Source organism: Gorilla gorilla, chromosome 1, assembly GCF_029281585.2.
Source record: "Gorilla gorilla gorilla isolate KB3781 chromosome 1, NHGRI_mGorGor1-v2.1_pri, whole genome shotgun sequence".
Lineage (NCBI taxonomy): Eukaryota > Metazoa > Chordata > Mammalia > Primates > Hominidae > Gorilla > Gorilla gorilla.
This window is the reverse complement of record NC_073224.2, coordinates 127,866,763-128,009,881: the sequence shown is the minus strand read 5'-3', so window position 1 is coordinate 128,009,881 and position 143,119 is coordinate 127,866,763. Positions and strand designations below refer to the sequence as shown.

Here is a 143,119-nt window from a genome sequence, read left to right as displayed (position 1 = left end):
TGGCCAGGCTGGTCTTGAACTCCTGACCTCTGGTGATCCAGAGGTCTGGGATTACAGGCCTGAGCCACGCCACAGTTTTTTTTTATAACCCCAGATGTGCCACCACATCAGTTCTGCCATACACTGTTTTAAAAAAGTGAGTTGAATTGTTCAGCTCACACTCAAAAAAAAAAAAAAAAAAAAAAAGGAGATTATAGACAAGGGTATAAATCTGTAGCACATAGAGATCACTGGAGGTCATCTAAGAGGTTGCCAACCCCACCATATTTGTTTGGTCAAAAAAAGAAGCTAAATTGAATTGTCTATAAGCTAAATTTAATTATCTACATATAACCACACTTTGTAAGGCAGAAAATAAGACCATATCTAATAGGGAGCCAAATATAGAGAAGTCAGAGAAAGGAATAGAGAAAAACTGGTTTCTGTTCCTGAAGTTTTATGTATCATCTCCCCTCTCCTTTTAAAAAAATTAGTATTTCAGTGGTAGTCTGTAGAAAAACCTACAACTTTTGCATTTTCCTGAGACAAAGAAGTAGCAGGGGAGACATTCTCTCTCTCTGTTTTTTTTTGTTTGTTTTTTGTTTTTGTTTGTTTGTTTGTTTTTTTCTGAGACAGAGCTTTTGCTCCTGTTGCCCAGGCTGGAGTACAGTGGTGCAATCTTGGCTCACTGCAACCTCCACCTCCTGGGTTCAAGTGATTCTCCTGACTCAGCCTCCTAAGTAGCTGAGATTACAAGCACATGCCACCACGCCTGGCTAATTTTTGTATTTTTAGTAGAGATGGGGTTTCAGCATTTTGGTCAGGCTGGTCCCGAACTCCTGACCTTGTGATCTGCCCACCTTGGCTTCCCAAAGTGCTGGGATTACAGGTGTGAGGCACCTCGCATCCGGCCTTTTTTTTTTTTTTAGATGGAGTCTCACTCTGTGGCCAGGCTGGAGTGCAGAGGCCTGATCTTGGCTCACTGTAACCTCTGCCTCCCTAGTTCAAGCAATTCTCCTGCCTCAGCCTTCTGAGTAGCTGGGATTACAGGTGCACACCACCACGCCTGGCTAATCTTTGTATTTTTACTAGAGACAGGGTTTCACTATGTTGGCCAGGATGGTCTCAAGCTCCTGACCTTAGATGATCCACCTGCCTTGGCCTCCCAAAGTGCTGGGATTATAGGCATGAGGCACTGTCCCCGGTGAGACATTCTCTTGAGTATCACAAGTTTCAAAAGTATCTCACATTAAACATGCACAAAATGAAACTTATCATTCTATCTTCCAACTCTGCTTCTCTTTGTTCCCCATATGAGTGAGTGATAACATCACTCACCTAGTTTTCCTAGCTAGAAGCCTAGGCTTTGTCTTTAACTCTAGCCTGTCCTTTACTCCCAAAAACAAGTCACAGTCAGTCATGAAGCTCTGAGGATTCACCCACCAAGTATCACCAAATTCATTAATTCTCCCTATTTCATTAACTTGCCTGTATTCCTTCAATAGTCTACTATCTGCTCTTCTAGTACTCACCATTGGCCCTTATCTACACCATTCTGCATATAGCAGCCAAAGTAATATTTCTAAAACATAAATGTAATAATGACACTTTTATGCTTGAAACTCTTCAATGACTCTGTTGTTCTTAGGATAAAGTCTAGATTTTTTATTTATTATAGCTGTCAAGCCCTACATGAGATGGCTCACTCTTAGCTCTCCAGCCTTCCTCTTGCCATTCTCATTTTGTTTTACTCACCAAAAGAATACAGCACATAGTGCATCTTAAAAGAAGCATGCTTAGATTTACCTTTTAAATGGGTATATGTAAACCTTTCATAATAAGGCTTTGTGGAACAAAGGCAAGAAACATCCCTTAATAGCATGCTAACACTTGCTTACAGTGATCAAATCAAACTAAATCAATCACTAAAAAAAAAAAAAAAGACAAAAAGAAATACAGACAGAAAGGAAGAAAGAAGAAAGAAAGAATTCTAAAGAATAAATTTCAGGCATTAAAAACAGTGATCTCAGAACGTCTGAAATACAAGAAGGATCAAAGAGAAGATGTAAATATGTGGAAAATATAAATGACCACTGATTTCATAAAAGTTATAACAATGTGTTCCTTGAATTATAAACAAAAGATAGAAGGTATAGCGAGATGGTGGAATAGAATACCAGTTTCCCCTCCCCACCCAAGGACACAAATTTAACAACTATCTAACACAAAAAAACACCTTCGTATGAACGAAAAATTAGGTGAGTCCTCATAGGACCTGCTGTTAAGTTTGTATCACTGAAAGTCACGCTGGAGAGGTGAGTAAAACAGTTTTGAATCTCTAATGCCACCCCTGGCAGCAGCAGCATGATGCGGAGAGTGTCTCTGGGTGCCGGGGGAGGGAGAACACAGCAATTGTGTGGCACTGAACTCAGTGACATCCCGTTAGAGCAGAAAGGAAACTGGACCAAACTCTGTTGGTGCCTGCCCATGGAGGGAGCATTTAAATCAGCCCTAACCAGAGGGAAATCGCCAATTCCAATTGTCAAAACTTGAATTCCTGCAAACCTCATCACCAACAGCTACAGTGCTATGTGTTTCTAAGTAGACTTGGAAGGCAGTCTAGGCCATAAGGATTGCAAATCTTAGGTAAGTCCTAGCATTGAACCAGGCCCAGAGACAGTGGACTGGGAGGGGCATGTGACCTACTAAGACACCAGCTGGGGTGGCTAAGAGAGTGCTGGCATCACCCTTCCCCTAACCCCAGGCTGCACAGCTCACAGCTTCGAAAGAGACACCTTCCTTCTGCTTAAGGAGAGGGGAGTGAAGAGAGAGGAGGACTTGTTTTGCATCTTGGATACCAGGTCAGCCACAGCAGACAGGACACCGGTCAGAGTTGTAAGGTCCCTGTTTCAGGCCCTAGCTCTTGGATAGCATTTCTAGACAACCTCTGGGCCAGAAGGGAATCCATTGCCTTGAAGGGAAGAACCCAGTCCTGGCAACATTCATCACCTGCTAAGTGAAAAGCCCCCAGGCTCTGAATAACCAGCAGTGAAACCAAGTTACTGTGTCCAGGGCTTTGGGTGACCCTCTGAGACTTGCTTGTTTCAGGTGAGATTTAGCACATTGCTAGCTGTGGTGGCTATTGGCTGAAACTCCTTCTACTTGAGAAAAGTGGAGGGAAAAGTAAAGGAGACTTTGTCTTGCACCTTAAGTACCAGCATGGGCACAGGGGAATAGAGCACCAAGTAGACTCCTGAGGTCCCTGATTCCAGGACTCAACTCTTGAACGGCATCTCTGGACCTGCCCTGGGCCAGAAGGGAGCCCACTGCCCTGAAGGGTGAGTCCCAAGACAGGCAGCATTCACCACAAGCTGACTTATGAGTACTTGGACCTTAAAGGAACATTAGCAGTAGTCTGGCAGTACTCCCTATGGCTTGTGGTGGTAGTGGCTACAGGGTGAGGCTCGTCTCCTTTGGAAAGGGGAGGGAAGAGTGGGGAAAACTGAGTCTTATGGTTTGAATGCCAGCTCAGCCACAGTACAATAGAATATCAGCTAGAGTTCTAAGGTTTTCCACTCTAGTCCCTGACTCCCAGACAGCACCTCTGGAACCACCCAGGGTCTAGAGGGACTTGGCACTCTGAAGAGAAGGACGCAGGCCTGGTTGGCTTTGCCATATGTGATTGTAGAGCCCCAGGGCATTAAGTGAACATAGGCAGTAGTCAGGGAGTGGTTACAGCAGGCCTTGGGCAAGACTCAGTGCTGTGCTGGCTTGAGGTATGACCCAGCACAGTCATAGTGGTGGTCATAGAGTGACACAGGTGTGCTTGTGTCACTCCATCCCCAGGTTTAGATGGCTCAGAACAGAAAGAGAGAGAGAATCCCTTAGTTTAGGAACAAGTGAGGGAAAAGAACAAGATTCTCTGCCTGGTAATCCAGGGAATTCTCCCCGATTTTATCCAAGACCATCAAAGTAGTACTTCTATGAGTCCATGAGAACCACAGTATTACTGAGCTTGAGGTGCCCCTAAAGCAGATACAGCTTAGATTACAACACTCAAGTCCTTTCGAATATCTGAAAAGCCTTCCCAAAAAGGACAAGTACAAACAAGCCCAGACAGTGAAGACAACAATAAATACCTAACTCTTCTATGCTCGGACACTAAAGGACATCTATTAGAATCAACACCATCCAGGAAAACATGACCACACCAAAAAAACTAAAGAAGGCACCAGGGGCCAATCCTGGGGAAACAGAGATATGCAAGCTTTCAGGCAGAATTCAAAATAGCCGTTTTCAGGAAACACAAATTCAGGGTAACACAGAGAAGGAATTAGGAATTCTATCAGATAAATTTAATGAAGAGATTAAAATAATTAGAATCAAATTCTGGAGCTGAAAAATGCAATTGGCATATTAAAGAATGCATCAGAATCTTTCAGTAGCAGAATTGATCAGGAAGAAGAAAGAATTAGTGAGCTTGAAGACAGGCTATTTGAAAATACAGTCAGAGGAGATTTAAAAAAAGAATAAAAAACAATGAAGCATGTCTGCAGGATCTAGAAAATAACCTCAGAAGGGCAAATTTAAGAGTTATTGGCCTTAAAGAGGAGGTAGAGAAAGAGATAGAAGTAGAAAGTTTGTTCAAGGAGATAATATCAGAGAATTCCCCAAACCTAGAGAAAGATATCAATATCCAAGTATAAGAAGGTTATAGAGCACCAAGCTGACTTAATCCAAAGAAGACTACCTCAAGGCATTTAATAATCAGACTCCCAAGGATCAAGGACAAAGAAAGGACTCCAAAAGCAGCAAGAGAAAAGAAACAAATAACATACAATGGAGCTCCAATACCTCTGGTAGCAGACTTTTCGGTGGAAACCTTACAGGCCAAGAGAGAGTGGCATGACATATTTAAAGTGCTGAAGGAGAAAAACCTACCCTAGAATAGTATAACCAGCAAAAATATCCTTCAAAAATGAACGCAAAATAAAGACTTTCCCAGACAAACAAAAGCTGAGGGATTTCATCAACACCAGATCTGTCCTACAAGAAATGCTAAAGGGAGTACTTCAAACAGAAAGAAAGGGATGTTAATGAGCAATAAGTAATCATATGAAGATACAAAGCTCACTGGTAATAGTAAGTACACAAAAAGACAGAGAATATTATAACACTGTAACTGTGGTGTATAAACTACTCTTATCCTAAGTAGGAAGACTAAATAATGAAACAAATCAAAAATAATAACTACAATAACTTTTAAGACATAGACAGTACAATAAGATATAAATAAAAACAACAAAAAGTTAAAGAGCAGAAGGATGAAGTTAAGACAGAGGTTTTATTAGTTTTCTTTTTGCTTTTTTTAAATGCAGAGAGTGTTAAGTTGTTATCAGGTTAAAATAATGGGATATAAGATAGTATTTGCAAGTCTCATGCAAAAACATATGATGGATACACAAGGAATAAAAAGCAAGAAACTAAATCATATCATCAGAGAAAAATCTTCTTCACTAAAGGAAGACAAGAAAGAAAGAAGGAAGAGAAGACCACAAAACAACTAGATAAAATGTAAACGTTTACAGATAAACTGTAAGAATTAATAAGAGATTTTGGCAATGTTATTGGGTATAAAATCAATATACTAAAGCCAACTGTATTTCTAACTTACCAGAAACATAAAATAAAAAAGAGACAACAGACATGGTGGCTCATGCCTATAATGCCAGCACTTTGAGAGGTTGAAGCAGAGGATTGCTTGAGGCCAGGCATTTGAAACCAGCCTAGTCAACATAGCGAGACCCCATATCTACCAAAGAAAAATTAAAAGCCAAATGTGGTGGCTCATGCCTGTAGTCCCAGCTCTTCAGGAAGGTGAGGCAGGAAGATCACTTGAGCCCAGAAGTTCAAGGCTGCAGTGAGCCATGATTATGCCACTGCACTCCAGCCTGGGTGACAGGGTGAGATCCTGTCTCAAAAGAGAGAGAGAGAACATTTATGATCGCATCAAAAAAATAAATAAATAAACCTGAAAAAGATGTACAAGACCTTTACACAGAAAATATTCTAATTTGATTGGAATTCTAAAGAAGAGAGCTATATCCTGAAGATGTATACCCACAGGAAACTATCATACTCACTAATAGGAAGACTCAATATTTTATATATGTCCATTCTTTCCAAATTGGGCTATAGATTCAATGCAGTCTCAAAAAAAAAATCCCAACAAACTTTTTTAATGGAACTTGAACAAGCTGATTCTAAAATTTACATGTAAATACAAAAGGTCAAAACAACTGGGATGCTCTTGAAGAAAAAACACCAAGTTGGAGAACTTACTTTAAAAATATTGATACATATTTTAAAGTTATTACAATAGTATGGAAATTATAATAGTTTATGTTGTTTCAGGGACAGGTTAAACAGACCAGTAGAATATATTAGAGTTCTTAAAGAGGCCTCATGCTGAGAAGTACAAAAGAACTCTCAGCATATAACAACTCAGTCCAAACCCCTGCACTAAGAGACCTGACCATACTCTAGCATGGCTTCTAGCAGCCTAAGGTCGTGTCTTGAAAAATAGCCAAATCCCCCTTTTGAGCTTAAGAAAGCTCAAAAATGATGGGATAATTTCCTGCTTGTTCCAGCCAAAACCTGGTGATAGGTAAGTAGATCCCTGAACCTCCTCTTAAAACATTGACTTTAGAAGGCTTGCAATTATATATTTTTTGCTACCCTTTGAGATGTAAATGTTCTACCAGAATTTTCTTCTCAGAGATTTTAGAAATGCAAACATTAAGGGAGATAACTTACTGTCAGTCTCCGTGGGAGGATAAGGACTTAATTTTGGTGGGCATCTTGCTCCAACTTCCACCATTGCCTCCTGTGATTAAGATTTGAGCCACGCGCGGTGGCTCACGCCTGTAATCCCAGCACTTTGGGAGGCCGAGGTCAGGAGTTCAAGACCAGCCTGGCCAAGATGGTGAAACCCCCTCTCCACTAAAAATACAAAAAAAATTAGCTGGGCTTGGTGGTACACACCTGTAATTCCAGCTACTCAGGAGCCTGAAGCAGAGAATTGCTTGAATCTGGGATGCAGAGGTTGCAGTGAGCCGAGATTGCACCACGGCACTCCAGCCTGGGTGACAGAGTGAAACTCCATCTCACACACACAAAAAAAGGTTTTGAGAAGTTTTTTTGTTTTCCAGTTAAGTGCCAATTAGTAAACCCAGATGGCCTACTCACACACACCAACCCACTTTAACATCCTTCAGCACCTTACCATTAGCATACTGTAGATGTTAAAAAATCTCTTGCCTTTTGTTTTGACAGAGTTGAACTCAGATGACATGTGGTTCTCTCCCCTATTGCGATAGTTATTACTGAATACAATTTGCCTTTACTGCTTTAACTAGTGCCCAACTTGTTCATATTTCAAAATGCTAATATGTTTGATTTATATCACGGTGACCTTTCAGAGAGATGATAAAAGAAGGGTCTTTTCAACAAATGTTCCTGGGAAAACAGAAATTCTATATAAAAAGAACAAGTTTTGATTCCTATCTCACATCACAGCAATTCATAAATCAATTTCAAGTGAATTAAATATTTAGATGTAAAAGACAAATACAGAAAGCTTTGGGGAGTCTGGGCATGATGGTGAAGAATATAAAAGCAAAAAGCCCCATTCAAAAGACAATAACTTTAAAGATTAAAGGAACATCAGCCTACACAGGTGAGAAAGTACGAGTGCAATAACTCCAGCAACTCTGAAAGCAAGAGTGTCTTCATACCTCCAAATGATCACACTAGCTCCCCAGCCATGGTTCTCAACCAGACTGAAATGACTGAAATAACATAGAATTCAGAATCTCAATGTCAAGGAAGCTCATTGAGATACAGAAGGTTGAAACTCAATCCATAGAAAACAGTAAAATGGTTCAAGAGTTGAGAGAGGACATATTCATTTTAAGAGAGAACCAAACTGAACTTCTGAAATGAAAAATTAGCACAGGAACTTCATAATGTAATTGGAAGCATTAATATCAGAATAGACCAAGCTAAGGAAAGAATCTCAGAACTCCTCAAAGACCATTCTTTTGAATCAATACAAGCAGATAAAAATAAAAAAAAAAATTTTAAGAAAATGAACAAAACCTCTAAGAAATATGGAATTATGTAAAAGAGACCAAACTCATTGGATTCTTGAAAGAGATTGAGAGAGAGCAAGTAACTTTGGAAACATATTTAAGGATATTGTCCATGAAAATTTTCCCAACATCTCTAGAGACGTCAACGCACAAGTTCAGGCAATTCAGAGAACCCTGTAAGATATTATGCAAGATGACCATCCCCAAGCCGCATTGTCATCAGATTCCCCAAAGTCAATGTGAAAGAAAAAATCTTAAAGGCAGCTAGAGAGAAGGGGCAGGTCATGTACAAGGGCTAGCAGTGGACCTCTTAGCAGAAACCTTACAGGCCAGAAAATGTTGGGGGCCTATATTCAGCATCATTAAAGAAAAAAAAAAATCCAACCAAGAACTTCGTATCTAGCCAAACTAAGCTTCATAAACAAATGAGAAATAAAATCCATTTCAGGCAAGCAAATGTTAAGAAAATTTGTTACCACCAGACCTGCCTTACAAGAGGTCCTTAAGGGAGGGCTAAATATGGAAATGAAAGCCTAATACCTGTCACCACAAAAACACACTTAAATACATAGAGCTTACTGCCATTATAAAGGAACTATACAATCAAGTCTACATAACAACCAGCCAACAACATAATGGCAGAATAAAATTCTCACATATTAATATTAACTTTGAATGTAAATGGGCTAAACACCCCACTTAAAAGACACAGAGTGGCAAGTTGAATAAAGAAGCAAGACCCAACTCTATACTGTCCTCAAGAGATTCATCTCACATGCAATGACACATATAGGCTCAAAGTAAAGGGATGGAGAAAGATCTATCAAGCAAACAGAAAACAAAAAAGGGCAGGGGTAGCTTTTTTTTTTTTTTTTTTTTTTTTTGAGACGGAGTTTCGCTCTTGTTGCCCAGGCTGGAGTGCAGTGGTGCAATCTCGGCTTACTGCAACCTCTGCCTCCCGAGTTCAAGCGATTCTTCTGCCTCAGTCTCCCGAGTAGCTGGGATTACAGGCATGCATCACCATGCCTGGCTAATTTTTGTACTTTTAATAGTGACGGGGTTTCTACATGTTGGTCAGGCTGGTCTCGAACTCCTGACCTCAGGTGATCCACCCACCTCTGCCTCCCAAAGTGCTGGGATTACAGGGGTGAGCCACTGCGCCCAGCTGGGGTAGCTATTCTTATATCAGACAAAACAGACTTTAAACCAACAACAATCAAAAAGGACATTATATAATGATAAAGGGTTCAATTCAACAAGAAGACTTAACTATCTTAAATATACATGCACCCAACGTTGGAGCATCTAGATCCATTAAGCACGTTCTTAGAGACCTACCAAGAGACTTAGATAACCACACAATATTAGTGGGAGACTTCAGCACTCCACTGACAGTTTCACAGATCATCAACGCAGAAAACTAAGAGAGATATCTAGAATCTAAACTTGACACTTGAAAAAAACAGACCTAACAGACATCGACAGAATGCTCCGCCTGAAAACAGAATATTCATTCTTCTCATCTACACATGGCACATATTCTGAGATCAACCACACATTTGGCCTTAAAGCAATTCTCAAAAAAAAAAAAAAAAAAAAATCCCTGGGGCAGACACAGTGGCTCACGCTTGTAATCCCAGCACTTTGGGAGGCTGAGGTGGGTGGATCACCTGAGGTCAGGAGTTCAAGACCAGGCTGGCCAACATGGTGAAACCCCGTCTTTACTAAAAATACAAAACAATTAGCTGGGCATGGCAGCACAGGCTTGTAATCCCAGCTACTTGGGAGGCTGAGGCAGGAGAATCGCTTGAACCCAGGAGGCAGAGGTTGGAGTGAGCTGAGATCGTGCCATTGCACTCCAGCCTGGGCAACAGAGTGAGACTCTGTCTCAAAAAAAGCAAAACAAAACAAAACAAACCTGAAAATCATACCAACCATGCTCTCTAAGACCACAGTGCAATAAAAATAGAAATAAATACCAAGACGATTTCTCAAAACCACATAATTACATGAAAATTAAACAACCTGCTCCTGATGACTTTTGGGGTAAAGAATCAAATTAAGGCAAAAATTGAAAAAGTTCTTTGAAATGAATGAAAACAAAAATACAACATACCAGAATCTCTGGGACACAGCTAAAGCAGTGTTAAGGAGAAATTTTATAGTGTTAAATATCTACATCAAGATGTTAGAAAAGTCTCAAATTAACAGCCTAAGATCACACCTAGAGAAACTGAAAAATAAGAACAAACCAACTCCAAAACTAGCAAAAGGAAAGCAATAACCAAAATCAGAGCTGAGGTAAATGAAATTGAGATGTGAAAATTCACACAAAATATCAATGAAGGCAAGAGTTGGTCCACCAAAAGAATAAACAGGAACAGTAGCTCACTATAGATTAATAAATGAGAATAAGAAGATACAAATAAACACAATAAGAAATGACAAAGTTTACGCTACCCTCAACCCCCCAGGGAAAAAAAACCCTGGAGACTATTATGAACAGTTCTTTGCACACAAACTGGAAAACCTAGAAGAAATGGATGAATTCTTAGAAGCATACAACCTCCCAAGACTGAAGTAGGAAGAAACTGAAATCCTGAACAGATCAATTAATGAGTTTCAAAATTTAATGAGTTATTTTTTTAAAATCCCTATCAACCAGAAAAAGCCCTGGACCAGAAAGATTCACAGCTGAATTCTTCCAGATATATAAAGAAGAGGTGGTACCAATTCTACTAAAATTACTCAAAAATATTGAGGAGGAGGGGCTTTTTCCTAACTCATTCTACAAGGCCAGCATCATTCTCATACTAAAACCTGGCAAAGATAAAAAGAAAAAAGAAAACTTAAGGCCAATATACCTGATGAACAGAAACACAAAATCCTCAGCAAAATACGAGCAAATTGTATCCAGCAGCAACTCAAAAACGTAATCTACCAAACAATCAAGTGGGCTTTATCCCTGGGATAAAAGGTTTGCTTCAACATATACGAATCAGTAAATGTGATTCGTCGCATAAACAGAGCTAAAAACAAAAACCACATGATCATCTCAAGAAATGCAGAAAAGGCTTTTGATAAAAATTAACACCCCTTCATATTAAAAGCCCTCAAAAAACTAGGCAATGAGGGAATGTACCTTAAAATATTAAGAGCTATCTATGACAAACCCACAGCCAATATCATACTAATGGGCAAAAACTGGAAGCATTCCCCTTGAGAACCAGCACAAGACAAGGATGCCCACTCTTACCACTCCTATTCAACATAGTACTGGAATTCCATCCAGAGCAATGAGGCAAGAGAAAGAAATAAAAGACGCCCAACTGGAAAAGAACAAGTCAAACTATCTCTCTTCATAGACAATATAATTCTATACCTAGAAAAATTCATAGTCTCTGCCCAAAGGCTCCTAGAATTGGTAAACAAGTAGTTTTAGGATACAAAACCAATTTAAAAAAATCAGTAGCATTTCTTTTTTTACTTTCTTTCCTTTACTTATTTATTTTTTTTTAGACCGAGTCTGGCTCTATCGCCCAGACTGGAGTGCAGTGGCATGATCTTGGCTCATTGCATCCTCCACCTACTGGGTTCAAGTGATTCTCATGCTTCAGCCTCCCAAGTAGTTGGGATTACAGGCATGCACCACCACATGTGGCTAATTTTTGTATTTTTAGTAGAGATGGGGTTTCACCATGTTGGCCAGGCTGGTCTAAAACTCCTGACCTCAGGTGATCCACTTGCCTCAGCCTCCCGAAGACCTGGGATTACAGGTGTGAGCCACTGCACCCGGCCAGTAGCATTTCAATACTCCAATGATGTCCAAGCTGAGAGCCAAATCAGGAATGTAATCCCATTCATGATAGCCACAAAAATAATAAAATATTTAGGAATTCAGCTAACCAGGGAGGTGAAAGATTTCTACAAAAAGAATTACAAAACACTACTGAAAGAAATCAGAGACCACACAAACAAATGCAAAAAACATTCCATGCTCATAGATAGGAACAATCAATATTATTAAAATGGCCATACTGCCCAAAGCAATTTGTAGATTAGTGCTATTTCTATCAAACTACCAATGTCATTTTTCACAGAATTAGAAAATACTATTCTAAAATTCACATGGATCTAGAAAAGAGCCCAAATAGTCAAAGCAATCATAAGCAAAAAGAACAAAGCTGGAGGCATCACACTATCTGACTTAAAACTATACTGCAACACTATAGTAACCAAAACAGTATGGTACTGGTACAAACACAGACACACAGACTAATGGAACAGAATAGAGAATCCAGAAATAAAGCAACACATCTACAACCATCTGATTTTTGACAATAACAAGCAATGGGGAAAGGACTCCCTATTAAACAAATGGTGCTGGAATAACTGGCTAGCCATATACACAAGACTGAAACTGGACCTCTTTCTTTCACCATATACAATAATCAAATCAAGATAAATTAAAGACTTAAATGTGAGACATAAAACTATAATTAAAACCCTAGAAGAAAATCTGGGACATACCATTCTGGACATAGGTCTTGGCAAAGATTTCATGATAAAGTCCCCAGAAGCAACTGAAACAAAACCAAAAATAGACAATTGGGACCTAATTAAACTAAAGTACCTGTGCACAGCAAGAGAAGCGATCAATCTACAGAATGAGAGAAAACATTTGCAAACTATACATCTGACAAAATTTATTATTCAGAATTTATAAGGAACTTAAATTAACAAGGAGAAAACAACCCCATTAAAAATGGACAAAGTATATGGTCAGACACTTCTCAAAAGAAGGCATACATGTGGCCAACAACCATATGAAAAATGCTCAACATCACTTATCATTAGAGAAATGCAAATCAAAAAAGATACCATCTCACACCAGTCAGAATGGCTATTATTAAAACGTCAAAAAACAACAGATGTTGGTGAAGTTGTAGAGAAAAGGGAACACTTAGATACTGCTGGTGAGAATGTACATTAGTTTAGCCACTGTGGAAAGCAGTTTACAGACTTCTCAAAATACTTAACACAGAAGTACCATTCGACCCAGCAATCCTATTACTGGGTATATACCCAAAATAATATAAATTGTTCTACCAAAAAGACACACACACTTGTATGTTCATTGCAGCGCTATTCACAATAGCAAAGACATGGAATCAACCTGGATGCCCATCAACAGTGGACTAGATAAAGAAAATGTGGTACATATACACTATGGAATACAACACAACCATAAAAAAGAACAAAATTATGTCCTTTTCAGCGACATGGATGCTTCTGGAGTCCATTATCCTAAGCAGACTTGCTTAGGATAATGCAGAAACAGAAAATAAAATATTGCATGTTCTCACTTCTTTTATGGGAGCTAATCATTAAGTACACATGGACACAGAGAGGAACAACAGACACCGTGGTTACTTGAGGGTGAAGGGTTACTTGAAGGAAGGTGAGGATCAAAAAAATGCCTAATGAGTACTATGCTCACTCCCTGGGTGACAAAATTGTTTGTACATCAAACCCCAGCAACACACAATTTACCCATGTAACAAACCTGCGCATGTATCCCCTGAACCTAAAATAAAAGTTGAAAAAGAAAAAAAGGGACAACTCCTACAAATAAATGAGAAAAAGACAGATAATCCAAAAGGAAAAGTGGCAAAAGGCATGAAGAATCGATTCAAAGAAGAGGAAATCTAAATAGCTAATAAATATGTAAAACTGATTAAACTCATCAGCCATTGGGATAATGCAAACAAAAACCACAATAAAATACTGATTAGATTGGGAGGCTGAGGTGGGTGGATCATCTGAGGTCAGGAGCTTGAGACCAGCCTGACCAACGTGGTGAAACCCCGTCTCTACAAAAATCGTAAAATTAGCTGGGTGTGGTGGCAGGCGCCTGTAATCCCAGTTACTCAGGAGGCTGAGGCAGGAGAACCACTTGAACCCAGGAGGCAGAGGTTGCAGTGAGTCGAGATCACACCATTGCACTCCAGCCTGGGTGACACAGCCAGAATCTTTCTCAAAAAAAATACTGATCAGATTAGAAAAATAATTAAAAGATCAGATATATAAATAATACAGATCTTACCAAGGATATGGAGCCTCAGGAAACCTGATTAACTGCTGGTGGAAATGTTTCATGGTACAACAATGTTTCACAACAGTATGTCATTACATAGTAGAATTGAAGATATGACCCAACAATTCCATTCCTAAGTATATACTCAACATAAATGCATGTTTATGTGCACCAAAAGAAAGTATAAGAATGTCAGTAGCAGCATTATTTTTAACTACCCGTGACTAGAAATCATCCACATTATCATAAAATTACAATGGGCAAATAAATTATGGTACAGCCACATAAGGAATTATAGTACAAAGTAAAAATAAGCTACAAATATTTCTAACCACATAGATGAATCCTACAAATAAAATATTAAACAATAAAAAAGCTGTAAAATAAATTTACGGCCGGGCGCGGTGGCTCAAGCCTGTAATCCCAGCACTTTGGGAGGCCGAGGCGGGCGGATCACGAGGTCAGGAGATCGAGACCATCCTGGCTAACACGGTGAAACCCCATCTCTACTAAAAATAGAAAAAAAAATTAGCCGGGCGCGGTGGCAGGTGCCTGTAGTCCCAGCTATTCGGGAGGCTGAGGCAGGAGAATGGGGTGAACCCGGGAGGCGGAGCTTGCAGTGAGCCGAGATCGCGCCACTGCACTCCAGCCTGGGCGACAGAGCGAGACTCCGTCTCAATAAATAAATAAATAAATAAATAAATAAATAAATAAATAAATAAATAAATTTACTTACTATGTTCAAAAATGTACAAAATCGTATTATTTAGGGATACCCTCACCAACAGCAAAAGCACAAAGTAAAGGAAGAAAGTCACTATCATAAAGTCAGAACAGTGACTATCCATGGAGGAGGAGAACAAGTGGTGATTGTGAAGGAATATGCAGGAAACTCTTGGGATGCCAGTAATGTTTCATTCTTGATCCGGGTGTTGTACACAAGGCCAGTGTTTCTTTTATCATTACTTGTTCAAATGCTATTTATGTCTTATTCATTTTTTAGATATTATGTCACACAAGGGTAAAAAATTTAAAAAATAATAAAAGCTGTGAAAATAAAAAGACAAATTAACTTTTAAAAAGCAACAGATTGTCAGCTGTCTTCTCAACAGCTAGTAGTAGATGCCTGATTGACAACAGCGCATCTTTGATGACTGTTGCCTATCTTTGATGTGGTAGGAGAAAATAAATGTCAATGTAACATTTTACACGTAGTGGAAAATATCTTTTAGCATGTACGTGAAATGTAGACCTTCAAAAAAACAAAAACTGAATGTGTTTATCAAGAGCAGGTAAAGGAATTTCCTTTACTCACTGAAAGAAATTCTAAAATATGTACTTTAGGCAGAAAGTGATCCCAGATGAAAAGTCTGAAACCAGAAAAAAATGAAGAGCCTGGTAAAATGATAAATATATAAATAATCTAAATATATTTTGACTTTATAAACAATGATGATAATATCTTGCAAAGTTAAGAGTATTGTAGACACAGGAAAGGTGGCAAATGAAGTTAAAGTGCTTAAATGTAATTTCATTGCTGGAAAGAAGACGAACATATTGATTAATTTTACACTTGTAGGGTCGAATAACACATTACATCAACTAACATTAAATATGCGTGGTTACATGAACTAATCAGTAAATGCAGAGAAACAACATATAAAACTCAAAAATAATAAAAAGTAAAACCTAATTCGGTCAAAATAATATAAAATGATACCAAAAAAGAAATATTGAAAAGATTGGAAAATAGAAAGCAATAAAAATAAGAAGAGTCAACACTAACATCTTAGTAAGTATAAGTAATGTAAATATTCTAAATGTACAAATAAAAAAGACAAAACTTGCCCCAAACTGTCTGTTTAAAAAATAAATTCCAATATATGCTGTTTATAAGAGATAGCTCTAAAACATAAAGATACTGAAATTGAAATTGAATAGTTGGAAAAATATGTCTTGCAGGCACTAACCAAATAAAAGCCAGTGAAGCTGTATTAGATAGACCTCAAGGCAAACAGCATTTATAGAAATAAAGAGGGTCACTTTATAATGAGAAAACTGTCAACTCATAAGGAAAAAAATAAAACTTCAAATTTGTAAACTCCTGCTGTGACTTTGTCCGACTTGTCTAAACTAAATTATGTTTCCTGCTTAGGGTGTGCCACAGGACATATTTTCACATGAGATTTGGAGGATGATAGTGAAACTGCAGTCATGTTTTTTTACACTAGCGAGTTCAGGGCAGAGTCACCATATTTGCTGACTCACCTTGTGGGTGTGGGCAGCAGCCAGTCTAGCAATTGTTTCCCCTTCTCCTGGATCCTCCTTCAGGTTCTCCTACTCCTGAGCCAGAGTTATGTTTAGCATCAGGACAAAGTTTCTCCTGCAGGACACCTACATTATCCATTATTGGAGCAGTGAGAACTGACAGGGGCTCGTGTGTCCTCATAGATTCCAACTTACATTAGTTGGTTCCTACTTGTTGCCACTCTCTCCCAATTTACATCCATCTTTCCTTCCCAATTGCTTACCCTGCAGACTTCCAGCTCTAACATCAGACAGGAAGACAATGTCTTTTCAGAGATTGTTTAACCAGCTCCCAAAATTGTGTAAGTAAAATTTATGTAACAAATTATGTGTGTATTTGTATATTCAAGTGCATGTGAAACATCTGCAGAAACTGACCACAATTAGGGGCATAGGGTAATTTGTACCACAATCTCTGTCTTCAACTGATTTATTTAAAATATTTACTCAAAGTTTATGATATGCCAGGAATTTGGGTGCTTGACATATATCAATGCACATAACAAAAATCCCCGCCCTTAAGGAGCTTATGTTTTTTTTTTGTTTTTGTTTTTGTTTTTTTTTTGGAGAGAGGTCAACATAAAAAAATAGCTGTAGTAAACAGTTAAACTCTATAGTATGTTATAAAGTTATATGTGCTATGGGAAAAAATTAGATCAGCTAAGGGGTAATATAGGTAAGGGACTGGAATTAGTTTGAGATCTATAACTTGCAAAGAACAATATGAGAGAGGAAAATTATAGCACCATCTTATTCATAACATACAAATCCTAAACAAAATCCTAACAGAATTTGTTCAGCAACATATAAATGGTGTTTTATGCTCAAATAATTTTGTCTCAGAAATTAAATACATTAGTTTTAAAAATCACTAAATGTGATTTAATTCATTGATAGATTAAATATGTAAGATTATCTTAATATATCAAAATGCACTGAATGAAATTTAAAATTAAAAACTTTTAACAAAATTACTTTAAAAATGGACTTTCTTAAATTTATAAAAGGTATCTAAAAACACCTACCTCCCCTCCACTACACAAACATAAATACACACACATACAAAACCAAAAGAAATCCTAAACTCTGCAACAAACACCTTGCTTAATGATGAGGTGCCGAACATTCCCTTTGAGACTGATGTCAAGATAAGATTGTGTGCTGTCACTAATACTCAGCACTGTCCTGAAGATCAGGACTGTGTAGTAAGACAGGAACAAAAAATAAGAATGGAAAGGGAGAAATAATATTGTTATTACTCATAGATGATAATGATTTTATTTTATAGTCAATCCATTATTACTAATAGACAAAACATTTAAAAATGTATCATAGTTGATAAAGATATATCAAATCCAAAGATTAATTAAACGTTATGTATAAATGACAAAGAATTATAAAATGAAAGAAAAAAACTCAGGAGATTTAGTTTTCTGATAATTGTGATGAGGTTATTTGGATATACTATCTCACTGAAAATAATAGAAATGAGGGATAAAATATTTGTAAAATCATCTTAGAAGAATGGACAACTTGAAGAGACAGTGAGAAAACTCCAAGGCCAATTTTATGAGAAAGACAGGCAAAACATCAGCACCCAAAAATGTATTGAGCATTTAGAGACCTCACACACTTGGGCTTTGGTTCAGAGTCTTCATGGCACAGAAGTCAGAGGAAGAACTTCCCCAGGCAAGGAGTCTTACAGGAGATCTTCTCCACACATTACACTGGACACTAAAGAACTACACACTCAGATTAAGAGCCAACCAGAAGAAAAACCACTCCCTCCACCCAGTTGGAAGGAGTTTCTCTGCCAGGAAAGAGAGCATAATATTTAGGGAATACAAAACTGGACATAAGAAGTGGGGGCCACGGCCTGGCCCTCCAGTTTACACCTGAGTTAGACATAGCTTAGGTCAGCCAAGAAATCGCTGGCTATACATTTACTTTGAGGTGGTTTCTTATGAGTGGTACCTACAAGTACCTGACAAAGTAAATGGCACAACATAGTGAAACTAGAAAACCAAAGTCAATGAGAAAAATCCTTAAAACATCTGTGATGGTTAATACTGAGTGTCAACTTGATTGGATTGAAGGATGCAAAGTATTGTTCCTGGGTGTGTCTGTGATGGTGTTGCCAAAGGAGATTAACACTTGAGTCACTGGGCTGGGGAAGGCAGACCCACCTTTAATCTGGTGGGCACAATCCAATCAGCTGCCAGCGAATATAAGGCCGGCAGAAAAACTCGAAAAGGTGTGACTGGCCTAGTCTTCCAGCCTGCATCTTTCTCCTGTGCTGGATGCTTCCTGCCCTCAAACATCGGACTCCTAGTTCTTCAGTTTTGAAGTTTGGACTAACTCTCTTGCTCCTCAAGCTTGCAGACAGCCTATTGTGGGACCTTGTGATCGTGTAAGTTAATACTTATTAAACTCCCCTTTATATCTATCTATCTATCCTATTAGTTCCGTCCCTCTAGGGAACCCTAACTAATACAACCTCCAGACAAAAAAAAAGATTATCTTCCAAAAAGTGATAAATTGGCTAAACTTTTCTGGAGGCTAAAATCAGTAGTATGATAACTTCAAAGCTAAAGAAAAATAACTGCCAAATTAGAATTCTATGCTCAATGAAAATGTCTTTCAAAATGAAAATAATAAAAAGAGAATTAGAAGGCAAGCCACAGACTAGGAGAAAATATTTGCAGGCACATCTGACAAAGGGTCGTTATCCAAAATAACCCAAGAACTCTTAAAACTGAACAATAAGAAAATGAGCCACCTAATTAAAACATAGGCAAAAGATCTGAACAGGCATCTCATCAAAGAAGATATACAGATGACAAATAAACATATAAAAAGATGTTCAACATCATATGTCATTAGGAAATTGCAAACTAAGACAATGAGATATAATACATATCTATTAGAATGGCCCAAATCCAAAATGCAGACACCATCAAATGCTTGGAGGATGTGAAACAACCAGAAGTCTCTCATTCACTAGTGGCTGGTGGTAATAAAAAAGTACACCCACTTTGGAATATCGTCTTGCAAAACTGAGCATGCTCTTACCACATGATCCAGCAATCATGCTCTGTTTGGTGTTTACCCAAAAGAATTGAAAACTTATGTTCATACAGAAACCTGCATGTAGATGTTTATAACAACTTTATTAATAATTGCCAAAACTTGAGAGCAACTAAGACATACTTCAGTAGATGAATGGACAAACTGTGGTACATCCAGACAATAGAATATTATTCAATGCTAAAAAAAATTACCAAGCTACAAAAAGACATGAAGGAACCCTAAATGCATATTACTAAGTGAAATAAGCCAATCTGAAGGCTACCTAATGTATGATTCCAGCTATAAGACCTTCTGGAAAAGGCAAAACAATGGTGACAATAAAAGGATCAGTAGTTACCAGGGGTTAGTGGGGAGGGAGAAATAAATAGGCAGAGCACAGAGGATTTTTTATGGCAGTGAAATTATTTCTTATAATACTACAATGGTAGATAAGTGTCATTATAACATTTGTCAAAACCCATAGAACGTACAACACCAAAAGTGAATATTAAACTCTGGACTTTGGGGTGATAACGATGTGTTAGTGCAAATTCATTGATTGTAACAAACACACCACTATGATGGGGGCTGTCGATAGTGGAAGAAGCTGTACATGCAGTGGGGAAAAGGCATATATAGAAAATTCGTACTTTCCACTCCATTTTGCTGTGAACCTAAAACTGCTCTAATAAATAAAGTGTATTAATTTAAAAGGTTGAAGTGAAATAAAAACAATTTGAGACAAGTGGGAGAATTTATGACCAGCAAAATCTAGTTAGAAGAAATTCTAAAAGATATACTTCAGGCAAATGGAAAGTGGTCCTAGGGAGAATGTCTAAGATATAAGAATAAATGAAGAGAGGGAAAAAAGTGGGCAAGTATAAATGAACATGACTTTCTAAAACCAGAATAATGTTTATGAAGTTTAAAATATACTTAAAAGTTCTACTCAAATTCCCAGACAATAACATTTGAATTGTGAGGTGTGTATATGAAGTTAAAGTGTTCTAAAAGCTTTGTATCATCTGGTAGGTGAGTAAAGGTTTTAATTAAGTTACGAATTTGGTAGTTAAGTGTTCATGTTTTCAATGCTTGGGTTACCAGTGAAAGTACAGAAATAGTATGAATAACTTCTAAACTAATAGAAAAAAATGAAATGATTAAAAAGGAAAACATATTCAGTCAAAAAATATCAAGAAAGGATTTTTCTGTTGGGACTAATAAACAATAAAAAATAAAATGGAAATGTGAATCCAAATATTTCAATGGAAACACCAAACGTAAAACAATTAAAGGTCCAACTTTTTAAAAAATCATAAAATTGAATAAAAACAAAATTTAACTAATACAACAAAAAAGCTTTATTAAAATCAGGCAAAATAATAGTTTAAGGAAAATAACATTATTATAAGTGAAGGACCACTTCAAGTCACCAAAATAATAGCAATTTAAAAAATTTTATATGTCAAATTACATAGTCTCAAAATTTATAAAGGCAATGACTGACAGAACCATAGAGAGAAATAGACAAGTAGATAATTATAGTGGGATATGTCTAGCAAACTTTTTTCAGTCATAGTGCTATGGTTTAGATGTGCCTCCTAAAGTTCATGTGTTAGAAACTTAAGACAACAGTGATGAGAGGTGGTACCTTTTTTAAAAAAAGCTTTTATTTTAGTTTCAGGGGTATACGTGAAGGTTTGGTATACAAACTTGTGTTATGAGGGTTTGTTGTACAGATTATGTCATCACCCAGGTGTTAAGCCCAGTACTCAATATTATCTTTTCTGCTCCTCTCCCTCCTCCCACCCTACAACCTTATGTAGACCTCAGTGTCTGTTGTTCCTTTCTTTATGTTTATGAGTTGTCATCATTTAGCTCCCACTTATAAGTGAGAACATGTGGTATTTGGTTTTGAGTTCCTATGTTAGTTTGCTAAGGAAAAGGATAAACCTCCTGCTCTATCCATGTCCTGGCAAAAAAAATATGATCTTGTTCTTTTTTATGGCTGCATAGTATTCTATGGTGTATATGTAGAGAGGTAGTACCTTTAAGAGATGATTAGGATTTGAGGGTTCTGCCCTCATGAATTGATTAATGCCATTATTGGGGAAGTGAAATCATTATTGTGGGAGTGGATTCCTTACAAAGGATGAGTTCAGCCTTCTTCCCTCTCTCATATCATGTGCCTTCCGCAATGTTATGATGCAGCAAGAAGGCCCTCACCACATGTTGGGGCTTTGATCATGGACTTCCCAGCCTCCAGAACTGTGGGGAAATAAATTTCTGTTTTTAGAAATTACCTAGTTTCAGATATTCTGTTATAGCAGCACAAAACAAAAACAGGTAAATAGAATAAGTAGATGTAAAAAAAAATCAGTAAAGATAGAGAAGATTTAGGAAACGTGATTAATAAAATTGTCCTAACAAACCCATATATAAAGTTATCCATCCAATATGAATAATACAAATTGTTTTCAAATAAACACACATTGTAGTTGTTTTCTATTGCTACTGTAACAAATTACCACAAACTTAATGGCTTAAAACAACACAGATTTGTTCTCTCATAGTTCTGGATATCAGATGCCTAGAATGAGTTTTAAAAGGTTAAAGTCAAAGTCTCAGCATTTCTGTTCATTCTGCATGCATTAAGGGAGAATCTATTCTTTGCCTCTTTCAGCTTCTAGAGGCTATGGCATTCCTTGGGTCTTGGCCACATCACTCCAGACTCTGCTTCCATCGTAACATTGCCTTATCTCCTCCATAGTCAAAGCTCTCCTTCTCTTCCTCTTGTGATTACATTGGACCCACCTGGATAATCCAGGGTAACTTCCACACCTCAAGAACTCTAACTTGGCCAGGTAGGGTGGCTCACACCTGTAATACCAGCACTTTGGGAGGCTGAGGCGTGCGGATTGTCTGAGGTCAGGAATTCCAGACCAGCTAACATGGTGAAACCCCATCTCTACTAAAAATATAAAAATTAGCCGGGTGTGGTGGTGCACACCTGTAGCCCCAGCTACTCTGGAGGCTGAGGCAGGAGAATCTCTTCAACCCGGGAGGCGGAGGTTGCAGTGAGCCGAGATCGTACCACTGCACTCCAGCTTGCGAGACAGAGCAAGATTCCATCTCAAAAACAACAACAACAAAACTCTAACTTACCATATCAACAAAGTTTCTTTTACCATGTAAGAAAAAATATTCATAGGTTCCAGGTATTTGGACATCAACATCTTTGGGGAAGGGGCATTATTAGTCTACCACATAAATGAACATTTACCAAATTTTATCATGTTCAAGGGTCATAAATCAAGTCTCAAAAAAATAAAAAGATAAAAATCACATGAAAATTTTTTATCATGATGCAATTTTGGTAGAAATCAATAACAAAAAGAATCAGAAAATCTTTATATATTTGAAAAATAAGAAATACACTCCTAAGTAGCCATGAAATAAAGAATGGCAATTAGAAAATGTTTAAACTAAAACTCAGAGAAAATACCATTGAGAGATAGTGGCCAAAAATTTTTCAGAACAGATAAAATGTAGGAGATGCAGTTAAACAAGTGCCAGAGTGACATTTGTTTTCTAAATTCACTTATTAGAAGAGAAAAAAGAGTGAATATTAAAGAGCTGAGCATTCACCTTAGGAAGTAAAAACAGAATGGCAAAAATAATCTGTAAGAAGTAGAACAAAATAAACATTAACATTCATACAGGAATTAAAGATATGTAATAACATGTAGAAGATAGGATCAATAAAACTGGAAACAGGTTCTTTCAAAAATTTAGCAAAAATGAAACCTTCTGGTAAGATTGTTGTAGATAAAAAGGAAAAGTCACATTACAAATACAAAGAATGAAAAGGAGATATCACTAGAGATTCTAGAGACATTAAACAGAAATAAAAGTATTGTGAATAACTTTATGACAATACATTAAAAGTTAGTTGAACTGGAAAAATTCCTAGGAATTTAATTTGCCAAAAATATTTCAAGCAGAAAACATGACTAGTCCAATAGCCATTTACAAAATTGGATCAATAATCAAAAATATTATCATAAAGAAAATCTAGTCCCAAATGGTTTCACTGGTGAAGTCTACAAAATATTAAAAAAGAAATTATTTTAATGTTTCTCAAAAAACTCCAGACTAAAAAAAGAGAATACTCCCCAGGCTTATGTATTAGTCCGTTTTCATACTGCTATAAAGGAAACAAGTTTAATTGACTCACAGTTCCACATGGTGGGAAGGCCTCAGGAAATTTACAATCATGGCAGAGGGCAAAGAGGAAGCAAGGTGCCTTCTTCACAAGGTGGCATGAAGAAGGGCCAAGTGAAGGGGATAGAGCCCCTTATAAAACCATCAGATCTCGTGAGAACTCACTGTCGTGAGAACTCACTATCATGAGAACAACATGGGGGAAACCGCCCCTATGATTCAATTACCTCCACCTTGTCTCTCCTTTGACATGTGACAATTATGGGGATTATGGGGATTGCAATTCAAAATGAGATTTGGGTGGGGACACAAAGCCTAACCGTATCAGCTTAATACCAAAACTTAAAAAGAACATTATGATAAAGAAAAATTATAGCCATTCTCACTCATGAACATAGATGCAAAAATTATAAACAAAATATTAGCAGCATTTATCCTAGAAAAATGGATAAAAGATTATGATGAAGTTAAGTTTATTTTAGGAATGCATTAGAAAACTAATGTAATTCATCATATTAATCAAATAAAAGAGAAGAACATATGATCATCTCAACAGATGTCCAGAAGGTATTTCACATAATTTTAACATTCACTAATTATTAAAACAAACACCTTTTAATGAACTAGTAGTATAAGGAAACTTTTAAAATCTACAATGATGATTAATTTTATGTATCAACTTGGCTAGGTCACAGTACACAGATATTTGGTAAAACATCATTCTTGATGTTTATGTGAAGGTTTTTATAAATGGGATTAACATTTAACTCAGTAGTTTCGGGTAAAGCAGATTTCCCTCTATAATGTGGGTGAGCTTCATCCAATCAGCTGAAGGCCTTAAGAAAAACAAACAAACAAACAAACTGACCTTCCTCAAAGAGGGAATTCTGCCATCAGACTGCCTTTGGACTCAAATTGCAACTCTTTCCTCAGGTCAGTCTCCAACCTGTCAGCCTACTCTGCAGATCTTGGGCACGCCAGCCTCCACAGTCACATAAACCAATTTCTTAAAATCTTTCTCTCTCTCTCTCTTCACACGTGCATACACATACACATACACACTCTATTGGTTCTGTTTTTCTGTAGAACCCGGACCAATACACAGTAAAAGAGAGTATTTACAAAAAAACATACAACAAACATCATTCTTCATGGGGAAATGTTGAAAAATTTCTCTCTGATATTGAGAAGGAAATAATAATTTAGTATCATACTAGAGATTCTACAGCAAGAGAATAAGACAAAAAAAAGAGATAAGATAAAAGGATGAGAAAGGGATAAACAAAACCATCATTCGTTACATATAATATGTAATTGTATATGTAGAAAATCCAAAACATCTGCAGGTAAACCAATCTGTTAGAATTGGTTTATCCAATTTAATCTAATGAGATGAATTATCTAGAATGAGAGAGTTTAGCAAGGTTATTGGGTACATAGTCAATATACAAATGTAAATTATATTTTGATATGCTAACAATAATCAGGTAGAAAATGAAATTGAAGCCAGATATTATAAAAATACTTCAATCAAGCAAATAAAAGAATAAATCTAATAACAAATGTGTAAGAATTCTATGGAGAAAACCACAAAATTTTACTGAGAGAAATTAAGATAGACCAAAATAAATAGATAAATATGATGGATGGAAAAGATTGGTAAAAATGTCATTTTCACCCAAAATTGATTTATAGTTTTAAATATCATCATAATCAAAAGCACAATATTGTGTATGTGTAAGACAACAATTCTAAAATTTATATGGAAATTCAAAGAACTGGAAATAGCCAATATATCCTTGGTGAAGTATAAGGTAAAAGACTCGATCTATCAAATATAAAGACACAATGAGGCTAGGGTAATCATGACATCACAATATTGGCACAAGGATAGTTAGGCTAAGGGAACAGAAGATAAAAAGCCCTAATGTCTATCAACAATAAAATGGAAATGGTGGTATATTCATACAATAATATATCACATGGCAACGGAAAGAAACTGATGGATGAATCTAGAATATTGAATGAAAAATTACACATTAATATATATATTATATTCATACTAGGCACTTTTAGAGTTATATATTGCACTTCACACTAAAAATATTTTAATTAGTTTTTAATATATCAAAAGATTAAGAAACTAAAAATAAATCTCCAAAAAGTTGTACAAGACCTTTTAAAGAAAATATTAGAGTTTGAAGCAAAACTTAGAAAGACATTACAAAAGACTTAAATAAATGAAGAAATGTGCCATGCTTAGAGATTGCATCTCTCAACATTGTATATGTATCAATTACCTCTGCATTAATCTATTGTTTCCATTCAACCCCAATACATAGCCAACAGATGGCATTATGGAATTTGACAAGATAATTCTAAAATTTGTATAAAAGTACAAAGGATCAAGAATGTCAAGATACTCCTGTGGAAAAAGAATAAATAGGGTATCTGCCAAGATTTATGTTAAAGCTATTGTAATTAAGACATAAGTGTGCACTGAGAAATAGATATACCAATGGAACCTAAGAGAAAGACTAGAAAATAAACCCAGACATATATGGACACTTGCCATATAATAAATTTGGTATTACAGATCAGTTGAGAAAAGGTAGACTTTTCAATTAAGAATGTTGGGACAATGGTTATCCATATGGAAAGAAATGAAACTGGACTCTTCATTCACACTATACACATAAAATCAGTATGAGGTGAATTAAAGACCAGTCTTTGTTTGAAAGGCGAAATTCTAAAAACTCTTAGAAGAAATTATGCGATAATTTCTTTGTAAATTCAGAATAGTGTATAGTTACATTTCAATCAGAGGAGCAGAATCACTAAAATGTGGAGTATGTGTGTGAGTCTGTATGTGTGTGTAAAGTAATTTGCTCCAGGGATCTGAACTTCTTGCCTCCTTGTGAGGAGCTATTGTCTTTCCTCCTGATCCTAGAACTTGGAGTCCATAATATAAGAAGTCAGGAATTAAAAAAAGATAAAGGTAGTGTGAGCGAGCAAGAACACGCTGGAACACAGAGGAATAACCTGAAGCTCATGAGGACCTATTGAAACCTATGTTGGTTCTTAGTGTCTCTGACATTAATGGTATGGGTGGCCTCCAGTAGCCAGAAGTCTTTGTTACAGAGCTAAACACAATTACCTGGCCAAAGAGTAAGAGAAGCTGAAGAAAGATCCAGGGGATGATGGAGTAGTTTCAGATGTGGCCACTGCTTCATGCCAATGACATGAGTCAGTAGATCAGAGACAATACGGGTCAGCTACAAAATGGCTGCTGCTTCACTTTTGCCTTCCAGGTTTTCCACAGTAATGTCTCTTGCAGTCCACCCTAACTAGAAATATACAAAAAAGTGAATTCTGGGAAATGTAGTTCACCCTAGCCAGGCTGACATATTACAAAACCATCAGAGGTAGAAATAGTTTTCTTAAAAAATACATAATAAGCAGCTGTTATAGTATATATTTTAAAATTTTTATTTAAAAAGAAAAGGTGAGTATCTTTTCTGAGTTCTTGAATACTTGAAAATATCTTTTCCTTCATCTTATACATCATTCAAGAAGTGGATGTGTAGAAAATCCTTGATCTACATTTTTTCCCTCTGAACTCTGTAAAAGTGCTGTTTTCCCTCAGTATTATTAAAACAAAAGTAAAAATTCCTGGCAGTTTTTGGCTATCTTTTAAGTAACACTAGTTTTGGCGGGGTAGGTCTGAATAGTTTTTGTATTCATTCTTTGTCTTTATAACCTAACCCTTTTGTTACAAGTGTCTAGATATACTGATATTATCAGTAGCTATCCAGTAATTTGCCCCCTTGCTTTCTTACCAACAAAAACTAAATTTTGTTTGTTGAATAGTAATGTTCCTAGCCTTCATTGCAATTAGAGGTGGCTATGTAACACAGTTTTGGCCAGTGATCCAATGACACATGAAAAGAGGTTTTGCTTTTCTAACATATTTCTTCCTTTATTACTTCCTTCTTCCTGCTCTTGAAACTACAATGAGACATTGGAGGTGAAGCAGCCTTCATGTGACTATTTATGCCTTCTGCATTTATGTTCAGTGGTAATTCATCAGTGAACAAAACAGTCAAATGTCTCTCCCTTTGTGTATCTTAAACTCTAGTGTGTATCAACAAACAATAATAGAATTAAATAAGTAAACTATTTAGAATGTGAACAATGATAAGCGCTGTAGGAAAAAATGTTAGAATACGAGATTCTAAGAAGCTAGTGAGTGTAATATTAAACAAAGTGGTGTAATATTAAACAAAGTGCAGGGAGCAGGCCATGCAGCTAGCTAGAAGAGGAACTTTCCAGAGAGTGAGGGGGAAAAAATCAATGCAAAGACTGGGAATATGCCTGCTATATTTAACAGCCAGCAAGCAGCTAGTTTACTGAAATTCAGTGGTGACAGAGGACTAGTAGATGAGGTTAGAGAGGACAGACAGATGGGGAAAATTAATATAGGGCTTTTAGGTCATTGTGTAGAATTTGCCATCTACTTTGAGTGAGATAAAACATCACTAGAGAGTTCTGAACAGGGGAGTGACTTGCTGTGATTTATATTTTTAAGACTTCGTTTTAAACCTTTTTATTTTCATCGAATTTTATACCTACATAAAAATTGCAAACGTAATACAGAGCTTCCTTATATCCCTCACTGTACTTTCCCTAATGTAAACACCCAACATCAAAACAGGAAATTGTTTATGGCTGCATAGTATTCCATGGTGTATACATACCACATTTGCTTTATCCAGTCTGTCATTGATGGGCATTTAGATTGCTTCCATGTCCTTGCTATTGTGAATAGTGCTACAATGAACATACATATGCATGTGTCTTTATGATAGAATGATTTCTATTCCTTTGGGTATATACCCAGTAATGGGATTGCTGGGTCAAATGGTAATTCGGTTTTGGCTCTTTGAGGAATCACCATACTGCTTTCCATAAGGATTGAACTACTTTACACTTTCCCCAACACTGTATAAGTATTGCCTTTTCTCCACAACCTCACCAGTATCTGTTATTTTTTGACTTTTGAATAATAGTCATTCTGACTGATGTAAGATGGTATCTCATTATGGTTTTGATTTGCATTTCTCTACTGCTCAGTGATATTGAGCTTTTTTTCATATGCTTGTGTCCCGCATGTATGTCTTCTTTTGAAAAGTGTCTGATCATGTACTTTGTCTACTTTTTAGTGGGGTTTTTTTCTTATAAATTTGTTTAAGTTCCTTATAGGTGCTGGATATTAGATCTTTGTCAGAAGCATAGTTTACAAAAAAGAATGAGATCATGTTTTTTGAGAAACATGGATGGAGCTAGAGGCCATTATCCTCAGCAAACTAACGCAGGAACAGAAAACCAAATACCACATGTTCTCACTTATAAGTGGGAGCTAAATGATGAGATCACATGGAAACAAAGAGGAAACAACAGATACTGGGGCCTACCAGGAGAGAAGGTAGGAGGAAAGAGAGGAACAGAAAAAAGAACTATTAGGTACTAGTCTCAGCACCTGGGTGACGAAATAATCTGTACATCAAACTCCCATGACACAAGTTTACCATATAATAAAGCTGTACATGTACCCCTGCACCTAAAATAAAAGTTTTTTGAAGAAAAGGAAATCAACATTTGATGCGATATTATTAACTAAACTACAGACCTTATTTGATTTTCACACATTTTTTTCCTATGTGTTCTTTTTCTGTCTGGCATCCTATCCAGAGTCATATATTGTTTTTGTTTTCCTTTCTTAGTCATTTCCAGTCGGCAACAGTTCTTCAATTTTTTCCTTATCTTTCATGACTTGACACTTGGAAGATTGTTAATCAGCCATTTTGTAGAATGTCCCTCAATTTGGGTTTATTTGTTAAAGCATTTTTCTCATGATTGGAAATTGTAATAGTCTGCTCAAGCTACCATAACAATGAAACACGGATTGGATGGTTTAAACAACAGAAATGTATTTCTCACGGTTCTGAAAGCTAGGATCAAGAGTTCAGCTGATCCGTTTGTGGTGAGGGCTCTTTTCCCCGCTTGCAGATGCCTACCTTCTCACTGTTTCCTTACATGGCCTTTCCTCTGTGTGCAGGCATGGAGCGGCGGGGAATTAGAAAATGAGCTGTCTGATGCCCTTTCTTATAAGGACTCTAATATTATACTATTGGATTAAGGTCCCACCTTTGTGATCTCAAGTAACTATAACCTTAATTACTTTCATAGAGGCATCATCTCCAACTACAGTTATACTGGGGGTTAATGCTTCAATATATGAATTTTACGGGGGACAAAAACATTCAGTCCATAACAGAAGGCTTTGTATTTTTGGCAAGACTACCACAATATGCACAAAAAGTCTTTCATTATGCGTCATATCAAGGTATTGATGATGTTGATATGTCTTTTTTTAAATAATAGCAATGTTTATTAGAATATCCTATTTAAAACCAGCAATCTGTGCAACATACTCAGCTTTTAGGAGACGGGCTGGCCCCAAGTTTCTTTCTGATGATGGACTTAGTGGGCTGGCATCTTGACCCTGTCATCCAGACTGTGGGTACCATCAAAAGGCAGCATGACCTTTTTTTTTTTTTTTTAATACTTTAAGTTCTAGGGTACATGTGCACAACATGCAGGTTTATTACATAGGTATACATGTGCCATGCTGGTTTGCTACATCCATCAACTCGTCATTTACATTAGGTATTTCTCCTAATGCTATCCCTACCCCAGCCCCCCAACCCCCGACAGGCCCTGCTGTGTGATGTTCCCCTCTGTGTGTCCATGTGTTCTCATTGTTCAATTCCCACCTATGAGTGAGAACATGCAGTGTTTGGTTTTCTCTCCTTGTGACAGTTTGCTTAGAATGATGGTTTCCAGCTTCATCCATGTCCCTGCAAAGGACATGAACTCATCCTTTTTCATGGCTGCATAGTATTCCATGGTGTATATGTGCCACATTTTCTTAATCCAGTCTATCATTGATGGACATTTGGGTTGGCTCCAAATCTTTGCTATTGTGAATAGTGGTGCAAGAAACATATGTGTGCATGTGTCTTTATAGTAGCATGATTTAAAATCCTTTGGGTATATACACAGTAATGGGATTGCTGGGTCAAATGGTATTTCTAGTTCTAGACCCTTGAGGAATCACCACACTGTCTTCCACAATGGTTGAACTAATTTACACTCCCACCAACAGTGTAAAAGTGTTCCTATTTCTCCACGTCCTCTCCAGTATCTGTTGTTTCATGACTTTTAAATGCTCGCCATTCTAACTGGCATGAGATGGTATCTCATTGTGGTTTTGATTTGCATTTCTCTGATGACCAATGATGATGAGCATTTTTTCATATGTTTGTTGGCTGCATAAATGTATTCTTTTGAGATGTGTCTGTTCATATCCTTTGCCCCCTTTTTGTTGGAGTTGTTTGTTTTTTTTCTTGGAAATTTGTTTAAGTTCTTTGTATATTCTGGATATTAGCCCTTTATCAGATGGGTAGATTGCAAAGATTTTCTCCCATTCTGTAGGTTGCCTGTTCACTCTGATGAGTTTCTTTTGCTGTGCAGAAGCTCTTTGGTTTAATTAGATCCCATTTGTCTATTTTGGCTTTTGTTGCCATTGCTTTTCGTGTTTTAGTCATGAAGTCTTTGCCCATGCCTATGTCCTGAATGGTATTGCCTGGACTTTCTTCTAGGGTTTTTATGGTGTTAGGTCTTACATTTAAGTCTTCAATCCATTTTGAGTGAATTTTTGAATACAGTGTAAGTAAGGGATCCAGTTTCAGCTTTCTACATATGGCTAGCCAGTTTTCCCAGCACCATTTATTAAATAGGAATCTTTCCCCATTTCTTGTTTTTGTCAGGTTTGTCAAAGATCAGATGGTTGTAGATGTGTGGTGTTATTTCTGATGCCTCTGTTCTGTTCCATTGGTCTATATATCTGTTTTGGTACCAGTACCATGCTGTTTTGGTTACTGTAACCTTGTAGTATAGTTTGAAGTCAGGTAGCATGATGCCTCCAGCTTTGTTCTTTTTGCTTAGGATTGTCTTGGCAATGTGGGCTCTTTTTTGGTTCCATGTGAACTTTAAAGTAGTTTTTTCCAATTCTGTGAAGAAAGTCAGTGGTAGCTTAATGGGGATAGCATTGAATCTATGAATTACCTTGGGCAATGTGGCCATTTTTACGATATTGATTCTTCCTATCCATGAGCATGTAATGTTTTATTATTGATGTTTATCTTGATCATTTTTGTTGGTATCTGCTAGGTTTCTCTGCTACAAAGTTGCTATCTTTCTGTTTAATAGTTAATAAGTATCTTCTTTGGAGGCTATGGAAATCCTATTTCTCCTCGAACTTTTGCCCACTCATTTTAGCATCCATTGGTGAATCTTGTCTGCAGCTACTATTACTAGGGCATTTGCAGTGATGAATCTCTATTTTCTCTTTCCATCGACAATTATTAATTGGAATTCAACTGTAATGAAGAACGCTTCCTCTCCCCTCATTTATTTATTTGATTTTTATATTGGTATAGATTAAAAAGTTTCCCTCTTGGGATAGTTGGCAGTGCTTCAGTCTCATATTGGTATAGATTAATAGGTATATTTTATTCTAGCGGTCAAATACTATTTATTTTATTGTTCAAATTATTCCAACTTTGGTCATTAGTAACTTCTTTAGGTTGACTCCTCTGTTTCTTTGATAAGCCCCCATTTATTACAAAATATTTTCTTACCTTCTGACATCACAAGATGTTCTAGGCTCATCTTATATTTTCCTTGCTCAGCTCCGAAATCAGCTTCTCCAAAAAGCATTGGTTTCTCATGTTGAGAATGTTGTTTAGAAGCCAAGATCTTGAGGCAGAGCAAGATGGCAGAATAGACGGCTCCACCAATGGTCCCTGCTGCCCCCACAAGGTCACTAATTTAGCAACTATCTACACAGAAAGAACACCTTCATAAGAACCAAAAATCAGGTGAGCACTCAGTACCTGGTTTTAACTGTGTACTGCTGAAAGAGGCCTTGAAGACATAGAAAAAAAAGCCTTGAATCACTGACACCACCCCTCCCCAAACCCCCCAACAGCAGCCAGGTGGTGTAGAGGCCAGGTTGTGTGGAGGGCATCTCTGGGTGCTGAGGAGGGAGAGCACAGCAATTGCGGGGCATTGAACTCAGTGCTGTCTTGTTGGAGAAAACCAAACTCACCTGATGCCCACCCATGGAGGGAGAACTTAAACCAGCCCTAGCCAGAGGTGAATCACCCATCCCAGAGGTCAAAATTGAGTTAATGCAAACCTTGCCATGGAGAGCTACAGTATTCTGAGTTGCTTAGTAAACTTGAAAGGCAGTCCAGGCTATAAGGACTACAACTCACAGGTGAGTCAATGTGCTGAACTGGGCCAAGAAACAGTGGACTTGGGGGACATGTGACCTATGGAGACACCAGCTGGGGTGGCTAAAGGAGTGCTGACATAACCTCTCCCCTAACCACAGGGTGCACAGATCACAGCTCCAAAAGAGACCCCTTCCTTCTGCCTGAGGAGAGGAAAGGGAATAGTAGGAGGGACTTTGTCTTGCATCTTGTATACCAGCTCAGCAACAGAAGGATGGGGCATGGGTCAGAGTTCAGAGACCCTTGTTCCAGACCCTAGCTCCTGGATGACATTTCTAAACACACCCTGAATGAGAAGGGAACCTGCTGCCTTGAAGGGAAGGACCCAGTCCTGGCAGCATTCATCACCTGCTAACTGAAAAGCCCTTCAGTCCTGAATTACTAGCAGTGATACCCAGGTACTATGTTGAGGGCTTTAGGTGAGCCACTGAGACTTGCTGGCTTCAGGTGAGACTCAGCACATTATCAGCTATGGTGGTTATTGGATGAAACTCCTCTGCTTGAGAAAAGCAGAAGGAAAAGTAAAGGAGACTTTGTCTTGCACCTTAGGTACCAGCATGGCAACAGGGGGATCAAGAACCAAGCATGCTCTTGGGTTCCCCGATTCCAGGGTTTGACTCTTAGATGGCATCCTTGGACCTGCCCTGTGTCGGAAGGGAGCCCCCTGCCATTAAGGGTGATTCTCAGGCTGGGCAAGATTCACCACAGCTAACTGACAAGCTCTTGGGCCTTAAGGGAACATTGGAGGTCCTCCAGCAGTACTCTCCATGGCTTGTGGTGGCAGTGGCTACAGCATGAGGCTCCTCCACCTTTGGAAAGGGGAAGGAAGAGTGGGAAACACTGTGTCTTGTAGTTTGAATGCTGGTTCAGTCACAGTATAATAGAACACCAGGTAGATGTCTAAGGTTTTTTACCCTAGTCCCTGACTTCCAGGTGGCACCTCTGGACCTACGCAGGGCCTGAGGGAACTTTCCAACCTAAAGGGAAGGAGGCGGGCCTGGCTGGCTTTGCCACCTGCTGATTGTAGAGTCCCAGGGCCTTAAGTGAACATAGACAATAGCCAGGGAGTAGTATCTTGAGTGAGATCCAGTGCTATGCTAGCTTCAGGTATGACACAGCATTGTCATAGTGGTGGTGGCCACAGAGGTGCTTGTGTCACTTCATCCCCAGCTTTAGGTGGGTCAGGACAGAGAGAAACACTCCACTTCTTTGGAAGAAAGTGAGGAAAGAGAACAGGAGCCTCTGCCTAGTAATCCAGAGAATTCTGGATCTTGTCCAAGACCATCAAGGCAGTACCTCTATGAGTCTGCAAGAACCACAGAATTACTGAGCTTGCAGTGCCCCATAAAACAGATACAACTTAGAGCACAACACTTAAGTCCTTTAGAATATCTGAAAAACTTTCCCAAAAAGGACAGGTACAAACAAGCCCAGAGAGTGAAGACTATAATAAATACCTAACTCTTCTATGCCCAGACACCAACGAATATCTACTAGCATCAACACCATGCAGGAAATCATGACCTCACCAAATGAACTAAATAAGGTACCAAGGACTAATCCTGAAGAAACGGAGATATATGACCGTTCAGACACAGAATTTAAAATAGCTGTGTTAAGGAAACTCACAGAAATTCAAGATAACACAGAGAAGGAATTTAGAATTTGGTCAGATATGTTTAACAAAGAGATTGAAATACTTTAAAAGAATTACAATTTTTTCAGCAGAAATTTTGGAGCTAAAAAATGCAGTTGGTATATTGAAGAATGCATCAGAGTATTTTAATAGCAGAACTGATCAGGCGGAAGAAAGAATTAGTGAGCTTAAAGACCTGTTATTTGAAAATACAGTCAGAGGAGATAAAAAAGAATAAAAAACAATAAAGCATACCTACAGGATCTAGAAAATAGCTTCAGAAGGGTAAATTTAAGAGTTATTGGCCTTAAAGAGGAGGTAGAGAGAGATAGAACTAGAAAGCCTATTCAAAGGGATAATAATAGAGAACTTCCCAAACCTAGAAAAATATATCAGTATCCATATACAAGAATGTTATAGAACAATGAGCAGATTTACTCCAAAGAAGACTACCTCAAGGCATTTAATAATCAAACTCCCAAAGATCAAGTATAAAGAAATATTTCTAAAAGCAGCAAGAGAAAAAAAATAACATACAATGGAGCTCCGATATATCTGGCAGCAGACTTTCCAGTGGAAAACTTATAGGCCAAGAGAGAGTGGCATGACATATTTAACATGATGAAGGAAAAAACTTTTTACCCTAGAATAGTATATTCAGCAAAAATATTCTTCACACTTGAAGGTGAAATAAAGACTTTCCCAGACAAACAAAAGCGGAGGGCTTTCATCAACACCAGGTCTATTCTACAACAATGCTAAAGGGAGTACCTCAGTCAGAAAGAAAAGGACATTAACAAGCGATAAGCAATCATCTAAGGGTACAAAACACACTGGTAATGGTACACAGAAAAAACACAGAATATTCTAACACTGTAACTGTGGTATGTAAACTACTCTTATCCTAAAAAGACTGACCAATGAACCAATCACAAATAACAATAACTTTTAATGACATAGTACAATAAGATATACATAGAAACAGGAAAAAGTTTAAAAGTTGAAGAATGAAGTTAAGGCATATACTTTTTATTAGCTTTGTTTTTGCTTCTTTGTTTGTTTATACACACAGTGTTAAGTAGTTATCGGATTGAAATAATGGTTTAAAAGACGGTATTTGCAAGCTTCATGGTGATCTCAAACAAAAAACATACAATGAATACACAAAAAATAAAAAGCAAGAAACTAAATCATATCACCAGAAAAAAATATCTTCACTAAAGGAAGACAGGAGGAAAGAAAGAAGGAGGAGAAGACCAGAAAACAAATAACAAAATGGCCAGAGTAAGCTCTTACTTATCAATAATAACATTGAATGTAAATGGACTAAACTCTCCAATTAAAAGAGAATGGCTGAGTGGATGAAAAAACAATATTAATTAATCTGTTGCCTACAAGAAACACAATTCAACTATAAAGACACATATAGACTACAAATAAAGGGATGGAAAAAGATATTCCATTCCAATGGAAACCCAAAAAGAGCATGAGTAGCTATACTTATACCATACAAAATATATTACAAGACAAAAACTATCAGAAGAGACAAGAAAGGTCATTCTATAATGATAAAGAGGTCAATTCAGCAAGAGGATATAACAATTTTAAATATGCATGCCTTGAGCACCCAGATATATAAACCAAATATTATTAGAGCTAAGGCGAGGGACAGACCCTAATACAATAATAGCTGGAGACTTGAACACCCAATATTCAGCATTGGACATATCTTTCAGACAGAAAATCAACAAAGAAACATCAGACCTAATCTGCACTATTGACCAAATGGACTTACAGATAATTATAGAACATTTCATCCCTCGGCTGCAGAATACACATGCTTCTCCTCAATACATGAATAACTCTCAAGGATATACCATATTTTAGGTAACAAAACGAGTCTTAAAACATTCAAAAAAACTGAAATAATATCAAGCATCTTCTCTGATCACAATGGAATAAAACTAGAAATTAATAACAAGAAGAACCTTGAAAACTATACAAATACATGGAAATTAAACAATATGCTCCAGAATGACCAGTGGGTTGATGAAGAAATTAAAAAGGAAATTGAAAAATTTCTTGAAACAAGTGATAATGGAAACACAACATACCAAAACTTATAGGATACAACAAAGGCAGTACTAAGAGTGAAGTTTATAGCTATAAGTGCCTACATCAAAAAGGGGAAAACTTCAGATAAACAATCTAACAATGCATCTGAAAGAACTAGAAAAGCAAGAGCAAACCTCACCCAAAATTAGTAGAAGAAAAGAAATAATAAAGAGCAGAAATAAATGAAATTGAAATAGAGAAAATAGAAAAGATCAATGAAACAAAATGGTTTTTTGAAAAGTTAAACAAAATTTACAAACCTTTAGCCAGACTAAGAAGAAAAAAGGAGACACAAATTAATAAAATCAGAAGTGAAAAAGGAGCATTACAACTGATACTGCAGAAATTCAAAGGATCATTAGAGGCTACTATGAGCAACTATATGCCAATAAATTAGAAAACCCGAGAACATGAACAAATTCCTAGACACATATAATGTTCCAAGATTGAACTATTAAGAAATCCAAAATCTGAAAAGACCAATAAAAATAGTAAGATCAAAGTCATAATAAAAAGTCTTCCAGTAAAGAAAAGCCCAAGACCCAATGGCTTCACTACTCAATTCTATCAAGCATTGAGAGAAGAACTAATACCAATCTCACTCAAACTATTCTGAAAAAATGAGGAGGAAGAAATACTTCCAAACTCATTCTATGAGGCCAGTATTTCCCTGATACCAAAACCAGACAAAGACACATGAAAAATGAAAACTACAGGCCAATATCTCTGATGAATATTGATGCAAAAATACTCAACAAAATACTAACAAGCCAAATCCAACAATATATTAGAAAGATAATTCATCATGACTAAGTGGGATTTATCCCTGGGATGCAAGGATGGTACAACATACACAAATCGATTAACATGACACATCATATCAACAGAATGAAAGATAAAAATGATATGATCATTTCAATTGATACTGAAAAAGTATTTGACAAAATTCAACATCTTTCATGACAAAAACCCTCAAAGAACTTGGGATAGAAGGAACACACTTCAACATTTTAAAAAGCCATATATGATGGTCCCATAGCTAGTATCATACTGAATGGGGAATAACTGAAAGCCTTTCCTCTAAGATCTGGAACACAATAAGGATGCCCACTTTCACCACTGTTATTCAGCATAGTACTGGAAGTTCTAGCTAGAGAAGTCAGCCAAGAGAAAGAAATAAAGGGCATCCAGATTGGACAGGAAGAGGTCAAATTATTTTTGTTTGCAGATGATATGATCTTATAGTCAAAAAGCTTAAAGACTCCACCAAAAAACTATTAGAACTAATTTAAAAAATCAGTAAAGTTCCAGGATACAAAAACATAAAAAATCAACATCAGTAGCATTTCTATATGCAAACAGTGAACAATCTGAAAAAGAAATGAAAAAAGTAATCCCATTTACGATAGCTACAAATAAAAATAAATATCTAGGAATTAATCAAAGAAGTGAAAGTCCTCTATAATAAAAACTATAAAACACTGATGAAAGAAATTGAAGAGAACACCAAAATAAAAATTCCACGTTCATGGAGCAAAAGAATCAATATTGTTAAAAATGTCCAAACTACCTAAAGCAATCTATAGATTCAATGCAATCCCTATCAAAGTACCAATGACATTCATCACAGAAATAGAAAAAAAAACTATCCAAAAACTTATATGGAACCACAAAAGACCAAGAAGAGCCAAAGCTATCTTAAGCAAAAAGAACAAAACTGGAGGGATCATATTACCTGACTTTAAATTATGCCACAGGACTATAATAACCAAAACAGCATGGCATTGGCATAAAACCAGACAGACCCATGGAACAGAACAGAGAACCTGGAAACGAATCCACACATTTACAGTGAACTCATTTTTGACAAAGATGCCAAGAAAATATACGGGGGAAAAGACAGTCTCTTCAGTAAATAGTTCTGGGAAACTGGATATCCACATGCAGAAGAATGAAACTAGACTCCTATTTCTCGCCATATACAAAAGTCATATACAAAGTAGACTAAAGGATTAAATCTAAGACCTCAAACTATGAAACTACTATAAGAAAACATTGATGAAAATCTCCAGGACATTTGTCTGAGCAAAAATTTCTTGAGTAGTACCCCCCAAACACAACCAAAGCAAAAACGGACAAATGGGATCACATCAAGTTAAGAAGCTTCTGCACAGCAAAGGAAACAATCAACATAGTGAAGAGACAACCTCCAGAATGGGACAAAATATTTGCAAACTACCCATCTGACAAGGGATTAAAAACCAGAATACGTAAGGAGCTCTAACAACTCAACAGGAAAAAAAATCTGATCAAAAAATGAGCAAAAGATTTGAATACACATTTCTCAAAAGAAGACATACAAATAGCAAGCAGGCATATGAAAATGTGTTCAACATCACTGATCATCAGAGAATGAAAGTCAAAACTACAATGAGATATCATTTCTCCCCAGTTAAAATGGTTTTTATCCAAAAGACAGGAAATAACAAATGCTGGCTAGGATGTGGAGAAAGGGAACTCTCCTACATTGTTGGTGGGAATGTACATTAGCACAACTACTATTGAGAACAGTTTGGAGGTTCCTGAAAAAAATAAAAATAGAGCTACCATATATCCAGAAATCCCACTGCTGGGTATGTACCCTCCAAAAAAAGAAATCAGTATATTGAAGAGATATCTGAACTTCCATGTTTGTTGCCACAATGTTCACAATAGGCAAGATTTGGAAGCAACCTAAGTGTCTATCAACAAATGAATGGATAAATAAAATGTAGTGCATTTACACAATGGAGTACTATTCAGTAATTAAAAGAATGACACCCTGTCATTTGCAACAACATGGATGGAACTGGAGGTTATTATGTTAAGTGAAATAAGCCAGACACAGAAAGACAAACATTGTATGTTCTCACTTATTTATGAGATCTAAAAATCAAAACAATTGAACTCATGGAGATAGTAGGATAGTTACCAGAGGCTGGGAAGGGTAGTTGGGCACTGGAGGGGGAGGTAGGGATTGTTAATGGATACATAAAAATAGAAAGAATGAATAAGACCTACTATTTGATAGCACAATAGCATGACTCTAGTTAACAATAACTTGATTGAACATTTTAAAATAACTAGAAGAGTGTAACTGGATTTCTTGTAACGCAAAGGATAAATGTTTGAAAAGGTGGGTACCCTATTCTTCATGATGTGATTATTTCTCATTACATGCCTATATTAAAATATCTCATGTATTCCATGAATATATACATCTACTATGTACTCACAAAAATTAAAAATAAAAAGTTTAAAGTAAAAAAAGAAGATAAAAAACAAGATCTGGTGTTAAATGTGCTCATTACTCTGAAGTTTCACTGCTTCTAGGTCCTTTAAGAGTTAGGAAATGTATAAATGTATATACTATGCCACAGATATAGTCACATGTATATTTCTTAATCTGTCTACATTTATATTAAGAACGATTAATTTATACCGACACCTCTTACTCCAATCCAACATTACAGGGTGTGTTTTGGCCTATCTCCTTTCTTTTAATAAGTCTTTCTCCAACAGTGAGAAACCTGGCTCTTATTATCTACAATATATGTACTTAGTTGTTCAATTCTAATGTACATGTAAAGGTAGCTTCAGTAGCACTAATTCATACCCCTGCAAGAAACCCTTTTACTAACTAGATTACAGCACTTTAGTACCATTCTTTTTGTCATTAGCCTTTTAGTGCCCAGAAAAGATACTTAGAGTTACCTAGTTATTTTCTTCCTCACTTGCTTAACCGTGGTTGTTATTCATTCTTAATACATTTACTTTCATTTGTTAGTATTTGTATTCCATTTAAGGTTTCTCACACTTCTTGGTTGGTTTTATCATTTATTTATTTGGGATTATGTGAAGGGTATGTGAGACATAATTATGATTCCAAGAGTCAGAGCTATACAGAAAGATATAATCAAAGAAATGTTACTGTACTTCATCCTTGCTAACCTCATTTCCTTCTTTATTCCTTTCCCTCTAGGTAATCAGCCTTACTAGTATTTTATCTTTCCTGTATTTCTTTTGAACAAATGAGCAGACAACTATTTACTTTCTATATCCTTTCTTTCCTACATGAAGGTAGCATGCTATGGATACTCTTTTGTGCTTTGCTTTTTTCATTTGACAGTCCATCTTGGAACTCACTCCATATTAGTTCATAGAGCTCTTCCTCATTCTTTTCTTATACCTATTTAATATTCCACTGCATGACATGCTATAGTTTATTAAATCACTCTCCTGTGGATGGGAATTTAGGTTGCTTCCAATACTTTGCAACTAAGAACAATATTGCAACTAATAAACTTTTGCATTCCCATCAGCAATGTATGAATGTACCTATTTTCCCACAGCCTTCCCAACAGAATGTATTGCCATATTTTTACATTTCATGGAGTCTGGAAAGTGATAAATGGTATCTGAGTGGTTTTAATTTGCATACGCCTAGTTTCAAGTGAATTTAAACATTTTCCCTATGTTTTAAGGTCATTTTTATTTTTTTAGGGTGAATTTTCTCTTCGTGTATGTTTCTCATTTCTCTATTGAGTTTTTGGTCCTTTCTCCTTCCTTAAATTTTAACAAAATCACTTGGCTATTGTGCTGAGGACAAGCTGTAGGACACTGGTAGAAGCAGAGAGACAGTTAGTTGATTATTCAATAATCTAGATGAGAGATATAATGCAAGCTAATCACAGTAGAGGTGGTGAGCAATGGTCAGATTCCAGGTATAATTTGAATGTAAACCAAGAGAATTTCCTAACAGACTGGTTGTAAGGCACGAGACAAAGGAAAAATTAAGGTGGACTCCAAAGGATTTCCACCTGATCAAGTGGAAGCCTGGATTTATCATTAACTAAGATACAGAAGATCTTGGTTGAGGCAAATTTTGTGTGGGTAATAACCAGAAGCTGATTTTGGCCTGTGTTGATTTTGAGATGCCCATTAGACTTCCAAGTAGAAATGTCAAGAAGGCAATTGGATATACAATTTTGGAGTCAAAAGAGGAGTTCCTGAATATAGACAGTATTTTGATCCTGAGAACTAGGTAAGATCATATAGATGTAAAATGAGAGACATAAAAAGATTGAGCTCTAAATAACTCCAACATTAAGAGATCATAGAGAAGGGGAGGAACTAGCCAAAGAGACTAAGAAGAAGCAGTCTACGAGGTATGAGGAAAACAAAAGATTATTATGTCCCTGAAGCAGAGTGAAGAACAAATTGCAGTGAAGACAAAATGATCAAAAGTGTCAAATGCTACTGACAGGTCAAGTAAGAGACTAAGAATTGACCATTAGATTTAGCAATATGATAGTTATTGGAGACCTTAACAACAGCAGCTTTAGAATGCTCTTGCAGAAAAGATAAAACTCTAATTTGACTGAATTTCAGAATAAAGTTAAGTAAGAGACCAGCAGCATTGGACAAATTATGAAGAATAATGTTGTGAAGTATTCAAGGCACATTTCAGTATCATGAAATACAACATCAGAAGAAATACAGGTGTTTGATGACTTTCATGAGCAGCAAAGCTTTAATAAGGAGCAGAAAAATAAAAAAGGAGGCTAAATTTAAGTCAAAAAAGGTAGATGCAATATATTTATTAGGATTTATTTAACCAAACATTGATAAGATGATTACTACGTGTCAGGTACTATTCCAAGTATTTATAAATATAACTAATTTAATCTCTTCTTCTTCCAGTCTTTAAAATCAACTAAAATCATTTTTTTTAAAAAAGAGGCCACAATTTTTTCTTTTCTGTTTATACTACTCCCTAAGTACTTAGCTAGACCTTCTAGATGTCTAGATATCTGGCCCCTCTTTTGGTTCTTCATATATGCCATGCTCTCTTGTGCCTTAGAACCTTTAAGTTTGCTGTTTCCCCTGCTGGGAAAGTTATTTTAATCTTTCCCTTTTCTTATTTAATTCCTGCTTTTTCTTCAGATCTCAGTTCAACCATCATTTTTGAGGCAAAAATGTCAACTTCTTTATCTAAAGACAAGTAGAGGGCTACAATAGCATATTACAGAAATTTTAAGAGCTGTGCTTAATCCACTTGCTCACCTTGAATCTCTAGTCCTCAGATAGTGGTTCTTATTTTCCATGAAATGAGGAAACATTGAAGGGTAATGGGGAATGGCTTAGGTTATGTTTTAAAAGGATCACTCTGACTGTTTTACTGAGATGAAAGTAGGGGCACAAAAGTGGAATAAGAAAGATAACTTATGAGGCTACCAATAATCCAATTCAGGGCTGATGATAGCACTGACGATAAAAAGTGGTCATATTTGGTGTATTTTGAAAGCAGAACCAACAACATTTGTATTGGGTGTGAGGTGTGAGAGCAAGGAGTAAAGCATGACTTCAAGATTTTGGCCTGAGCAACTGGTAGGATGCGGTTGTCATCAGCTGAAATGAGAAAACCTGTGGGTGAAGCTAGTTTGAGGGAAGAGCAAGATTTCTGTCTTGAACATAGGTTTGAGATGTCTATTTAGACATCCAATAGAGATATTAAATAGGCAGCTGGAATTCAAGAAAGCCTGGAAATAAAAGATAAAAACTGCAAGTTGGCAGTACATTGATAGTACTTAAAGCCATGAAACTGGATGAGATCACCAAGAGAGTGAGTATAAGCAAAGAGGCAAACCGTGGACTGAGTCCTCAGGTGTTTTAATGTAAAGAGATTAGGGAGAAGGAAGGGATCAGCAAGGAGACTGAGAATGACTAGCCAATGAGGCAGAAGTGTGGTCTTTCAGAAGTGAAATGAAAGTATATCAAGGAGAAAAGGAGTCAGGACAAATAGCTGGTCTCTAAATCAATGTCATTAAAAATTTTAAAAACAAAACCGCTCACTTAAAAGCTCTACAGGGTATAACAGCTAGATAAGACACATAGACCTAGACTTAATACTGCTTTAGAAAAAACAGTGGTAAAAGATGTTTTGAGGCCAAATTGGTAAATTTAGCTTTAGTATTAGAGATGAAAACACTGAAAGGGAAAGCTCATGGTTGCTGTTTTTTTTTTTTTTTTAAAGGTATGTTCTCACTCTGTCAACCAGACTGGAATGCAGCGGCATGTTCACAGTTCACTACGACCTTGACCCACTAGGCTCAAGTGATCTTTCCGCCTCAGCCTCCCAAGTAGCTGGGACTACAGGCACATGCCACCACACCTGGCCAAATTTTTGGCAGAGATGGGGTCTATTGCCATTGCCCAGCCTGGTGTTGAACTCCTGGCCTCAAGTGATCCTCCTGCCTCAGACTTCCAAAGTGTAAGGATTACAGGTATGAGTATGCCAGGCCAATTCTTGACTTTAAAAGCAGGATTCAGAATAGTGTAAATAAGGACCTCATTTTGATCAAAAATATATGTATATATGACGCACACAGAATGATCAGAAAGGATATATAAGGTATTAGTGGTAAACTTTGGATGGGAATATGAAGTTCTAATTTTTAATATTTTGCTTGCTATATTTTCAATTTTTAATATTTCACTTGCCCTTCCCTCCCCCCCTTCCTTCTTCCTTTCCTCTTTCCCCACCCTCCCTCCCTCTCTCCTTTCTTTCTTTGACACGGAGTCTCACTCTGTTGCCCAGGCTGAAGTGCAGTGGCACCATCTCCACTCACTGCAACCTCCACCTCCCAGGTTAAAGCAATTCTCCTGCCCCAGCCTTCCCAGTAGCCGAGATTATAGGCATGCACAACCATGCCCAGCTAATTTTTCTACTTTTAGTAGAGACGGGGTTTCACCAGTGTTGGTCAGACTGGTCTCAAACTCCTTACCTCAGGTGATCCGCCCACCTCGGCTTCCCAAAGTGCTGGGATTACAGGTGTGAGCCACTGCGCCTGGCCTATATTTTCTACAATACACTTGCACTGTTTCTATGACAGAATGTTTCAACATTTTTCAAAGGAAGTGATGATTCATGAAATTACATTCTGCTGATAAATCAACAAGACTGACAATTGACTACTGAATCTAGTAATATGGAAGTCACTGGTGACCTTGACAATATGTTTATGTGGTGTGGGGAGAGCAAAACCTGACTGAAATAGTTTGGCAGTTCCTCAAAACACAGTTAAACACAGTTATTGTATGACCCAGCAATTACAGTCCTAGGTATATACCCAAGAGAACTGAAAATATATACCCATTAAAAAACCTTGTACACAAATATACACAGCAACATTACTTGTAGCTGCCAAAAGTGGAAACAATCCAAATATTCATAATGAATGGATAAAATGTGGTATATCCATGATGGAATATTATTCAGCAATAAATAATGAAGTGCTGATAAATGCTACAACATGGATAAACCTTGAAAACATTAGACTAAGTAAAAAACACCAATCACAAAGAAAAACATATTGTATGATTCCATATATATGAAATGTTCACAACAGGCAATTCCATAAAGACAGAAAGCTTTTTAGTGCTTGCCTATGGCATAAGGAGAGGTGATGGGGAATGACTGCTAATGGGTATAAGGTTTGTTTGGGGGATGTTTTGAACATTTTGAAAATGTTCTAAAATTATAGTGTTGATGGTTGTACAACTCTGTAAACATAATAAAAACCAGAGAACTGTGTACTTTAAAAAGCTGGATTTTACAGTACATGAGTTATATTGCAAAACAGCTGTTAATAAAAAGCAGCAAAATCTAGCTGATCTGTGTATTTCACTTCTTTACAGTATTTTCTGATTTACTCTTTTGTTGCCATTGCACAGACTTTTTTTTTCTTTAACCTCTCTTACTTCCAGAGATTTGATCTTTTTTTTTTTTTTTTTTTTTGAGACGGAGTCTGGCTCTGTCACCCAGGCTGTAGTGCAGTAGTGGCACAATCTTGGCTCACTGCAACTTCTGCCTCCCAGGTTCAAGCGATTCTCCTGCCTCAGCCTCCTTAGTTAGGATTACAGGTGCCCGCCACTGTGCCGGACTAATTTTTGTATTTTTAGTAGAGATAGGGTTTCACTATGTTGGCCAGGCTTGTCTCAAACTCCTGACCTCAGGTGATCCACCCGCCTCGGCCTCCCAAAGTGCTGGGATTACAGATGTGAGCCACTGCACCCGGCCTGATCATTTTTTAATAACCTTGTTCTCCTCCTCCTCAAGAGACAGGGTCTCACTGTGCTGCCCAGGCTGGCCTCAAACTCCTGGGCTCAAGCAATCCTCCCCACTCAGACTCCTGAGTAGCTGGGACTACAAACACACCACCACGCTAGCTAACTCCCCATCTCTTAATCCCTATCCCTACACCATTCCCAAACTTTCCCAAATCAAAGATTAACCAGACAGAGGAAATACACTTTTACAGTTTAAGAAATATTAAATGTGATAACTGTTCAGGATCTACTTTTTACACAATCTCAGTAACATATGTACATAGTCCAAAAAAAAAAAAAAGCAGCATTTGCCTGGGAACACATCACTATAAGCAAACAAAACATCAAATGGCCTGAATTCTAAAATACACTTTGGATTATATAAAATTACATTGTAAAGTTACAAATGTTGTTCATTCTTGAGAAATGTTTGAATGTTTAAATAATGTTGCCATAATACATATTATTTCACGACATTAAAAATAACAATGGTGAATACAAGGTATCATCATTTTAAGGGTAAAGAGATAAAGCAAGTACATATACAAATCCACTGGAAAAGCTAAGTTTGGAGCTGATTTCCTCTCTTGGATTGTAAAATTTCAGTAATACACAGTCACTATCTACTGCTGGAATAATGCCTGAGCAATTTAGGTAAAGATACAAACAATAACAAAAACCCTGCCCAAATATTCAAACTTGGAGAATTCTAGTTAAAATAATAGAAAAATATAAAATTTATCCTTCCAAAAAAAGGTATCTAAGACAAAGGTATAGATACCCCATGTAAATTATTCACAAGTCATATGTGAATCAACCTTTTCTGTATTCCTTAAAGTTCTATAATCAACTGATGAAAAAACAAGTTTCATATTCAAAGACACTTTCAGAACACGTCTACAATTAACTTATTAATGCTGAAGTATATTTTAAAAAACAGCTATTTCACTGAAGTCTTTACAGGAGATTTTATTTTTGGTGCATCTTCTTACGCATTTCTTCAAGAGCTGCTTCTTTCTCTCTCAGCACCTGCTTAAGTCTTCTTATTTTTTCATCTCGAATGGTTTCTTCTAACTCCGGTGGTGTCACTGGGAAAATATCTTCGGTATAATTTTTATTGAAGAAATGACTTTGTTCATAAGCTGCATTTGAATTCAATGTGCCTTTCTCTTGCTTCTCATGGGTATAGTATTCCATCTCAGTTCTCTTTTCTTGTCTGGTTTTGCTGTGACTCGTGAGAATGTTATGTTGTGACACATCTGAAGTTGGTAAAATACTGCTTAGGGGTTGGGAACTGGTGACATTAGCTTCCCCATTTATGATTGTGTTATAAGCATTCTCTGTTTTTCTCTTCTTTATGTGATCCATCTTCTTATTAGTTTTTGCTTTTCTTTTCTTATCAAAATTCTGCTGCAATATTGAATAACATTCCAAAACAAAAACAAAATGTTACTGCTAAATGCACCGGGTACTATCAAATTTAACAACGTCTGCAGAAACAAATATTTAGCTATTACAATTAACAAAATTTATGGAAGACAACTACAGCAAGAAGGAAATATTTCCCACTGTATGGTACCAAAATGTCTTAATCATATTCAGTAAGAAGAAATTGCCTAATTCACATTTTCTTGCTCAAGTATTAGAAGCCATACTGACTCACCACAGAAATATAATAGCACTTGTAAAGTGCCTGAGATATAAAATTGATTGTTTTTTTCTTTTCCTTTGCACAGCAGGCACATATGGAGGATTTTCATTCGAAAAGGTTTACTAGTCTCTGATCTAAATTTCAGAATATTACATGATAATGACATACTCATAAGTCAAAGTATAAAAGTAGGCAAAGTTATAGACATTTGTTTTTATCATTATTAGCTATATAAGTTGCTTAAAAGGTTATTATTAAGAACATATGCATGCTTATATCTTCTACTACATTTGAATTATTTCCTTTAGATAGAGTCCTCAAAGTAGGATGACTAGTTAAAAAGCTATGGCCATTTTCTTGTAATATAATGGGAAAAAAATGTAGTAGGTGAATAAAAAAAATTAAAACACATCTTTAACTGGGATGCATTTTTACCTGTGCGTGTGTGTGTGTGGGGGGGCGGTGTTTATATATATATATATATATATATATATAAAATTTTTTTTTTTTGAGACAGTTTCGTTCTGTTGCCAGACTGGAGTGCAGTGGTGCGATCTCCGCTCACTGCAACCTCTGCCTTCCGGGTTCAAGCGATTCTCCTGCCCTCAGCTTCCCAAGTAGTTGGGACTACAGGTGCGCGCTACCTCACCCAGCTAATTTTTTGTATTTTTAGTAGAGACGGGGTTTCACCATGTTGGCCAAGATGGTCTCGATCTCTTGGCCTCGTGATCCGCCCGCCTCAGCCTCCCAAAGTGCTGGGATTACAGACGTGAGCCACTGCACCCGGCCTGGTTCTTTTTTTTTTTTATTTTTTGAGACGGAGTCCTGCCCTGTCGCCCGGGCTGGAGTGCAATGGTGCGATCTCGGTTCACTACAAACTCCGCCTCCCGGGTTCAAGTGATTCTCCTGCCTCAGCCTCCTGAGTAGCTGGGATTACAGGCACCCGCCACCAGGCCCAGCTAATTTTTGTATTTTTAGTAGAGACGAGGTTTCATCATGTTGGTCAGGCTGGTCTTGTATTCCTGACCTCAGGTGATCCACCCGCCTCAGCCTTCCAAAGTGCTGGGGCCTGGTTGTTTTAAATATCATTTTGGTATTATGTATTTGCAAAGCCAGTAACAACCATCATTTATACTAATGCACAAGGGTTAAAACCAAATCAAGAAAAGTAATATTCATGTATCATTTGTAGTACCTATGAAGAGCACATTAAAATGTATTACCTACCTGTTTTCTCTCTCCTTCCTTCACCATAAACTCTGTCTCTTTGTAAGTACCACTCTTTACCAAACTGCTAAAGGAATCGAAACCTTCTCCAGAGGTCAAATGGTCAGGAATTCGAGTAAGGCACACTCTCAAATCCTTAGTAAGGCCAAATATCTTTTTAAATTCAGCATCACTCTTCAGATATAATGCCTTATTACTTCTTCCTTGAGAATCTTTCTTGTCATTTCTTCCTTGGGCACCTTTATCTGATGTTGATGCCATCTCATTATGGATCTGGAATTAGGAAAAGAAAACACACAAACAATACTGCTAATTATTCAAGTTACTTTATTAAGCAACTAAGTGATTATTTCATCTTACATAAAAGAACATATCATGCTTTATGATTGGTTTGTATTATCCTTGCCTTACCACCCACACTCAAAAAACTGAATATAAGGAAGTACAAACTTAAAATATTCCCCCCTACAATTTCTCAATTAATTTGTTGCACTAGAAAGGTAGTAAGTAGTCAATTCTAAAACAACTAAAATGAGAATACAGACTAATGACAACATTAAAATAACATATATGACATTATTTAGAAATTGTAGTCTTCTGGAAAAGTCACACATGCCTTTAATCGATCTTGTATTTAACGATCAGAATTTACCTCCTTACATCTCTGGAGTTCAATGAATTCTGTACTGAAGGGGAGAAATGCTGACATTATTGAGTAGACCTCTAAGTAACCAAGGAAAAGATGGGTACAAATATCTAGTAAGCACACAGACAGACAAACCTTAAGTTGAACATAAAGGTAACTATGTGGGCATGTTGGGTAACTGGCTGAGGAGTCACAAAGAGCTAATAAAAAGGAAAATGAAATTTGTCTACCAAAAAAAAATCAACCCATCAAAGATGCTGATAAAATCTTATTTCCACAAATTACTGAAAGGTATTGATTAGCCCTGTCTCACCTTTTCCATGGTATACCACCACCACCACCACAAAAAAACCCCACAAAACCCCAAAACCAACTCTTTTACATGCATATTGATCTCCTCATATACTAAAAAGGCTATTATATATGAACATACATATATACATGTATGTATATACATATACTCACATATTTTTACTAAGCTTTGAATTCACATTATCCTTCCCCAACTCTTCTAAACCTTTTTTGCTCTGTGAATTTTTTGTTTTAAAGATTTGGCATGCCAAGTGATTCAAGAGAAAGATTGTACTCCTTTGTACAAGATTGTACCCAATTGTACTCTTCCTCAAATTTGCTCAGATGGAAGTTTTGACTTAAATACTCATATGTGTATAGTCTGTGTGTGATGGGGTTGGCAGTGGGGGAAAGAGGTATCAGAGATAACTTTGAGAATTAAGAAAACAAACTTTTCTATATAGATATATAAAAAGAGCACCCTGACATGGGAAAATTACCTTTGGTTCTTGGTCTCTGAAAACACACTGTTGTGAAGTAACAGTTGTTGCATCAACAGAGGAACTTATTTTCTCTATGCTCTGGAGGACACTTCCTTTTCTAGCATAAATGACGGCTGTTACTTTTCTGGGGGCATTGTGTCCTGTACTAAATCCAACTGGAAAGATTGGATTTGTGAATAAAGTCTTACTCTGTTTTAAGTAGTTACTGGATTGGTTCATATGTGGATTTGTGGTAGAAGGAGATGGTTTCTCCACTTTATTCTTCTCTGCCCTTAGATTGGCCATGGAAGCAAGCTGGGTATTGGAAAGTGATTTTGTCTCCATCTGGGAAGATTTACTTTTAGCCAAAACAATATTTACAACCTCTCTGGATATTTCTGTGACTGGACTTGAACTCACTGTCTGTAACGTGTCTTTTCTTACTGGAGTATCAGGAGAAACAGAATTCTGTTGGTCAATTTGTGATGGCAAAACATCTGTCCCCTTTTTAGCCAACAGATAGACTTTCCCATTAAACATAACCAAAGCATTATCTTTAATAGGCATATTTTTGGATCGCGTCCCACTAGGATCGATGGTACTCAATGGTGGCATATTTATAGTATTATCTCCCAAATTTTTCCTATCTACAAAAGTTTTTAAAATCTTTGAAGCCACATTATTTGAAGACTTAACAGGAACAAGAGATGGCGTAAAAGGCTGTAGATTATCTTGGAAAATCCATTTCACTGGAGCAGCTTGAGAATGCTGACCACCTTTCAATTGTGTCTCTGTAGCAACATTCTTTGGAATTTGTGTGGTATTTAGTATTACTGGCTTTGCTATTTCTGTAACAGGTTTTGGGTAAATGTTTTGAAAGTTCTTGGTAACTACATTTTTCACTGTATTTACAGGAGATACATAAATAACAGTTGGCATTTGGGAGGCCTCAACCATTCCTGAGGTACTGGTGGTGGCAGTTGCAAGTATCTTTTGCTGCACTGAAGGAGGCAATGATGACGCTGGTACAGATTTCACTTCAGCATGGGCTGGAATCTGTAAATGATGCCCAGAAGGCAAAACTGGAGACTTCACAGTCACTGGAAGACTCTGGGTATTAACTACAATAAAAGATGAGTCTTTTTGTGTTGAGGGAGGAACAGCAAATGTTTGCATGGTGAGTCCATCAATTTTCACACCATGACTCTGAACTTTAGAAACTGATGAAGAAAAATTTCCAGTTCCCACAGAAGTAACTCTACCTTTTTCTGATGTATCTACTGTTCTTGTAAGAAAATAGTTTGAAGAACTGGCTGGCTGAAAAATGGGCAATTGAACTGATGCACTTGTGGAAGAGCTGGAAATCTGAGTCTGAAAAGTAACTTGAACTGGTTTTCCTGTATTCCCTTTCAAAGCATCAGACATGACTGAAGATTGAACTAGTGGTATAAGATTTCCAGAAGACTTAGGAATTGGAAGTAATTGCAGAAGATTTTTTCCATCCGAGCCAATCGTCTGAACTACTTGGTACATGCAGCCTGAAACACTTAAAAGAACATTGAGTAAATAAATACAACATACTACATGGTATATACATTTTATTAAAAAATAAATATTTGTAAATATTTGTAAATATTAAAATATACAGTATATAATTTTCCATTTTGAGTTTTTAAAGTGAAAGACTGCAAAACAAATATTTTGAAGTAGAAGAGATAATGATATAGTCAACTCCTTATATGATTAGGCAATGGGTATGAGATAATAACATTTATTCCTAAGACTAAAAGTAGACATTTCTAAGGTTTTGCCCTATATAAAATTATACTACTAAAGTAAGCTCCTCTTAAAATATTAGCATCCTCTCTTCCCCCTTTCCCTGAATTCCTTCCTCTTGTCCTCCTCCTCTACTCTAACTGAAGATTCTCATTCCCTCTCCCCTTACTCTTATTCCATTTCTCTCTTTTTCCCCTCAATCTGTTCTGTCTTCTTCCTTCAATAACTCACAAGTTCTGCCAGCCATTCTTCTTTTGCCTAAGCTATCTCTCATGGTGTTACCTTAGTTTGCCACATTTTTGTGCTATAGATTTCACTGAACTGTTTACATAGGAATCATTTTCTTCTGATTACTGTTTCAGCACATTTGAGGTTTAGTGCTACATAGTCTCTGGTATAGCAATTATTTATATTAGTCAATTGTCAATCACCTATCAACCCATACATATAATACCACTGCAATTTCAGCTGAATGGTTTTCAATCAATGTGGAACAGACTGGAAATCAATTTTTTTTAACTGAATCAATTCTGACCCCCATGCCTTGAATTATTTCTTAGTATAGACTGTCTAATCTTAAGAAAAATCAATATATACTAATCTCTGTTTGCATAATTAGTTATTTGGAGATTACTTGAATGTAAATACCTTACCTTATTTATATCTAAAACATTTTTCAGCTCCTGGGAAATATTGAGCTTTCATGTCACACATACTATCACTCTACCTAGGTACGCCTCACCCAACTCAACTCTTCACATAGCTCAAGTCTTGGCATAAATGATATTTCTCAAGAGATACATTTTCTGACCACTTTACCCTTGTCTTTCCTTCATAATTAATCCATAACATTATGCTTGTTAGCTTCCTTCATGGTATATATCATAGATTGTCATCATATATTAATATGTTTGTCTATAGACTGTCTCTCATATTATATTCTAGCAATATGAGTGCAGCGTCCATATACCATAGACCTAGCATGGTCTTAGATAACTAAGATCAAATAAATACAAAAGTTCAAGGGCAAATAATAACGATAATAATTAGGATTCTCAAAAGCATAAAGGTATGTTTTTAAAACTCTCAGGTATTAATAAAAATCAATACCCAAAATTCTATGTATCCGTAGAAATTTGGTTTACCTTTCTGCAGCCCGAATAACATTATTATATCCTTACAAAAATTTAAAAGTCTTTTGGACACATGAGAGTGGGTCAAAATATTACATTGACCTTTTGTTATTGTTGCTGTTGAGACAGGGCCCGGCTCTGTCATCCAGACTGGAGTGTAGGTGTACAATCTTGGCTCACTGCAATCTCCACCTCCTGGGCTCAAGCTATCCTTCTACCTCAGCTTCTCAAGTAGCTGAGACCACAGATGCACGTCACCAAACCCGGCTAATTTTTGTATTTTTTATAGAGGCAAAGTTTTGCTATGTTGTCCAGGCTGGTCACACACTGACTTTTAATAAATTAAAAGTTAACTTCTAAAGAGAATAACCCCAAAGAAAAGGATGAATTCTTGCTTTCAGGGTTTTAAGAGGAAAAATCTACCTTTATTACCTCCCTGCACCACAAGAAAAGCACATTTGACCTGGATAAGAACATATTCAATATTAAGTCATTACACAAAAATTTACCAAGTGTCTGTTTTAAGTTAAGCACCAGGCTCATTAGGAAAAAAGGGTCAGTAAGCTGTAGCCTCTGGGCCTAATCTGGCCCACTCTGTTTTTGTGCATTCTTATATTTTAATTGATTTTTAAAAATCAAAAGAGTAACAGTAGCCTCTGTAGTGGCTCCTCAGTCTTCTTTGCCAACTCATACTTTTGAATCAACTTTCAAATGTTGGGAGTTTACCAAAGCTTAGAAAGAATCCTTCTCTTCCTATTCTGTCCTCTTTTGTTAGCTGCTTTCTTCTCAATGCATAACTTCAATTAAATTATCACTTACACATGAACAATTTCAATATTTTTATCTGTGGCTTCTTTGAAATTTAGGCTTATACATCCAAATTCCCTTTTAACATTTTCATTCAGAATCTCAAACGTTCCTAAAATTCAACATGGCCAGCAGATCTCTGCCCATCCTAATCCCCCAAATTCCATCTTCTGCAGGGTTTTCTTTGCTAAATAGCATCTCATCTACCCTAGGTGCCTTAAGTCAGAATAGATAAATCCTCCTTTCTTATTCCTTATATTCAGTGATCACAAAATCCTGTTGATATTGTCTCCTAAATTTCCTTTCATCTGTTCAATTCTCTCCAAATCAACTGTTACCACTCTACTCCAAGCAAACATCATCTCTGGCTTAGAATACTACAATAGCTTCATGACTGATTTTTTTCTCCAATCGTTATCTTCTACCTTTCAATTTACTCAGCATACTAAAACTGATCTTTCCCTGCTTAAAACATTGCAGTGGCCTTCCATTATTCTTAGAGTCGTAGGAAGAAAACCATTGCTTCTGATGCAATGTTAAGCCAAAGGAACAGAGGAGTTTAAGAAAATTGGGCAATTATACTAAAAGTTTCTGAGATGCCAAATAGGATGAGGATTAAAAATGTACACTGAAAATAGTGCTGTGAAGATCACTGATGGCTTTAATAAGAGCAGTGTGGTAGGGGAAAGAAGTTGCTAAGGAGTGGATATGAAGCAAGTAGACAACTCTTTTTAAACTTTGACTGTCAAGGGGAAGAGAAAGACTGGCAGGAAGCTACAGGAATAAATGGAATCAAAGAAGGGATCTTTCCTTTTTCTTTGTTTAAGGTTAGATTAACCAGAACATATGTAAATACTCAAGTGAGCCAGTTCAGGGAAGAAACTGGTAATAAAGGAACAAAAGGGATACACAATGAGAAGGAGGCAGGAAATGGAAACCAGAGAGACAGGTGGAGGGACTCAACCTTAAAGAGAGCTGGAGACCTATCTCCTTCCATTGCAACACTGGAGGAGAGATCAGGTGCATTTTCAGGTAAGCATACAACTTTGGGGTTAGAAGGCTGAGGTAATTCTCATTTAAAGGGTTTTATTTTCTTTATGAAAAATCACATGACATCATCTGCTAAAAGTAACAGCAAAAATATGGAAAGATTTGAGGAGAATCAAAGATTGGAACAGTCTTCGTGAAGGAGTAAACTGACCACAGAAGATATTAGAGTTGCCAGGATGTGTTGATGGCATGGGGAGACAGGTAGTGGTTATGAATTTATAGTGGTACTAATCTGTACTCGAGATTTTTCTTGTCACACCAAGCACAGATAAAGAGAAAGCATACTGAGTTCATCCAGGGTTGGGGTGGCATCAGGAAGGTGCAACAAAAAAATCAAAGAAGAGCAAAAGAATTTAAGGTATTGATAAGAGTTATTAAAATGAAACAGAGTCTAAACTGGATAGGAAGAAAATGAGAGAATAAAAGGCTAAAGTATAGGGATAAAATAAAGGGATTATTGGTCTGTAGGGCCAGATAAAGTTAACAGTTACAGTAGGAACAGTTAAACAAGTCAGCTAGAAATACAGGAATTGGCATTTAGAAAACAGGATGCGTGAAACAGTTTCGTAGATGCAGCAATTTCATCTAATAATAAGTACTACAAAAGTAGATAGGTGCAACAGAACAGAGTATAAGATCACTGGGGGAAAAGATCTCTGTAATAAAGACGAGGTGACAAAGAGATTATCCGTACGGATACTGAAATCACATGAGGGAAGATGGTGAGCTAGATGGTGAACTAAGCGCCAAGTTCAGTGACAGGAAGTTGGTAGATGGTGTTAACAAGCTGCAATTAAGTGATATGCCAGAAAGTTATCTTGAAGCCTACTTTCTTCTGCAGTCTATTTTCTTTCCTATTATTCTACTAAAACTTCATTCTCAAATATTACCAAATATGTTCTCACAGTTAAATTTGTCTTTATCTTCATTCCCTAGGTACCTCTCTGTTGCAACTAATTATCCCTCCATATTGATCCTCTTACCTATCATAGTTTCCACTGTGTACAACTTCTGTTTCTCTTGACTTTCCTAATGCTCCCTTACTTATTTTCTGCATTCTAAGCATTCTCCTTTAACTATCCCACATTTCTTGACCCTGTTTTTCTCCTTCAAGACATTCTTCCTTAAAGACTGCAACAATTCGCCGGGCGCGGTGGCTCACGCCTGTAATCCCAGCACTTTGGGAGGCCGAGGCGGGTGGATCACGAGGTCAGGAGATCGAGACCATCCTGGCTAACACAGTGAAACCCCATCTCTACTAAAAATACAAAAAAAAAAAAAAAAAATAGCCGGGCGTGGTAGCAAGCGCCTGTAGTCCCAGCTACTCAGGAGGCTGAGGTAGGACAATGGAGTGAGGAGGAGGCGGAGCGTGCAATGAGCTGAGATCGCGCCACTGCACTCCAGCCTGGGCGACAAAGCAAGACTCAGTCTCAAAAAAAAAAAAAAAAAAAAAAAAAAGACTGCAACAATTCTCACGGCTTCAACTATTTTCAACTATCTTTTTTGGAATAATGACTCCCATAGTTATATCCTTTTATTCCTGTCCCCTACTGGAATTGACATCAGTTCCATATTTGTGATGTCTTACCAAACATTTTAATCCCATCACTTTAAATCTATGAAGTTAAAATTACTCTCTATTGAAAAGCAGTAGTCTATCCTACCATTCAATCATATGGCAGCGCCAATATTTTCCACATCATATAGGTTTTAAATCACCTAGTCATTGCTGATTTGTCTTTATCATCATTCTTATTTACTTTAAATTCATCCACAGAACCTTGCATATGTCCTTACAAAAGGTAAACATTTAATAAATGCATACTGAATCATCAAGTCTATACGGTTTTCTTTTTAACCCATTTCATCCATCTTTTCTTTCTTCATCATTGTGACTTCCACCATCTACATGAGATCCTCATCAGATGTGTCTAGCACTCATCATTCTCATCCCTACAGTATTTTGCTGATGTTTAGTTTTTCTGATTGCAGCCACTATTGACTATTATGTATCTCTGGCAGACTAAAATTGTTTTCATCCTGTTATCTCTTGTTCAAAGTTTTAGTATTCATCATTGCCAATTCAGCTGGACGCGAAAATCATCTACAATCCAGCTCCAACCAATCTCTACAACAATACCACCCACAACTTCTCAATGTGAAATCTCTGCTCTTACCAGAGAGATCTCTTTGCTATTCTGGAATATGCCATGTATATTACATTATTTACTCAAAGTATTATTATTTTTCTTCTCCAACAATATAAAATTAGTTTCCAATTCTATCTTTTCCATAAAATATCTGCCAGTCACTCCAGCTTAATTTCTTCCAACTTGGAATCCCGAATGCACTCCCATTGGTGCTATTAATGTTGGAAATTATATAATGCTTTCTTTATTGACTTTAATCTATTAGCTAATTTTTTAAAATGAGTATTGTTTCATTCAATAAGATTGAAACTCCTTAAGGTGAGAGGCTTTATAATTTATTTTGCAAATATCCTTCCAATACCAAGCATAGTATTTTATATGACGTCTATATTTATGCTTTATAAAAAACTATACTGTGAGCTATTTTCCAATCTGATCACTAAATTTTTCCCTCTCTTTTCCTCTATTTCACCTCCAAAAAATAAAAAAAAGGAAGAAAAATTAAGCTTCTTCCATGTCAGTGTATCAGTGAGAGTCACATAATCTACCACAGACCATAAATTCCTGCAGGGTAGATTATCTTATTCATATCTATATACTACTCCGCATCTAATTCAGAAACTGGAAATTGCACACAATAATGTTAGCTGAATTGAATCCTACAAGCTATATTTTAAAAATCCATGATTTCTTGGCAACAAAATGTAATGAGTTCTAAAAATTAATCTGCAGAATGCTAAGAAGTAATAACTCAGGATGAAATTCGTACTCCTATCAATATACAGTTTTTCATATCTAGAAGGAGCCTTCCATTGAAGAGATTAAATAATTAAAGTCCTACAAAGATTCTGTTTTCTGAAAGATCATATTCTGCGGGCTAATGTCAGAACTAAAACTAGAACCAGATTCTGCATCCCATTTTCTAGTTTGGTCACCTAATTACTTTAAAGTAATTACTTTAAACCAGCTGGTGTTCAAACTGAGAAACTACATTTGAAAAATAATACAGTTTAACAGTTTAAAAGAGAAAAGAGGAACATATTAGAAAGATTACGGGCTACTAATTCTGGTTCTTATAATTACAAGTTGACTAGAAAATGTACTTATCCTCTTGGAATCTGTTTCTTCATTTGTTAAATAGGGGAAAATAAAGCTTACTAGGAGAAGTGAATGAAATAATTGCCTGGGAGCATAACAGTTATCATCTTCCATTAAAATATGCAATTGGTCTCTGAGAATAAGGTAAGATAAGGTCTTTTAAAAATGTAATGAGAAATGTGGCCGGGTGCAGTGGCTCATGCCTGTAATCCCAGCACCTTGGGAGGCTGAGGCGGGTGGATCATGAGGTCAAGAGATCGAGACCATCCTGGCCAACATGGTGAAACCCCGTCTCTACTAAAAATACAAAAATTAGCCGGGCGTGGTGGCACACGCCTGCAGTCCCAGCTACTTGGGAGGCTGAGGCAGGAGAATCACTTGAACCCAGCAGGTCGAGGTTGCAGCGAGCCACTGCACTCCACCTGGCGACAGAGCGAGACTCCATCTCAAAAAAAAAAAAAAAAAAAAAAAAAAGAATGAGAAATTTAATAAAAAGGCACATTAAACATATTGGTAATGTTATATAACTTCTGACATTTTTTACTATTCTAATATTGATATGAGGCATTCATATATTAGAAATAGACTAATAAAAATGTTGAAGGCTGATGAACATTTTATAAATATTTTTGCAAAATATATTTTTTTCAACTGCTAGGAAATCCTTTTCTTACTATCTATGACATAACATTATATACATATAGAACATAATATATCTAAGTACATAACATAGTTATCTATCCAATAATATGTACCATGTATTGCGTACATGATAGATATACCAGTTGTTACTAACTCTAATCCTAATAAACAGTCAAGAAAGTTATGAACTGCCATTCCCATTTTATACTTGAGAAAATGGAGATTTGGAAACATTTAATAACTTACTTAGAATTACACACTCCCCTTGAGAAAGCTTATCTACTTTCTGTATTTACTTTAGCATAACCCCATTATAACAGGGTCCAAAAAATTCAAATGTATAAACTAAGAGATTAATGACAGATTTCATTTAGACTGTATAGTATGTGTGTCTGTCTCTCCCTCACACACACATACACAGACACACTCATATCACAAAAGATAATAAAACACTGTACACAACAAAATGCATACTGAACTGACAATGAAGCATCATCATTCCAATCAAACCAAACCCCCTGCTGAGAACACTTAAGTTTAGCTCCCCATTTGAATACAAATGGTTATGGGAAGATAGCTGCCAATGGCCAATCACATGATGTCTTAATTCTTATTATTGTAGGATATATAATCACAGGCTTTCATTATAGTACCTCTAAGGTGATGCTTCCCAAATCTCTAGTCTCAGCTCTGACTCAGCCTGAGTTTCATATTCAAATATCTGACTGCTTTCTTGATGTGTTCCTCATCTCAGTTAATTTACCAATATCCATCCAGAAAACTGGCATCATAATTGATCCCCCTTTCTTCCTGCCAATTCATTAACGAAGTCGGTCTATTTTCCCTTCTATATTTCTTTGAATCCAACCCCTGCTGTACTGTACCAGCTAGTTCAGGCCCTCAGAATTTCTGAAAAGACAACTGAAATAGGATCCTTATATGTAGATCCCTCATCCTCAAATCCACACTGCCAACGTTATCTAAAATGTACACCTGTGTCAGTCTTTTTCTTAAAATACTCTGAACTATTTCTAATAGGTGAAGTCTAATCTCCTTAGCAGGGCAAACAGAACCCTTAAGAGCTATCTATCTATCCTATTTGTACAGAATCAAGCAACAAGTATCAATCATAAACCATATACGTCCTTTATTTACCAGTTCTCTGCATAAGCATATCCTGCTTTTATCTTTAACTGGATAGCTGATACTTATGTTTCCCAACTCAGCTGTTCTTGGAATCTTTCTTCCAACTCTCTTTCTCTACTCTCTTCCTTTACTACATCAACTCTACCTTCCTCCTCCTCCGCCATGACTGTAAGGTTTTCCCTGGCAACAGCCCATATCCTATTATTTAATCAGTCTTCCCATTTAGCACAGTCTATCACATAGATAGTAGGCACTAAATGAATGTTTTTTCAACAAATGTTTAAACTGTATTGATAATAAGTGGTAAGCTAGGATATGAACCCAAGTCTCTATGACTTAAAAGGTTCTTTCCACTACAGCGTTCTGACTCCTGCTTTATTCTTCGACAATAAAACCCAAATCAATATAAATTAAATGCATACTATCACAAATATCTTCCAGATTTTTCCTTTGTACTCTAAGATTAAATTTGGGTTTTACATGTGATGTTCTGATGAACTAGAGATACTTCAAACAATATACAACAATATACAATTCTGTATTATGCTACTGAAAAATTTTCAATAAGCAGTAACAGGAAAAATTAAAGCTACAAACAATAAGAAAATCATAGTCATTTAAGTTATAAAAATAAATGATTCAGTACCATCAAACATGTTACCAGAAAAATAAGAAAACTAAGTTTCCAATAAACTACAAGGGCTGTTAATATTATTTACAAAATTATATTTGCATGTTTTATTACTTACAAAACAGAATGGAATCAAATACGCAACCATTAACCAAAGTAAATGTCGAAGCTTCAGAAAGTCATCTGGTAAATGTCCCAAATATATGATGTAAAACCTCAATGATTTAAATAAATACATTCAAAAATAATAAAAACAATGCATAAATCAATGAGTTAATGAACTCAAAATGACTTATGAATGTAATTTGTAATTTAAAAATCTCCAAATCCCCAAAAGGATTAGAAACTGGATAACAGAGTTAAGGGTACACACACACACACACACACACACACACAAAGTAAAGTTGCTTATCTTACTTTTTATATTTAAAAATGCAATCCTAAAACAAATTTTCTATAAATTAAGCTAAGTCAGAAGTCAGTAAGTATTCAGGTACTAAAATAAGGCAGCAGAAATTAATCATTAAAAAGTAATTCTACTTTTTCATATGTACACAGGGCACTCTCTGCCCCTTCCCCCAAACTTCCACCACAAAATTAAAAAAAAGAAAAAAAACACACAAGTACACCAAAAAATGGCTCTTTTTATGATTTGAAATACAATGGTTCTATCTTGACAGTTCAACAGAATTTTGGCTCATTACTATTAGTGACCATTTCCTTTTATAATATTGCTTTCAAGGACTCACCATTACTTACGGTCTTTATTGCAATGAAGTTTTCTATCTACTTGTAATTAAAGAAAACTACCTGCTGGGCTAAAATCTGTACAGAATTAAAGTTGTATGCTTATAATAGTTAACATTTAAATTGTGCTTTACTATTTTCCTACACGACGTATTTTACATTATTTCATTCTCCTAATCTTTAAAATATTTCTAAGTGCTATTATTTACAGACTGGAAACAGGTACCTGGCCTCACAAATGCTAACTAGCAAAGTTGAGATTAACCCCAGGTAGCCTGATTTTCTTCAAACGAAAATCCTCTTACACGAGTTTTGCATCTTAGTTCTTCATTTTCTTATTAGAGTCTGCAGACCCTATTTTTTCCTCATCACTTAATCTACTAACCATGTGAGAGTACAAGTGAAAATATTCTGCTTTAGCTAACATTGTTTCCAATTCATTTCCTTGTAATACAATTTAAAAAAAAACCCAAAAACTAAGTTACTGATCATCTATTTTCTAACTTTACAAGAATATCTTCCTTAGAAATACTGGACTCTCCTCATGCCAAATATAAATAGCCAATGAAATCGCACTTCATTACACCCTACTTCAAAAACGCTGTTCAAAAGGACTGACTTTACACGAGGATTTCTCCAGTCTTACTTCTCTCTCTTCACATAAAGCTATTACTTGAAATTTTAAATATTCGATCTCCTTATTCTAAAGCCATTTTTCTTCAATCACACACCCTTTCTGTCTCACTATTAAAATCTAACTATTTTCACTGAAGGTCCAGCGCCACCAGGGCTGCACTTGCTAATCCGCGCTGACTGCTGCGTTTCTGCGTGTGCGTGAGAATCTTCCAGAAGGTTTGAGTCACATAAGAGCGTCGGCCATCTTGGTTTTCATCTCCCGTGGAGATCTACTCGGTCCGCCTATTAAACTTGAGACGCTGGGGTCCCGCGGAGCCGGGGAGCCGCTGTGTCAGGCTCTAAAGAGGTTTTACATTTCCCAGAGGAAAGCGCTCTATGGGCTTTAAGCGCCGCGGAGACAAGCGCTTCCCGCCTGGGTGGCGCACTCTGCGGGCTCCAACTCCTCTCAACTACACAGCGTCCGGAAACGACGGCCGACTCCACATCCCTAAGACGGACAGAGGGGCAGCCGTGGGGAGGATTCGAAACCGGTACTTACCAACGCGAGGCGTTGCCTGAATTTTCCTCTGCGGGTTTCAGGAAGACCCTCCGTAGGTTATTTGACATTTTAGTGGGGAGAAAGGGGACACCTCATCCAGGAAAGTGGGAAGCGTGGGGCCGAGTTTCTCAATGGGGCGAGAACCAGAGCGAGGGAATGTTGGGCTTGAGTTGCCCACAGCAACTGTGAGGGGTTCGACCTTAACGGAGGGCGACAGCGGGCTCTCGAGAGGGTGTATCCCCAGGCTTCGGGACGAGGTCGCGCACCGCCCAGAAACCGGAAGGCTCCTGGCGGTGGACTGCGCCCTCACAGCCCTACGCTGAGAGAGAATCGGCGTGCGTCTCCGCCCCTAGAGCCTACGACAACTCTCCAGACTCCGCCGGAGCATGCGCAGGGGGCGTGGCCTTGGTGGCACCGCCCCCAACAGAGCCTGGTCAGTGCTGAAGACTGCGTCAGTCTGGCTCTGCCGCCCCGCCCACTGAAGCCGATAGCTGGAGCAAAGCTCGGTCGGGCGTCTTCCGGGGTCGTCACGTCCGGTTGCCAAGGTGACTGGCTCGCTAAAGCCCAACCCTTATGATGCAATCCAATGGCAAGTGATATTTGCTATCTTTTCTTCCGGATCAAGGAACAAATCGCAAAAGAAAGCTCTCCCGACACCTACGCAAAATAAAATGTTTCCGGGGTCAATCATAAATTTTCTGCTTCTGTGCTCGCCGCTAGCGTACGTTTTTCTCTCCCGTCAGTGCATTAAAAGACATCGGCGCGCTTTTTTGGAGTCATGCACTTGTGGCCTGAGAAAACTTCAAACGCCTGCCTGTGGCCAGCGATTATTGTTGCTGCTTCTCTGAAGGTTTCCCATTTACTCCTCTTTCCTGAAGCTTTGCCTCTAGACTTGCTTAACTCTTTCCTCCAGCCTACGTTCATCGAAACTATCACTTATTGTCATATAGACCTTTATTTCTGAAGGGAGATCTGGGAGTTGCATCAGAACATCCATTGTATTCATTAAATCATTTATTCAGCTGTCCATTGCAGTTGATGCTCTTTTTTTTTTTTTTTTTTTTTTTGAGACGGAGTCTCGCTTTGTCACCCAGGCTGGAGCAGTTGATGCTCTTTATCTCACACTATTTCAGAATTTTTCCTCGCAGCACTATTAATTAGTCCCTCATCTTGACGCCATTGGCAATATACTTTCCTGGTTTTGCTCCTACCTTTTTGTCTACACCTTCTCAATCTCTTTTGAAGATATCTCCCTTTTCAAGGGAGTTCCTTACATCTTGATCACTGATTCTCTTATGTTTTCAAACTGTCTTGTCTCGATGAGTGGTTTTATTCATGCTCCTGGATTGAATTACCACCTCCTCCCATTATTTTACCACCAAACACATGTATGTCCTTGGCACTGATTTGTTTTACAAAATTAATTTACTCCTAACAGCTAATAAAATAATTATTATATGCAGATGAAGTAACTGATGCTCAGAGAGGGTGAACAACTTTTTAGAGGTCATAGAGCTTGTGAGTGATGGAGCCAGGCTCCAAATCCAGGTTGTCTGGCTGAACACACCATGTACTACTGCATTATGCTGCCGTGTGACTCATAAATTTATGTTCCCAGTTCTGATTTCTCTGAGATCTATACCTGGATGTTCAAGTGAATTGTTGAGATATCCTTTTTGCTATTTTAAAAGCCCCTTCAAATGAAACGTTCAAAACCACACTTATGACTTGCTTCTCTTCCCCCCATTACACATTTTCTTTTATCAGTGCTATCTCAGAAAGAAAGAAAGAAAGAAAGAACTTCCTTCTATTAAAGTTGCCTAAATCCCAGTGTCATCCTTAACACTTTCCTGTTTTTATTCCAAAATATACAATTCACCAACTTTTGCAGATTTTATCTTCTAAATATCTTACAAGTCTGCTTTATAGTTCTATTACTACTACTGTAGAGCAAGCTTACTTGGTCTAGTAAAGCTTTAACTGATACCCTCATATCCACTTCTTTTTTATTTTTTATTTATTTATTTTTTTAGAAGGAGTCTCACTCTATCGCCCAGGCTGGAGTGCAGTGGGCAATCTCAGCCCACTGCAAGCTCCGCCTCCTGGGTTCACGCCATTCTCCTGCCTCAGCCTCCTGAGTAGCTGGGACTACAGGCGCCCGCCACCACACCCAGCTAATTTTTTGTATTTTAATTAGAGATGGCGTTTCACTGTGTTAGCCAGGATGGACTTGATCTCCTGACCTCCTGATCTCCCCACCTCAGCCTCCCAAAGTGCTGGGATTACAGGCGTGAGCCTCATATCCAATCTTGTATTCCTCTAAATGCTGCAGCCAGAGATACCATATGGAAACACAAATCTGATGGTGTCATCTCACTGCGTTAAAAAAAAAAAATCAGTTTCCCCATTGCTCTTATGATAAGGATCAAAATCCTTGATTCTTTTCCTTTTTTTTCTTTTTCTTTTTTAGACAGGGTCTCACTCTGTCACCCCAGACTGGAGTACAGTGGCGTGATTTCAGCTCACTGCAATCTCCATCTCCTGGATTCAAGCGATTCTCGTGCCTCAGTCTCCCGAGTAGCTGGGATTACAGGTGCGCACTACCACGCCTGGCTCATTTTTTGTATTTTTAATAGAGACAGGGTTTCACCATGTTGGCTAGGCTGGTGTCTAACTCCTGACCTCAAATGATCTGTCTGCCTTGGCCTCCAAAAGTGCTGGGATTACAGGCATGAGCTACCGTGCCCAGCCAAAATCCTTGATTCTAATCAAGATGTTGAACTAGTACAGACTGCTGACACCTGGAGAAATTAAAAAAAAACAGAAAGGAAGTTTAGATTTTTAGGAATTAACAGCAACAACCACCACAAACACACACACACACACACAGAAAAAAAGCAGCTGTGAAAATTTCTATCTGTAGGACACTTTCAGAACTGGTATGTGAGTGTATAGAGTGTTACAGGCTAAAGCCAAGGGCCACCACGGGAAGCAGAGGGTGGAGGCAACTATTTGAATTTTTCTCTTGTAACAGGTATGATCATTAATTGTCCTTTGAAGATAAACCTGTAGCAATAGCCAAGCCCCTGGTATAGACAGGATAAAGTCAAGGCAGGAAAAACCCATGCTAAGGTAAGGCACTGATGAAAATAGATGCAGGATTACCTGCCAGTGTTGGGAAGTCACTACTCCATCCTTTCCGCAAAACCACCCTGGCTGGTATATTATAAATAGGTAACTTGACTTTTATCAGTGTGGTCTTGCACTACAATTTAAATATAACTCTTACCATGGAAATTGCCTTTTGGAGTGGAAGCTAATTGGTATGATCAGCAGTGCTTCTCTGAATTCTTTAGGACATACACCTTTCTTCTAAATTCATTGGGAAATGCAGACTGAGGCTTAAATATATTTTTGTTGTTGTTGTTGTTGAGACAGAGTCTCGCTCTGTTGCCCAGGCTGGAGTGCAGTGGCACGATCTTGGTTCACTGCAACCTCTGCCTTTCAGGTTCAAGCGATTCTCCTGCCTCAGCCTCCCGAGTAGCTGGGACTACAGGCGCGCATCACCTCGCAATTCAGTTAATAAAGACTAGTTTAAAGACATATTTAGAAATGAAATGACTGTTACTAAATTAGCATTACAAAAACAGATCAAAAATGTTAAATGTACAATCAAGTTACATGGAAAATTAAAGTGATAGAAAACTACAGTAGACCCTGCTTATCCAGTTTTACCTTCTGTACTTTCAGTTACCCATGGTCAACCATGGTTCAAAAATATTACATGGAAAATTCCGGAAATTACCAATTCACAAGTATTAAATTGTGTGCCATTCTGGGTAGCATGATGAAATCTTGAGCTGTCCTTTTTTGCCCCACCAGGGTGTGAATCATCCCTTTCTCTAGCATATCCCCACCTGTTAGTCACTTAGGCGCCATCTTGGTTTTCAGATCCACTGTCATGGTATCACAATGTTTATGTTCAAGTAACCCTTATTTACTTAAAAATGGCCCAAAGTACAGGAGTAGTGATGCTAGCATGTTGTTCTATTTTTATTATTAGTTGTGATTAATCTCTTACTATGCTTAACTTATAAATTAAACTTTATTATAGGTATGTATGTATAAGAAAAAAAAATGTAGCACATATCCAGTCTGGTACTATTCATGGTTTTAAGCATTCACTGGGAGTCTTGAAACATATCCCCCACAGATATACTACAGTATATCAGTGAAAATCAGAAAAAAATGAACATATTTGGGGGATGAGAGTGAAACCAAATATGAACTAAAATAAACACACTAGATGAGATAAATAGTTGAATGCATGCAGCTGAATAAAGAATTAGGAGACTGACAGAAGAGAGTAAAGAAAATGTTGGAGGGCAGTAGGAAAGGATAAAAAGAGAGCAAATATAAAAATAAAAGTTAAAATTTGTCTAATAGAAAAGTAGAAGTTTCAATATCTGGAAAATAGGATTGCAGAAGGACAGAAATTAAAACAAATATTTTTTAAATCTAAAAACTATTTTTCCAGAATTAAAGAAAATAGAAAGATGTCAGTTAAAGCATGTCCTAAGGTATCAAGTAAGAGAAATAAGAAAAAAATGCCTTAAGAAATTAAAACTAGAATATCAAAAAGAAAAAAAAAAGCCCTCGGGGAGGAAAAATTATTATTATTACTATTTTCTGCATACCAAATAACCGTATATTTCTGCATAACAAATAACCATAAATTTAGCAGCTAAAAATAACAAATGTCAGTTAGGAGTCTAGGCACAGCTTAGTCAGGTCCTCTGCTATAGAGTCATTTATAGGGCTGCAATCAAGGTGTTGGTCAGGGCTACTGTCTCATCTGAAGGCTCAACTAGAGAAAAAGCCAATTTCAAGCTCTTTTGTTGTTGGAGGGATTCAGTTCTTTGCAGCAGCTGGATTGAGGGCCTGTGTTTCTTGCTGGTTGTTGGCCAAAGGCTGCTGCCCTCAGTTCCTTGTCATGAGGGTTGCCAAAGATAAACCCAACTGGACATTAGTTAAAACATTGAAACAGATTTTATTCAGTAACTACTGATAGTAAGAGAAACAACTGAGTTCCACTTTTATTTGTGCAGAGGTGATTGGGTGTTTTAACAGGAAAATGAAGGACCCATGAGCAGAAGCTCAAGAAAAGTCAGAGAAGTAAAAAATTACAAAAGATTGATCTACATAAATGCATCTAGGCCAGCTGTGTCTGCTCTCTGGCAGTTATTGAAGTTAGGACTCTATTTGCTTAGAAACTGAGAGACAGGGGTCTTATCCTTCCTGATGATTACATTTCAAAGGAATGTCCTTCAGTTTCTTCAGAAGGACACTTCTGAGTTGTAGGAGATACATATACATTTCAAAGGGAAATGAAAAGGATACATAATTATAAGCCCTTTTTAGTAAATGTTCTAAGAAATAACTTATCATCAGGTGTTGGCTAGAGCAAACAGTAAATTCTTGTAGCAGCATTGAGCTTTGTCAGGCAGGCATTTTAATGGGAGGCTGAAGTCAACTTAAGGACATGGCCTTATCTCTTAAAAGCAATGCTAGAGTTTGGATGCCTTTTAGTGCAGAGGTTTGGACAGAGTTGTTCTGGCCAAGAGTGTTGTAGTACTCACATCCTCCCCAATTTGGCAGCTTTCTTTATCAAAGCTCACAAAGAAGAGAGTCTAGTAGTAAGATGAAGGTCATAATCTTAATGTAGCTTAAGTATGGAAGTGACATCCTATCACCTTTGATGTATTCTGTTGGTTACCAGAAAGTCACTAGGCCAGCCTACACTTAAAAGGTAATGATTACATAAGAGTGTGAATACCAGGAGGTGGGAATAATTGGGAGCCGTCTTAAACTTGACCTGTCACAAGGAGCAAGCATTTTAAAAAATCAAATTGGCATTAGATATCTTAATAGATAATAGAACATTTGATGCAAGAATACAATGAAACTTTAAGCTATTAAGGAACAATTGAAAAAAGATAAAATTACAAGTCATGCAAAAGTAAATGAACGTGTGTTTTTTCCAGCGTCTTTTTTGTTGTGGCAGAGACACAACAAAAAAGAAGACATTAGGCCAATATCCTTGATGAACATCAATGCAAAAATCCTCAAAAAAATACTGGCAAATCAAATCCAGCAGCATATCGAAAAGCCTATCCACCATGATCAAGTAGGCTTTATTCCTGGGATGCAAGGTTGGTTCAACATATGCAAATCAATAAATGTGATTCATCACATAAACACAACTAAAGACCAAAACATGATTATCTCAATAGATACAGAGAAGACTTTCAATAAAATTCAATACCCCTTTATATTAAAAACCCTCAACAAACAAGGTATTGAAGGAACATACCTCAAAATAATAAGAGCTACATATGACAAACCCAGAGTCAACATCATACTATTTGGGCAAAAACTGGAAGCATTCCCTATGAAAACCAGCACAAAACAAGGATACCTTCTCTCACCACTCCTGTTCAACATAGTATTGGAAATCCTGGCCAGAGCAATCATGCAAGAGAAAGAAAGGACATCCAAATAGGAAGAGAGGAAGTCAAACTATCCCTGTCAGCCAATGGCACAATGCTATATCTAGAAAACCCCATAGCCTCAGCCCAAAAGCTCCTTCAGCTGATAAACAACTTCAGCAAAGTCTTAGGATACAAAATTAATGTACAGAAATCATTAGCATTTCTATACACCAACAGCAGTGATGCAGAGAGCCAAATTAGGAATGCAATCCCATTCGCAATTGCCACAAAAAGAAAAAAGTATCTAGGAATACAGCTAACCAGAGAGGTGAAAGATCTCTACAAGAGGAACTGCAAAACACTGCTCAAAGAAATCAGAGCTGACAAAAACAAATGGAAAAGCATTCCATACTCATGGATAGGAAGAATCAATATAGTTAAAATGGCCATACTGCTCAAAGAAATTTATAGATTCAAGGATATTCCTATTAAACTACCAATGATGTTCTTCAAGGAACTAGAAAAAACTATTTAAAAATTCATATGACACCAAAAAAGAGCCTGAATAGCCAAGGCAAGCCTAAGCAAAAAGAACAAAGCTGGGGGTATCACACTAACAGACTTCAAACTATGGTAAAGGCTACAGTCACCAAAACAGCATGGTGTTGGTGTAAAAACAGACACATATATCAATGGGACAGAATAGAGAGCCCTGAAATAAGGCTGCACACTACAGTTATCTGATCTTCAACAAAGCTGACACAAACAAGCAATGGGGAAAAAACTCCCTTATTAATAAATGGTGCTGGGATAACTGGCTAGCCATATGCAGAAGATTGAAGTTAGGCGCCTTCCTTACACCATATACAGAAATCAATGCAAGATGGATTAAGGACTTAAATGTAAAACTCAAAACTATAAAAATCCTGGAAGACAACCTAGGCAATACCATCTGGGACATAGGAATGGGCAAAGACACAAAAAGCAATTGCAACAAAAGCAAACATTGACAAATGGGATATAACTAAACTTTCAAGCTTCTGCACAGCAAAAGAAATATCAGCAGAGTAACTAGACAATCTACAGAATAGGAGATAATATTTCCAAACTATGCAGCTGACAAAGGTCTAATATCCAGCATTATAGGGAACTTACACACATTTACAAGAGAAAAACAAGCCCATTGAAAAGTTGGCAGAGGACATGAACAGACACTCTTCAAAAGAAGACATACATGTGACAAGCATATGAAAAAAAGCTCAACATCACTAAGCAGTAGAGAAATGCAAATCAAAACCACTATGACATACCATTTTGCACCAGTAAGAATGGCTATAAAAAGTCAAAAAATAACAGATGCTGGTGAAGATGTGGAGAAGAAGAAACACTTACACACTGTGGTGGGAGTGTAAATTAAGTCAACCAGTGTGGAAAACAGTGTGGTGATTCCTCAAAGACCCAAAACCAGAGCTACCGTTTGACCCAGCAATCCCATTACTGGGTATGTACCCAGAGGAATATAAATCATTCCACCATAAAGACACATGCACACGGATATTCACTGCAACACTATGCACAATAGCAAAGACATGGAATCAACCTAAATGCCCATCAATGGTAGACTGGTTAAAGAAAATGTGGTACATATACACCATAGAATACTATGCAGCCATAAAAAAGAGTGAAATCGTGTCCTTTGCAGCAACATAGATGGGGCTGGAGGCCATTATCCTTAGCAATCTAACACAGGAACGGAAAACCAAATACCAAATATTCCCACTTTTAAGTGGGAGTTATGATGAGAACACATGGCCCCATAGAGAACAACAGACATGAGGCCTATTGTAGGGTTGTGGGGGAGTGAGGAGGGAGAGCATCAGGAAAACTAACTAATGGAGACTGGGATTACTACTTGGGCGATGAAATAATCTGTACAACAAATTCCTGTGACACAAATTTACCTATATAACAAACCTGCACATGTACCCTTTAACTTAAAACTTAAATTAAAAAAAAAAACTCCCACACATTTCAAAAGGACAATGAGCCACACCCATCCACATAAGGCGTTTCAACTTTTCACCTTAATTCAGTTAACCCCCCTCCTACTACTTAATAACTCACAAGCTGCAGCTCTTCAAATTGTCACCTTGGCTACTCAGTCCTCTGTGTCCTCTCCCTTTAATTTTCCCCTCTTTCCTCTTTGCTTATTTGTATTTGCCTCCATGTTCTTCCTTTTTATCTCTTATTTCTTTCACCTTTTCTATCTCTCTTTTGTTCTCTTCCTTACACAGGCTGGGTGGTAGGTGTGGGAGCTGGGTGCAGTGGCAAGAGTATAGGCATACACTTCCAAAAGCAAATTCAAGGTCTTTTGCAATGTAAAGTATCCTGTCCACATATTATTTATGTACTTACTAACCATTTAGCATGTTAAAAACTGTACTTCCATTTTTTTGGCAGTTGCTGTATTTTTGCTTAATGTATCAGTATTTTATATTGTTTCCCTAACTTCAGTTTCCCATGAACCCTGGGGTTTTTATTGTATGATTCTGCATAATGTGGTGATGTTAGGAATGTATATGTCATGTTATATCAGAACTACCTACAAAGATAATTTAAAAACCTTTGTAAAGCCACTTTGGGTGAGATGAGCAACAGGGGCTGGATTTACTCTCCTACTTGAAGCAACGTCTGTAGCAAAAACAACAGCAACAAAACAAAAATGTGTGAAACAGTACCTTTTAAGATACTGGAATCAGGCAATGAAAGACAGTGATTTTGAAATATGGGAAAAAATGAGGTAAGCGTTACCATTGCCTCAGCTTACCATCTTGAGAGATTTTCAGCCTGCAGCTGAAGGAAGAGGAACTGAGGCAGAGCCTGTCAGACTAGCTGTGTTGAGAAATGGAGCTGAGTCCTGGGAAACCAAGGCAAAGTTGATAGGACAGACTATCAAAGAGACTATCAAAGAGAGGCGATAACTGCGTGGAAGGAGATATATGTGTGTGTATGGTGGTGGTGAATTGGTGGTGTGAAGAGAGAGACAGAGGGAAGAAGAGATTTATTATGGAAATTGTTTCATGTGATTATAATGGTCAAGAAGTTCCACCATCTGCCATTTGGAAGTTGGATAACCAGGAAAGCCAGTGGTGTAGTTAAGTCTGGATCTAAGGATTGGAGAGCCGGAGGAGCCAATGGCATAACTCTCAGTTTGACTCCAAGGCCTAAGAACCCAGGAGTGGGAAGGAGAGTGCAGGTGTAAGTCTCAAAGTCATGGGGCTTGAAAACCAGGAGTGCTCATGTCTGATGGCAGAAGTGGAGGAACCTATCTCAAGAAAAGAGGGAATGCATCCTTCTTCCACATTTTTGTTCTATTCAGACCCTCAACTGATGGGATGGTGCCTGCCCACATTGGTGAGGGTTGATCTTTTTATTTAGACTACTGGTTCAAATGCTAATCTACTCCAGAGACACCCTTACAGGCACACACAGTAATAATGTGTTCCCAGCTATCTGAGCATCCCTTAGCCAAGAGAAATTGATACATAAATTAACCAGCACAGTTCATGTTGAATATTCAGTAGAGTACTGACAAGCATTTGTCTGTAATGAAACTCAACGCTGGGGAATGAACTATCAAAAAGGATAAGAAGGAATAGTACCTAACACACAGGGCTGGAAACAGTGCATCTTTCCACTACGGACTGGCAAAATTCATATTTCATGTGTGTGGAATAGAGTACTGCTACACTCCAGATGTACCTAACAAATCACAAAAACAAGACCTGAAAGTATCAAACTTCTTCCAGATAAAATAACTGTATCTCAAAACAAAACTCAAGAGAATGTATAGCAATACAAAAATAGCCAGCATCCAACAAGGTAATATTTACAATGTTAGAGCCTAATCAAAGATTACCAGGCATACAGAGGCAATACAATATCCACAATGAAAATAATCAAAACTGACCCATATATTGGAATTAGCAAATAGGGATATTAATACAAATATTACAACTGTATATGTTCAAAAAGTTAAGTAAACATATAGAAGATATTTTTAAAATTCAAATAAAATTTCCAAAGAGGAAAGCTATAGTGATAAAATAGGAAAATACACTTTACCTCATTTCTATGATGATTTTGATGTCATTTACTTTATTGAATTCAGCCAACTCCTATTTTATTTTACAGTTTTTTATTTGTTTGTTTTTGTTTTGTTTTTGAGACAGAGTTTCACTCTTGTTGCCCAGGCTGGAGTGCAATGGCACGATCTCTGCTCACTGCAACCTCCACCTCCTGGGTTCAAGGGATTCTCCTGCCTCACCCTTCCAAGTAGCTGTAATGACAGGCATGTGCCACCACACCCAACTAATTTTTTTTATTTTTAGTAGAGATGGGGTTTCACCATGTTGGCCAGGCTGGTCTTGAACTCCTGACCTCAGGTGATCCACCTGCCTCGGGCCTCCAAAGTGCTGGGATTACAGGTGTGAGCCACTGCACCCAGCCATATTTGTTTTTATGTCCACTTCTGCTATGAGCTTTGAATTTCTAAAGTATTTTTACTGTTTCATGAAGTCTCACATTTTTCTTTTGCCTCATGCTTGATTTGGGAAGAAGCTTTTATCACCAAAATGTTTTGATTCTAATTTTCTGATTGTGTTCACAGTACCTATATATGAATATTGACAGCCACTTTCAGTTCATTTTTATTTTATTTTATTTTTATTTTTATTTTTAATTTATTTTTATTTTTTATTGATCGTTCTTGGGTGTTTCTCACAGAGGGGGATTTGGCAGGGTCATAGGACAGTAGTGGAGGGAAGGTCAGCAGATAAACAAGTGAACAAAGTTCTCTGGTTTTCTTAGGCAGAGGACCCTGCGGCCTTCCTCAGCGTTTGTGTCCCTGGGTACTTGAGATTAGGGAGTGGTGATGACTCTTAAGGAGCATGCTGCCTTCAAGCATCTGTTTAACAAAGCACATCTTGCACCGCCCTTAATCCATTCAACCCTGAGTGGACACAGCACATGTTTCAGAGAGCACAGGGTTGGGGGTAAGGTCACAGATCAACAGGATCCCAAGGCAGAAGAATTTTTCTTAGTACAGAACAAAATGAAAAGTCTCCCATGTCTACCTCTTTCTACACAGACACGGCAACCATCCGATTTCTCAATCTTTTCCCCACCTTTCCCCCCTTTCTATTCCACAAAACCGCCATTGTCTTCATGGCCCGTTCTCAATGAGCTGTTGGGTACACCTCCCAGACGGGGTGGTGGCCGGGCAGAGGGGCTCCTCACTTCCCAGTAGGGGCGGCCGGGCAGAGGCGTCCCTCACCTCCCGGACGGGGCGGCTGGCCGGGCGGGGGGCTGACCCCCCCCACCTCCCTCCTGGACGGGGTGGCTGGCCGGGCAGAGGGGCTCCTCACTTCCCAGTAGCGGCGGCCGGGCAGAGGCGCCCCTCACCTCCCGGACGGAGCGGCTGGCCGGGCGGGGGGCTGACCCCACCACCTCCCTCCCAGACGGGGCGGCTGGCCGGGCGGGGGGCTGACCCCCCCACCTCCCTCCCGGATGGGGCGGCTGGCTGGGCGGGGGGCTGACCCCCCCACCTCCCTCCCGGACGGGGCGGCTGGCCGGGCGGGAGACTGACCCCCCCACCTCCCTCCCGGATGGGGCGGCTGGCCGGGTGGGGGGCTGACCCCCCCACCTCCCTCCCGGACGGGGCGGCTGGCCGGGCAGAGGGGCTCCTCACTTCCCAGTAGGGGTGGCCAGGCAGAGGCGCCCCTCACCTCCCGGACAGGGCGGCTGGCCGGGCGGGGGGCTGATCCCCCCACCTCCCTCCCAGATGGGGCGGCTGGCCGGGCAGGGGGCTGACCCCCCCACCTCCCTCCCGGATGGGGCGGCTGGCTGGGTGGGGGGCTGACCCCCCCACCTCCCTCCCGGACGAGGTGGCTGCCGGGCGGAGACGCTCCTCACTTCCCAGACGGGGTGGCTGCTGGGCAGAGGGGCTCCTCACTTCTCAGACGGGGTGGCTGCCGGGCGGAGGGGTTCCTCACTTCTCAGACGGGGCAGCCGGGCAGAGACGCTCCTCACATCCCGGACGGGGTGGCAGGGCAGAGGTGCTCCCCACATCTCAGGCGATGGGCGGCCAGGCAGAGACGCTCCTCACTTCCCAGATGTGATGGCGGCCGGGAAGAGGCGCTCCTCACTTCCTAGATGGGATGGCGGCGGGGCAGAGATGCTCCTCACTTTCCAGGCTGGGCAGCCAGGCAGAGGGGCTCCTCACATCCCAGACGATGGGCGGCCAGGCGGAGACGCTCCTCACTTCCCAGATGGGGTGGCGGCCGGGCAGAGGCTGCAATCTCGGCACTTTGGGAGGCCAAGGCAGGCAGCTGGGAGGTGGAGGTTGTAGCGAGCGGAGATCACGCCACTGCACTCCAGCCTGGGCGCCATTGAGCACTGAGTTAACGAGACTCCGTCTGCAATCCCGGCACCTCCGGAGGCCGAGGCTGGCAGATCACTCGCGGTTAGGAGCTGGAGACCAGCCCGGCCGACACAGCGAAACCCCGTCTCCACCAAAAAAATACGAAAACCAGTCAGGCGTGGCGGCACGCACCTGCAATCGCAGGCACTCGGCAGGCTGAGGCAGGAGAATCAGGCAGGGAAGTTGCAGTGAGCTGAGATGGCAGCAGTACCGTCCAGCTTCTGCTCGGCATCAGAGGGAGACCGTGGAAAGAGAGGGAGAGGGAGACCATGGGGAGAGGGAGAGGGAGAGGAAGAGGAATCAGGTTTTCAAAAGGCTTCAACAATCCGACTTGTTCCAGTTCATTTTTAAATAAAATACTTTCCTGCACAGCAGTTAAAAAAAGAAAAATACACTTTATTAAATTAATGGAAGATTACATCTTACAGAAGAAATAATAACTGAGCTTTAAGCTTAGTCCCTGATGTGGTTCTGTTTGTATTTATCTTGTTCGGTGTTTATAGGGAATTTTGAATCTGCATTTTGTAAACTTAAAAAAAACTGGCCAGGCGCGGTGGCTCATGCCTGTAATCCCAGCACTTTGGGAGGCTGAGGCAGGTGGATCACGAGGTCAGGAGATCGAGACCATCCTGGCTAACACGGTGAAACCCCATCTCTACTAAAAATACAAAAAATTAGCCGGGGGTGGTTGTGGGCGCCTGTAGTCCCAACTACTCGGGAGGCTGAGGCAGGAGAATGGCGTGAACCTGAGAGGCGGAGCTTGCAGTGAGCCGAGATCGCGCCACTGCACTCCAGCCTGGGCGACAGAGTGAGACTCTGTCTCAAAAAAAAAAAAAAAATTAATATGACAGTTCTATGATATAATTCCATAGTTTAGTTAAATACTTACTCTTCTTTGGTAAAAATGCCTCAAAGAGTTTTTACACTCATTTCTTAAGCAATTTCTTTTCAATTTTCAAAAATTATTCACGAGTATTTCTTCAAATACTGTATATTTGTCTTACTCTCTCACTTCTATCTTGACTCCAATTACCCATATGTTAGACCTTTTATCAATGTCCCATGTGTCTCTTATGTTTTATTCAATATTTTATATCTCCTTTTATGTTGATTCTTTTATATTTCCCAGTTCACTGATCATCTGAAAAATCATATCTAATGAACTATTTACTAATCTATTAAACTTCTTATTTTAATTATAGTCGTTTTTCATTTTAGGACTTTCATTTGGCTCTTTTTTTATATTTCATATCTCTGATCAAGTTTTCCATTTTAAATCTTTATTTGTGTCAATTAATCATAATTTAAAATATCTGTTAATGCCAAATCTTTTCTGAGTCTGTTTTTATTGTCTATTTTACTCTTTGTTTTTGTCTTTTTGCTTATGTTGTATAAGATGTCTCACAATTTGTATTGGGTGCTAAACATTGTCCATGAAAACTTTAAGGAATTAAGTCCTCTTCTAAGTACTAATGACCATATCAATCCTGCAGAGGGTTGATTTGAGACTTTGTTATGACTACTCCATTTCAATTTATTATTATTTATAGAGAGCGGTCCATATTTCTAGAGTGTGATCATTCCGGGATCTCAATTGAAAACCCAGTTTTTACCAAAACCCCTTTACCTTGGCAAATTTTGAACTCCAATCTCTGTCTCATCAGTACAACATAATTGCTGAAACTTCTGTACAGTTTGTTAGCCTCCTAGCTGCTGTTTTCTGCTGGATTTATTGGATTCCTGCCCCTTAATGTGAAGCTCAGAATTTGGCCAGTGATTTGATGTGAATTTGTAGCCAGCTTCTTCCTCTGTGATTTATTTCCCTTTGGGAATTTGCTTAAGTCCCAGCCACTTGGCATCTCTGAATTCTGATCTCTGCTTCCGCATTCCAATATGACTATGCTGTATACTTTGACTATAGTCCTCATGTTAAAAAAATTTTTCATAAAATAGGTTAGGATAAATATGAATCTTTTCTCTTATGCTTTCCTTTTCTCAAGGATCATGGTTCCTCAACTCCTGACATTATCGATTACTCCTCAATGCCTTAAACCATTGTATTATACAGACTGTTCACATGCACACACACACACACACACAGACACACACGTATATGTATATGTTTGTATGTGTATATGTAAAAGGGTTACTAAAATATAAGCTATTCCATCCTATTCAGAACTAAAAGTTTTCTCAAGAAAACATTGATTCTGTAATCTCAATATTTATAATTTTCCTTTCTAGGATATTTAGTTCCTTTTTGATTCTGTTAATTGTCTATAGTTTTTGGTACATGCTTGTTTTCCAACTTTAATTTTATTCAGTAAATATATTTTTTATAGTTTGATTCTGATTATTTCAGTATCTAATATCCTTAAGAAGCTTATTATGCATTATTTCTGATTATAATTTCTGAATGCAAGATCAGATTTTTTGGAAGTTTATGTTAATTTTCTAGTCTTTTTATAAGTTTTTCATTATAGATTTATAAAAATTAAAAGTCTAGCCTTTCATTCCTCCATAGATAATTTGCATTTTCTTTTAAAAATAAGATTTTAAAAATTAAAGTATTATTTACATACAATAAACTAGAGAAATCTTAGGTACACAGCTCAGCAAATTTTTCACTTATGAACACATCCATGTAGAATATTTTCTTTTCTTTCTTTCTTTTTTTTTTTTTTTTTTGAGATGAAGTTTCACTTTGTTGCCCAGGCTGGATTGCAGTCACATGATCTCGGCTCACTACAACCTCTGCCTCCTGGGTTCAAGTGGTTCTCCTGCTTCAGCCTCCTGAATAGCTGGGATTACAGGCATGCGCCACCACAGCTGGCTAATTTTTGTAGTTTTAGTAGAGATGGGGTTTCGCCATGTTGGTCAGGCTGGTCTTGAACTCCTGACCTCAAGAGATCTGCCCACCTCAGCCTCCCAAAGTGTTGGGATTACAGGTGTGAGCCACTGTGCCTGCCCGGCCCATGTAGAACATTTTTTGGAGCCTGCAAAAGGCTCCATGCTGTATGTTGCCACTCAGCACTCCACCAGTAAGGAAAAGCACTATTCACACCACTATTACATGAGTTAGCTTTGCCTTTTCTTATAAGGACACCAGTAAGATAAGATTAGGACCTATAAAAGTAGTTGGCTTTTATACAGAAAAAAATTTATAGCATATCATGGCTTCTTTTGCTCAACATTATGTCTGTGATATTTGTCTATGTTGTTACATGTAGCAGCAGTTTGTTTTTTCTTTGGTATGTAATATTCCATTATATAAGGCCATAAGTTATTTATTCTTCCTAATAATGATGGACATTTGTGTTCTTTCTAGCTTTTGGCTATTTGCATTTTCTTTTGCTAGTCTTTGGAGGAAGATGCCCATGTCAGAGTACTTTAAATGACACACTTGATTTTTTTAGAACCACATAGGTAACTTTAAGTTTCCCTTCACTAGTGACAAAGGTAAGACAAGCAATATCTCTTGCCAAACCCTTCACATAGATCCCTGAGTTATTTACACTTACACTGAGTATTTACCACTTTGAGATCCTAGCATTATATAGGGGAGGAGCCTCCTTTTGGATTGCTACCTTGGATAGGATCTAGATTTTATCTACTTTTCACTGTTCCCTGAATTACTTCTATAGGCTGAATTGTATTCTGCCAGAATTCATATGCTGAAGCCCTAACTGATCTTTGTGAAAGATCAGTTGGCTGTAAATATGTGGCATTATTTCTGAGTTCTCTATTCTGTTCTAATCTGACACATTGATCTAGGTGTCTATTTTTATACCAGTACCATGCCGTTTGGGTTATGATAGCCTTGGAATATAATTTGAAGTCAAGTAATGTGATACCTCCAGCTTTTTTCCTTTTTGGTTAGAATTAGTTTGGATAATCAGGCTGTTTTTTGGTTCCAAATGAGTTTTAAGATTGTTTTTTCAAATTCTTTGAAAAATGACAGTGATATTTTGATAGTGCATTGAATCTATAGATTGCTTTGGGCAGTATGGTCATTTTAATTATATTAATTCTTCTCATCCATGAGCATGTTTTTCTATGTATTTGTGTTATCAACAATTTATTTTGTTAGTGTTTTGTAGCTTTTCTTATGGCAATCTTTCACCTCCTTGGTTAAACTTATTCCTAGATATTTCATTTTATTTTTTGTAGCTATTGTAAATGGGATTGATTTCCTGATTTTATTCTCAGCTAGTTATTGGTGCATAGAAACACCACTGATTTTGTACACTGACTTTGTATCCTGCAACTTTACCCAATTCATTTATCAAATCTAACAGTTTTTTGGTGGAGCACATGTTTTTGGAAAAATCGCACTGATAGACTTGCTTGATGCAGTGTTGCCACAAACCTGCAATTTGTAAATAAAAATGCATGTATCTGCAAAATGCAATAAAATGAAGCACAATAAAATGAGGTATGCCTGTAAATGACTTTCTGGGAAAGGTAAAACCCTGGAGACAGTGTAAAGATCAGTGGTTGCTGGGGCTAGGGAGAGAGAGGGGAATTTCAGTACGGCACCAATTTCTAAGGCAGTGAAATAATTATTCTGTGATTCTATAATGCTGGATACATGTCGTCATACATTTGTCAAAATCTATAGAATGTACAACACCATGAGTGAATCCTAATGTAAACTATGGACTTTAGTTAATAATAATGTATTATTGGCTCATCAACTGTAACAAATATACCACAATAATGCAAGATGTTAATAGGGAGTTAAAAGTGAGTAATAAAGGGTATATGGGAACTCTGTACTTTTAGCTCAATTTTTTCCATTTATCTAATGCTGCTAAGAAATAAAGCCTATTGATTAAAAACATTATAGAATACCTCTCAAGCTGTATTTAAAGGAAAACTTATGACTGTAAATTTCTATATTAGAAAAAGGAAAAAAGTATCAAATCAATGACGTCAGTTTGCTTGTATTAATCAGGGTTCTCCAAAGAAATAGACCCAATAGGAGAATGAGACAAGGTCTCATTCTGTTGTCCAGGCTGGAGTACAGTGATATGATTATACCTCACTATAACCTTGTAACCTCCAACTTCTGGGCTCAAGCAATCCTCCTGCCTAAGCCTTATGAGTAGCTAGGACTAAAGATGTGTGTCACCATGCCTGAATAATTATTTTTATTTTTTATATAGATAGGTTTTCACTATGTTGCCCAGGCTAGTCTCAAACTCCTGGCCTTAAGTGATATTCCTTCCTTGGCCTTCCAAAGTGCTAGGATAACAGGAATGAGTCACCATACCATACTTGTATGTATGTATTTATTCACAATGTCATGCAAAACATTTTTTTTTTTTGAGATGGAGTCTTGCACTGTCACCGGGGCTGGAGTGCAATGGCATGATGTCGGCTCACTGCAACCTCTGCCTCCCGGGTTCAAGAGATTCTCCTGCCTCAGCCTCCTGAGTAGTTGGGATTACAGGCGCCCGCCACCACACCCGGCTAAATTTTTGCATTTTTAGTAGAGACAGGATATCTCTATGTTGGCCCGGCTGGTCTCAAACTCCTGACCTCAAGTGATCCACCTGCCTCGGCCTCCCAAAGTGCTGGGATTACAGGCATGAAACACTGTGCCTGGCCTGCAAAGCATTTTTATTATCTCAGAAGATATGTTATGTCTATTAGAAGTCAGCTTCCATTTCCCCCCCTCCTAAGCTCCTGGAAACCACTAATCTGCTTTTGCTCTCTACAGATTTACCTAATCTGGGTATTCCATATAAATGAAATCTTAATATGTTACCATCTGTGTTTGGCTCCTGTTACTTAGCATAATATTTTCTAGGCACATATCTGTTGTAGCATGTATCAATACTTCATTTTTATAGTTGAATAATATTCTATTGAATGGATATACCACACTCTCTTCATGCATTCATCTTTTGATGGCCATTTGCATTATTTCCACCTATTGGCCATTGTGAATAGTGCTGCTATAAACATTCATGTACAATTTTTTGTTTGAACACCTGTTTTTAATTCTCTGAAATTACTGAGTCACATGGTATTTTTTGGTTTAACTTTTTGAGGAACTACTAACTTATTTCAGCAGTGGCTGCATCATTTTACATTCTCAGCAAAAAATGTATGGGTGTTCAAGTTTCTCTACATGTTTGTCAACACTTGACATTTTTCTATTTTTTAAAATTGTAGTCATTCTAGTGGGTGAAGAGGTTTTGATTGGCATTTTCCTAATGACTAATAATATTGAGCATCTTTTCATGAGCTTATTGATTATTTGTATATCTTCTCTGGAGAAATGTTCATTCAATTCATTTGCCCATTTTTGAACTGGTTTCTTAAAAAACGTTAAGTTGTAGGAGTTCTTTGTATATTCTGGATATGAATCCCTTATCAGTAATATAATTTGCAAATATTTCTCCCATTCAGTAGATTGCCTTTTTGTTTTCTGTTCTGTGTACTCTTAGGTGATGATTGGTCAGGTATGGCCACAAGATAGGGGAAAAGGAGAGGCTCAGGAAAACAAAGTTTACTACATCATGGACCCTAAAGAGTAACTGCCTGTCAAGAGGGGTTCACATAGGAAGAGTGCCAAGGGAGTGGGCTCAACCATGCAAGAGGGAGCCAAACAAGAGAGGAGACCCACACATAAGTGCCTTTATTAAGGGCCATGGTGGGGTAAACAAGCAAGAGGCACAAAAGGATTTCATTGGTGCATTTGAAAGTTGGTAGATCACAGTCAGGGAGGGCAAGAAAGGAAACTTATGGCAGAAGCCAACCTTCTCACACTGGTACACCTGGTTACTTGGGTGTGGTGCTCATAGCCTGTTTGTGGGGATGTTGAGGCAGCAAGAAAATATAAAGTTTTAAAATTTACAATACTTTCAACCCTGTGGTGCCTCAACATCATTAACAATACTAATTGGGAGGAAGAATACTTGCCACCTGGATTGTGGAGATGTTAAAGGTGACTAGTTAGCCACTGAAGGCAAACTTTGATGCAGGTGACAACTAGGAAAAGTTCTATTAGCCATATGGCAAGTGGTTGAACTCAATTCACAACCAGGCACGTAACCTTGTGTGAGAAAGCCAAGAGAACAGGTCAGACCCCTGTGGATTTAAGGAAATACATTCGTAGATTTTGGTTATATTATAAAAGTTCTTTACTTCTTAGCCTATTCCTCATAGCCTGTACCTGTCCGGAGTTATTCATGTATATATGGCAGGAGGTGCCTTGCATGGCACAAACCCCTCCCTCCCTGGCTACTGAGTAGTCAAAAGCAGTGTGTTATCCATTATCACTTGGGCTAGAGACAAATGGGCTTGTTGTGTAAAGGACAACGTTTCATGTAGCCTTTGAATATGATCTGAAAGGGCCTATGATCTGAAAGGTACTGGTTGCCAGCTATGATTTTATTTTGTATGCAAAAGCTGCTGTTCTGGTGCCAATACTGGCAGCTATGGTAAGCCCTATTAAGATGGGAATAAATATTACCTATTTTGCCTGGTGTTTTGGGGTTGATGGAAATGAGCAGTTAGCTGGTTGGTAAAGAACTAGGAGAATCCTCAGTGTAACCACTGAACATGGGGTTATGGTTTTATTGGGGAAAATATGGGGGATTAAGCAAGGAAAATATATAAGGTGCTATGCCTATGAGTTTGGGCCACAGTAGAACCTGAAAGTGCCATTATTTAGAGTATAATGTACCCATGAAGATATTATAAGGAGGTTGAAGGCCCCAATGTGGAGAATGGGCCAAGTGTAGTGGGCTCCTGGGCACAAGTGGTAAGCCTAAGGGGATAACTTGATTATAATGTGCAGCTGTCCCTGGTGAGTATAGCTAGAAATGAAGGTAGCTGGTATATTGAAGCAAATGGGAAATTTAAGAGTTTTATTGGAAGCCATGATAGAACTTTGCCTAAGGTGGTGTCAGCAGGAAGGTCATTAAGGTAGGCCCATGCCCACTGTGACTTAGTGGTAGGCTCAACAGTTGTGAAGGGTTATGGCCATAGCTGAACCTTTGGCAGCCTGTACATATGTGTTGGAGATCTTGGTCTGTACCAGGTTGGTGTAGCGGTTGTGACATAAGTGTGAGGAAGACAGGAAGTAGAGGTATTTATGGGTGTGGTATCTGTGGGTATAGGTTCCTGGGCACCAGCCTCAAAAGTGCTGGGGTGCATGGGTGTTTCTGCCATGGTTGGTGTTGCAGGCAAACAGAAATCTCAGGAAATCATTATAAGTGCACATAGGAATAGAAAATCTGGAGGGTAAGTGGCTAGGCATGACACAGAAGACATATTAGGAGGAATTCTACCCTGAGTGGCATTCAAGAGGAAATGCTTTGCATCCCACAGAGGCTTAATGCACTCTAGGGCTGCTTTGCAATAGTAGGGCTTTGAACTCATAGTTTCACAGGCAGGTGTCAGCAGGGCAGGATCCAGGGTCAAACAAGTAACAATCTCAAGGAAATAGTCTTCCCAGGGTTCATATTCATATGGGGCAATATAAGGTTGCAGTATATTTGGATCAGCCATGGGTAGCAGGGGAATCAAGAGTGAGCACTGAGTGTGGGAGTTGTTTAAAGGGCAAGTGTCTAAAACAGTCCAAGTCTGGAGTAGAAGCAGTTGTCTGAGGTGAAATCAATTCCACTGGCAAGCACTTCAGCTGGGATCACGTTGTCTGAGATGATGTCATATCTATCAATGACCTCTTGGATTGGGTTGATGTCAGGAGCAATCCAGGAAAAGGGTGTCCCTACCATGTAGCAATCCATAGGGGATAAGAGGGAGCCTCTAAGGACTAAGAATTATGGTAACATGGGAAGGCCTTGCCCAAAATAGATTCACAGATGACTCTGCAGCTGCTGGAGACACAGATTTCTTTTTATTATTATTATTATTGTTATACTTTAAGTTCTAGGGTACGTGCGCACAACGTGCAGGTTTGTTACATACGTATACATGTGCCATGTTGGTGTGCTGCACCTGTTAACTCGTCATTTACATTAGATATATCTCCTAATGCTATCCCTCCCCCCTCCCCCCACCCCACGACAGGCCCCAGTGTGTGATATTCCCCACCCTGTGTCCAAGTGTTCTCATTGTTCAATTCCCACCTATGAGTGAGAACATGTGGTGTTTGGTTTTCTGTCCTTGCGATAGTTTGCTCAGAATGATGGCTTCCAGTTTCATCCATGTCCCTACAAAGGACATGAAGTCATACTTTTCTTATGGCTGCGCAGTATTCCATGGTGTATATGTGCCACATTTTCTTAATCTAGTCTATCACTGATGCACATTTGGGTTGGTTCCAAGTCTTTGCTATTGTGAATAGTGCCGCAATAAACATACGTGTGCATGGGAGACACAGATTTCTTTCAAGTCTGCTGGGTCATCAGTGACACAACGGGCAAATGCCCAAGCCACTTTGGTCTGGGACTGCCCTTCCTAGTTTATCCATAAAGGATGTATATTCTGGGAGCACTGATAGGCTGTGTTCAGAGAGACCCTATGTATGATTCTACATTCTGGGGCATACCTTCCCGTAGAGATCTCAGGTACCATGGAGCAAAGAATTAACAGCCAGGGTTTAATCCACAGACATGAATTCAGTCAATCTACAGAGGCCATGCTCAAGAGAATGTCCACTAGCATATACTACTGCTCAAAATTGTTTAAACACCAATATCATTTGAGCTATTCATAATGGAAGTCTGCCAGCTTGGGAGGGATTCAGTCATGAGCCAGGCTCAAAGATAGGCTGCTCTCATGGAGCTCAGGATAACCTCCAGGCAGGTCCAATTTCCCCAATTTGTGGTACACTACTGAAGGGGCTCTGTGGGGCTGTTGCACATTCTACAGGTCAGGTTGAAACCTTATGGGTTGACCCGTATCCCCAGTGCCCAAATTAAGTACAAGCAAACTAACAAACACAGCCAAGGGGAGTACCAATATTTTATTAATTTGGCAGAGACTGTACCCTGGACCTGGGGCAGTTGTAGTAACACCAGTGGGGAATCTTGGAGTCTTAAATACATCTGTAGGTCCTAGCTAATTACAAACCTCCTAGTAATGAGAGTTGGGAACTAGTACGGTGGTGGCTGTGGGTCACTTTTGGAGTTTGTAATTTCCAGAAGTGGCTAACATTCTCCAGATGTAACTTGCTGTCTCCACAAATAGCAACCCACACATTTCCACTACTCAACCCTGTATCTATAATTTCCAATTCCTATCTCAGCGTGGAATGGGGATTAAGCAGGCACCCTTTATATCCTGAGTACACAGGCAGGGTCTCAGTCTCTGGCATCAGGTTGTCCAAGTACTCTTGTGCGCAAATTAAATGTCTAGGGCATTTCAATGGGCTTTCAGTCGTTAAGGGATCATATTTAGTAATCTGTTCCTTGATTAAGCATCCAAGTCAAAGAGGTTGGAGGAACAATTGAAAAGTCAAATTTATATGAGGAGAAATCATTGACAGAGTAACAGGTACAATCCTCCTGGACAGTAAAATGAGCCAGATTGCCCTTGTGAGCAAACAGGAGCAGAGCAGAAGGCTATATAAAATTAGTGTAAGGGATATAGAATCCTGTGGATAAAGAGTTGAGATAAATGATGGATTGTAGGAGAAAAGAGACCTACTTAAAGATCCATTTACCAAAGAGTAATTTTAGTAGCATGTCTTTCAACAGGCCATTGTTACATTCAGTGAGGCCTGAGGTTGTGGTTGGTATGGCAAATGAAAGTTCCATAAGATGCCCTGTTCTAGTGTCTGGTTCTGGGTAGCATGGGAGGGAAAATGAGTCCCTTGGTCAGAATCTATGATATCTGGAACAACAAAAGAAATGAAAATGGTTCTTGTTAGGCCAGGGGCAGTGGAAGGCCAGCATACCCCATAAAGGAGTCAATCATAGTAAGGGTACACTAGGGAGCACCTGCAGTCAGGGGCAAGGGATCAATGTAATCAATACAACACCAGGAAAAGGGATAGAAATTCTGTGGAAAAGATCCCCATTGAGTTTCACACCGATATTTGATCTTGAAGCATATGTCGCAGTTGTCAGTCTCTGTCTTGGTCAGAGAGGCTTGCAGGGGAATGCCTTGTCTATGGGCCTATTCAACAAACACACGCATTCCCCAATGCCCAGAGGGATTATGTGGCCAAGTTACCAGCAGGTATGGAAATGAGGAGGGATCCAGGGAGGCAACAGAAGTGGCTAGACAAAGTGTGTTAATCTTAGAAATCAGCCTGCTGTGTTGTTGAAATGTGCCTCTGGAATATCACGTGAAGTTTGTGCAAAAACTTGTGACAAAAATAGAAATAGGCCAAGTTGACAATACCTTACAAATTTAGGATCCCCACAAGGGACAGCCTTGTATTAAGAAATCATCTCTCTGCCATTGGCCTTACCAGATGCAAAGCTGTTAGCAATCAGTAAAGATCTAGAAGAAGATCTACGAAGAAGCTACCTAGTAAGGGCATTCTGTAGGGCCAAGTGTATAGCTTCTAAGTTGAGCAGACCTGATGACACTGAACCTGGCTAGAGAGGTACTCAAAACCAAGTGATAGGCCATGGTTCTCCAGCAAGCTGCATTGCATACAATGGTGACAATATCATCAGTAAAGTATATTGACTCCTTTTTAATGTCAGACAGTCGGTCCCAAGGGGCGCCTCATTTTCCAGATGAGGAGGCAGTGGTGATGCCAGTACCAGTGTCTCTAGGTCCATGGGCAAGAGACTGAGCGTGGGGCAAGCTACAACCTCCTAGAACTTGTAAAAGACCTGTTTGTCCAGTTTAACCCACTCCTGGAAGTACCATTTCCATTTAAGCAAGGAAACTTCCACAGCTGTGCTGAGCTGTTTCCGAGAGGAATCTATCCATCCATGACAAGGTAAGGATCTGGGTGTAGAGTTTTACCTACTGGTGGCCAAAATGAGCCTTGGTCTCTATCAGTCATCAGTAAGCATTTGATATTTGGCATGTATCAGGCAGGTGATGGCAGCCTCTGGATCCAAAATCCCATCAGGAGCCATTTTTGACCATGCTTATTCCATATGCTCCAGAAAGCATTGTCAGGGTTGGCCAATATCTCAAATCTAAAACTGGCTTCTGGGAGAACCAACTGCCTTATACAGCCTGCTGAGTGTCTTCTAATGCTCTTTGCTGGGGCTTCCCCCAATGGAAGGTGGTAGACTTGCAAGTGACTGTGTAAACAGGCTGAAGTAAAATGGAAAGGGGTGGAATGTGTTGTTGCCAGAACATGTAGAGACTTAACAGATGTTGAGTCTGGCAAATGTCTGGGTTGGGCTGAGCTGTAAAAGCTAATGTTTAACTGTGTTAGAAATTTGTTGGCCATTGGAAGACCAGACTATGCCCAAGAATTTCACTGAGGTTGGCAGACCTAGGATTTTGTGTAGAGTCATTGCTTGCCCCTGTTCTTGGAGATGGTGCATGCAAATCCTCTTTGACTGCCTCCTCAGAGGGCCCTCATATCAGGAAACCACCTACGTAGTGCCATGAGAAGCCTTATGGGGAACTGTGTCAGGGTCCTGAAGTACAAATTGTAAGCAACGGCTGAACTATTTAGATAGCCTATGGGCTCAATCCTGCCAGAAAAATAGGGACACAGGAAGAGACATGTCCACCTGAGTCATAAGGGCAGGTTTGCTGGCCTCAACCCTGGTTGTGGATGCTGAAACAGCCCTGAGACTTGGCTCTAGCCCCTCCCAGCAGTGGTCAGAGAAGAGTCCTGCCAGCAGCACAGGGACCCAAAGGAAGAAACATTTGCCAGGACATGCTTGCTGACCCCAGGCCTACAGCAGATCCTGAAATGGTTCTGAGTCTCAGCTCAGCCCCTCTCAGTAGTGGTCTGTGATCATTCCTGCCAGCAGCACAGGGACACAGAGGACTACATGCAGCCTGAGTCCTCTGGGCAGGCCTGCTGACATTGGTCCCAGCTATAGACCCTAAAATAGCCCTGAAACTCAGTTCCAGATCCTCTCAGATACAGATTAAGGCAATACTGCCTGCCTAGGGATCCACCCAGTGACCCAGCAGGATAATTCATAGGGACCCAGAGAAAGCCACACCCATCCTCACACTTAGTAACAGGTTCACTGTTTGTGGCCCCTGAAGTGGATCCTCATCTCAGCACCAGCCCTATGGACCAAGGCTCTGGAGGCAGCCCAGCCTATCCAGGGGCCAGACAGGATCTAAAGCCCCTTCAGCCCCTGTTAACAGGCCAACCAAACACAAGTCATTTGAAATTAGACAATTAGAGGAACAAAAAGAAAAAAAGAATGAGAAAGAGTGAAGAAATATCAAAGGACCTACAGGACACCATCAAACATGCAGATATTTGAATTATGGAAGTCCCAGAAGGAGAAGAGGAAGTGAAGGGGAAGAAAGCATATTTAATGAAATACTGTATGAAAACATTTCAAATTTGGTGAGGGATATCGACAACCAAATTTATGAATCTCAAAAGACTCCAAGCAAGATCAACCTAAAGAAGAATACTCTGAAGCATATTATAATTAAATTTTCAAAAGTTAAAGACAATGAGAATTCTGAAAGCAGCAAGAGAAAAGGTAATCATTATATAGAAGGGAAATCCATAAGGCTAGTGAAGATTTCCCACCAGAAACTTTGCAAGCCAGGAAGGAGTGGGATGATATATTCAAAGTGCTGAAGGGGGGAAAAAAAACAACCTGCCAACCAATAGTACTAAAACCAGAAAAGATGTCCTTTAGAAATAAAGGAGAGATAAAGACATTCACAGACAAACAAAAGCAGAGAGAGTTCATTACCACTAGACTTGTCTTACAAAAAAAATGCTTAAGGGAGTTATTTGAATTGAAACAAAGGATGCTAAGCAATAACATAAAACATAAGTAAATGAAGGACTCAAAACTACAGTCAAATATGCAGTCAAATTCATAATACTCTAATACTGTATTGGTTGTGTATAAATCGCTTATATCTATATGCCGATGTTAAAAGACAAAACTCTTAAAAATAACTATAGCTGCAATAAGTTTTAAGGGATGTACAATATAAAATATATAAGTGGTAACATCAAAAACATAAAATGTGTGAGAGTAAAACTGGAATTTTTAAACGCAATCAAAGTTAAGTTGTTATCAACTTTGTGTTGGAAGAATGAATATTGTTAAAATGTCCACACTACCCGAAGTGATCTACAAATTCAGTGCAATCTCTATCAAAATTCCAATGACATTTCTGACAGAAATGGAAAAAAAATTCTAAAATTCATATGGAGCAATATAAGACCATAAATAGCTGATGCATTCCTGAGCAAAAATAACAAAGTTGGAGGCATCACACTACCTTATCTCAAAATCTACTAGAAAGCTGTAGTAATCATAGCAGTATGGTGCTAACATGAAAGCAGACAGATAGACAAATGGAACAGAATAGAGACTAGAAATAAACACAAGCTTATGTGGTCAACTATTTTCAACAAGGACACCAAGAAGACATCACGGAGAAAAGACAGTCTCTTCCATAAACAGTGTTGGGAAAACTGGCGTTGGGGATATCTACATGCAAAAGAATAAAATCGAATCCCTATCACACCATATGCAAAAAATCAACTAAAAAATACACCAAAGATCTGAGTGTAAGACTTAAAATCACAAAACTGCTAGAATAAAACATGATGGGAAAGTTTCTTGACATTGGTCTTATCAGTGATTTTTGGACAATATACCAAAAGCACAAGCAACAAAAGCAGAAATAAATAAGTGGGACTGCATCAAACTTAAAAGCTCCTGCACAGCAAAGGACACAATCCAGAAAGGGAAAAGCAACCTATGGACTGACAAATGTTTGCAAACCAGTTAACTCTTAAGAGATTAATATCTAAAGTATATAACAAACTGATGTAATTCAATAGCGAACAATGAATAACCCAATTTAAAAATGAGCAAAGGGAAGTTCCACCAAGTAATGGTGAGCATTCTGGGCTCTGAAAAAATGAGCAAAGGATCTGAATAAACATTTCTTAAAAAAAGACATATAACAACAGATACATAAAAGGATGCTCAACATCACTAATCAGGGAAATGCAAATCAAAACCACAATGATATATCACTTCATATTGGTCCATTTTGCATTGCTATAACAGAATATCTGAGACTAGGTAATTTGTAAAGAAAAGGGGTTTATTTGGCTCATAATTCTGCAGGTTGTACAAGAAGCATAGCACCAACATCTGCTTGGCTTCTGGTAAGTATCTCCGGAAGCTTTTACTCACTGCTCTTTGCTCATTTTTCAATTGGGCTAATCATTGTTTTGCTACTGTGTTAGGTCAGTTTCTCATATAATTTAGATATTATTCCCTTCAGAGTTAAATGGTTTGCAAACATTTATCAGTCTATAGGTTGCTTTTTCACTTTCTTGATTGTATCTTTTGCTGTGCAGGAGACTTTTAGTTTGAAGGCAGAAAGCAAGGGGAGCCAGCGTGTCACATGGTGAAAGAGAAAGCAAGAGAGAGAGGACAGGGTGCCAAGTTCTTTTTAACAAACAGGTATTATGTGAACTAATAAAACAAGAGCTCACTCATTACTGTGAGGGAGGACACCAAACCATTCATCAGGATCTGGCCCCATGATCCAAACACCTCCCACTAGGCCCCACCTCCAACACTGGGGGTCACATTTCTGCATGTGATTTTAAGAGAACAAATATTCTAACTATATCACACCTCTCACCTGTTAGGATGGCTTTCGTCAAAAAGACAAGAGATAACAATTGTTGGCAAGAGTGTGGAAAAAAGGGAACTCTGGGACACCATTAGCAGGAATGTAGATTCATGTAGCCACTGTAGAAAACAGTATATAAGTTCCTAAGAAAATTAAAAATAGAACTCTCATATGATCCAGAAATACCCCCATGAAATGTATGTTGGGTTCTTTGAATGGTAAAGGAGGCTGTGACTGATTGTTGATAAGTACTGAATAGAACATGGTGGCCAGATCCACACAGTCAACACACAAGTTGGTCATTGGAGATCTTCAACTAATTTCATTATGTTAAGTATTGAAGCCTTGATGGTGGAAACTTGAGCACTGGGATTTTGATAATTAATAGTTAAGTGCCTTTCATTGGTGAAATCCTTTTAAGACTGGCCAAATAAAACTACTGGAAGGAGAAATTGTGATAACAATCACCTTTTCTTCGAGTAAATCTTGAATACCAGGTCAAAGGCCAGCAGTACCTTGTTTCAAGAGATATTGTGGTATGTTCACTACCTTTACCCACAGGGGCAGCTCTACAGGTTTTCACTCTGTGGCTCTAACTGGGCCAGGAACTTGGGCTTATTCCAGTGTCACAGGCAGTATGCAATGGCATCTTTTCTATGCCTATAATAGGAAAACTCAAAGCAAGAGGAGCCACCACAATGAACAGCTGTTATTTATTTATTGTTGATTGAAATAATTATTTTAATTTTTTATTTTTGTGGGTATATAGTAGGTGTATATATTTATAGGGCACATAACATATTTTGATACACACGTGCAATGCATAATAATCACTTCAAGGTAAATGGGATATCCATCGTCTCAAGCACTTAATCCTTCATGTTACAATCCAATTATACTATTGTAGTTATTTTTAAAGGTACAATTATTACTGACTATAGTCACTCTGTTTTGCTATCAAATACTATGCCTTATTCATTCTTTTTATTGTCTGTACACATTAACCATCCCCACTTCCCTCACCTAACCCCCACTACTTTTCCAAGGTAATTATCCTCCTTCTATTTCCATGAGTTCAATTGTTTTAACTTTTAGCTCCCACAAGTAAGTGAGAACATGTGAAGTTTGTCTTTCTGTGCCTGGCTTATTTCACTTAAAATTATGATCTCCATTTCCATCCATCTTGTTGCAAATGACTGAATCTTGTTTTTGTTGTTGTCGTTGTTGTTTTCCATGTTATCAGGGTACAGGTGGTATTTGGTTACATGAGTAAGTTTTTTAGTGGTGATTTGTGAGATTCTCCACATTGTTTCCCATAGTGGCTATACTAGTTTACATTCCCACCAGCAGTGTAGAGGTGTTCCCTGATCACTGCGTCCACACCAACATCTACTGTTTTTTGATATTTTGATTATGGCCATTCTTGCAGGAATAAAGTGGTATCACACTGTGGTTTTGATTTGCATTTCCCTGATCATTAGTGATGTTGAGCATTTTTTGAAATGTTTGTTGGCCATTTGTATATCTTCTTTTGAGAACTCTCTATTCATGTCCTTAGCCAACTTTTTGATGGGATTGTTTGTTTTTTTCTTACTGATTTGTTTGAGTTCGTTGTAGATTCTGGATATTAGTCCTTGGTCAGATGTATAGATTGTGAAGATTTTTCTCCCACTCTGTGGGTTGTCTATTTACTTTGCTGACTGTTCCTTTTGCCGTGCAAATGCTCTTTAGTTTAATTAGGTCCTAGCTATTTATCTTTGTTTTTATTGCATTTGCTTTGGCTTCTTGGTCATGAAATCCTTGCCTAAGCCAATGTCTAGAAGGGTTTTTCCAGTGTTATTGTCTAGAATTTTTATAGTTTCAGGTCTTAGGTTTAAGTCCTTAATCCATCTTGAGTTGATTTTTGTATAAGGTGAGAGACGAGGATCCAGTTTCATTCTCCTACATATGGCTTTGTTGAAGATCAGTTGGCTGTAAATATTCGGGTTTATTTCTGGGTTCTCTATTCTGTTCCATTGGTCTATGTGCATATTTTTATACCAGTACCATGCTGTTTTGGTAACTATGGCCTTATAATATAGTTTGAAATCAGGTAGTGTGATGTTCCCAGAGTTTTCATTTTGCTTAGTCTTGCTTTGGCTATGCAGGCTCCTTTTTGGTTCCATATGAATTTTAGAATTGTTTTTTCTAACTCTGTGAAGAATGATGGTGGTATTTTGATGGGGATTGCATTGAATTTGTAAATTGCTTTTGGCAGTATGGTCATTTTCACAATATTGATTTTATCCATCCATGAGCATGGGATGTGTTTTCATTTGTTTGTGTCGTCTATGTAAGAACAGCTGTTTGATAAAGATTTTTCTAATAGTGACATCTAGTGGCATCTGTTTGTCATGAAATGATTTTACTGGCAATACCCTCTAGTATAAAAGAGGTAGCTCCTTTAAACTTGGATGGTTTGCCCAGAATGACAGTAACGTGGGCTGCTGTATCTAATAAAGCTAGAAAATGTTATCTATTTGTAGAATTCCAATGAACCACCAGAGTCATACAGAGGCAATTGTCACCGGGTGGTGGGACAAGGCACAGGGATTGCCTGAATCCCTATTTGAGAGGCCATGGTGATTACCAGTTTCAGGGGTCTGAGAATTAGCCAGAGGCATAATTAGTTGGATTTGGAGGAGTGGTCTCAAGAGATCCCAGATCTGTGGGCAAGTGATGAGGACTTTTTAACATAATCTTCTTTAGTTGTTGCAATTTGGGTGTGGCCTGTCTAGTAATTCTTCATGAGGCACACGGAGGCCTCTAAATTGCCAATAAACAGGATGAGCTAGATCACCCAGAGTTAATGGGGTAATCTGAGAGCTGGAAAAGAAAGGGAGGGCTGAATAGTCCACTCGAGGGGTTCCCATGCACTAGGAGGCAAGCTTTGTTAGGTCAGAATTGTGAGTCGGGATGGACAGAACCCTCACATTGTGCCAGCAGACCAATTTCATTCATGGCCCTTAGGATGGTATAGGACCTGTGAACAAGGTTAAGCAACATGACCCTGCAGTTGGATGGGGGCACCTGCAAGAACAGCTCTCAGGAGTCTATGTCAACAGGGGCTTTTTCAAAATTAGCAATGTGTTTAGTCTTCCTTCTCTGAATATTCGAAGAAATAATAGACCCATTAAACCATACCAATTTCATGGAGGAGCATGCAGGCCTCCTCAATAGTTTTCCATTGGACATCCTTAGCAGCAGTGACCACATGGAAGAGTGAGCCAGACTCTAAGCCTTGAAATCAGTCAGTAAGGAAAGGGCTCTGGAATTCTTAGTGGTGGTAGAAGTTTTGGGTTCCTTATTTGAGGTTTCCATAACCTCCTCAAAAGTATTGGTCTCTTTATCAAGCCTGCCCTTGTGTTTTGGATGCCCTTTACCCTCTTTGGGTACCTCTGGCTCCAAAATATATAAAATCTAAGCTTGAAAGCAAAAGGATCTTTAAGTGAATTATGCATCTCAGGATCTGAAGTAATGTTGATGAGCAGCCTCATCTCTGGGGTGATGACAAAAGCTTCATGCCTGTGTTAAACACTCTCAGTGACTAATTGGCTCCTTTCTTTTTTATCTTTTGGAAAAAAATTGAGAATAATTTGAATTCCTAGACTTGTGATTTTAGGTGTTTCAGCTTTTAGTTCTTTATGATCTCTCATGCTTTTCTGGTTCTTTTTATTGTATCTATTTAAGGTGTACAACTCTCACCTTTTCTGCTTAATAATAAGCAATCAGATAAGAAAAGGAAATAAAAGACATCCAAATAGTAAAGACAGAAATAAAATTATTGCTGTTTGCAGGTGACATAATCCTGCATGTAGAAAACAAACTCCAAAAAGAGGACTCAAAAAAAATATCTTTAGAACTGTGAAAGCTGCTGATGCCAAGACGAAATCACTTAAATCAAACCCAAATCAAAGTAGAGCCAGCAGATCATAAGGGAGGGGATCTCATGCTTGTATGTCTGAGATAACAACTATAACAAAGACTCTTTGATGGTCCTGCACATATGACTATGATAACAAGTATTACAAGAACTATCTGACAGCACGAAAATTCTATATAAATTGTTTCTATGAAGACATCTCCCCAGCAACAGTGTCATCAGCAAGTAACTGCTCGCTTCTGCAGTGAGCCTCTGTAACTAGTAAACTTTGATTTTTTTCATCATCCTCTTTTATTTTATTAGTTTTGTAAGAATTAGATTTGACTCGTGGATGTTCTTAAAGGGAGCACTACCATAGCCCAAGGAAGCAAGAATCAAATAAATGACCAAGTTAAGCTGGTGAGGCTTTATTCATCACAGGTTGAAGCCACTAAAATTTTCTGCATAAAGACAGAACCACCAGTCTACATTCAACAGCCTAAACCAACAATTATATATTTATACATGTGAAAATTTAGCTTGTCCTTTAACTCTTTCTTAAGTTGAATTGTCAATTATGATTGCAGCTTTAAAATCAAGATACTTAACTAGCTGGCTGAGTGACTGGCCAAACCACCAATCAGGAAAATTGAATTAGTTAAGAGAAGAAAAGCAATAAGACTTGAAGAACTGAATGGTGCCTTGGAGGTTACCTGGTTCAACCTTTTCCCTTAACCTGGAAACACACACACACACACACACACACAGAGAGAGAGAGAGAGAGAGAGAGAGAGAGAGAGAGAGAGAATATAAATTAAGACCCAGAACTGCAGAACTGGTAGGTGATAAAATCTGTCCAGGACCAAAATTCATACATCTTGACAACATAATGTCTTTCAAAGGGTAATAAGCTGCAAGGATATATCTCCCAGATCCTTTCCTTTTTCTCTGTTTCTCTTGGTAGCAATGGTCATATTGTTGAAACCACTTGCTTATCACAACACTGCTGGAGGCTTTGTAAAACTTGATTTTGAGGGTTTACCTCCTCCACTCAAAAATCTTCCATGTCTCTGATTACTTAGAAAATAACAAAATCTTTAGCCTAGCATTCAAGGCCCTCAGCCATCTGGTTCTGCCTTCTTATTCTTTTTATTTCCCTTTAATGTAACTCCTTTTTAGTTTTTAATTTTTGTGATTACATGGTAGGTGTATATATTAATGAAGTACATGAGATATTTTGATACAGGCATGCAATGCATAATAATCACATCAAGGAAAATGGGGTATCCATTCCCTCAAGCATTTACCTTCGTGTTATAAACAATTCAATTGCACTTTTTTAGTTATTTTAAAGTGTACAATTAAATTATTTTGACTATAGTCACCCTTTGTGCTATCAAATACTAGGTATTGTTCTTTTTTTTCTATTTTCTTTGTACCCATTAACCACTCCCACCTCCCTGCCACACTCCACTACCTTTCCCAGCCTCCAGTAGAAGGATGTTAGCCATCCTTCTACTCTCTATCTCCATAAGTTCAATTATTTTGATTTTCAGATCCCACCAATAAGTGAGAACATGTGATGTTTGTCTTTCTCTGCCTGGCTTATTTCACTTAACACAATGACCTCCAGTTCTATCCATATTGTGGCAAATGACAGGATCTCATTCTTATTTATGGTTGAATAGTACTCCATTGTGTGTAAATATGGCATTTTGTTTATCCACTCATCTGTTGACGCTTAGGTTGCTTCCAAATCTTGCCTATTGTGAACAGTGCTACAACAAACATGGGAGTGCAGATGAGTCTTTGATATACTGATTTATTTCTTTTGAGCATACAGTCAGAAGTGAGATTGCTGGATCGTATCATAGCTCTATTTTTGTTTTTTTGAGGAACCTCCAAACTGTTCTCCATAGTGATTGTACTAACTTACATTCCCACCACCAGTGTACGAGGGTTCCCTGTTTTCTTCATATCCTCACCAATAATTGTTCTTGCATGTCTTTTGTATAAAAGCAGGGGCCAGATGATATTTCATTGAAGTTTTGATTTACATTTCTCTGATGATCAATGATGTTGAGCACCTTTTCATATACCTGTTTGCCATTTGTAGCTCTTCTTTTGAGAAATGTCTATTCAAATCTTTTGCACATTTTTAAATTAGATTATTAGAGTTTTTACTACAGAGCTGTTTGAACTCCCTATATATTCTGGTTATTAATCCCTTGTCAGAGGGGTAGTTTGCAAGTATTTTCTCTTATTCTGGGGGTTATCTCTTCATTTTGTCATTTCCTTTTCTGTGCAGAAGCTTTTTAACGTGATGTGATCCCATTTGCCTATTTTTGCTTTGATTGTCTGTGCTTATAGGGTATTATTCAAGAAATCTTTGTCCAGACTGAAGCCTTGAAGTTTCCCCTCAGTGTTTTCTTTTAGTAGTTTCATAGTTTGAGGTCTTAGATTTAAGTCTTTAATCAATTTTGATTTGATATTTGAATATGGTGAGAGATATTTCACCATATCTTTCTTTCATTCTTTTGCATATGCATATAGTTTCATTCTTTTGCATATGCATATACAGTTTTCCCAGCATTGTATAAATGTCTGAAGACACGGCCTTTTCCCCAGTGTATGTTCTTGACACCTTTGTCGAAAATAAATTCTCTGTAAATTATGGATTCACTGTAGGCATGTGGATTTGTTTCTGGGTTTTTTATTCTGTCTCATTGGTCTATGTGTCTATTTTATACAAGTATCACGCTGTTTTGGTTACTATAGCTCTGTAGTATAATTTGAAGTCAGGTAATATGATTCTTCCAGTTTTGTTATTTTTGCTCAGGATGCTATTCTGGGTCTTTTGCAGTTGCATTTTTGGATTGTTTTTTCTATTTCCATGAAAAATGTTATTGGTATTTTGATAGGAATTGCATTGAATCTCTAGATTGCCTTGCATGGTATGGACATTTTAACAATGTTGATTCTTACAATCCATGAATATGGAATATCTTCCCATTTTCTGGTGTCCTCTCCAATTTCTCTCATCAGTGTTTTATGGTTCATTGTAAAGTTCTTTCACTTCTTTGGTTAATTCCTAGACATTTAATTTTATTTGTGGCTACTGTAAATGGGATTACTTTTTCCATATTTTTCATTGTTGGTGTATAGAAATGTTACTGATTTTTATATGTTGATTTTGTATCCTGAAACTTTACTGCATTTACCAGTTCTAGTAGTTTTTTGATCCAGTTCTTAAGTTTTTTCCAAATATAAGATTATATCATCTGGAAACAAAGATAATTTGATGTCTTTTTTTTTTTCCAATTTGGGTGCCCTCTATTTCTTTCTCTTGTCTAATTGCTATAGTTATGACTTTTATCACTATACTGAATAACAGTGGTGAGCGTGGACATTCTTGTCATGTTCCAAATCTTAGAGGAAAGACTTTCAGTTATTCCCCATTCAGTTTGATATTAGTGTGGGTCTGTCATATATGGCTTTTATTATGTTGAGGTATGTTTCTTCTATACCCAATATTCTGAGAGTGTTTCATCATAAAGAGATCTTGAATTTTACCAAATCCTTTTTCAGCATCAATTGAAATGATTATATGGTTGTTGCCCTTCATTCTATTGATATGATGTATCACATTGATTGATTTTTGTATGCTGAACCATTTGTACGTTCCTGGGACAAATCCCGCTTGGTCATGATGAATATCTTTTTAATGTAATGTTGAATTTGGTATATTGTGGAAGATTTTTCCTGGTATATTGTTGAAGATTTTTGCATCAACTTTCATTAGAGATATTGGCTTGTAGTTGTATTTTTTAACATTTCTTTGTCTGGTTTTGGAATCAGGGTAATACTGGCCTTGCAGAATGAGTTCGGAAGCATTTCCTCCTCCTATTTTTGGAATAGTTTGAGTATAGTTGGTATTAGTACTTCTCTCAATGCTTGGTAGAATTCAGCAGTGAAGCCATCAGGTCCAGGGCTTTTCTTTACTGAGAGACTTTGTTTGCTTGTTTGGTTGGTTGGTTTTTTGTTTTTGTTTTTGTTTGTGTTTGTGTTTGTATTTTTGAGATAAAGTCTCGCTCTGTTGCCCAGGCTGGAATGCAGTGGTGCAATCTCGGCTCACTGCCATCTCCCCCTTCCAGGTTCAAGCGATTTTCTACCTCAGCCTCCCGAGTAGCTGGGATTACAGTCGTGTGCCACCATGCCATGAAGAAATCCAAAACCTGAGCAGACCAATAACAAGTAACAAGATTGAAGCTGGGAGACATTATTATAGCTTCAATATTATTACTCATTATTGGTTTGTTCAGGTTTTGGATTTCTTCATGGTTTAATCTTGACAGATTTTATATGTATAGGAATTTATCCATTTCCTCTGGATTTTTCCAATTTATCGACATATAGTTGCTCATAATAACCACTAATGCTCGTTTGAATTTCTGCATTATTAGTTGTAATGTCTCCTTTTTCATCTGTGATTTTATTTATTTGGGTATTCTCCCTTTTGTTCTTTATTAGTCTGGCTAAAGGTTTGTCAATTTTGTTTATCTTTTCAAAAAACCAACTTGTTGTTTTCTTCATTTTGAATTCATTTATTTCTGCTCTGATCTTTTATTCTTTTCTTCTAATTTTGGGTTCAGTTTGCTCTTACTTTTCTAGTTCTTTAAGACGTATTGTTTTTTCTTTTCATCAACTTTTATTTTAAGTTCTGGGGTACATGTACAGGATGTGCAGGTTTGTTAAATGAGTAAACCTGTGCCATGGTGGTTTGCTGCACAGATCAACACATCATCTAGGTATTAAGCCCAGCATCCATTAGCTATTCTGATTTTTCTTCTTTTTGGATGTAGGCACTTAGAGCTATAAATTTCCCTCTTAGTACTGCTTTTGCTGTATCCTATAGGTTTTGGTATGTTGTGTTGCCATTATCATTTGTTTCAAGAAATTTTTAAATTTCCTTCTTAATTTCTTCATTGACCCACCTGTCATTTAGGATCATATTATTTAATTTCCATGTGTTTGTATAGTGTCAAAAACTCCTATTATTGATTTGTAGTTTTATTCCATTGTTTTCAGGGAGTATGCTTGATATTATTTCAATTTTTGAATGTTTTCAGACATGTTTTGTGACCTAACATATCACCCAACCTTGAGAATAATCCATATGCTGAGGAGAATCATGTGTATTCTGCAGTCTCTGGGTGAAATATTCTGTAAATATCTATTAGGTCAATTTGTTCTATAGTGTAGCTTACATTCAATGTTTCTTTATTGAGTTTCTGAATGGCAGATTTGCCCAGTGTTGAAATTGGGGTATTGAAGTCTCCAGCTATTAGAGTATTGAGGTCTATCTCTCTCTTTGGTTCCAAAAAAAATTTGCTTTATATATCTGGGTACTCCAATGTTGGATGCATATATTATAGTCATTATATCCTGCTGCTGGCTGATCCTTTTATCATTATATAATTATTTTCTTTGTCTCTTCTTACAGTTTTCATCTGAAAATCTATTTTGTTTGATATAAATATAGCTACTCCTGCTCTTTTTTGGTTTCCATTGGCATGGAATATCTTTTTCCATCCCTTTATTTTCAGTCTATGTGTCTCTTTATAGGTGAAATGTATTTCTTGCAGGTAACAGATTACTGAGTCTTGTTTTTTCACTCATTCAGCCAGTCTATGTCTTTTGATTGGAGAGTTTAGTCCATTTACATTCAATGTTACTGTTGATAAGCAGGGATTTACTCATGCCATTTTGTTATTTGCTTTCTGCTTTTTGTGTTATTCTCTTCTTTACTGTCTTCCTTTAAGTGAAGGTAATATTTTCCCTACTGGTATAATTTTATTTTGCTTCTTATTTTTGTGTATAGGTTGTATGTTTTTTTATTTGAGGTTATCATGAGGCTTGCAAATACTATCTGGTAACCCATTATTTTAAACTGATGACAACTTAACATTTATTGCATAAACAAACAAACATGCAAAAAGAAAACTAATACAAACTCTATACTTTAATTTCATACTCCCACTTTTTAACTTTTTGTTGTTTCTCTTTATGTCTTATTGTATTGTCTATGACTTGAAAAGTTGTTGTAGCTATTTTTCATTGGTTAATGATTTAGTTTTTCTACTTAAAAGCAGTTTGCAACCACAGTTACAGTGTTATACTGTTGTGCATTTTTCTGTGTGCTTACTATTCCTAGTGAGTTTTGTACCTTAAGAGGATTTCTTTTTCTTTTTTTGATGGAGCCTCGCTCCGTCACCCAGGCTGGAGTGCAGTGGCAGGATCCCAGCTCACTGCAAGCTCCGCTTCCTGGGTTCATGCCATTCTCCTGCCTCAGCCTCCTGAGTAGCTGGGACTACAGGCACCCACCACCACGCCCAGCTTTTTTTTTTTTTTTTTTTTTGTATTTTTAGTAGAGATGGGGTTTCACCGTGTTAGCCATGATGATCTCGATCTCCTGACCTCGTGATCCACCAGCCTCGGCCTCCCAAAGTGCTGGGATTACAGGCATGAGCCACTGTGCCCCACCTACCTTAAGAGGATTTCTAATGTCCTTTGCTTTCTGACTGAAGTACTCCCCTTAGCGTTTCTTGTAGGACAACTCTGGTGTTGGTGAAATCCCTCAGCTTTGTTTGTCTGGAAAAGTCTTTATATCTCCTTCATGTTTGAAAAATATTTTTGGTAAATATACTATTCTAGGGTAAGTTTTTTTTTTTTCCTTAAGCACTTTGAATATGTCATGTGATTCTCTTTTGGCCTGTAAGGTTTCCGTGGAAAAGTCTGCTGCCAGACATATTGATATGCCATTGTATGTTATTTGTTCTTTTCTCTTGCTGCTTTTTTCTTTATCTTTGACCTTTAGAAGTTTGATAATTAGATGCCTTGAGGCAATCTTCTTTGGGGTGAATATACTTGGTGTTTGATATGGTTTGGCTGTGTCCCCACCAAAATCTCATCTTAAATTGAAACTCCCACAATTCCCACGTGTCACTGGAGAAACCCAGTGGGAGGTGACTGAATTATGGGGGTGGGTCTTTCCTGTGCTGTTCTCTTGATAGTGAATGAGTCTCATGAGATCTGATGATTTTAAAAATGGGAGTTTCCCTGCACAAGCTCTCTATTTTGCCTGCCACCATCCATGTAAGACGTGACTTTCTCCTCCTTGCTCCTCCTTACCTTCCATCATGATTGTGAGGCCTCCCCAGCCACTTGGAACTGTAAGTCCATAAAACTTCTTTTTCTTCCCAGTCTTGGATATGTCTTTATCAGCAGCATGAAAACAGACTAATACAATGTTCTATAACCTTCTTGTATATGGATATTGATATCGACATCTTTCTCTAGGATTTCTCTATTATTATCCCTTTGAATAGGCTTTCTATTCCTTTCTCTCTCTCTCTACTTTCTCTTTAAGGCCAACAACTTAAATTTGCCCTTTTGAGGCTATTTTGTAGATCCTGTAGGCATGCTTTATTGTTTGTTATTCTTTTTTCTTTTATCTATCTCCTCTGACAGTATTTTCAAATACCCTGTCTTCAGGCTCACTAATTCTTTCTTCTGCCTGATCAATTCTGCTATTAAAAGACTCTGATGGATTCTTCAGTATGCCATTTGCATTTTTTTTTCAGAGTCTCACTCTCTCACCCAGGCTGGAGTGCAATGGCATGATCTCAGCTCACTGCAACCTCCGCCTCCTGGGTTCAAGCAATTCTCCTGCCTCAGCCTCCCAAGTAGCTGGGATTACAGGTGCCTGCTATCATGCCTGGCTAATTTTTTGTAATTTTTAATAGAGATGGGGTTTTGCCATGTTGGACAGACCGGTCTCAAACTCCTGACCTCAAGTGACCCACCCGCCTTGGCCTCCCAAAGTGCTGGGATTACAGGCATAAGCCACTGTGCCCAGCCTGCCATTTGTGATTTTTTTTTTTTTAGACGGAGCCTTACTCTGTCGCCAGGCTGGAGTGTGGTGGCATAATCTTGGCTCACTGCAACCTCTGACTCCTGGTTCAAGCAATTCTCTTGCCTTAGTCTCCTGAGTAGCTGGGATTACAGGCACGTGCCATCATGCCCAGCTAATTTTTGTATTTTTGATAGAGACGGGGTTTCACCATGTTGGCCAGGATGGTCTCGATCTCCTGACCTCAGGTGATCTGCCCGTCTCAGCCTCCGACAGTTCTGGGTTTACAGGCATGAGCCACCGTGTCTGGCCACCATGTGCATTTTTTAGCTCCAGAATTTCTGCTAAAAAATGTGATTTTTAAAAATTATTTCAAACTCTTTGTTAAATTTATCTGATAAAATTCTGAATTCCTTCTCTGTGCCATATTGAATTTCTTTTAGTTTCCTGAAAACAGCTATTTTGAATTCTGTCTGAAGGGTCACATATCTCTGTTTCTTCAGGATTGGTCCTTGGTGCCTTATTAAGTTAGTTTGGTGAGGTCATGTTTTCCTGGATATCTTGATGTTTGTAAATACTCATCAGTGTCTGGGCATTGAAGAGTTAAGCATTTATTGTAGTCTTTACAGTCTGGGCATGTTTGTGCCCATCCTGTTTGAGAAAGTTTTCCAGGTATTCAAAGGGACTTGGGCCCTAAGTCCAGTAATACTCTTGTTGATGAAGACTTGCAGAGGTACTGCCTTAGTGGTCTTGGATAATATCCAGAATAATTATCTATATTACCAGGCAGAGACTTTTGTTCTTTTCCCTTACTTTCTTTCAAATAAACAGAATCTCTGTGTGTACTGAGCTGCCTGAAACTAAGGGAGTGGTAATGCAAGCCCTCTGTGGCCACCCATCACTGGGACTGTACTGGGTCAGACCTTGATATGGTTTAGGTGTGTCCCCAATCAAATCACATCTTAAATTGTAACTCCCATAATCCCCATGTGTCATGGGAGGGATGCAGTGGGAGGTAACTGGATCATGGGGGTGGGTTTTCCCATGCTGTTCTCATGATAGTGAATAAGTTTCATGAGATCTGATGGTTTTATAAAGGGGAGGTCCCCTGTACATGCTCTCTTGCCTGCCACCATGTAAGATGTGCCTTTGCTCCTCTTTTGCCTTTCAACATGATTGTGAGGCCATTACTGGGTATATACCCAAAGAATTATAAATCATTCTACTATAATGACACATGCACATGTATGTTTATTGCAGCACTATTTACAATAGAAAAGACTTGGAACCAACCCAAATGCCCATCAATTATTGAATTTGAAAAATGTGGCACATATACATCATGAAATACTATGCAGCCATAAAAAGGAATGAGATCATGTCCTTTGCAGGGACATAGATGGAGCTGGAAGCCATCATTCAAGCAAACTAACACAGGAACAGAAAACCAAACCCCGCATATTCCCACTCATAAGTGGGAGTTGAACAATGAGAACACATGGACACAAGGAGAGGAACATCACAACCCGGGACCTGTCGGGAGGTGGAGGGGCAAGGGGAGGGAAAGCATTAGGGTGAATACCTAATGCATGTGGGGCTTAAAACCTAGATGACAGGTTGATAAGTGCAGCAAATCACCATGGCACATGTATACCTTTGTAACAGACCTGCATGTTCTGCACATGTATCCCAGAACTTAAAGTAAAATAAAGAAAAATAATTAAAATAAATGTGTTTTTCCTGTGAGGGGGATGAATGATGTAAGATTCTATTCTGCCATTTTGCTCCATCCTCTTCTAAACTTTGTATTAAGACAGCTCGCATAAACTTTTACCTTTAATAACTTCTCCCTTGCATAACTAACTTCCTCACATATGCCTATGATCAATGATAGCATGCATATCCCACATTATAACCTCCTGCTTATTCCCAAATAAATTTTTTCTTTGGAGAGCCACTCTCTGTTGTTACTTTAGGTTAACATAATGTGGTGTCAGAAGTGAGATCCAAGCAAGCTCACCTTGCAAGAATCGGCACCCCCTGGAATTGTGTACAGTATCCACCTGAACTTCTTAGGCTCTCTACATCTGTTGAGTTGCCTTTTCACCTTAGTGAATCTCCTCTTGGATTCTTGAACTTCCTCCTTTTGATTAGGTTTTTTTTTTTCTTTATTTGGTATCTGATTTAGATAAGGCTGCTTTAGTAAAGGACCTTAAATCCCTCTTGGGACTGTAAAAGACTTTTATGTCTTTTCTGGTAAATCTTTTCTAGTATAAGGTTGGTTTATCTTTCTGGTAAGTACACTTGGTTTAAGTTTTGGTTATTTATGCAGGTCTGTAAATGATTTTGTCCTTTTACTTTTCTTCTCTCTCTCCTCACATGTTTCTGAACATCTTTCAAAAGCAAAGATAAGCATATTAAGCTGATAAGATTTTCTTTTGGCACATGAGTGATTAATAAGAAATGAAATGAGATTCTTCAATTCTAAAGCATACGATGCTTTCAGGAACTCCAACTGATTATATGTTCAAACATTACGGCCCTTCTTAGTGCACATTTTTAAAGCAATGAACAAATTACACCAAAAATAACTCAGAATTTCCACGTCCATATGAAAAATCACTCAAACTTTTCAAAATTGTTTTTCTTAGAGCTATATTAGAAAATTATGTCTATAAAGTTAAACAGTCCAAATGAGATATACATTTTTAATTGTCATCCTGAGGCTTCAAAATGCATTTAGAACACAAGCATTACTTCACTGCAAAATACTGTCTCAAAGCTGACTGAGTCTCTTTCTTCTCCAAAGACTTCCTCTTCTCTTCCTACAACTCCTCCTCTTCTTTATTCTTCTCTGACAGAAATCTTATTTTTTTCAAAACTTCTCAGGTACTAACACAATTCTCTTCACAGCCACCAACTCAGATTTGTATATGTGAAATTTCTAAGATGTTAAAATATGCTATTCTGGCATATTGACTATTTAAGTTAAAGACACTTGAGGGCTAGGTGTGGTGACTCATGCCTGTAATCCTAGTACTTGGGAGGCCAAGGTGGGAGGATCACTTGGACCCAGGAGTTCAAGACCAGCTAGGGCAACATGGAGAGACCCCATCTCTATTACAAAAAAAAAGAGAGAGAGAGACTTGAAAAACAGCAGGTACATAAAGATCACTTTGACCTTCACTCTTTTTTTAAAAAAGCAGAAGATAAACTTCCCATGTGAAAGTCAGCCTCCCTATACTGGAAGAAAAGGCAAAATCCTTATCTTCAAGAACAACACATATACACCTTATTAGAATGACACAACTTTTAAGCCTCCTTATATTATTTAGTCACATTTTTAGAGTTTACTATTCTTTATCCAATCCAGCACATTGGTAACTGACTCTAGCTGCTTCTTTGGGGCCTTTACTTCCTTATGTGGGCTCCCACGCCACATAAAATTTATATTGGGTTTTTCTCCTGTTAATATATCTTATGTTAATTTAATTTTTGGACCTAATTGTGACCCTAAAGGCTGGGACATTTCACTCACTCTAGAGCCCTCAGATGAGATTCAGGAGCCAGTTACAGAGGCTCATACTTGGCTTATTCTTTTTAGACTTTCTCCAAGCTGCTCAGAAGACTGAAGCAGAAGGATCACTTGAGGCCAGGAGTTCAAGATCAGCCTGAGCAACACGGTGAAACCCTATCTCTAAAAATACAAAAAAAAAAAAAAAAAGTGATCCTGAGAAAAGGAAACAAAAAGTAAGAATTCAGCATTCTTGAATCTTTATCCATAGTGCCTGGTTGAGAGAAAAAAAGTTGTTTAAAGTTTTGTCTTTATTTTTCTAAATTTGGAATAAGAAGAAAGAAACACATTTGTAGAATTTTTTTTTAATTTTGACTGCTGTTAATAAGATTTTGGGTGTCCATTGGTTATTGATGAACAGCCTCCGAGACATAGTCCTTGTTTTCCTTGTCTCTATTTTTTGTGTGATTTTTTTCTAAAGAAAAATTATAGTATACCTATTACCATATTGTAGCCCCATTTATTGTTTTTGAGTTTTTGTTATTTTACAATCTGAACTAAATCCCAAACTCTTCTAGTTCCCTCTAATTTCTCACTACCATAGGTCTCACCCAGTTCTCCATGGCCATTCAATTTGTTTAGTTGGTTGCCTGTAAACCTAGATCCATAGTTCAGAACCGTTATACAAACTTGAGTTATCATACTGTGGTTGTATTATTCTTTTAAAACTTTGTACCTGTTGTTGGTCAAATTTCTACAGACATACAACACCTAACAGAATAATGTTGTCAAGCACTTCAGAAGAATACTTTCAACACCTATGGAATTGACAAAATTGAACTTGCCAGGGAACTCCAGGAAAACTTAGCCTGACAGCCACTCCTTTAGACCTCCTTGTTGCTCAAATGTGACCAGAAGAATCTTGACATCGACTCAGAATTGTTAGCTATCACCCCTCCCTCCCAATGTGGGACCAGACCAACCAGGACAGGTCGATTCCAGCACTGAAGGACAATTAAAACCTAACTGCAGATTGATTTAGCAGCAACGCTTTCAGAGAAAGGTCTTGATCAAAAGGGGAAAATATAAAAGCTGCCTATGGCAAAATTGAGTCACTTATATTAGACCCAAGGCTGCAGAGCTGGCAGGTCATGAAGGAGGGGACCTCATGCTTGTATGTCTGAGATAAGAACTATTACCAAGACTCTCTGAAGGCCTTAGGCACATATGCCCATGGTAAGAACTATTATAAGAACTCTCTGAAAGCACAAAAAGTTCCAGATAAATTGCTTCTATGAAGACATCTTCCCAACGGCAATTAGTGTTACCAATGAGTAATCACCAGTCCCTGCAATGGGCTTCTGTGACTGATCAACTTTAAGGCAGCTTGCATGAACTTCCCCCTTTTGCCTTAATAGCTTCTCCTTGTCCTAACATCTTTGAATATGCCTATGATCTGTTCTAGCACTCATATCCCAGATTATAATTCCCTGCTTGTTCCTGAATAAATGAATGTCTTTGAAGAACCACTCTCTCTGTTGCTCTTTTAGGTAGACAAAACTTATAAATGAATTAAGTAAAGTTTCAGAATACAAAATTAATGTTAAAATATCACTTGCATTTCTTGCATCAATAACAAACTATCTGAAAAAGAAATAAACAAACCTATTCATGAAAGCTTCAAAAAGAATAAAATACCTAGGAATAAATTTAACCAAGGAAGTGAAACACCTGCACATTGAAAAAATCCATAAAAATCCAGTGTTTATGGATTAGAAGAATTAAAATTGTCAAAATGTCTATACTACCCCAAAAGATCTACAGATTCAACACAATCTTTATCAAAATTCCAAATGCATTTTTTTTACAAAAATAGAAAAAAAAAAGTCTAAAATTTTTGTGGAATCATAAGAGACCTAGAGTAGTCAAAACAATCAAGAGAAAGAAAAACGTTGCTGGAGAAATCATACTTCTTGATTTCAAATTATATTATAAAGCAATAGTAATCAAAACAGTATGGTTCTGGCACAAAAACAGACACATAGCCCAATGAAGCAGAATAAACAGTACAGATATAAATTCCAACCTTACACGTCAACTAATTTTCCACAAGGACAGCTCTTCTTTATTGGTGCTTTTATCAGTATGTGGTACTAAAATCCATAATTTCAGTCCTGCACATTAAGATCAAGAGTTTCTAGCTTACATTTTTTTTCTATATTTATCTGAAGATATTTTCTAAGGAATTATTCTAAGTGTAGCAGAAATTGGCCCATGGTGTTTACTGCTGCCCGCTTTATGAGTATAGTCTTGCTTAATAGAAGAATGATTAGAAATTTTGTCAGGTCTGTGATGTAATCCTGAATGCAGTAATATAGAAGGTCCTTGTTGTAAATTGATGTAGTACTGGCTACTAGACAAAAATATCTCCTGCTTCTGTGAATATATCTGTTCTGTCCTTGCTGATTCTTGATGTTGAGGCCATTCCTTGTGTGATGGCAAATGTATGAGATATTTGACATTCCTGTTGCTAACATTGACAAATTATCAGTATATGACTGTCTTTTACAGAAATATTGCCTGAATTTAGAAGTACTAGCCTAGCCTGACCCTGACCCATCCTTCCTCACTGGACAGGGCCTTCCTGCAGGAACTCCACCAACTCCAGCCAGAGGCTCAGGAACAAAACCCTAATCTCCTAGGGCCTGAGACCCTAGGGGGAGAGGTGGCCTCAGTCTCTGCAGACCAGCAGACTTAGCCTTTCCTGCTGGTAGTTCTGAGGAATCCAGGCAGCCCAGATGAGCGGGTTTCCCACCAGCGAAGCACACCCCCTCCACCAAGGGACAGTCAAAGTGCTTCATTAAATGGGTCCTGTTCCCCCTGCCACCCAGCTGGTTGAGGACCTCCAACAGGGGTTGTCAGACACTTTATACAGGAGCAATGCTACTGGCATCAGGTTGGTGCCCCTTGAGGTCAGAGATCCCAGAAGAAGGAGCAGGCACCCATTTTTGCTGTTATCCAGCCTCCTTGAGTGACAACTCCAGGCATGGGAGTGAACCAGATGAATAGGGCCTGAAGTGAACCCCCAGCAAATCTCAGCAGCCCTACAGAACAGGCACCTGACCACTGAAAGAAAACCAAACAGAAAGCAACAACAACAGCATCATCAACAACAAAAAAACTCCACAAAAACCCCATCTAATGGTCAGCAACCTCAAAGATCAAAACTAGACAAACTCATGTAGATGAGAAACAATCGATGAAAAAATGCTGAAAACTGAAAAGGCCAGAGTGCCTCTTCTTCTCCAAATGATCACAACATCTATCCAGCAAGGACACAGAAATGGACAGAGGATGAGGTGGATGAATTGACAAAGATAGGCTTCAGAAGATGGGTAATAAAAAAAACTTTGGTGAGCTAAAGGAGCATGTTCTAACCCAATGCAAAGAAGCTAAGAACCTTGATAAAAGGTTAGAGGAGCTGCTAACTAGAATCACCAGCTTAGAGGGGGACATAAATGACCTGATAGAGCTGAAAAACACAGCATGAGAACTTTGTGAAGCATACACAAGTATCAATAGCCAAATCGACCAAGCAGAAGAAAGGATATCAGAGTTTGAAGACCACTTCGAGTTTGAAACAAAGCATACAGACAAGGTTCGAGAAAAAAGAATGACAAAAAAACAAACAAACAAAGCCTCCAGAAATATGGGACTACGTAGAAAGACCAAACCTATGATTGATTGGAGTACCTGAAGGAGACGAGGAGAATGGGAACAAGCTGGAAAACACACTTCAGGATATTACTCAGGACAACTTCCCCAACCTAGCAAGATGGCCAACATGCAAATTCCCAAAATGCAGAGGACACCACTAAGATACTCCACGAGAAGGACAACTCCAGGACATATAATCACCAGATTCTCCAAGGTCAAAATGAAGGAAAAAGTGTTAAGGGCAGCCAGAGAGAAAGGCCAGGTCACCTACAAAAGGAAGACCATCAGACTAATAGTGGACCTCTCAGCAGAAACTCTACAACCCAGAAGAGATTAAGGGTCAATACTCGACATTCTTAAAGAAAAGAATTTTCAACCCAGAATTTCATATCCCACCAAACTAAGCTTCATAAGCAAAGGAGAAATAAAATATTTTTCAGATAAGCAGATGCTGAGGGATTTTATTACCACCAGGCCTGTCTTGCAAGAGCTCTTGAAGGAAGCACTAAATATAGAAAGGAAAATCTGGTACCAGCCACTGCAAAAATACACCAAAATAAGAAGACCAATGACACTATGAAGAAACTGCATCAACTAGTGTGCAAAATAACCAGATAGCATCACGACGACATGATCAAATTCACACATAACAATACTTACAAATGGGATAACTACCCCAATTAAAAGACACAGACTGGGAAATTGGATAAAAAGTCAAGACCCACCAGTGTTCAGGAGATTCATCTCACGTGCAAATACACACATAGGCTCAAAATAAAGGGATGAAGGAAAATTTACCAAGCAAATAAAAAGCAAAAAAAAAAAACAAAAACAAAAAAACAAAGAGCAAACCATGGGGTTCAACCCTAGTCTCTGACAAAACAGACTTTAAACCAACAAATTTCAAAAAAGACAAAGAAGGGCATTGCATAATGGCAACGGGATCAATTCAATGAAAAGAGCTAACTATCCTAAATATACAGGCACCCAATACAGGAGGATCCAGATTCATAAAACAAGTTCTTAGAGACCTACAAAGAGACTTAGACTCCCACACGATAATAGTGAGAGACTTTAGCACCCCACTGTCAATATTAGACAGATCAATGGACAGAAGATTAACAAGAATATTCAGGACTTGAACTCAGCTCTGGATCGAGTGGACCTAAGAGACATCTACAGAACTCTCCATCCCAAATCAACAGAATACACATTCTTATCAGTGCCACATGGCACTTATTCTAAAATCGACCACATAATTGGAAGTAAAACACTCCTGAGCAAATGCAAAAGAACTAAATCATAACAAACAGTATCTCAGACCACAGTGCAATCAAATTAGAACTCAGGATTAAGGAACTCACTCAAAACCACATGATTACATGGAAATTGAAAAACCTGCTCCTAAATGACTGCTGGGTAAATAATGAAATTAAGGCAGAAATCAAGAAGTTCTTTGAAACCAATGAGAACAAAGAGACAATGTACCGGAATCATTGGGATACAGCTAAAGCAGTGTGTAGAGAAAAATTTATAGCACTAAATACCCACATCAGAAAGCCAGAAATAACTCAAATCGACACCCTAACATCACTATTAAAAGAGCTAGAGAACCAAGAGCAAACGAATCCAAAAGCTAGCAGAAGACAAGAAATAACTAAGTTTAGAGCAGAACTGAAAGAGATAGAGACACAAAAAACCCTCCAAAAAATCAATGAGTCCAGAAGTTGTTTTTTTGAAAAAATTAACAGGAAAGACTACTAGCTAGACTAATAAAGAAGAAAAGAGAGATGAATTAAATGACACAATAAAAATAATAAAGGGGATATCACCACTGATCCCTACAGAAATACAAACTACCATCAGAGAATACTATAAACATCTATACGCAAATAAACTAGAAAATCTAGGAAAAATTGATAAATTCCTGGACACACACAGCCTCCCAAGACTAAACCAGGAAGAAGTCAAATCCCTGAATAGATAAACAAAAAGTTCTGAAATTGAGGCAGTAATTAATACCCTACCAACCAAAAAAAAAAAAAAAAAAAATCCCAGGACAAGATGGTTTCCCAGCTGAATTCTACCAGAGGTACAAAGAGGTGATGATACCATTGCTTCTGAAAGTATTCCAAACAGGTGAAAAGGAGGGACTCCTCCCTAACTCATTTTATGAAGCCAGCCTCATCCTGATATCAAAACCTGCCAGAGACAAAACAACAAAAAAAGAAAACTTCAGGCCAATATCCCTGGTGAGCATCAATGTGAAAATCGTCAATAAAATACTTGCAGACCAAATTCAGCAGCACATCAAAGAACTTATCTACCATGATCAAGTCGGCTTCATCCCTATGATGCAAGTCTGGTTCATCATATGCAAATAAATAAATGTAACCCATCGCATAAACAGAACCAAAAACAAAAACCACATGATTGTCTCAATAGATGCAGAAAAGGTCTTCAATAAAATTCAACGTCCCTTTATGCTAAAAACTCTCAGTGAACTAGGTACTGATAGAACATGTCTCAAAATAATAAGAGCCATTTATGACAAACCCACAGCCAGTAGCATATTGAATGGGCAAAAGCTGGAAGCATTCCCTTGGAAAACCATTACAAGACAAGGATGCCCTCTCTCACCACTCCTATTCAACATATTATTGGAAGTTCTGGCCAGGGCAATCAGGCAAGAGAAAGAAATAAAGGGTATTCAAACAGAAAGAGAGGAAGTCAAATTGTCTCTGTTTGAAGATGACATGATTCTATATTTAGAAAACCCCAATATGTCAGACCAAAACTCCTCAAGCTGATAAGCAACTTCAGCAGATTCTCAGGATACAAAATCAATATGAAAAATCACAAGCATTCCTTGACATCAACAATAGACAAGCAAAGAGACAAATCACGAACGAACTCCCATCCGCAATTGCTACAAAGAGAAGAAAATACCTAGAAATACAGCTAACAAGGAATGTGAAGGACCTCTTCAAAGAGAACTACAAACCACTGCTCAAGGAAATAAGAGAGGGCACAAACAAATGGAAAAACATTCCATCCTCATGGATAGGAAGAATCAATATCATTAAAATGGCCATACTGCCCAAAGTAATTTATAGATTCAATGCTATTGAATTGAATGCATCAAAATACCATTGATATTCTTCACAGAATTAGAAAAAAACTACTTTAAATTTCATATGGAATCAAAGAAGCCCCCATATAGCCAAGACAATCCTAAGCAAAAAGAACAAAGCTGGAGGTATCACACTACTGACTTCAAACTATACTAGAAGGCTACAATAACCAAAACAGCATGGTACTTGTACCAAAACTGACATATAGACCAATGGAACAAAACAGAGACCTCAGAAGTAACACCACACATCTAAAACCATCTGATCTTTGAGAAATCTGACAAAAAAGAAGCAACAGGGAAAGGATCTCTTATTCAATAAATGGTGTAAATAGTGCTGGAAAAACTGGCTAGGCATATGGAGAAACTGGACCCCTTCTTTACACCTTATACAAAAATTAACTCAAGATGGATGAAAGACTTAAATGTAAAACCCAAAACCATAAAAACCCTAGAAGAAAACCTAGGCCATACCATTCAGGACATAGGCATGCGCAAGACTTCATGAATAAAACACCAAAAACAATTGCAACAAAAGCAAAAATTGACAAATGGGATCTAATTAAACTAAAGAGCTTCTGCACAGCCAAAGAAACTATCATACCTGCAGAATGGGAGAAAATTTTTGCAATCTACCCATCTGACAAAGGTCTAATATCCAGAATTTACAAGGAACTTAAGCAAATTTACAAGAAAAAAATAAACAATCCTATCAAAAAGTGGGCAAAGGATATGAACAGACACTTCTCAAAAGAAGACATTTATGTGACCAAAAAACAGGAAAAGAAGCTCAACATCACTGATCACTAGAGAAATACAAATCAAAACCACAATGAGATACAATCTCACACCAATCAGAATAGTGATTATTAAAATGTCAAGAAACAATAGATGCTGGTGAGGCTGTGGAGGGAATGTTAATTAGTCCAACCATTGTGGAAGACAGTATGGTGATTCCTCAAGGATCTAGAACCAGAAATACCATTTGACCCAACAATCTCATTACTGAGTATATAACCAAAGGAACAAAAATCATTCTACCATAAAGATACATGCACATGTATGTTTACTGCAGCACTATTTACAATAGAAAAGTCACGGAACCAACCCAAATGTCCATCAATGATAGACTGAATAAAGAAAATGTGGTACATACACACCATGGAATACTATGCAGTCATAAAGAAGAATGGGATCACGTCCTTTGGAGTGACATGGATGAAGCTGGAAGCCATAATCCTCAGCAAACTGACACAGGAACAGAAAACCAAACACCACATGTTCTTACTCATAAGTGGGAGTTGAACAATGAGAACACATGGACACAGGGAGGGAAACAACACACACCAGAGCCTGTTGGGGGATTGGGGGTGACAGGAGGGAATTTAGAGGTTGGGTCAATAGGTGCAGCAAACCACCATGGCACATGTATACCTAAGTAACAAACCTGCACATTCTGCACATGTATCCCGGAACTTAAAGTAAAATAAAATGAATTTAAATTTTCTTAAAAAAGAAAATGTGGTACATATACACCATGGAATACTATGCAGCTGTGAAAAAGAATGAGTTTATGTCCTTTGCAGAGACATGGATGAAGCTGGAAGCCGTCATCTTCAGCAAATTAACACAGGAACAAAAAGCCAAACACCACATGTTCTCACTCATAAGTGGGAGTTGAACAATTAAAACACATGGACACAGAAAGGGAAACAATGCACACTAGGGCCTGTTGGGGGGCTGGGGAGGGTGAGAGGAGGGAACTTAGAGGATGGGTCAATAGGTGCAGCAAACCACCATGGCACACGTATACCTACATAACAAACCTGCACGTTCTACACATGTATTCTGAAACTTAATTTAAAAAAAAAAAAAGAAAAGAAGTGGCCTAGGGAATGCCAATGTAGATCATTTCTGAAAACGTGGGTTTATAGGCACATCAGTGTTACTATCTATTGAAATGGAATTCTGGACCAAAGATAAAGAAGTGGTGTCTCTGATAAATATCATCTATTTTTGGTTTATTAAATCCCTGACTGGTGTTTGAGTTTCTAATCCTTTTCAACTTTAGAAACTCATATTTTAGCTCATCTAATAATTCTAGAGTAACTGTAGAATCCACATATTACCACCAAGGCTTTCCATCAACTGATGCAGGAATCTCTCAATGGGATCATTTGCAAGTCAAATGAATGTATACATATGCTATCACTGTTGGTTTGTACTGAAGAGAGAAGGTTGTGAGATGCAGACTGTTTATAGCCATCAAATAAGATGTCTGTGTCAAATCCTTGCTTGCTCGTACTAACTTGGTATGTTTTACCACATCTGATTGTGGATGTTCAATGCTGATCTCAAAATCTGGTGTTTGTAGGGTTATGGTTTCAATTAAAACCAGTTCTTGAGTCTGTTGAAAGTAAGTACCACATTTAGTATCCAGCACTGTAGGGAGTGAAGACAAGCATGTGCTACTTTAATAACATGTTCAAGTTTCTGAGCCTGTTCCTCCCCTTTCACTGCCAAAGAATTACATGGTTGACAGTATTACCCACACTCCTCACAGAAGTATTTGTTTCCTCTAAAGAGAGCTCAATTTTCATCTTCCTTTAGTGCAACACTGATACCCAGCACTCTTCCAAAGTTTCTGGTGAAATCCACCAATTCATTCACATTGCCTCCTAGTCAGTCTGCAGACATTTTACTCCATCAAGGATTCCTACTGAATTTAGTGAAAGAATAGTACATACAAACAATTGCAGTGTTTACTGTAAGCTGAGAGACACTGAGATGCTATCCAATGTCTTGGATGAGGTTGGCCACCTGCTGGCAGTATGGGACCTCTTTATTGACCTGCACTTCACAGTGGCTACTTGGCCTGTTTTCCAGCTGTTCCCTAGTAAGAGCCAGTGAGAAGAAGCTCCACGCCTGGCACCATGACACTTCTTCCTCCCCACAAATTATATCTTTTTCTTTTAACTGGCATACAATAATTGTACACATTCATGGGGTACATAGTGATATTTCAATACATATAATGTACAGTGAGCTGATAAAGGTAATTAGCATAGCATGTTCACCATCTTGAACATTTATTATTTCTTGAACATTCAGTTCTTGAACATCTTGAACATTCAGTTTTTTTTATTCTAGCTGTTTGAAACTATATAATATATTATTGTTAACTATAGTAATTCTACAGGGCTATAGAGCACTAGAATTTATTCCTCCTCTCTAACTACAATTTTGTATCCTTTAAGAAATTTTCTCTATTCTCCTCTTTCCCCTACCTTTACCAACTTCTAGTATCTTCTGCTCTACTTTTCACTTCTATGAGATCAGCATTTTTAGCTTCCACTATATGAGTAAGAATATGCAGTGTTTTACTTTCTATTCCTGGATTACTTCACTTAATATAATGTCTTCTAGTTCCATCCATGTCATGGTAAATGATGGAATTTTATTCTTTCTATGACTGAATAATATTCCATTGTGTGTATATATACCACATTTGCTTTATCCATTAATCTTTTGTTGGAAATCTAGGTTGATTTCATGTCTTGGTTATTGTGAATAGTGCTGCAATAAACATGGGGGTGCAAATGTCTCTTCAATATTCTGATTTCCCTTCCTTTGGATAAATGCCCAGTAGTGAGACTGCTAGATCATATGGTAGTTCTATCTGTAGTTGTTTGAGAACCCTCCATACTGTTCTTTATGGAAGCTGTAGTAGTTCACATCCACACCAATAGTGTACAAGAGTTCTATTTTTTCTGCATCTTCACCAGCACTTGTTATTTTTTGTCTTTTTGATAATAGCCATCCTAACTGGGGTGAGATGATACCTCACTGTATTTTTGTTTTTGTTTTCCTGAGATGGAGTCTCGCTCTGTCACCCAGGCTGGAGTGCAGTGTGGCACGATCTGAGTTCATTGCAGCCTCCGCATTTTGGGTTCAAGCGATTGTCCTGTCTCAGTTTCCCAAGTAGCTGGGACTACAGGCACGCACCACCATGCCCAGTTAATTTTTTTTATTTTTAGTAGAGATGAGGTTTCATCATGCTGGCCAGGCTGGTCATGAACTCCTGACCTCAGTGGATCCACCCGCCTCGACCTCCCAAAGTGCTGGGATTGCGGGCGTGAGCCACCGTGCCCAGCCCTCACTGTGGTTTTGACTTGCATTTCTCTGATGCGTAGCGATGTTGAGTGTTTTTGTATATTGATTTATTAGCCATTTTTATGTCTTCTTTTGAGAAATGTCTGTTCATATTACTTGCTCCCTTTTTATTGAATTGTTGTTCTTTTGCTGTTGAGATATTTGAGTTTCTTGTGTATTCAGGATATTAATCCCGTATAGGGTGAATAGTTTGAAAATATTTTCTCCCATTTTGTAGGTTGTCTTTTCTTTATGTTGATTATTTTCTTTGTTATACAGAGCTTTTTTAGTTTTATATAGCCCCATTTGTTTTTGCTTTTGTTACCTGTGTGTTTGAAGTCTTATTCATAAAATCTTTTCCCAGACCAACGTCCTGAAGTGTTTCTACTATTGTTTTTTCTAGTAGTCTTATAGTTTGAGGTCTTAGATTTGGTTATTTGTCCCATTTGGAGCTTATTGTTGAATAGGGTGAGAGGTGGGAGTTTAGTTTCATTCTTCTGCACATAGATATCCAGTTTTCCCAGCACCATGTATTAAAGAGACTAAACTATCCTTTCTCCAATGAGTGTTCTTGGTGCCTTTAATTCAAAATTCAAAAATCAGTTGGCTGGAGATACATGGATTACTTTCTGAATTCTCCATTCTGTTCCATTAGTCTATGTGTCTGTTTATAAGCTGATACCATGCTCCTTTTTGTTGTTCTTGTTACTACAGCTTTGTAGCACATTTTGAAGTGTGGCACCTACAGCTTTGTTCTTTTTGCTCAGTATTCCTTTAGCTGTTTGAGGTCTTTTGTGATTCCATACAATTTTTTTTAAATTTTCTAATTATGTGAAGAATGTCATTAGTATTTTAATATGGATTGCATTGAATCTATAGATTGCTTTGGGTAGCATGGTCATTTTAACAGGAGTAATTACTTTGATCCATGAGCATGGAATCAGTGTTTTGTAGTTTTCCTTGTACAGGTCTTGTATCTGCTTGGTAACATTTATTTCTAGGTATTTTTCTTTTGTATCTATTATATGTGAGATTTCCTTCTTGATTTCTTTTTCAGGTAGTTTGTTGTTCATGTATTGAAACACTACTGAGTTTTGTATCTTTACTGTGTATTCTGCAAGGTTACTGAATTCATTTATTACTTGTAAGAGTTTTTTGATAAAGTCTGTAAGTTTTTCTATATACAAAATCATGCTCTCTGAAAACAAGGACATATAGATATCTTCCTTTCCAATTTGGATGCCCTTTATTTCTCTCTCTTGGCTAATTGCTCTAGCTAGGACTTCCAGGACTATGTTGAATAAGAGTAGTGACAGGTGGCACCTTTGTCTTATTCCAGTGCTTAGAGCAAAAGCTCTCAGCTTTTCCCCATTTACTATGATGTTAGCCGTGGGTTTGTCACATGGCCTTTATTGTGTTGAGTTACTTTCCCTCTAAACATAATTTATTGAGAGTTTTTATCATGAAGGGATGTTGAATTTTATCAAATACATTTTTTTCTTCTATTTCTGTGACAAATGTCTGTGGTATTTTGAAAGGGATCATATGGGTTTTTCATTCATTTTGTTGATATAATGTATCCTGTTTATTGATTTTCACATGTTGAACCATCTTTGCATTCATGGGATAAATCCCACTTGATCATAGTGCATTATCTTTTTTGATGCAGTGTTGGATTCAGTTTGTTAGTACTTTCTTAAGGATTTTTGCATCTATGTTCATCGGGGCATTGGCCTGCAGTTTTCTTTTTTTATTGGGCCCTTGTATCTCACTGAGTTTCCTGAAGATTGCTATTTCAAATTCTTTTTCTGGCATTTTGTATTTTTCCTTATGATTGGGGTCTGTTATTGGAGAATTGTACGTTACTTTGGAAGTGTCATGTGTCCTTTTTTCACATTTTACCTATTCCTATGTTGATAACTATGCATCTGATGAAACAGTCACCACTTCCAATTTTATGAAATAGGTTTTATAGGGAAATATTTATTTGTTTAGGTGGGTCTTGGGATGTTGATTCTGTAAGGTGCATTGGCTTTGGTTCTAGGTGGATGTAGTAGTGTGGTCTCTGTGTAGTTTCTTTAGCTGTAACCCATGTTAGTGACATTTACAGGTGTCTCAGTGGCCCATGCTGAAAAAAGTGTGGCAGTGGTGATGTGGCTTTGCTGGGGGTGGACTTATTGGTCTGTTTCTCAGGTTAAGGGTGCATGCATGTACACAGCGGACTGGCCAACTTGATGTCTGGCTCACTGGGGTTGGAACCATGAGGCTATTACTCTAGTCAGGGGCACCATGTGTGATTGCTCATCTGGCCTGGGGACATGTCTGCCAGGGATGGTCCTCAGGGCTGTTTCTCAGGCCCAGACCATAGGCACATAGCTGCTTGGTGGCCTAGGGAAATATCTACTGACGGCGGCCCACAGGGCAATTTTGCAGGCCTGGGACATGGCCACATGCCTTTTTGGCAGGCCTGGGTGTGTGTCTGCTGGTGTTGGCCCTCAGGGCTGTTTCTCAGGTCTGGGATGGAGGAGCCCATACTCAAAAAAAATTGAGAGGGCTTAATTGCACAGGTGAACAGGCTAGTGTGAGACTTAGGTTGGACAGGTTGGTCCAGTAAGGATGTAGCATCAGAGAGGGCTCCCCCAAAGCCCATCAGCAGACCTGGTGAGGGAGTGATCTCTCTCATCCTTAAACCACAGTACACAACTGCAAATGCAAAGATACACAAAGAAGCCATGTGGCTGAGTAAGAGCTTATCTACTGCTCATCGCTGTCAACTGCCATATACTAAAACACAGCCCAAACTACAAAGTCAAAAATCACTTTACTAATTTTACCCCCTATGAAAACAAGAGCAAGAATTCTACAACAAAGAAAGACCCTGTACAGAGCCTTAGTCCTCTGAAAACTTCCAGAAATGAAGTCAACAGATGAAACTCAATTTACACTTCAATTAAAGGAATATCAGCCCTCCCAGATGAGCAAGAATCAGCACAAGAACTCTGGCAATTCAAAAAGCCAGAGTGATCCCTTACCTACAAATGAGCCCACTGGCACCCCAGCAATGGTTCTTAACCAGTTTGAATTGTCTGAAATGACAGACAAGGAATTCTGAATCTGGATGGCAAGGAAGTTCATTGAGATTGAGGAGAAAATTGAAACTCAATCCAAGGAAGCCAAGCAATCCAGCAAACCAATTCAAGGCTGAAAGATAAAATTCCCATTTTAAGACTAAACCAAACTGAGCATGAGTGAAATATTGGCTACAAGAATTTCATAATACAATTGGAAGTATTGACAGCATAACAGACCAAGCTGAGGAATGAATCTCTGAGCTAAAGTATGAGTTCTTTGAGTCAGCACAGTCAGACAAAAATAAAGAAAAATAAATAAGAAAAATGAAAAAATTCTCTGAGAAATATGGGATTATATAAAGAGACCAAATGACTTAGCATCATTTCTGAGAGAGAAGGAGAGAGAATAAGCTACATGGAAAATATATTTTAGGATACAGTTCATAAAAATTTCCCTGATCTCACTAGAGAGGTCAATATGCAAATCTAAGAAATACGGAGAACCCCAGCCAGATACTATGCAAGATGACCATTTCCAAGGCACATTGTCATTAGATTCACCAAGGTCAATGCAAAACAAAAAACTATAAAAACAACTAGAGAGAATGGGGCAGGTCACCTACAGAAAAAAAACCCATCAGGCTAGCAGCAGATTTCTCAGCAGAAATCTTACAAACCAGATAAGATTAGAGGCCTATTTTTAGTGTCCTTAAAGAAATTCCAACCAAGAATTTCATGTCCTGCCAAACTAAGCTTCATAAGTAAAAGAGAAGTAAAATCTTTCTGTAACAAGCACGTGCTGAGGGAATACATTTCAACCAGACCAGCCATACAAGAGGTCCTTAAGGGAATACTAAATATGGATTCAAAAGAATGACACCTGCTATCACAGAAGCACACCTAAGCCCATAGTCCACAGGCCCTATAAGGCAGCTATGCAATCAAGTTTATATAACAACCAGCTAACAACACCATGACAGGATCAAAATCACACATATCAATACTAATCTTGAATGTGAATGGGCTAAATGTCTCACTTAAAAGACACAGAGTGGCAATCTGGATTAAAAGACAAGACCCAATCATCTGTTATCTTCAAGAGATCCATGTCACATGTGGCAATACCCACCAGCTCAAAGTAAAAGGGTGGAGTAAGAACTACCATGCAAACAGAAAACAAACAAACAAAAGCAGGAGTCACTATTTTTACATCAGATAAAATAGACTTTAAACTAATAAAAATTACAGACCATAAAGGGCTTACATAATGATAAAGGATACACTCCAACAAAAAATTTAACTATCCTAGATATATACACGTCCAATATTGGAGCACCCAGATTCATAAAACAAGTTCTTTTAGACCTACGAAAATACTTACACAACCACACGACAATAGTGGGAGACTTCAACACCCCACTGTCAGCATTACATATGGATCACATCAAAGCAAAAATCTAAAAAAGAAACTCTGAGGTTGGGCACAGTGGTTCACACCTGTAATCTCAGCCCTTCAGAAGGCTGAGGTGGGTGGATCATTTGAGATCAGGGGTTTGAGACCAACCTGGACAACATAACAAAGCCCTGTCTCTACAAAAAATACAAAAATTAGCAGGGCATGGTGGCATGCACCTGTAATCTCCACTGTTGAGGAGGCTGAGGCAGGAGGATCAATTGAGCCTGGGAGGTCAAGGCTTCAGTGAACTGTCATCAGGCCACTGCTCTCCTGCCTGGGCAGAAGAGTGACACCCCAGCTCAAAAATAAATACATAAATAAATAAATAAGAAACTTTGGACTTAAACTCAACACTTGCCCAATTGGATCTAATAGACATATACAGAACACTCCACCCAACAAACACAGAATACACAGTCTTCTCATCTGCACATTGAATATATTCTAAGATTGACCATATGCTTGGTCATAAAGCAAGCCTCAATACATTCAAAAAAATTCAAATCATACAAAGCACACTCTCAGACCACAGTGCAATAAAAATAGAAATCAATACCAAGAATATTTCTCAAAACTACACAAATACATGGAAATTAAACAACTTACTAATGAATAACTCCTGGGGAAACATGAAAATTAAGGAAGAAATAAAAAAAATTCTTTTAAATCAATGAAAATAAGGACACAAAAATACAAAAAATCTGTGGGATGCAGCCAAAGCTGTGTTAACAGGAAAGTTTATAGAGCTAAATGCCTTCATCAAGAAGTTAGAATGGTCTCAAGTTTGCAATCTAATTTTGCACCTAAAGGAATTTTTTTTTTAAAAAAAGAGCAAACCAATCCCAAAGCAAGCAGAGGAAAATAAATAACTAAAATTAGATAATAACGTAATGAAATTGAGATGCAAAAATCCATACAAAAGATCAATGAAACCAACAGCTGGGTCTTGAAAAAATAAATAATATCGATAAACCCCTAACTAGATCAACAAAGAAAAAGAAAATCCAAATAAGCACAATCAGATGTAACACATGTGATATTATAACTGATCACACAAAAATACAAAAGATCCTCAGAGAAACTATGAACCACTCTATGCAGACAAATTAGAAAATCTAGAGAAAATAATAAATTCCTTGAGGCACACAATCTCCCAAGATTGAATCCGGAAGAGATTGAAACCCTGATTAGACCAAAGTCAACTTTTGAAATTGAATCAGTAATAAAGAACATGACAACAACAACAAAAAAGCCCCATAATGGATGGATCCACAATCAAATTCCACCAGATGTACAAAGAAGAACTGATACCAATTATACTAAAACTATTTCGAAAGAATGAGGAGGAGGTCCTCCTCCCTAATTTATTCTATGAAGCCAGCATCATCCTGATACCAAAATCTGGCAGAGATGCAATGAAAAAATAAAACTCTAGACCAACATCCCTCAGGAACATAGATGCAAAAGTCCTCATCAAAATACTAGCCAGTCAAATTCAGCAGCACATTAAAAAGTTAATCCAGCATAATAAATTGGCTTTATTCCTGGGATGCAAGCTAGTTTAATATACACAAATCAATAAATGCCATTTACCACATAAACAGAATCAAAAGCAAAAGCCACATGATCATCTCAATAGAAGCAGAGAAAGCTCTTGATAATATCCAACATCTCTTTATGATAAAAAGCCTCAATAAACTAGACATTGACAGAACATACGTCAAAATACTAAGAGCCATCTATAACAAACCCACAGCCAACCTTATCCTGAATGAGCAAAAGCTCAAATCATTCCCCTAGAGAACTGGAACAAGACAATGATGCCCACTCTCACCACTCCTATTTAACATATTACTGAAAGTCCTAGTCAGAGCAATCAGACAAAAGAAAGAAAGAAAAAGCATCCAATTAGGAAAAGAAGAAGTCAAACTATCTCTCTTCACTGATATTATTGTATACCTAGAAAATCCTAAAGACTCTACCAAAAAGCTTCTAGAATTGATAAAAAGTTTCAGGATACAAAATCAATGTACAAAAATTAGTAGCATTTCTATATACCAACAACACCCAGGCTGAGAGCCAAATCAAGGACAAAATTTCACTTGCAATAGCCACACAAAAAAGAAATACCTAGAAATACACCTAACAAAGGGAGTGAAAGATCTCTAAAAGGAGAACTACAAAACACACATGAAAGAAATCAGAGAGGCCGGTGGCTCCCACCTGTAATCCCAGCACTTTGGGAGGCCAAGGCGGGCAGATCACGAGGTCAGGAGATCGAGACCATCCTGGCTAACACGGTGAAAACCCGTCTCTACTAAAATTACAAAAAAATTAGCTGGGCGTGGTGGCGGGTGCCTGTAGTCCCAGCTACTCGGGAGGCTGAGGCAGAAGAATGGCGTGAACCCGGGAAGCAGAGCTTGCAGTGAGCCGAGATCAGGCCACTGCACTGCAGCCTGGGTGACAGAGAGAGACTCCGTCTCAAAACAAAACAAAACAAAACAAAACAAAACAAAACAAAACAAAACAGAAATCAGAGATAATGATGCAAATAAATGGAATAACATTTCTTGCTCATAGATTGGAAGAATCAATATCATTAAAATGGCCATTCTTCCCAATTTACAGATTCAATGATATTCTTATCAAACTACCAATATTATTCTTGACAAAATTAGAAAAACTATTCTAAAATTTATATGGATCCACAAGAGCCTAAATAGATAAAGCAATCCTAAGCAAAAAGAGTAAAGCCAGAGACATAACATTACCTGACTTTATACTATAAAGCCACAGTTACCAAAACAGCTTGGTAGTAGTACAAAAACAGACATAATGGGACAAAATAGAAAATGAGAAATAATGCTGCACACCTACAGCTATCTGATCTTCAACAAGGCCAACAAAAACAAGCAAAGGGGAAGGGACTCCAAGTCAATAAATGGTGCTTGGATAACTGGCTAGCAGAAGATTGAAAATGGATCCATATCTTTTCCCTTTCACCAGATACAAAAATTAATTAAAAATAGATTAAGAATTTAAATGTAAAACCTCAAACCATAAATATCCTAGAAGAAAATCTAGGAAATACTCTTTTCAACATTAGCCTTGGGAAAGAATTTCTGGCTAAGTCCCCAAAAGCTATTGCAACAAAATAAAACAAAAAAGACAAGTGGGACCTAATTAAACTAAAGAGCCTTTTCGCATCGAAACAAACTATATAAACAGAGTAAAAAGACAATCTGCAGAATGAGGGAAAATATTTGCAAGCTATGCATCCAAATAAGGTTTAATGTGTATAATCTATAAGGAACTTAACAACTGATAAAAAAAAAAATTAACCCCATTAGAAAGTGGGCAAAGGACATTAACAGACACCTCAAAAGTGGCCAAGAAACATGAAAAAATGCTCAGCATCACTAGTCACCAGAAAAAAATGCAAATCAAAACCACAAGAGATGCCATCTCTCACCAGTAGAAAAACTATTATTTAAAAGGCAAAAAATAACAGGTCTTGTTAAGGTTGCAGGGAAAAGGGAACACTTATACACTGCTGTTGGGAATGTATATTAGTTCAGCCACTGTGGAAAGCAATGTGGTGATTTTTCACAGAACATAAAACAGAATTACCATTCAATGCAGCAATCACATTATTGGGCATATACCCAAAGGTATATATAAATTGTTCTACCATAAAGATACATGCACCCATATGTTAATTGCTGCAACATTCATAATAGCAAAGACATGGAATCAACCCAGATGCTCATCAATGGTAGATTGGATAAAGAAAATGTGGTAAAAGACATAGGGTGGGACAAGATGGTGAAACAGAAGGCCCCACTGACCATCACCCTGCAGGAACGCCAAATTAAACAACCATCTACACAAAAAAAGCGCCCTTCATAAGAACAAAAAATCAGGTGAGCACTCATAGTACCTGATTTTAACTTCACGTCACTAAAGGCACTGAAGATGGTAAACAAGGTAGTCTTGAATTGTCCATTCCACCCCTCCTCCATTCCTCCTGCAGAGGCCACAGGTCATGGAGAAAGCTGTGCATGGGGGAGATAAAGAGTGCAGTAATCGAGACTTTGCATTCAACTCAGTGCTGCCCTGTCACAGGGGAAAGCAAAACCATGCTGATCTAAGCTGATACTTGCCCATGGAGAAAGAACTTAAACCAGCTCTAGCCAGGGGGATATCACCCATCCCAGTAGTCAGAACTTAAATTCTGGCATGCCTCACCACCATGAGCTGAAATGCTCTGGGGCTGTAAATAAACTTAAAGGGCAGTCTATGGCACAAAAATTGCAATTCCTGGGCAAGTCCTACTGCAGAGAAAAGCTCAAAGCCAGCGGACTTCTGAGGCATATGATTTACTGAGACACCAGAGAGAACAGCTAAAGGAGTGCTTTCACCACACATCCCCACAACCCAGGCAGCACAGCTCATGGCTCCAAAGAGAAGGGTCCAATTCAGCAGGAAAAGCTAACTATCCTAAATATATATGCACCCAATACAGGAGCACTCAGATTCATAAAGCAAATTCTTAGATACCTACAAAGAGACTTACACTCCTACACAATAATAGTGGGAGATTTTAACACCCCACTGTCAATATTAGACAGGTAACTGAGACAGAAACTTAACAAAGATATCAAGGCCCGAACTCAGCTCTGGATCAAGTGGACCTGATAGATATCTACAGAACTCTTCACACAAAAACGACAAAATATGCATTCCTCTCATCGCCACATGGCACTTACTCTAAAACTGATCACATAATCATAAGTAAAACACTCCTCAGCAAATGAAAAAGAACTGAAATCATAACAAATAGTCCCTCAGACCACAGCACAATCAAATTAGAACTCAAAATTAAGAAATTCACTCAAAACCACACAACTACATGGAAATTGAGCAATCTGCTCCTGAATGACTATTGGGTAAACAATGAAATTAAGGTAGAAATCAAGTTCTTTAATACTAATGAGAACAAAGAGACAACATATCAGAATCACTGGGACACAGCTAAAGCAGTATTAAGGAGAAAATTTATAGCACTAAATGCCACATCACAAAGCTAAAAAGATCTCAAGTTAACAACCTAACATCACAAGTAAAAGAACTAGAGAACAAAGAGCAAACAAACCCAAAGCCAGCAGAAGTCAAGAAATAACCAAGATTAGAGCTGAACTGAAAGCGATGGAGACATAAAAAGCCCTTCAAAAAATCAACAAATCGAGGAGCTGCTTAATAATTTTAAAAATTAATAAAATAGACTACTAGCTAGACTAATAAAGAAGGCAAGAGAGAATGATCAAATAAACACAATCAGAAATGATAAAGGGGATAGTACCACTGACCCCACAGAAATATAAACAACCATCAGAGAATAAAATAAACATCTCTGTGAACATCAACTGGAAAATCTAGGAGAAACGGATGAATTCCTGAACCCATAAACTCTCCCAAGACTGAACCAGGAAGAAATTTAATCCCTGTATAGACCAATAATGAGTTCTGAAGTCGAGGCAGTAACAAACAACCTGCCAACCAAAAACGCCCAAGACCAGACAGATTCACAGCAGAATTCTACCAGAGGTACAAAGAAGAGCTGATATTATTTCTACTGAAACTATTCCAAAAAACTGAAAAGGAGGGACTCCTCCCTAACTCATTCTATGAAGTGAGCATCATCCTGATACCAAAACCTGACAAAGATACAACAACAAAAAGAGAATACTTCAGGCCAATATCCTTGATGAACACTGATGCAAAAATCCTTAATAAAATACTGGCAAACTTAATCCAGCAGTATATCAAAAAGGTTATACACCATGATCAAGTTGGCTTCATCCCTGGGATGCAAGGCTGGTTCAGTATATGCAAATTAATAAATGTGATTCATCACATTAACAGAACTAAAGAAAAAAAACAACACATGATTGTTTCAACAGATGCAGAAAAGGCCTTCAACATCCCTTCATGTTAGAACTCTCAATAAACTAGGTATTGAAGAAACATACCCCAAAATAATAAAAGTCATATATGACAAACCCACACCCAATATCATACTGAATGGGCAAAAGCTGGAAGCATTCCTCTTGAAAACTGGCACAAGATAAGGATGCCCTTTCTCACCACTCCTATTCAACATAGTATTGGAAGTTCTGCCCAGGACAATCAGGCAAGAGGAATAAATAAAAGTGTTCAAATAGAAACAGAAAAAGTCAAATTATCTTTGTGTGCAGATGACATGACCTACTTGATCATGTTTGGCTCTGTTTCTCCACCCAAATCTCATCTTGTAGCTCCCATAATTCCCACGTGTTGTGGGAGGGACCTGCTAGGAGATGACTGAATTATGGCGGCAGGTCTTTCCCGTGCTGTTCTCCTGATAGTGAATGGGTCTCATGAGATCTGATGGTTTTAAAAAATGGGAGTTGCCCTGCACAAGCCTTCTTTTTGCTTGCCGCCATCCATGGAAGACATGAGTTGCTCCTCCTTGCCTTCCACCATGATTGTAAGGCCTCCCCAGCCATGTGGAACTGTAAGTCCAATTAATACAGGATTTATTATGAAATAATTTTTAGGCAGCTAGAAAGGGTAAAGGTTCTTGGTGGAAATTTTCCTGTGATAAGAACCTCCAAACCATTTATTTTCTAACAGAAAGGTGGCTTAAAGAGCTAGGCTGACAAGCTTTGATATGCAAATGCCAGCCATTAAAAACTGGGTTCACCCAATATGGCAATTCCTGCCTTCTTCTTGTCACCAGGTGTGCCAAGTGTTATGGCCACCTCCAGATAACACCATGTGTTCAGAATATCATGGTGGCCTGCATTTGCATATTAAAAGGCTAAGGTGGGAGGGTGAGGGTTTTCATGGGCTACATGAATGACACCCCTAGTCAAACCAATCCCATGGGCCCTATGCAAATCAGACACCGCCTTCTCCAGCCTCCAGTATAAGCTACCATTTTTCTGCCACACATGGGGTTCCCTTTCTTGGCTTGGAGCCCCCCTCCTTCTGTCTCTGTACAGGGGAGCTTCTTCATTCTTTCTTGCCTATTAAACGCTCTCCACTCCTTAAAACCACTCCACATGTGTCCATGCCATTTTATCTAAATCAGTGCAAGTCCAAGAACCCTGGTATTCCTCCAGTCATTGGAGCCATATCATTTTGATGCATTGGCTGAGAATTCATTCATCAGAGTGGTGAGTATTAGGAGTGAATCTTAACCTCAAATCTGTCCTTTACTCTAGAGCCTCTCTTCCTGCTATCTTGTTGCCAAACTTTCTTTCTCTTTCTATCTGTGCTCTCTTACTCTCTCTGTATGAAATGTATGGGAATTTTTACAGTTCAGGGAAACAGGTCCGTTAGGAAAGATCGCAAATTGTGGCAGGCAGTAACTCAATAAACATCTCTCTCTCTCTCTATGGTTTCTCTGTCAAGAACATGGTATTTCTAAGCCAACAGTGCCTAAATTAATTCATTAGTAAGGAGATTTTAAGTATGGAAGTTAACCGGCACCATGTTTCTAAGGGTAAATGCTTTAGCATGGGCCATAATAAGCAGCCAATCTAGCACATTGCTGCATTAAAGGAGCCTTGCCCAAAAGTGACACAGTCTCTCTGGAGATCTGTTTTTCAGGGAGCCAAGCAGATCACACAGATTTAGGAATTCAAAGGGGAATCACACGAGGCAGATAAACTAAGGCTGCATGGGTAAAGCGTGGTTAGTCCCATCACTCAGTTCATCCAGTTCCATGGCTTTGCGGACCACGCCTTCAACCATGGACAGCACATTTAACATGGTGCTGGAATCCAGAAACCAGGGAGGGAAAACAGTTGGAGGATGCTCCCACAGTCTTCTTCTCTACCCTGGATCATATGGAAAGGAAGGAGACTAAGAGGACACTTTTATTCTTGCTTCTTTTTCTAGATGGGTAACAGATTATCTTCAGCTTTCACCCCTCTGGAGTGCACTCTGAAACACTGTAACTTCCTTATCATCAGGACTTTGAAGAGAAAAGCAACTCATTTTCTTTTGCACAAGGGCATGGTATTTTTACTAAACCTTTTCAAGCATTGTAAGATCAACCCAGCTCTTTTAGCAATCATATCGGGCAGACCTGGGGAAAACAGTTCCCCAAAAGTTAGGGAAGCAACTTTCTTGGGAGCCATCTGGGGATTCCCCCTTATTTGGGGCCCCTTCAAGTTCCCTTCTCATTACAGAACCTTAGGCAAATAAAGCAAAAACTTAGGCTGATTTTCTGATGACCCCAATAGGTATATAAGAAGTTCTCCAAAATTTAATTCAGGTAGCAATATATCTCCTATAATACACCAAGAAGAAAGAAAGCAGATAGGGAAAGCAAAGAAAAAGCAGGAACACCATTCCCAATTGGGAAGGAAGCAGTTCCCCTTAACAACCCTAAATGGAACCCCAATAACTCAGGAGATGAACGGAAAAGGAAGTATTTTTTAATATGAATTTTAGAAGGCCTACAAAAAAACAGGGCCAAACCTCTCAATTATTCTAAATTGTCTATAATAAACCAAAATCCAGATGAGAATACTGTAGCCTTTATGGAAAGGCTGAGAGAGGCGCTAATGGAGCACACCTCTTCAACTCCTGATGCAGCTGAGGGACAGCTCATCCTGAAGGACAAGTTTATTACACAGGCAGCTCCTGATATCAGGAAGAAACTACAGAAGCAAGCTATAGGACCAAATAGCACCTTAGAAAACCTCCTGAAGGTGGCCATTACAGTCTTTTATAATAGGGACCAGGAGGAGACCCAAAAGAAAAAGAGAATGCTCAGGAGAAGGACAAAGTCTCTAGCAGCAGCTTTGCAGGTCTGCAAAGTCCAGGATCCCCAAGGTGCATCCACCAGTTGCTATCGTCGTGGCAATCCAGGGCATTTTAAAAAGGAATGCCCAGGCAGCAAGATGAAGCCACCTCAACCCTGTCCAGCCTGTAACGGAAACCACTGGAGATGGAACTATCCCCAGAGATGGAGGTCACTGGGTGCAAGACCAGTCTCACAGATGATCCAGCAGGACTGATGGGTCCCAGGGCTCAAACCCTAGCTCCAGTGGCTCAAACTGCCATTATAGCACTGGAGTACTGGGTTATTCTAGAAATTAAAGGAAGGAAAGTAATCCTCCTGCTAAACACTAGAGCCAGTCTCTCTCTTTTCTCCTCTCTAATCAGGCCTCCACTCTTCCCATAGCATGACCCTAAGGGGCATCTCAGGAATAACTCTAATCCAATATTTTTCTCAACCTTAGTTGCAGCTAGGAGGACCTATTGTTTACACATGCTTCGAGGCCATTGTCATGATAGCTTTACTAGTCAGAAAAGCCTCCAAGTCAACCCTAGGAAATAATTTCACTGTTTACACTCCACATGATGTGGCAGGATCACTGTCCTCTAGGGGGAGCTCTTAGCAAACAGCCAATAGAGCAAGAAGTACATAAGGCAGGATAAGTAGTAAGTCACTTTCTCCAAACACAGTGCTCAATTAGCTGAGCTAATAGCTCTTACAAGACCACATGAATTAAGCAAGGGAAAGAAAGCTAACATTTATACTAACTCCAAGTACGCTTTCTAAGTTCTCCAAGCTCATGCTGCCATTTAAAAAGAAAAAATATTTTCTTACCACCAATGGATCTCCTATAAAATATCACCAGAAAATTAACAGGTTATTATCCTCAGTTTTTGTTCCATGACAGATAGCAGGGATGCGTTGTAAGGAATATCAAAAGGGAACAAATGAGGTAGCCAAAGAAAATAGGTTAGGCTAATCAGGCAGCTAAGTTAAAGGCAAGGAAGCCTTAAGTCATCAACGCACCTCAAGCCCCTTCTAATCTAGGAAGGCTCCATAAAAGAAATTAAACCTTAGTATTCCCCTGCAGAAATAAAATAGGCCACTTGTCGAGGGCATTCTTCCCAGCCCTCAGAATGGCTAGTCAAAGGATGGCAAACTCCATTTGCCAGGCTCCAGCCAATGAAAAGTCCTTAAAATCCTTCACCAAACTTTTCACTTGGGAAAGGACAAAACTTATCAATGTGTTCAAAGGTTGTTTTCAGGCAGGAAATCTCTAAACTGGTTAAGCATGTAACCTCTCTAGCTCACTTCCAACAGGAATTAGCACAACTGGCAGAAGCCCAACCCCAGGAAATAGAGCAAACTTTATTTAACCCAGGAAATTTGGTATTAGGAAAAATTCTCATCTCTGTCTCCTTCCCTAAGCCAAGCTGGGAAGGGCCCTGCCCTGTTCTTCTTTCAACCCCCTAGGCAGTAAAAGTTACAGGAATCAACTCCTGGATGCATCGCACTCAAGTCAAAGCCTGAAGAGCTCACGGAACAACCCCTGACAGCCCAGAGGAACGTCCTGAATATCAATGTTAAGAAATAGAAGATCTTAAGCTGAAAATTATAAAAGGTAAGTAACTGGGCGAGGTCTACTCATCTTATTCAGTCCCACTCCTACCTCACCAGATACCTTTTATTATTTCTACCCTTTCCTCTCAAAATTTGCCACTAAATAGTAAAACTTCTTTTTAACTCATATTTGCAGGGAGATTTAATTATACATGGAATTTCATTTGTAACTTTGTAGATCCCCAAAGGGAAATGTTATATCTTGGCAAGTAAAGTTTTAAACAGAAATTATTTACTATGCCACTTTTGTGGTATAGTAGGATTAATAATTGCAAGAAAAATTTAGTAAAGATTGTTTTGCTTATAGCAGGAGTAATAGTTATGGATAAGAAGCAAGCATAAAAGCTTTACTATCATTAAGTTTAATAAGACTTTTTATTGAAAATTAATAATATAATGCACTCTAAATTATGGAAAGAAGGTTATAAAGAAAAAGATTTTATGTAGGAGAGAATTTTTTATGGTAAACACTTGTCCTAAAAGGAAATAACTGGTTGTTTAAAGGATGGATGTTTAGGACAAGTCAAAAAGTTTAAGTGTGTTGTTAGAGGGTCTGTGAAAGTCATAAAAGATTTTAATAATTAAAGGAAAGGAATTGTCCAGATTAACGCTAAAGGTATTTTAGCCACCCAGTAACGTATCTCTCCCAAGCATATTACAAGTTATAAAAATGGCTAAGCCTAAAGTTATTCTCTAATGGCAAGCCAAGGAGAAATGTATGCTTTTCTCAAGGAAAATGTTACTTTTATGTTAACGTTTCTGGTAATGTACAGCGACATCTAGTGGACGAAAACCGGTATTGCAATTCATTGGTGCAACTAACAGGTGTCAAACTCTACTGTCAGTTATGGCCTATGGGACACCCACTAGCAGGGGTCATCTTAATGCTCACCTTCTAACCCTATCTTTAAACCTTCTTGTAAAATTTATCTCTTTTTGCCTAGAAGCAATAAAAGTCCAAACAGTGCTGCAAGCAGAGCCATACAAGGACATGCCATTCTTCCAAAAACCCTTAAATCAACCTAAGAGAAGGCTCGACTGCTGTTCCCCTACACGACACCCCTTTTCAGCAGGAAGTAGCCAGAAAGAACCATCATCCAACACCCCCTAAAAGCGGTTAGGTTTGCTTCTCTTGAGGGAGGGAATAAGACAGGAGTAATTACGAAATTATTTTTAGGCAGCTAGAAAGGGCAAAGATTCTTGGTGGAAATTTTCCTGTAATAAGAAGCAACCTCCGAACCATTTCGTTTCTAACAGAAAGGTGGCTTAAAGAGCTAGGCTGGCAAGCCTTGATATGCAAATGCTGACCATTAAAAACTGGGTTCACCAATATGGCCATTCCTGCCTTCTTCTTCTTGTCACCAGGTGTGCCAAGTGTCATGGCCACCTCCAGATAACACTATGTGTTCAAAACATCATGGCCCCCTGCATTTGCATATTAAAAGGCTAAGGTGGGAGGGCCAGGTTTTTCACAGGCTACGTAAATGACACACCTAGTCAAGCCAATCCCCTGGGCCCTATGCAAACCAGACACTGCCTCCTGAAGCCTCCAATTTAACCGACAATTTTCCACCCCTCCTTCTGTCTCTATACATGGGAGCTGCTTTATTGTATCTTGCCTGTTAAACACTCTCCACTTCTTAAAACCACTCCACGTGTGTCCATGTCATTGTATCTAAATCAGTGGAAGACCAAGAACCCTGGTGTTCCTCCAGTCATCAGAGCCATATCACAATTGAGCCGCTTTCTTTTGTAAATGGCCTGGTCTGAGGTATGTCTTTATCAGCAATGTGAAAATGGACTAATAAGTAAACCAGTACCAGTAGAGTGGGGTGTTACTGAAAAGATACCCGAAAATGTGGAAGCAACTTTGGAACTGGGTAACAGGCAGAGGTTGGAACAGTTTGGAGGGCTCAGAAGAAGACAGGAAAATGTGGGAAAGTTTGGAACTTTCTAGAGACTTGTTGAATGGCTTTGACAAAAATCTTGACAGTGATATGAACAATAAGGTCCAGGCTGAGGTGGTCTCAGGTGGAGATGATAAACTTGTTGGGAACTGGAGCAAAGGTGACTCTTGTTATATTTTAGCAAAGAGATTGACAGCATTTTTGCCCCTGCCCTAGAGATTTGTGGAACTTTGAACTTGAGAGAGATGATTTAGGTTATCTGGCAGAAGAAATTTCTAAGCAGCAAAGCATTTCAGAGATGACTTGGGTGCTGTTAAAGGCATTCAGTTTTAAAAGGGAAACAGAGCATTAAAGTTTGAAAAATTAGCAGCCTGACAATGCAATAGAAAAGAAAATCCTATTTTCTGAGGAGAAATTCAAGTCTGCTGCAAAAATTTGCATAAGTAACAAGGAGCCAAGTGTTAATCACTAAGACAATGGGAAAAATGTCTCCAGGCCATGTCAGAGACCTTTGTGGCAGACCCTTCCATCACAGGACCATTGGTTTAACAGGAAAAAAAGTGGTTTCATAGGCTGAGCCCAGGGTCCCTGTGCTGTGTGCAGCCTGGGGATTTGGTGCCCTGTGTCACAACCACTCCAGCCATGGCTGAATGAGGCTGATGCAGAGCTTGGGCCACGGCTTCGCAGGTGCAAGCCTCAAGCCTTGGCACCTTCCATGTGGTGTTGAGCCTGTGAGTGCACAGAAGTCAAAAATTGAGGTTTGGAAACCTCTGCCTAGATTTCAGAAGATGTATGGGAATGCCTGGATGCCCAGGCAGAAGTTTGCTGTAAGGGTGGGGCCCTCATGGAGAACCTCTGCTAGGGCAATGCAGAAGGGAAATGTGGGGTGGGAAATCCCACACAGAGTCCCTACTGGGCACCACCTAGTGGAGCTGTGAGAAGAGGACCACCATCCTCCAGACCCCAGAATGGTAGATCCACTGACAGCTTGCACTGTGTGCCTGGAAAAGCTGCAGACACTCAACACCAGCCCATGAAGGCAGCAGGGAGGGAGGCTGTACCCTGCAAAGCCACAGGGCTGGAGCTGCCCAAGACTATGGAAACCTACCTCTTGCATCAGTGTGACCTGGATGTGAGACATGGAGTCAAAGGAGATCATTTTGGAGCTTTAAGATTTGACTGCCCTGCTGGATTTCAAACTTGCATGGGGCCTGTAGTCCCTTTGTTTTGGCCAATTTCTCCCATTTGGAATGGCTGTATCTACCCAATACCTGTATCCCCATTGTATCTAAAAAGCAAGTAATTTGCTTTTGATTTTACAGGCTCATAGGTGGAAGGGACTTGCCTTGTCTTGGATGAGACTTTGGACTGTGGGCTTTTGAGTTAATGACTTCGGGGGACTGTTGAGAAGGCATGATTGGTTTTGAAATGTGAAGATATGAGATTTGGGAGGTGCCAGGTGGAATGATATGGTTTGACTCTGTGTTCCCACCCAAATCTCATCTTGTAGCTCCCATAATTCCCACATGTTGTGGGAGGGACCTGGTGGGAGATGATTGAATTATGGGGGCAGGTCTTTCCCATGCTGTTCTCATGATAGTAAATGGGTCTCATGAGGTCTGGTGGTTTTAAAAAATGGGAGTTGCCCTGCACAAACTTTCTCTTTGCCTGCCGCCATCCATGTAAGACGTGACTCACTTCTCCTTGCCTTCTGCCATGATTGTGAGACCTCGCCAGCCATGTGGAATTGCAAGTCCAATTAAACCTCTTTCTTTTGTAAATTGCCCAGTCTTAGGTATGTCTTTATCAGTAGCATGAAAACAGACTAATACACTATATCTAGAAAACCTTATAGTCTCAGCCCAAAAGCTTTTTAAGCTGATAAGCAACTTCAGCAATCTCAGAATACAAAGTCAATGTATAAAAATTGCCAGCGTTCCTATACACCAACAACAGGCAAGCAGGGAGCCAAATCATGAATGAACTTCCATTCACAATTGCTACAAAAAGAATAAAATACCTAGGAATACAGTTAACAAGGGAAGTGAAGGACCTCTTCAAAGAGAACTACAAATCATTGCTCAAAGAAATCAGAGAGGGCACGAACAAATGGAAAAACATTCCAGGCTCATGGATAGGAAGAATTAATATTGTGAAAATGGCCATAATGCTTAAAGTAATTTATAGATTCAATGCTATTCCTATCAAATTACCAATTACATTCTTCACAGAATTAGAGGAAAAGTATTTAAAAATTCACGTGGAACAAACAAATAGCCCCAATAGCCAAGACAATCCTAAGCAAAAAGAGCAAAGCTGAAGGCATCATGCTTTCCAACTTCAAACTATACTACAAGGCTACAGTAACCAGAACAGCATGGTACTGGTACAAGAACAGACACACTGACCAATGGAACAGAATAGAGAACTCAGAAATAAGACCAAACACTTACAACCACCTGATCTTGGACAAACCTGACAAAAATAAGCAATGGGGAAAGTATGCCCTATCTAATAAATGGTGCTGGGAGAACTGGCTAGCCATATGCAGAAAACTGAAACTGGAGCCCCTTCTTACACCATATACAAAAATTAACACAAGATGGATTAAAGACTTAAATGTAAAACCCAAAATTATAAAAGCCCTAGGAGAAAATATGGGCAATACAATTCAGGACATAGGCACGGGCAAAGATTTCATGACAAAAAATGCCAAAAGCAATCATAACACAAGCAAAAATTGACAAATTGGATCTAGTTAAAATAAAAAGCTCCTGTACAGCAAAAGAAACTATCACAGTGAACAGACGACCTACAGCATGGGAGAAAATTTTTGCAATTTATTCATCTGACCAAGGTCTAATATCCAGAGCCTAAAAGGAAATTAAACAAATATACAAGAAACAAACAAACACATTAAAAAGTGGGCAAATGACTAGAACAGACACTTCTCAAAATAAGATATACATGCAGCCAACAATCATATGAAGAAAAGCCCAACATCATTGATCATTATTCGCAAATCAAAATCACAATGAGATACCATCTCATGCCAGTCAGAATGGTGATTATTGAAAAGCCAAAAGCAACAGATGCTGCTGACGTTGTGCAGAAAAAGGAATGCTTTAATGCTGTTGGTGGGAGTGTACATTAGTTTAACCATTGTGGAAGACAGTGTGGTGATTCCTCAAAGAAATAGAGGCAGAAATACCATTTGACCCTGCAATCCCATTACTGGGCATATACCCAAAGGAATATAAATCATTCGATCATAAAGATACGTGCATGTGTATGTTCATGGCAGCATTATTCACAATAGCAAAGTCATGGTATCTACCCAAATGTCCATTAATAATAGACTGGATAAAGAAAATGTGGTACATATATACTGTGAAATACTATGCAGCCATAAAAAGGAATGAGTTTATGTCCTTTGCAGGAACATGGATGGAGTTGAAAGTCATTATCCTCAGCAAACTAATGCAGGAATAGAAAACGAAACACTGCACGTTCTCACTTATAAGTGGGAACTGAATGATGAGAACACATGGACACATAGAGGGGAACAACTCACACTGGAGTCTGGGTAGGGAGGGTTGGAGAAGGAAGAACATCACGAAGAATAGCTAAAGGATGCTGGACTTAATACCTAGGTGATGGGATGATCTGTGCAGCAAACCAACATGGCACACATTTACCTATGTAACAAACCTGCACATCCTGCACATATACTGCTGAACTTAAAATAAAAGTTGAAGAAAAAAAAAAGAAAGAAAATGTACGTATGCACAATGGAGTGCTATTCAGCCATAAAAAAGAATGAGATCCTCTCATTTACAACAAAAGGGTGAAACTGAAGATCATTTTGTTAGGTGAAATAAGCTAGGCACAGAAAGACAAACTTCATGTTCTCACTTATGTGTGGAAGCTAAAAATTAAAGCAATTGAGCTCACGGAGATAGAGAGTAGAAGAATAGTTACCAGAGGCTGGGAAGAGTAGTGGAGGTGAGGGTGGAGGTGGAATGACTAATGAATATAAAATTAGTTAGAAAGAATAAATAATATCTAGTATTTTCTAGTGCAACAGTGTGATTATTGTCAAAAATAATTTAGGCTGGGCACGGTGGCTCATGCCTGTAATCCCAGCACTTTGGGAGGCCGAGGCAGGCGGATCACGAGGTCAGGAGATAGAGACCCTCCTGGCTAACACGGTGAAACCCCATCTCTACTAAAATTACAAAAAAATTAGCAGGGCGTGGTGGCGAGCACTTGTAATCCCAGCTACTCAGGAGGCTGAGGCAGGAGAATTGCTTGAAATGGGGAGGCGGAGAGTGCAGTGAGCCAAGATCATGCCACTCACTGCACTCCAGCCTGGGCGACAAGAGTGAGACTCCATCTCAAAAAAAATAATAATAATAATTTAATTCTACATTTAAAAATAATGCAGAGTATATAGAATTGGATTATTTGTAACACAAAGGATAAATGCTTGAGGTGATGGGTACTGCATTTACCCTGATGTGATTAGTATGCATTTCATGCCTATATAAAAATATTTCATGTAACATACAAATGTCTACACCTACTATGTACCCACAAAAATTATAAATAAAAATTAATTCAAAAAGTTATACATACAAAGAAAATGTGGTACATATACACCCCGGAATACTATGCAGCCATAAATAGTATGAAATCATGTCTTTTGCAACAACATGGATGCAGCTGGAGGCCATTATCCTAAGCAAAGTAATGCAGAAAGAGAAAACCAAATACCACATCCTCTCACTTATAAGTGGGAACAAAGCATTGTGCACACATGGACATAAATATAGGAACAACAGACACTGTGGACTACCAAAGGGTGAAGGGTGGGAGGTGGGTTAAAAAACTATGTATCGAGTACTATGTTCAGTGCCAGAATGTCAAGATCAATATCCACACTCTGAACCTCATTATCACACAATATTTTTATGTAACAAATCTGCACATGTATCTCTTATATCTAAAATAAAAGTTGAAAAATTTTAAGAAGTACTAGGAAACCTAATTCAACATTATACTACAATGATCATTCGCCTTAATCAAGTGGAATTCATCCCAGACATGTAAGGATGGCTCAACATACACAAATCAATAAATTTGATGCATCTCATAAATGAAATCGAGGGCAAAAACTATATCATTATTTCAAAAGACTCAGAAAAAGCACTTGATGAAATTTAACATCTTTCATGATAAAAACTCTGAACGCATTAAGTTAAAGATTCCACAGGGGGAAAAACCCTATTCGAGCTAACAAACAAATTCGGTAAAGTTGAAGGGTACACAATCAACATACAAAAATTAGTAGTATTTCTATATGCTAATAATGTACTATCTGAAAAAGAAATTATGAAAACAATCCCACTTTTAATAGTTACCCCAAAATACCTAGTAATAAATTTAACCAAGGAGGTTAAGATATCTGCAATGAAAAAGATAAAACATTGATGAAAGGCATTGCAAAAGATACAAATAAATGGAAAGATATACCATGTTCATGGTTGGAAAAATATTTTTAAAATATCCATACTATCCAAAGCGATCTACAGATTTAATGCAATATGTATAAAAATACCAATTACATTCTTCACATAAATTTTAAAAATGTAAAATATATATGGAACTATAAAAGACCCCAAATTGTCAAAAAGATCTTAAGCAAAACATACAAAGTTGGGGGCAAAACCTCAAAATATTCTACAAAATTATAGTAATTAAAACAGCATGATACCAGCATATAAACAGACACATGACCACTGGGACAGAATAGAGAACCCAGAAATAAATCCATGCATTCATAGTCAAATAATTTTTAACAAAGGCACCAATAACACACATTGGGGAAAGGGACAGCCTCTTTAATAAATGGTGCTAAGAAAACTGGGTGCAAACTACGTGCAGAAAAATGAAACTAGATGCCTATCTCTAACTACATACGAAAAAAGAACTCAAATGGATTAAATACTTAAATGTAAGACCAAAAACTATGAAAATACTAGAAGAAAACATAAGGGAATTGCTTCATGACATTGGTCTGGGCAATAATTTTTTGGATAAGAACTCAAAATCACAGGCAAAAGCAAAAATAGACAAATGGGTTCATATACTAAAAAGCTTCTGCACAGCAAAGAAAAAAATCAACAGAGTGAAGAGACAATCTATAGAATGAGAGAAAATATTTGCAAAGCAAGTCAGTAACTAAAAAACAAAAAATCTTATTACACATGGGCAAAAGATCTGAATAAATATTTCTCAAAAGAAGCACACAAATTGCTAATAGGTTTATTTTTTACGTGTTCAACATCACTATCATCAGAGAAATGCAAAACAAAATAAAAAGTCACAGTGTCACCTCACCTCACTTAGAATGGCTAACCAAAAAAACCCACCAAATGCTGGCAAGGATGTGGAGAAAGGACGCACCGTTGGTGGAAACATAAATTAGTACAGCCATTATGAACCATAGTATGGAAATTCCTAAAAATTAGAAATCAAACTACCATATGATCCAGCAATCCCACTTCTGAGTCATTCCTTCTGAGTATATATCCAGAGGAAATGAAATCAGTATGTCAAAAAAAAAAATCTGTAATCCCTTGTTTATTGTAGCACTATTCTCAATAGCCAAGATAATGTAATAAACCTAAGTGTCCATCAGTGGATAAATGGGTACAAAAAACGTGGTAGTTATACACAAATAAATACTATTTGGCCATAAAAAAATAAAATGTTATTTGCAACAACATGGATGAACCTGAAGCCATTATATTAAATGAAATAAGCCAAGCATAGAAGGACAAATACCACATGTTCTCACTCATATGTGGAACTGAAAAAGGTTGACATTGAACAAGTAGAGAGTAGAATGGTAGTTACCCGGGTCTTGGGAGTGTGAGAGAGGAGGATGAGAAGGAATTGGTAAATGCGTAGAAAGTTGCAGTTGGCCGGGCGCGGTGGCTCATGCCTGTAATCCCAGAACTTTGGGAGGCCGAGGCGGGCGGATCACGAGGTCAGGAGATCGAGACCCTCCTGGCTAACACGGTGAAACCCCGTCTCTACTAAGAATACAAAAAATTAGCTGGGCGCGGTGGTGGGCGCCTTTAGTCCCATCTACTCAGGAGGCTGAGGCAGGAGAATGGCAAGAACCCCGGAGGCGGAGCTTGCAGTGAGCCGAGATTACGCCGCTGCACTCCCGCTGTGGCGGCAGAGCGAGACTCCGTCTCAAAAAAAAAAAAAAAAAAAAAGTTGCAGTTAGGCGGCATAAGTTCTAGAGTCCCATTGAACGGTAGGGTGAATATAGTTAACAATAATATATTGTATATTAAAAATTGCTAGAAGAGGTGATTTTTTTTTTCTTTGAGACGGAATTTCGCTCTTGTTGCCCAGGCGGGAGTGCAATGGCGCGATCTCGGCTCACCGCAACCTCCGCCTCCCGGGTTCAAGCGATTCTCCTACTCAGTCTGCAGAGTAGCTGGGATTACAGGCATGCACAATCATACCTGTCTAATTTTGTGTTTTTAGTAGAGATGGGGGTTTCTCCATGTTGATTAGGCTGGTCTCAAACTCCTGACCTCAGATGATTCGCCCGCCTCGGCCTCCCGAAGTGCTGGGATTACAGGCGTGAGCCACCGCGCCTGGCCAGTGATTTTTAAATATTTCACCACAAAGAAATGGCAAATGTTTCAGGTGAGGAAATATGCAATTAATCTGATTTTATCGTTACACAAAGTTTGCATGTATCAAAACATCACACTTTATTCCATAAATATGTACAATTATTATGTATCAATTAAAAATAAAATAAAACTTTAAAAAGATGTGGCTAGAATAGAAACTCCTTGGTACTCTTTCCCTAGTTTAGCTTTTAGAGAAAAAGCTTCACATAAATTGAAACATACAACTATATTAGCTCTTGCTTGTTTAGCTCAAAATTACTTTGTTAGATTCACCCTTGTGGTTCCATGTAGCTCTAATTTATTTGTTTTCATTTCTATATAAAAAATTCCATTGTGCAAATTATTGGTAGTACTGGATGGTTTTAAATTTTTTGTTGTTTTGAAGTGTGCTATTGTGAGCATTCCTACACATATATCCTGCTGCACATGTACATGAGTTTCTCTACATATATAGCTAGGAATAAAATTGCTCAGGTTTAAAATATACGTATGTTCAGCTTTACTAAATAATGCCAAACAATTTTTCAAAGTTATTATACCAATTTCTACTCTGCCAGCAGTGAAATAGTTCTTGTTATTCCACATTACCGACCCTGATATTGTCAGACTTATAATTTTTAATCCATTGATGTGTAATAATATCTCATTATGGTTTTAACTTTCAAATCTCTGATTACTAATAAGGAT

General features: G+C 38.3%; 1 protein-coding gene, 1 long non-coding RNA gene and 1 pseudogene across 4 annotated transcripts; 1 reads left to right on the top strand and 2 right to left on the bottom strand.

Moving 5' to 3' along the window:
- Nucleotides 1-46,351: 46,351 nt before the first annotated feature.
- Nucleotides 46,352-63,727, bottom strand: LRIF1 (ligand dependent nuclear receptor interacting factor 1). 3 transcript variants are annotated; one of them, XM_019016446.4, is made up of 4 exons: nucleotides 62,804-63,727; nucleotides 50,468-51,995; nucleotides 49,031-49,303; nucleotides 46,352-47,559 (listed from the first exon to the last, which is right to left on the bottom strand). In XM_019016446.4, the coding sequence occupies exons 1-4, from the start codon at nucleotides 62,869-62,871 to the stop codon at nucleotides 47,122-47,124; spliced, it is 2,307 nt and encodes a 768-aa protein (XP_018871991.2). In that variant the 5' UTR covers nucleotides 62,872-63,727; the 3' UTR covers nucleotides 46,352-47,121. The 3 variants fall into 3 exon arrangements, with proteins under 3 accessions (XP_018871991.2, XP_004026364.2, XP_063552195.1); XM_004026315.5 differs by having other exon boundaries at nucleotides 46,352-47,562; nucleotides 62,804-63,723; XM_063696125.1 differs by lacking the exon at nucleotides 62,804-63,727 and having other exon boundaries at nucleotides 46,352-47,562; nucleotides 51,712-51,730.
- LOC129525257 (uncharacterized) lies at nucleotides 62,509-108,345 on the top strand. Its single transcript, XR_008669422.2, has 3 exons — nucleotides 62,509-62,795; nucleotides 106,910-107,055; nucleotides 107,580-108,345. It is a non-coding gene; the product is annotated as an uncharacterized lncRNA (long non-coding RNA).
- Nucleotides 108,346-108,987: 642 nt separating this feature from the next.
- LOC101126690 (cyclin-T2-like) lies at nucleotides 108,988-120,504 on the bottom strand (annotated as a pseudogene).
- Nucleotides 120,505-143,119: the final 22,615 nt, after the last annotated feature.

Coding starts and splice junctions, on each gene's coding strand:
- LRIF1 (XM_004026315.5), bottom strand. CDS start 62,871: ATGTCAAATAACCTACGGAGGGTCTTCCTGAAACCCGCAGAGGAAAAT. Junction 51,996..62,803: donor TCAGGCAACGCCTCGCGTTG/GTAAGTACCGGT, acceptor TGTTCTTTTAAG/TGTTTCAGGCTGCATGTACC. Junction 47,563..49,030: donor AGGAAGGAGAGAGAAAACAG/GTAGGTAATACA, acceptor TCAATATTGCAG/CAGAATTTTGATAAGAAAAG.